General features: G+C 42.5%; 2 protein-coding genes across 2 annotated transcripts; both read right to left on the minus strand.

The window, feature by feature from the left end:
• Positions 1 to 3894: 3894 nt before the first annotated feature.
• On the minus strand, positions 3895 to 10852 carry BLOC1S4 (biogenesis of lysosomal organelles complex 1 subunit 4). Its single transcript, XM_059472593.1, has 5 exons — positions 10608 to 10852; positions 10236 to 10307; positions 8929 to 9030; positions 8118 to 8252; positions 3895 to 4870 (listed from the first exon to the last, which is right to left on the minus strand). The coding sequence occupies exons 1-5, from the start codon at positions 10818 to 10820 to the stop codon at positions 4772 to 4774; spliced, it is 621 nt and encodes a 206-aa protein (XP_059328576.1). The 5' UTR covers positions 10821 to 10852; the 3' UTR covers positions 3895 to 4771.
• Positions 10853 to 11871: 1019 nt separating this feature from the next.
• Positions 11872 to 76583, minus strand: PARD6G (par-6 family cell polarity regulator gamma). Its single transcript, XM_059486337.1, has 3 exons — positions 76360 to 76583; positions 63374 to 63596; positions 11872 to 14632 (listed from the first exon to the last, which is right to left on the minus strand). Exons 1-3 carry the CDS (start codon positions 76429 to 76431, stop codon positions 13773 to 13775), a joined length of 1155 nt encoding a protein of 384 aa, XP_059342320.1. The 5' UTR covers positions 76432 to 76583; the 3' UTR covers positions 11872 to 13772.
• Positions 76584 to 124487: the final 47904 nt, after the last annotated feature.

Genomic DNA, 124487 nt, shown 5'->3' on the forward strand with positions numbered 1-124487 from the left:
ATATATATGTAATGTCTGCTGTGGATCTCCATTCTTACCTTCCAGTTCAGGGATCTTGCCCTTGTCTGCTAATGCTGCTCACAGCTCTGTCACCACAATTTCACACCTTGGCACATGCCCTGGCTCTTCTCATGGCTATGCTATTTTCTGCCTCTTCCATTCCTGCATAAGGCTCTTATCGTTCATTTTTTTTTCCTTTTTTAGACTTTATTTTTATGAATCAATCAGAACCAGCTTTATTGCCAGTCTGCAGTTCTCAGGTGCTTCTGTCATATTTAGTGCCAGCCCTCAGTTTTAATGTCCTAGGATTAAGGAAATTTCTACTTTTGTTTTTTTCTTAAAGGTTGCTTTGCTTGTCAAGAAACTCCTGACAGTGTCACCTGTAAGGAAGAGATGGCAATTAATTTATTTTTAAATAATGTAGGCATTGAGCTATTCTCATGAAACCTTCAGCTTCTGAAACAGTGGGAGATGAGAAATTGAATTGGATACTTATCCTTCTTTTCTCAGTGAGTGCACTTTCCCCCCATGAATTCTGTCCCTGTGTCTTTTCATTCTAAACCCTCTGATGAAATTCTTGCTAACATTCAGTTCATTTTCTTAGGTCTGTCAGCACATTCATATATCTGTATTTTCAATACACTTTTAAAATATACTATTTAAGATCCCATATAGATGGCACATTGGAATGATTATTAATGCAATTTTAATGTATTTGTATCCCTTTAATAGTCCACTAAAGAATGTACAGACAATGAAATATAATTTTGAATCTTCCATGTGGATTTTAGACAGGATATTTTGGTTTCCCTACCATATCCTTTAGTCTGACATAATTCCAAAGGCATTATTTTAATTTTTCCTTTTCACAGTCTGTATCTATAGGTGATTGCATTGTCTCCCTGGCATTGCACTGTACTGCCCACGAGCAACACCTTCTGTCCTCCTTTTTTCTATTTTGCTTGTTCCTTATTAAGACATCATGCACCATTCCCATATCCCTTACAGTTTTTCAAAATCATAAAAAATTACTAGCATTGAAAGAGTTTGGGAATAGATAACATCAAGCAAGAAAGTCAAGAACACTCTCCAAATCCCTGAGAACAGCTGGAGTCTGTACTACCATCTTTAGGTTGTACTACCACCCATCGGCTTGAAGCAGAATCAGCAAAAGCAGCTGAGGGACCAAGCCTCTGCTCTGCTGCTGCAGCACAGCCTGCCACAGCAGCTCAGCTCCTGCAGGGATGGGAACCCCAGCAGCTGGAAACTCCTCACCCCTCATGGATTTAGCTGCAGTGGCTGGAAAAATACCAACTCCTGTTATGGTCCTCTGACCACAGCTGTATCTGACAGGGATTCTGGCTTTTCAAGGATTTTCTTGGTTGCTGGTCCAAGACCAATTTCTTTTCTATGAAAAGTGAGGGAGTTTTAAAAAGTAATAGCTTAAAAAACATTTTCCTTTTTTTTCTTCTTTTTTTTTTAATGGGAGCATTATTTACCAATTCCAAATATGAAGTTCTTTCCACAGATAAAGGTGCAAGCTGTCTTCCTTCTCATTCTGCTAGGTCTTTCACTCAGGATCACTCTTCCCAGCTTTACCTTGCTACTTAATTCTTGTGCTGTAAGTAAAACTACTTAACCCTGAAGGTTATTGTCAGCAGAAGTAATGAAATGCCACAGGTTTTTATGTCAATGTAATCCAGTGCATCTTTAAGTAATTTATCTTATTTGATCAGATAAATAATCAAACCTGTTTCTTTTCATTTCAGCCATCTGCATCCTTCTCTAATTTCTTTGGGCTTTACTGCAGTTGCAGCACTGCTTGATTGGAACAAAATCTGCTGGTCCAAAAATAATTAAATATAAATATCAGTCTTTATGTGCTGACTTCAAGCAGAGTTTATCATATAATTAAATATCTATGCAAGACAGATCATGCTCAATTTTGTCCAGGAGCTATGAAAAGTATAGGCCTCTAACCTTCAGTCCAACCTGTGATATAACCTCACTGTGAATATCTTGTGAATGTAGCTTCTGTGACATATTGACATACATTGTACAGCAAACAGATAACTTTTAGAAAGCTGCATTAGTTTCAATTAGCGTTAGGCTAATGCTAATTTTAACATGGGCCTAGAATGGTCTATGTTCCTAACTATAGGAACATAAAAACTTTTAGCATTACTTTTGCTAGGATTGCTTTAAAACGTTTGCTTAATGACATAGAAAAAAAAGTGAGATGTGTATGTAGATTACTTTGTTGATATTAAACATTAGCTCGTCTACCCAACCTTTAGCAGCACAGCACAACCACATCTTGCTTTACACCAGTTCTATAAGAAGAGCTCTCATGGTAAAAACAGGTGATGTAGCCCCATAGGTACTGGTTTGTATCTTGGAACTCAGGCAAGAGGATAAACATGGTGCAGGAAAAGATGCAGGTAGAGCCTTCTGGGGCTGTGAATATTGGCATCAGTGGATTTTGAGATTCAGATTTTGTTTACAGCTGGCAAACCCAGTAAATATTGAACCTAAATCACAATATAGTTATTACTGTTTTTACACTAATCCAAGGTAACAGCAGACAGAATAAAGGAATATTCTGAGTATTTCTTTAGTGAGTGTGAACACCTGAGATGTTTTTTGTGCTATTCCTGCGAGGTGAGGCCATGAATAAGGAGGCAGCCAAGGTGCAAACAAACCAACAGCAGGGTGCATTTTGCCAGTATTATGAGAATGCCTTAATTTCATAACCATGAGCCTAATTTTGTAACAGATGAACAGTGACCTTGCTTTTTTGTACCATGTATTTTAAAAGCCACAATTAATTTACTGTCTTTTGCAGCATTTCCTTAACAAATTTCCATGTATTGTCCATTATTTTCAGTAATAAAAATATTTTGGAGAATTTCCAACATAGAGCTATACTACTTATAGGAACTATCTGATTTTTATTGGTGGTGTGCCTTGAAGATACAGCTCTTTTTTTTCCATACAACAGTTCAACAAAAATGCCCACTTCAGGATATATGTATGTTCATTCTTACTAATATGAACAATATTGTGTGAAAAAATATTCAGCTGTATAAACTTGCTGAAATCTTTATTAATATTTCAAACATCATCTTGCTAAAAGAAACTGCATTTTGGCTCCACACAGCAGAGGACAAAGTTATTTGAGAAGGTGATTCATTTAATTAGAAAGTTGCTCTAAAGAATACTTTTTTTTCATACCAGTGTTAGCATGTTTAAGAGTACTTGACTGCAGCTTTCTGTTGCTACACTAAGTGTGTAATTTTATTAGATCTCACTGAGGAGGGATAAACCTTCAAGCAATATTTATGCATACAATGAAAGGCACCACGCCTTTTAGAAATGCAACTGTTGCTCCAGTGGAACATCTGAATAATGAATTATTTATGAAAGCAAGGAGGATGGGAGGGGAGCCCTGCTTCAAAGTCATGTCTGTTTCTTTCTGCATGTTTATGTGATTATTTTCCTATGTTAAAATTCAGGTAAGTTTTACATCAGAACCACTTTTAGAGCCTACTAACTTTTACTTGAAAATCTTTGTTTTAAATTTGAATAAATGTTTCTTCAGATACATTTAAGATGTTTAGAACCCAATCCCTGCTGGTGTTTGGAGACAAGATCTATTAACATATAATCTCTGCTCTGCAACTACATACCTGTTTTCTGCATGCAACATGCAATCTAGAGAAATATTGTTTCTCTAAAGCAATCCTCCCAGACTTGTATTTTGAGTATTCTAGTGAGTTACACTGGCAATAGTGCAGCAGAGATAAAACTTGTTCAGAGGAATACATCAATTTATGATTAACACCTGCTAGGTGGGTAAATACTGTCCAGTGAAATGCAAGACCACAACAGGGGTTAGCCAGCTATTAGTTTATTGACAATACAAATTGCAATCAGCATGGGAAGCCTCAGTATCCACACAGAGTTGTGAAGGAAAAGCAATCTGGTCAGGTACCTGACTGAAGTTCAGTCCAGGGTCATACCTCCCCAACTTAGATACTTGTTCCTTTTGACAGCAGGTTTTATACATCTATCTCTCTATATAAATTTATTTCACGTCCACCTGGTTACACATCAAACAATACAATGATGCAATAATTAAAAGTTTGGGTCACTGGGACCTGAGGATCATCAGTGGGGTAGGATGTTTGCTTTATGAACTAGGACTACATCACATGGCTTGAGCCATGTCCTTGATTCCGGGACGACCTTCCAAGTCCTGCCCCTGCAACAAGTAAATCCCAATGTGGTGCATTTCTCTGTACAAACTGCAGGGACCAGGCTTATACCTTGGAATAGATGTGAAACCTAATGCATAGTTTTTCTTTCAACTCAATCAGCACATTATGAAAAAAGACAAATGAACTCTCTGCTTGCAATATAGCTATTTACATGTGCAGCAGCACAGATATTTATGTGTTAAAAAACTTATATACAATAGTATGTTTCCTATTATTTCCATATTAAAAAAAAAAGTAATGCAAAAATATTCTTAAATTCCTTCCCCAAAATAATCTGGAAACTTACATGGTGTTTTAGGAAGGCTTTTGAAATAATGTGCACAAACAAAGATTACCTGAAAATATTGCCTGAAGGAAGACAATGAGAATCAGAATGGCAATATGCCATCAATAGTGCTTAGAAAATGCAGTTGTTCTGAGGTTGGCATTCCTTTTGTTCACTTGGCTCTCTCTATTCTGGCTGATTCATATCAATCCCAAAGCAAAAATCATCAATAAGGTGCTTCATTAAGACATGGAAAATAGTCTTCAGTCTTGAAGAGGACTGGAGGTTCATAGAGGGTCTGCTGCTGTCGTGAGGAAGACGATTTCTGCAAATTAGAGAAATTTATTTTTCACCTTTTTCATAAAGCAGTTTAAAACAAAGCCTGCAGAGCTAAAATGCAAAACAAGAAAAGTTTTAAGGCATATTACTTAGTTGGATGAATTCTTAATCATAGCTCAGATGAGCCTGGCATGTTCCTAAAGTTAGTGAAGAAACGCAGCCTTTGACCATTCCAGCACCTAAAAGGACCCAGTCCTGGAACATGTATGATATGCCAGCACTGCAGGAGCCAAACTGCACCATCCAGCTGATGGGAGAGTCATTGTAACCTTCACCCTTTCCAAGCCATACACCTTTACCTTTTCTGCTCCAGCCTTCAAATTCTCCTCAGTCACTTCTTTTGAGTCAGCTCTGGGCCTGGGTTCTCATTTAGTTACTCAAAAAGTCTTCCTATGGAAACACATCTAGCAAATGATTCTTTCAAGAAGGTTGCTGCTCCTGCTGAGCTTCTTCATATGATACAGTGTTAAAAATAATTTGGTAGTGGACTGGAAAAGAGCTGTTACACTGTTTTTCAGGGAAGGTGTACATGTTTCTTTTGCATATTAACTGTACAATGTTTTGCTGTATCCAATGGCTCACTGAAAGACAAGGACCACTAGTGACTACTGTGTCAGCCTTGCTGCAACACAATGCAGACACAGGGTATGTTTTCAATTCCTGGCATTAAATAGAATGCTTGAAATCAAGATCTCACTCATTAAATGTACTTTTCAACTAATAAAAATATTTTGATCAACTGTTTCATAGAGCCCTGTCAGTTTGGAATGAGGAACTTTGTCTTCACCAATAATAAAGTTAGAAGTACACCAAATATCATTGTTTGATAGCCTTGGAGTTTAGAATGGTCTTACAGCACCAAAATGAAGATATAAGTAACCAAGCCTACAAAACAACGTGGAAATTTCTCAATATTCAGTTGAGCTGTATACTTGTACTCCATATGAAGTAAGTACACATTCTCCTGCTATACACAAAATTGCTGATAAATTATGTCTTTAACTTTACCATTAATTTCTCTAAGCTTGTTTTGTCATTCAAGTTGCAATGAAATTAAAAATATAAACAAAGATCTGATCTATAAACAGTGTATATTATCAGTGTTCTCTGTACCACAAATTTTGCCAAATATAAAAGCAACCTTCAAAATCAAAGTTCTGATTTTTAAAATACTTTCCTACTCTGTACTGTCCTATCACATAACAATCTGCAAGCATGGGAAACTAAGGTTACAGGTACTCTGTAACTCCTGACATAGATTTAAGAGGTGCTGTATTTGCCTCTGTGCAAGAAAGGAGTAATTTCAATCCAGTGAGGAAACTTATAGGCAGGCACAGTACCCACAATTGCCTAAGTACACATTTAGGATCAGTTATTTTTGCAGCTGCTTAGCAGACATTTTTACCTTTTGAGAGGCTACATTCTTAGTGATATTAGAAGCCTTATAGTACTGTTCTTTACACTGCCTGGTATTCACAAGGGAGGAACTTTGGGCAAAATCTGAAAGGGAGATTATAAATACACATCTTGAGAAATAAAAAATTCAGCCTTTGTGTAAAGAAACAGATACATTTAAATGGGAAGAGAATGAGGGTAAATTAAAACTAGCAGTAAAATGTGAACTACACCTACAGTGAAAATCATGACATCAGAATAACCTTCTTTTCCAAACATGTATTTTACCATTGATGTATTGAGCTAGTTAAATACCAGGCAAGTGGAGTAATCTCTACAGGCATCTTCATTCACCTATGCTTGTGTTTACAAGTGGAAGTAGGTATCTTACTATGCAATACCCAGAATCACTTTGGAACAGTAACCTGCCTTTCAGTGAATCAAATAATGCCAGTAAGTTCTGAGTGTTATTTTGCTGCTATCCATAATCAAACTAAGAAACCACTGGAGATGCCAGGTTCACCCTCCTGACACTTTCAAAGGTTTTCTACCTTTTAAATTGTGGAAAAAGTGCTAATTTGACAAAGTGCTCCCATACAACACTAAAAAAGTACTTTCTTTGAACTAGCAAACTTTTCAAGTGAAGACTGTAATTCCTTGGTTAGTAACTGCTTATAGAAAAAAATGGAATGTACTGTTGAGTATTCTTCAAGGCAACTTGTGCAGGTTTTTTGTTTCTAACTGGCCCATAAAGTGCAACTTTGTGTTGTTGATTTTAGTTTTTTTTTTTTTTAAAGAAATAAACTACAGAACTCCTAAACTTAAACACTAAGGAAAATGAAGAAATGAGATGAGAAACCAACTTACTTAAAGACTGCACAGTAAACAGCAGTGAAGAACAAGTTCCTTGAATTGAGCCTCAACAAGACAACACAAGTTTTTTTTATATGTACTTTTCTCTGCTGTCATATATGCTTGGAAGATGTAGGAACAAAAATACCTCAAAAAGCCACAACCTTCTTCCTCTCCCCTTCTACAAAGCTATTTTTTCATCATTCTTACCAGAACACAGAAAACTGAGTTAGTACAGTATGGATACACTAAAAGATAAAACAATCTGTGAGCTGACAAGATGCAAAAGAGTAGAACTTACAAATGGTGTACTGCCAGGTGATGTCAAGAAACACCAGGAATTCAGGTGACTTTTTTTTAACCAAAAGATTATTTTAAACCCGAGGCACAATGCCAGTTCAGTGTTAGGTAAGGCATCTCTGAAATACACCACAGAGAGTGTTTCAAGCCTTTTGTAAAGGAACAGTCGGCAAGGAAAGATGGAGAAAACTGCATCCTTAGAAAGCTACCAAGGTGGTAACATGATTATCCAACTGTGTGGACTGAATACAAATATAACCTTCATTTTAAAAATACTGTGCAGATTAGCATTAATTTTCTTTTAGGTAACATTTGTGCAGTGGTGTTATCCATGCAGAAGGATCCTTTAGCAGTGTTGCCTGTACTTGCTTTGCATACCACAGAGATCAGGGGTGCTTTAGTATAAAGGCTTGTGCATTATGTGCCTGTTTGTGTCCTTCACATTCATTTCTTTGTGTGCTCAGCCTTGTTTTGCAATGCTACACAAATTAAGAAATTAAATTTTTAAGTTTGGTTGCTTCCATTTTTTTAAAAGAAGCCTGAGAACTCTGTATAAACCTTAATAAAGTATATTAAAAATGTACAGCTACATTCATATACATGTGCAACAAACATTATTATTTTAATCATCTGCTCTAGTAAGCAGAGCAACTAAGCTGGTCACATGGCAGCAAAACTTTACTTACATTAAGGAAGGATGGCATGCTGATTGTGTGCAAGAGCTTCTTGAAGGTGCTGGGAAAAGCTCCAAGGTCTGTTTCTGCCTTTGTGACCCGTTCTTCCAGTCCAGCTACACTATTCCCAATCATTTTCACAAAAGCCTGGTGTAAAAAAAAAAAAACCAAAATAAATATGACACTTTCCCTAACAACATAAAACAGAATTATGCATTGCAAGAGTGGTGAAAGATCCATTGCTTAAATGAGTCGTCAAAAACTTCATGCTCAATTTCCCTTCTGCCTGTAAGTCCATTTTAATGCTAGAAATTACTTGAGATACTTAAAAGGCTGAAAACCAGCTTAAATCTAATAAAATAATCTTCCTTTTCCAATTTATCTTTCAAATAACTAATTAGGATTTTTCAGAATCTAGGCTTCTACCTGCCTTTCTACTATCAAAAGAAAAACCAAGCATCTAAAACACAGTCTTGAAATTTTATTAGGGATCAAGAGTTCTCTCATTCTATTTGTTTCTGAAACTTTGAAAGCTAACACAAAAAAATTGCCTTGCTTCAAACAGTCAACGAACAGTTTTATTTTTTTTTAAACACGTTACAAAAAGATCTAAAACACATCTGGAATTCCCACAGTCCCCAGAAATTCTTCATAAATGTAGTCCTCTTTATTAACCCTGAAGTACTGAACCCAGCATAGACATGGAGAGCACAACTCACCTGAGCTCACTCCCCATGTGTGCACATACACACACAAATATGCAGACATTGATTTTTCCTTCGGTTAGGAAACAAAATGCATCTAGAAGACAGCAAATACATACCTCTAGTTTGTCAATCTTCCTATATATCTGCCTCATTTCTGTAGCTTTTGTGTAAATTTCAGGTATACTTTCATTGACAACTTGAGAGGAATCACTTCTAATCTAAAGAATGCAAAGAAATAATACAAAAATCAATGAATGAAACAAAATATTTAGTAGATTTTATTCTGGAAACTAGAACTGTACTCCAATCAACAGCCTACAATTTAGAGTTTAAAAATACTGGAATAAATTAGTATAAAAACACTAGATTAAATTCAGTACACTATAGAGCATTAAAATCAGTACCCTACACAACTTTTTGTATAGTTTCTTCTTCAAATGCTGAACAAAATGTATTTTGCAGAGACTAATATTTAGCTTTATACTTATATTAAAAGTAGGCTAATACAATCTCTTCTGAAGTGAGATGGAACATTTTCTAAGACACACTAAAGAAAGAAACATACTAAGCTAAAATTTTGTCTTAAGTTTTACCACCTGTACTTTTCCTCGGGTTTGTTACAAAAGTGAGGCTACAAAAATTTTAGCTTACTGGTATTAAAAAAAACTCAAATCTACCACAGAATTGTGCAGGAAAACCATATGTGCTACACTTTAAAAGGCAGCCTACCTACCAGTGCCAGCTTACAGGAACTTTCCATTCAGTTCACCCATCTAACCCCATGAGAAAAGTGAAAACAAAGCTGCCCTTCTGAAAGGAGGGTCCCCTAAAGACAAATCTAGCTTTGGAGGCTTGGCAACTTGGATTAGATACTTTCATTATAAACCCAACAAAGGATGTCTTTGTGTATTTCCAAGAATAAGCAGAATATCATACTGTTCTTTTAAACAAGAATACCAATACAACTACACAAATATCCAGTTAGAAAAAAATTTCTTCACTGAAAGGGTAGTCAAGCATTTAAGCCTGACAAGGGAAGTGGTGAAGGTATTTAGGCTGCCCAGGGAAGTGGTAAAGGTATTTAAAAGATGTGGCAGTTTGGGACATGGTTTAGGGGTGAATATGGCAGTGCTGGGTTAATGGTTGGATTTGATGATTTTAGAGGTCTTTTCCCTACTAAGTTCTATATGATTCTATGATTATATAGCTATATGGACACATTTTGCTCTGACATGAAAGCTTGGCAATTTTCACCCATGAGTTACCTGATTACCAAAATAAGTCATCTGATTATCAAATGTGTTTTCATTCTGGAACATGCATAGGCTAAAGGCTTTTTTCTCTCTGTGTCTTACTTACAAACACCAATTCAACTGTGCTTAATCTGACTTTGAAAACACAACTACATCCAACTTATACGTACCATATCCAGCATTCCTACGAATTCATCCACCCTTGTCAGTAAGTCTTCTAGACTCTTGTCTAAGCTTTCTATCTGCAAAACAGAGGTCACTTAAAGCGCCTGAAAACATACACAGACACACATTCACAAAACCCTGGCCAGCCTCACAAACAAGACTACATCGGTCAGGCTACAGCGAGTCCCACAGGAATCCCACAGGCTTTTCCCTCTCCCGGCTTCGTTCAGCGCCAGGGACGCGACCCCCGCTACGTCCTGTGCTGCACAGCCCCAGCCCAGGAGCGTGTCCAGCTCCAGAGGGCTCCGCTCCCATTGAGGGCAGCCCTTCCCTGAGCCGGGAGCTGTGCGGGAGCCCCCGGCCCGGCCCTCGCCCACCTGCTCGCTGAAGAGGCTGCGGTCGGCGAGCAGGTACGCGGAGTAGGCGGCGGCGGTGGCGCTGAGCGACGCCTCCGAGGCATCTTCGTCCTCCGCCTCCCCGAGGCCGGAGGCCCTGCTTTGGCTCTGGGACACGTTCCCGCTGTCCGCGCCGGGACAGGTGTCCGGCAGCTCAGCTCCAGCCCGCACACCCGCGCCGGCAGCCGCCGCCATCCCACGTCCCGCTCCCACCGCGATGCACCGCCCCTCACATGACCGGGCGGGCCGGCGCAGCCGCGCTGCCGGCAGGCGGGGCGGGAGCGGCCCGGCCCCCGCGCTCCGGCGCTGCATACGGAGCGTACGTACATACGGAGCGCACTTATGGCCGGTGCCCGGGCTGGCAATCGCGTTTGGATGGAGGAAACTCAGGCTCCGCCGCCTCTGAGCCGCCCCTGCCTGGCGCTGGGACAAGAGCGGGGCTCCGTCTGCAGGAGCGTTTGTGGAGGATGTGGCCTTTAGCGTGCCGCTGCTGTCTCAGCCCTCCCTCAGAGCCCCCTTCGGCAGTTCAGTCCCACAGCCGAGGGGGCCCCGGCCCGCGAAACCCGAGCGGCTCAGCCGCGCTTCCAGGCAGATTCCTCCCGTTAGGGCCTGAGTTGGGAAGGGAGCTCACTGAGAGTGTACAACATAGCGCCGCTTGCGGCTACGGGGCACTCAAAATAGAAGCTGGCTTGTGAGTGTGTGCTTGTTTATTTTCCCCACGACGATGCTGCACAAAATATTTGCAAGCCTTAAAAGTTGTTTTTTAGATCCAAGTTACTTTTTTGGATCCAGGGTTGACACATCAACAGCTGGCTGTTCTGTTTGTAATTTGTACATGTGTGTGAAACAATTTATGCTTCCTCCCTCCTGCGATGAATGGGGCGGAAAGCTCGGATAGATGGTACTGGAACGCTTTCTGTGGACAGTGAGAGCCAGCAGGCTCCGGGCAAAGGGGTGCGGAGTGGCCATCAGAGGGATCCTGGCCTCTTTCCATGGAGCCAGAATTACCCCTCAAAGCCCAGAGATCTGCAGCTGGCCATGCTGTGAGGAGGGTAGGAAGCTATTTAGTTCCCATGGAATTCGGAATAACAGGAACCTTTAGGAAAATCAGCACCGAGAAAAGATACTGCACTAAAATAGTTGCATAGTTGAAGAGCCACCCAAACTGGATACCTTGTTTTCATAGAGAGGGGAGATACTTCCACATAAAATGCTTGAGGCACAGGGAGAAAATACAGAGTACAAGTAAGACAGTGAACATTTTATTGCAGACAAGGTCACATTTTCATCAGTTAACTAAGGTAAAATGAGTAACTTCAGCCAGACAAATCCACTTATTCATAAAAGTAGTCTTATTTAAAGTGTAACAAATTTTTCCAGATAAGATGGTCTGATTGACTGAAGCATATCCAGCTATTCATTTGTTTTACTGCACCAATAATCAGATTTATTTTTTTAAATGAAAACCTTTGGTAAAGTACAAACACAGTTTTGAGACGAACAGGATCAATGTTCTATTCTTACTGTGCTGGGAAAAATAAGTACAGCTCTATAGCTGCTTTGATACCTAGAACGTTTTAATTAGAGTAAGTGAAAGACTTTTAAAATAAACTCTTAAAGCAAATCTAAAAGAAATAAACTAAGTTCAATGTCCCAAAGATATTAACCATGAGCAGAAGACTGGTTGTTCCACAGGTATTCTAAATTAGCGACAATTAATTAGTCCACACATCCTTTTTTCCAGCCATTACAGATTCCAAAACGGAATGTAATTTTTCCAAACCAAGACTCCTGAATTTTCATATTCATAAAATATTTAAGAAATGTCTATTCCACCATATAAAAAAGCTTTCATGTACTACAAAGTTAAAAACAAAGAGCAAATGACACAAGCTAAAAGTAGAAAAATACATTTTAAAACATTTATATTTTGTTCCTTACACTGATCAAGATATAACAAAATATTTTAGATTAGACCACTTTCATAAAACTCATGGTGTTTCCAGAAGCAGACAGGTACTGACTTAACAGTCACTGGTCACTCACTAGCCACCTGGCCACCCAGCAAAGGTGTCTGACTTTCACATATATCCAGTATATTTTAACCTTCTAGAAGTCCTGTGTAGACATTAAGCTTTATTACTGGAGGAGTCCAAAAATAACAGAACTATTCTAAGTTAGGCTTGAGAGTCAGTCAGCACCTCTCCCCTTCGCAGGGCAATCTCTTGTCAAGGATTGCCCCAAAGGTACAGTAAGGACCTGTGTCAGCTCTGAGGCTTGCACGCCTAAAAACTCACATAAACCATATTTTGAAAAAACAGAGATGATGCGGGAAGGGGGGAAAAAAACCAAACAAATCAAAAAAAGGAGGTATCATCTAATAAATATGGTAAGAGAATACAAGGCGGCAGCGGCGCTGCCCCCGCTGCGGTGCCCCCGCCGGCCGGCAGGTGGCGCCCATGGCCCGGCAGCCGCGGCCACAGCCGGCGCCGCCCCTCGGGCCGCGGGCAACACGCGGCTTTACATGGATATGGATTTCCATCGTTTCCTTTGGAAAATGGGTCTGCAGCGTCTCCCGAACGCTGCTGCCACCGGAATAGGAAACGGCTGCTTTTACACAGCTCGTCTGGATTAGACATAACGCTGAAAAGATGGTGTAAACAAGTCGGCAGGAGGGCTGGCTGTATGTAACAGAAGAAGACTGTATAGCTATTAAGAAGCACTCTCTCCTTAGCTGGTATTAGAAGAAAACCAGGTTCCACTTCAAATAGACATGCCTGTTACTATTAAAATCTAATTCATATATATGCATGTATAAATACATCTACCCATGCTTTCAAACCCGAGTACATAACACTGCCATGGGTAGCCTGTAAGACTGCTTAGGTTTATACCAACTAAAACAAATTTGTGTTCTCACTTCAGGGCTGGGACATAAACCAGGTTTTGCACTCTGGCTTTCTCCTGACGAGTTTTGCAGTGCATGATAGTTCTATGTCTAACTCCAGATGCCACGTTTCCTAGAAAGCAACAATTTTCTGCACCCGTGAGGTCTGTGAATGTCAGCTCCCTGTTTCGTGCACGTGCTGCACGAGTCGATTGTCCCAATTGGCACTTAAGACTTAAGGAGAATTGCAGAAATTGCTACTAAAGTGTAATGACTGTTCCGTCCTCCTCAATACCTCCTCTGGGGATAACCAGACTGTGTCGGGGATCAGTTTTTAAGGAACTGAGTAATTTGTGGAGGTTGCCATTGCTTTCTCGGCCAGAGCTGTTGTTGAGCACCAGGTCCCTTTGAAGTCTGTGGCTAAGGCTGCTGCCATTGATTCGAGAGAGGCTACTGGAAGTAAGGCTGTGCAGTTTAGGAATGTGTTGTGGCTCCAGACCACCCTCGATGACAATGTCAGCCTCTTCGTCACTCTCCATTTCATCAGGGTGGAAGTTCTGCAGCACGTGGGGTGTAGGCAAGCTATGGTGACTTGCAGTGCTGTCTGTAGACTGGCCAGAGCTACCAGACATCCTACTGCTCCGAATAATATTGTTCCTCTGGTTTGCTGGCTTGACCGTGATAATGAGATTATGGCTGTTGGCAATCATCATGTCTGTGACCTGGTCAAGAGTCTTTCCTGCTACTTCAATGCCATTGACTTCCAGGACTTCATCATTCACGGCCAGCAAGCCCGTGCTCTCTGCCAAGCCACCAGGAACCATACGGGAGATGAAGATACCGGGGACTTTTTCCAGTCCGTGAGGAGTCACCCTTACACTGGTGCCGTCGCGAATGTAAAACCCCAGGGGTTTCTCACACCCGTGTCGATACAGCCTCACTCTCCTGTGTGTTTCAGGGAGAATGTCCACATCAATTATGGAAGACACCGGTCTAAAATCGTGAGGCATGCTAATGTTGATGTGGGGATGCCGGCGGAGGTTGTCATTGCGCAGTGTCACCAGAGCCTTCTTCTTCCTCGACAGCGTATTGGTCCCGAAATTGCTGTAGTCCACTTCATCTGAAAGAGAAACAGTACCAATGTATCAAACAGAATAATTCAATCTGCTGGCCATTTTCTTCCTCCAATTGGTTCAGTGAAGGCACTAATAGCAATATGGAAATAATAATAATAATAGGAAAAAATAATACTAATATGGGAAAAAGCAAATTAATTCTTCCATTTACTCTAATCTTTGTTTCACTTTATGTCCATCAGCACAACACTCAGAATGAATTAATTATTTACAATAACTCCCCATACTTCTTCCATGTTTTGGAGAAAAGAGACTTCTGATTCTCAACTCTTGTCAGCTGCACAGAAAGCAGTTTCTTGCTGCAAGCCTGATACACCATCTTGGACGTGAGACTGCATTTTCGGAGCTGGACTGTAATCTTACACATACCTCCCAAGTGGGCAAGGAGCGTATATGCATTCCTAACCTAAAAGTCTGAATTGGGGAATGTTTTGATACCCAATACTCTGCCTTAACCTTAGGTACAAACATGAAAGCAAGAGTACAAGAGAGTAGTTAGAGATGTTTTCAGTCTAGGCTTTTCTAGTTAAGGGAGTTTTGTTAATATGCATCTCTTGCTACATCACTTTACTCTCTGGAGTATTTCACTTCAGTTCAGCTGAAGTATATAAGCAATAAAAAGCGCTAAAAGTGCCATATAACAAAAAAGTAGTGTGTAAGCAAGCAGCCTGGCAGAAAGAGAAGCAGGTAGAAGGAAACTCCCCTGCTTAGTCTGTATGCTAAGGATCACAGAATGGACATGGATTCAAACCCACTCTCCCTCCTTGAGAGCAAGATTCACAGGAAAATGCCTTTCTGGGGTCTGCAGTTTAAAATAGTTTAAATATTTCAGTCTCTGTAGCAGTTATCTCAAGGGCACATGAAAAGTGATCACCTTTAATTCATCCAAGTAAACTAAGTTATTCCACATAAGAAGTTCATGTTGTGCTTTGCATAAAAAATACTTAAATCATGAAGTTGTTGGTGTACAAATTGCATCACCGCATCTCACAATAAAAATACTGTGCATATATTAGACATGAACCATGCACTAGCTGGAAAGTTATTTCACCAGGAGTTTAAGCATGCTTTTCAGATAAACTAACAGACTTGCAGTTTATTCTCCTGTTGAAGACAATCAGTACCATACAAAGTACAATTTCAGAGCTGCCACTAAGAAAATTGCTTCTCTGACAAATTAATGTTTGAAAGAGTAAGACAATACCTGATAAAGGTTGGAGGGAAAAGGGTGTTAGTAAAAACAAGGTTATAATTGCATTTTTATGTCTTGCAAGGTTTTATTTTCAAGTCCACTTTCAAGATGCATTATTGACAGACTTCAATTAAGTGATATTAAGTTACACTAATTAAAGGACACTCAAAAAAAGTGGTCAGTAGCAACCTGACCTAACTCAGCCTCCTCAGAGTAGGGTGTTAGATTAGGTGGGCTCCAGAGGTGGTCCCTTCCAGTCTAAGTTATACAGTGAACCTACATAGTCCTTTGGGCTGGAAAAAAAAAAAATTGAAGACTTCAGAAATATTATTTCTTAATTTTCCTATAACTTATTTACACTGGCTATAGTAACATCACAGGACATCTGGAAGGTCATCCTGAAGAAAAAGTTTCTGTGAAATGAAGATATTCCTTGGACAAATCTATTGTGTTTAACTCCACATTCACCTCTTCTCTCTCTTCCCAGGATGTTCAGAGCTGTACCAGCTGCACAGGCCCTGTTGTGTTATTTAGACTGGTAAGGCACAGGATTGGAAGTCCTTACAATCACCCAAACACAAGAAGCTCCCAACTGGTTTCTGGAAGGGTATTCACAGCCAAAACAGTGACTGCGGAGAGGTGGCACCTTCTCAAGTCCACCTGGTGAACAGTCAGTGCAGTGACTACTCTTGAGTACAGTAGCCAATTACTGCAGCCAAAGCCAGGTGTTATTCCTCTTCTTCCATCAACAAGATCACCATCACATTCAGCTACTTCTGATGGATGATTCCAAAGGTTCACAACAAATATTTTTCCTTGAAAAGTATGGGTGTACAAGAGATGTCTTTCATCACCACAGTCTCCAACACTGTGCCCAGCTCACCCCCAAAACTCACTGATAAATTTCTGTGACAGTTCTATGAAAACAACTTGGGGCTTCAGATCTAGAATCCAGGTTCCTTCCTTACTTGAAATACAATGCTGTAGAACAGTACTGCTCTGCCTTAAGATCCAAGAGAATCTTTATCACAAAATTTTCAGTTTAAGATGCCAATTAAAATTACACATGGGTTTATGCATTTTAGACTGTCTCTAGGAGTACTGGCAAAAAAGCTTAAAACAAAAACTCCATTCCTTAAAGACTCAGAAAATTAGGCAGGTCAGTACAGTTCATTGCACTGCAGGTAAAATGAAACACATGCCCTGGTTAGCCATCTATCCCCTGTAACAGCAGGTAGCTGTTACATCCCTCTCTCTCTCTGTAAGAATATTAATACTTAATTACTTTAAGGCAAACTTGCAAAAGTTTTACCAAATAATTCATCTGAGAATATTTGTTGACAAAACTGTTTTCTTTCCCTTAAATTAACAACAACCTAGAGAGTTAATTCTCACAAGATGCAACTTTGTGATGATAAAGTAGCAAAGTCACAGAAGTATGATGGCCCTCCTAACACACATAAGTAATTTCTGAGGCATCTCCCTTGAGCTGAACCACTGCAGGGCACTGGCACAAAAGAAGTGATTGTTTTGGGCTTGTGACCTCCTCACCTGTGCTCAGCCCACTAACCAGTCTCCCCAGATAATTGCCAGCATTCCTAACCTCTGAACAGCTTCAAAACAACCATCCCCTTTAATAACAAAAAGCCCATCTCACCACAAAAATGCCAACTTTTTCCTCCAAATACAAACCAGGCATGAGTAGGGATTACATTACAAGTGATGCAGGTTACCTTCACTGTGGGACCACTGACTGTTCTAGGATTTAGTATTACAGGGCTGGACCATGTTAAAAAAATGAAGTCCATGTCCTGCTGATGACCGGAGTTTTTGTTTTTAAAACAGTGGCCAAGCAGTAGTTTCCAACTCTGACAATAAATGGAGTTCTATATGAGGAAAATGAAATCAAATTGTAACAGGTAAAAAACTGTTAAAAGATATTACAGGTTGGAGAAATGAGAGTTAATTTGAAGAGTTTTAAAGAAAAAATACTAACTTTATTTTCTAGAAAAAAATCTGCAGTTCAGAATACATGCTCTTTGACAATACAGGGAATATTACATTACTTGAATTCAAGATAACCCACTCTCTAGTGGTTACGTTCACTTGAGACATCATCTTAAAATAAAAAAAAATAGTAAAACCAAACAAAACAATCCTGCAGAACTAAACAGCTACACCCTCAATGTTATTTAGAACCACTACTCTTGCTGCAGGAATAAAGCAAAGTATGTAAACTGAAGTTTAACATAATTAGCTGTTGCTGTGGCAGCAGAAAGTCATCAATCCCCACCAAAATGAAAATAAAATTTCCTTCTCCACAAGGGAACTGGGAGACCTCAGCCAACATAATTGACTTTTATCAGCTGTGGGGTGGTCACAAAAAGGTGACCAGTACTAAACTGCTCAGGTGCCATGTGTCAGGCTGAAATGGAAACTGTATCAGTGCATAATTTATGATGACACTCTTTTAATGAAGGTCAGCAACTTGTTGGGTTTTGAGTTTCTACCATACAGGATTGCAAGCAGGAATGCTGCTTCAGCTACAGAAATGGACTGTGCTTGATGCCAGGTCTCAGGAAAGACCAGAATGTACCATATGGAACCAGACAGAGCTCATTTTTCATTTGTTACCATATCAAATTCCCTTTTGCACAACAGAAGGGGTCTATAGAAGTTTGCATGTACACTAGCATGAGAAGTGGCATCAAATGGCACATCTGAACAACGCTTAAAGCACTGAATCTTACAGGGACTCGTATTTTCTTACGTCTCAAAGGAGGCTAGACTTAAATGTTACTTGCATACATACAGGTGACAGAGGGAGAATTAGTCTTTTGGGTCTTGAACATGTTCCTCATTTCTTAGAACACACCAGATTATATGAATAATTTTAATCTACAAAATGCAGTGCTTTCAGATAAGATGTACTACGAACTGGATGGATAATCCTGGATAATCACTAAACTTTAACAGACTTGGACTGAATTTTACTTGTGCCCATAATTTGCTTTTGACTGAAAATACTGTTCCTGTAAAAAGAGATGAGGAACATAATTTACCACAGTTGGAGAAGAACTGTGGTAAATTATGTTTTCTCTCTTACTTGAATGTGCAACCAAAGCTACACAAAACATAGCTCAGATGCCTCTGTAGGCGCTCTTTGCCCCAAAAGTTTCAGTTTTCAGTATGTTTGAAGAAACATTTTCTCTATTAATGAGTTACACTAAATCTGAAGTATTTTGGCTGAGTCTTTTCTGTTACTATGTGTTTGGTCAGTGAGGTGGTTTTGGGTTTTTAAAAACTACCTACTTACCCATAGGGCCCTTTCTGTTAGAGAAGATACATGTACAGATCTCTTCATGCAGAGATGGAGACTGTGCTCATTTTCTTGACAACAGTGATGGTGATGGTTAAAAAAATACCTGTAAAATCTATAACTTTGCTCTTCTAACAATTCTGTAGTCATCCTGCGGCTTTACAGAACACCTTACATCTTCCTAGTGGGCATCACAAATCCTATCGTTAAGTCACACAGGACATAACAGCAGAGCATACTGAAGGGCTATTTATAAGGCTAAGAAAACTGCTTAGAGCATTTGGTTGTAGCCAAGAGAGTATTGTATTTCTGTAATTTACATGAAACAAGAAATTATAGACCTGAAAAAACCACCAGGAGCACCACTCCCACTGCTTGGACAGCTGCTTTTCATAGGAACTGCCTGCCAGATAAAATACCAAAGCTTAGCCAGATAAGATTGTATAAACAAGCTGAATTCCACAGAGAAGCAGACTGCCAGGCTCCTATAGGCACAGTTTAGTTTCAGACTCTACATTTTCAGTGTACATGCACTCATGGCTTATTATTTCCTCTGGGAACTGTGGAACGTTAGTTGACAGCCCTGGAAAGTACTTCAAAGACAAAATTACTTCCACTAGGGAGAGCGGCACTTCAGGCAGCTTGGGAAAAAGGCCAATGAGTCATTAATAGTGAAGGGTAACCCCTCCATCCAACAGATCTCTATTACTGAGCATTCAAATTAGCAGCAGTCATAAAGCCACTTCAAGGGAACATGTCATTTTTAACCCTTCTACTTTTCTGTGTGCTGGCTACAAAATCCTGTCCATGTTTGACAGAAACTTCAATCACTTTCTATTTTCTTAGAAAGATCAACACCAGAAGCATTTGTGAAAGCAATCAGACAGCAAATAAGCTGGCAGTCTCTCATTTATGACCTGTAAGGCTGACTGCATGCAAAGGGATTTAAGAGGAAACAGATACAAAATGAACTATGACTTGGGGGCAGGACCAGTGCCAATACTGCTCATCAAGGAGTATTTAATGGCGGGAAAAAGAAGGTTATCTGAATGCTAACATTGCATTGTATGTGTTGCAGGAATATTAAAAAAAAAAAAGCCATACTGCTGCCAGCAACTTCTGGGTGAACCAAAGAAAAAAAAACCACTCTGTAGGTAAAGAAGTTGTAGCTGCTATTCTGTCAAAAATCAAGTAATGTATCCCACACATGTACAGACCCACACACAGATACTCACTCCCTCTCTCCCCTCGTATAACTGTATCAGAAGAAACTGGACATGATCTTATCAACATTTAGAAGACCACCTAAATGTTATAGTTTATCATTAACATTCAACAGGACTTTTGAAGCAGGAACTATGCCTAATAAACTGCAGAGTCAGCACTAGAGAGATAAATTTGCCTTCCTACTTAGGAAGCGTTCATTAGTAGGTTAGGATTACAACCTAACACAGGTGTAAAATCCAAATGTATCTCTACTTCCAACATATTTATGAACTTGAAATATCTTACCTTCTCTCAAGAAGGTAAATGTTATTTTGTTCTTTGGTTTAGCATGTTACAGCAGTCAAAACTAGCATTTCATTAATCTGTCTCTTTACAGTGTCAGACATGGATAAGAAACATTTTTAAGCTGGTTGCCTTGAGGATGGAGACAATGAATTCCTTGGGACTTTAGCCTGTGCTGCTGGCGTGGCCTCCTGCACTTCTCAATTCTTGTCATCAGAGGCCACTGTTCCCTTGCTGAATCTCTTCCTTTCCCAGCAGGAGGCCCTTGCTTTTGACTCCCAGCCCTGCTTCAGTGGAGCAGAAGCATGACTTGCAAGTTCGTCCCATGAAAGAAGTGAGGCCTTTGGAAGAGATGGGTGCTACCAAATACAAGTAACCATCCAGACATGTGCCTCCCAAAGTTATCCTTGTCCTCAGAAACATCAAAACCCAGCTTTCCAAACTGTCCCATAAGCCAACTACAGGACTCCAAATTTTACAGTGGATGTGCAGATAGTGATTACTAGGATTTTAAGGGTTTTCTTCCTCTAAGTTTGATATGTGACTTCTCTTCTATCCTAAAACATGCCAGAAACAACAGCTTTTCTCCCATTGCTGCTTTCCACAAACCACATTATGCCAAGATTACGTTATTGCAGCACTAGAAAATTGTGGGGTTAAAGCTTTGGCTTCATTGCCAGGTTTTTTTAAAGTATTGGTTAATCTTTCCCACTTCCTGCAGGAGGTCAGTCGGAAGTTGGGAGGAGTCATGTTTCTGCTGCACTTCTCAGATATCAATCATTATGATGTTCGTGCCAGGTCACAGGTGCTGCCCCAGGGAGGCTTTGACGCTGAGCTGGCTTCTCAGGACAGTCAGCAGTGAGGACACCCAGCAGCAGTACTGGATGGGTGATGCATGCAGAGCATCACCTGTAAGCAGCTCTCCTGCTGGCCTGCACCATGTATCCAACAACTCCCAGCAACCATCAACAACTGTATTCATTCAGCTGATGCCACCAAAATGGGAGGGCTATCAATCCTATTCAAAGATGTTTGGGGAGCAAAAAAAATCACACTCAAAACCACCCTCCACAACCGATAATTTCAAACAATCTATTCAGCAAGTTATCATTTAAGATTTAAAGTTATTAAAAAGCAACCTTTAACTATTCTACTTCAGCCACTCCATTTTCCCCTGCAAACACCATCCTATTCAATCAGATCAGACAATTGAGGGGAGCACCATTTGTTCCCTCAAACAGGCACTAAAGGAATCACTTTTTCCAGCAGAAAATGTGTATGTGCTATGCAAAACAAAATGAGAGATGAAACTGCAATAACTTATTAGCCAGTGCAGATACAATAAAAATATCATTAATGACACAAAAAGTGGTAAATTTTATCAAGTGAATATTGAATACAACAGTTTCCCAATTGGTAGTAGAAAATATTACTTCTTGAACAAGTGTAAAGCATGCAAGGCATTAAATGCTTACAGATTGTGCCAAAGAGCAAATTCAGGAGAATATAATTCTATTTTTCATAGCTGCAATATTTGGAAAAACCAAAAGCAATAAAAATAAATTCACCTCAGGATCACATGAATTTAGAATACGAATTTTATACCTCTGAAAAGAAACAAAATTTTTGTCTCATACTAGTCTCAGGAGAAGCTTCAAATTGTGGCTTGAAAAAGCAGCACAACATCAAGCAGCATAAAATAAAGGTGGTATATGTACACGATGAGACTATTTACACAGGCAGAGGTGAAATGAAATTATTTTTAAGGGCTGCAATACTGAACCTGATCAAAACCATCATCCTACAGACGAAAACATTAAAACACAGCCTTTTCCTCTGTTCAGAGGTAACTTGATCAGCATCAAAGATCATTTCAACAGCCAACAGAGGTGAGGAAGGCAGGATCTCTATTACTCAGCTAACACAGCTTGCGGTTCACCCGAGGGAACTGAAGCCAGTGTGGTACTTCACACTCCCTTCTGCTACTGTCTGCCACTTATGCCACTTCTCTGCCAGGTTGTTGTCCTCCTCTCCACTCTAGGGTGATCCTCCCTCCATAGCTAAAAGCAAAACTGATAGCGATCAAGATTCTTTTATTGCCCCATGCTCAGCTACCTGCTAATTCATGTTTCTGTAGCATGCAAGCAGTTTTCCTTCTTGGAAGGAACAGATATCCCAGAACTGGAAGCACTTATTCAAAGGTGGTAAGAGAGACACTCAAAGGCTACAAACATTAAATCTGGGACAAACAAGGATACTACCAAAAAGACTGTTTTCTGTTCTGAAGTAATTCTTTCTCATGCATTCTTTTGCTGAGTAACACCTTATTCATCCCAAGCTAGTTCAGGCAGGCAAGCTAGGAAGTGCCTTTTCACTTATTCTTCAAAATTCCCAGTAAAAATAATTTTTAAAAAAAGTCACTGAACTGTGGAGAAGTTCATATTTAATGAAAAATAAGTCTCAAAGAAATATAAGTCTCAAAGTCAATCTCTTCCACACACTTTATCCTGGAGTGTTCTGAAGTTGCTACCAGACTTTCTCAGAGAAAGATGTGGTTTTATGCAGTGAGCATTTTTTCTAAGGTTGTGTTTTCTCTCTTCAAAAAAAAAGGACATAACAATGTTTTTATAGCTTCACTGTTGTGGTGTGATAATGTCACATACATCCTGCAAAGGAGGGGAGGGAGAGAAAAACATTTGCAGTGCTTCTCAAAGCACTTTTCTAGTTCCTGCCTCCAACCCAGCGGATTGTAAATGAAGTCCAGATTCTGCTTCTTATCATGGAATTACAAAGGCTTCAAAACAAGCGTGGCATAAGAAATTAATTACAACACTTGTCTTTCAAGTCACGACCTCTGGGTGTCTCCCAAACTTTGCTGGCTGCAGTCAGGTTAGTCACAAGACAAACAGCGGCCGCGGCCAGCCCCGACAGCTGCACCGTCTCATCAGCCCCACGCAGCCGCTGCCCCGGATGGCCCGGGCCCTACGGCACCGGCAGGCTCCTGCCTCCACCTGCGGCCTCCCGGATGCACCGGGATGCCCTCCCGGCTGCTGGGACTGTGGGAATCCCAGACAGCTTATCTCCTGTGCTCCGGCGGGGCAGGAACAGGCGGCGCTGCCCCTGCAGAGACACGTTTTCCAGCCCCCCGGGGCCCAGGCTGCAGCAGGCAGGGGCAGGCAGGAGCAGGCCCGAGGGCAGGAGGAGGAGGAGGAGGAGCGGCACGGAGCCCTGGCAGGAGCAGGTCTGAGCCAGCCATCATCCATCCACACCAAGGAGTCTGGCCAGCACAACCCCGTGTGTCCTGCACGGAGATGATGGCACTGGAAAGGAGCATCAGCAAGTGAAGCAAAATCGTGGGCTCCTCAGGTGGTGGGGGACAAGGGAGGATCACTTCAAAGTGCTGCTGGTGCAAAGCAGAAAAGTTGCAGACACCCAGTATATAAAAATATTTGGTTTTCTAATGCAGACAGAGGAGAAGCAAGGTCAAGAGCCCAGTCTATTACAATTCAAACTGCATCTGTAACACTTCCCCAGGCTGGTGGCACTATTACCCCTCCAGAAGACATGGCTGCTCACCTTGCAAATGGAAATCATCTTCTTCCCAGTTATAAACAAAGCAAAAGCCAGGAAGCCCTCTTTCCTGACGACAGGTTGCAAAGCAGTAAAAGCTGCCTGCAGAGTACAAAGTCAGAATTTTCCTGAATGATCGTGAGGGCCGAAGCAAAGGAGACTTTTCTCTAGAGCTCAGTCGCGTGCCAGGCAGCACAGAGCCGATCTGCTCTACAGAGAGAGGCTGGGAAGAACTTCCCACCTGGGAAACAAAATGCCAACCCCATCCCCAGTGCACAGCCACCCCCAGCTGAACACTCCTACTGGGGTACCCTGAGGTCCTGCCACAGGCTAAGGAAAAAAATGTCAGTCCAAGGAGGGCTGCCTGTCTTTGCCCCACGTACATCCTCCCTACAGAGCCAAGGACAAGCTGGCCATCTTGGTGGGGGGAGAGGCTCCACAATACTTTTTTTCCCCCCCAGTTAAACAGTAGATATTTAAAGAAAAAAAAACTTGATCTCTCAGACTCTCAGTGTGGTATTTATCATAATCCCTGTGGTCTTCACACTTGTTCACATACATGGCACATTTCTATGTGGTTCCCATAAGCCCTGCTGCAATGGTGGCCCTTACCTGGGCTTCAGCAGCACGTCACCTCCTTGTTTCCTTTGCTGCCTTAACACCATGAAGCAAGAGGGTTACAGCTATGTCCCCATCCCTCATCCTCAAAACAGAAATTAAGCCTTGACTAACATACAAGAATCATTGCTTCCACTGCTTAAAACAAAATCAACTTGTTACTTTTAATGTTAGATTAGCAAAAACCTTTCCCAGTCATCATCAGAAAGCAAGAGGCCCTTAACTGTCATACCCAGTTCTGTCAGTAAAGTGCATGTTTTTCTTAGAAGCAGCTTAAAGGATCATGGTGATTCAGGCAGAAGGATCAGCTGTGTAGAGTTACTGGCTAAGTGATTTCTGTAACATTTTTTTAATGCCGTATTCCTTTCTCCATCACTGGCTATAGCTCCATACCCAATTAGGTACACAAAGTAATTAAAGGCTGCTGCTTGGGCAAACTTTCCCCCTGAGGAGACTCCCCAAGATCTCCTGACACTCACAGCACCTGCATACTTGAGGGACTTATCCCACAGATGACCACTAACTGGACTGTGAAGTTTCTCTTTTCCAAGAACATTAAGCACTGATCTGCAACACTGAAAAAACAAACAGGAGGAAAAAAAATCCCAAGTACACCACCTACGTTTACACTGTTTAAAACCTGGCTTCTTTCTTCCCACTTTTGAGATGCTCCATCATTATGTGAGTGTGGCAAGCTCGTGGCTGGTGCACTTTTTCCTTTAAAAAAGTGCTTCTTCCTGTGAGCACATGATACAAACAAGGGAGTGGTAGACAGGAAGCGATTATTCAGAAATTAAAGAATTAGATCAGGTTCCACGATATCAGAACAAAACATGACACATGGCAAGTGAAGCTGACATTTACCGGCTCAAATGTAAGAAAACTTTATTTACTAAATATAATTCAGGCCTCATGCAAACATTTTGCCTCCTTAATGAGTATCAGTGTTGGCAGATGTGAGCACTGACACGTCTCCTGGGAGCACCAGTTACTCCGTGTATTTCACCAGCAAAGTTACACCAAACACAGAAATACAGACGTACAGCTTCTACCCAAACAAGTTTTTTTTTAATGAAAGTGTAACTCTGCCAGTAGCAGCAGCAAGTGATGGCACTTCTGCTCGTGGTTTGACTGGCAGGGCTGCTCCAGAGATGCTAAACACAGGCACTGGTCAAGTTCAGCCCTCATGTCTGTTGCTAACAATCTCCTGCCACAATGAACGGAGGTTCCCAATGCCACGGGTACACCCAGTATTCATGCCACTGGGAATTCCCTTAATGATCTCAGTTTTCCTGTTACACAAGAGATAATAACACTGAGTCATCACCACATTTGCCTGTTGATTGTTGGGGGGTAGGGGCACACACCTACCAGAACCTACAGTTTTCACAGCCTGATCTGTGCTCTAAGTGCACAAACTATGTTAGGACATGAATTTTACTGCAGCTGGAAAATTAAGCTGTGGCCAGACTACTGCTGTACAACTCCTTAGTGTGGAATTGCTCCTCCTGATTTACTACCATTTCAAGTTCCAGAAAAGACACCTTAAAGAAAATCATCCCACACAAGAGAACTGATTACATAAAGTCCTTTTCATCTGTGAATCCTGAAATGCTAAAAATAAAAGTTTACTGCTCATGGGAGACTAAGCTCCCATTAAAATGGTTAAACTAAAAACCTGGAGAATACTTCAGAGGTTACGCAAAGCCCAGCAGCTTTAAAGGAAAGAGGAGGGATTTACAGGGTTCAAAGGCAGGAAAGAACAGATGAGGTATGTTAGGACTTATTTTCATTACACTGCATAGTTTGTTTCCAAGAATGCTTTCAACAGAAGCATCCTCTCCATACAAAAGGCAAGTGCCTGTTGAGCTGACAAGCTTGGACACAAGCTGTGTCCCAGCCCACAGACAGTAAACTGCTACCAGTAACTTTGGTTCACCACTTGTGTCTGCGTCTGAGACTTTTCTCCACCTTCAGTCCCACAGGGGCTCTACCGTGAGCAGCCAGATCACATCTTCACCTCCCATATGAAACAAGAAGGAATTAAAACCCCCTTCTGCTTTCTTTAGACAAAAGCCTAGTGTCCCTTTTCTGTCTTTCCTCACCTCACTTAAATTGCTAGAATGCATTAGGAATTGGCAAGATCTTTAATAATAAGATCAGGCAGCATTACTAAATGCATACTGAATTCCCACAACAGGAGCCAAATGGTGACCAAGACAAGAATATTTATTCAATGATGTGTTCTATCTTCAGAAGAAAAGCATTCCAAGGACATGAAAAGTGAAGACAAATAGCTATATAAAACAAAACAATGGCTCAGACGTAGATGTGATTAAAATGCTTTTTTGCTAAGGTGCTCTTGGTGGAGGGGAATACATACACTCAGCACTGAGTTGTGCTGTATTTTAATAACAGATAAGCTAATGGAACATCTTATTTACAGTTTACCAGTTTGAGAAAGTTTTGCAGCTGCAGTGTAGAGATCAACATTAAGAACCGACAACTCAGTCTCAAGGTTAAGGAAGTTTTCTTTGTGCTTATGTTAAGTGTTATGGACATGTTTTAAGGTGGTCAAGAACCAAAGCATGGCATCTTTTTGTTCCGTACAAGCATCAGTGCAGGGCACCTCCTGCAGACACCAGGAAGATCCCAGAGCTTCCTCCCATGCTGAAGGACAGATAGAGAACATCAGAGACAGGTTGAACAAGTTCCAAAGTTAAGGACACCTGTCCTTAGCTTAGCAGCTAACACCACATTAATTCAGGGAGCTGCAGTGAAAAAAAAATAAAATAAAACAGAGAAGTAGAATTTTTTTTTCTGGGCTCCTTTTCCTCCAAACCCAGGCAGATTGTATTTATCTGCTCAGCTCCAGTTTTTCCTTCTGCGTGGATGCAATTTAACAACCACATCACCACGCTAAAACTCTACACAAGACAGCTCATCTTGCCATTGTCTGTATCAGCTCATTTCACACAAGTCAGGCCTTCGACCGTGGCAAATCAAATTACATGTTAGTTGAAAGGAATCCACTTGAACTCTTACCGTCCACTTTTTAGTACACAGATACAGTACTGAAAGTTTAAGAAATAAAAGGGCTGTGGCTATGAATTACCTGCTTGTCTGTGGAAAAAAAAATTTGGAAAATCCTGATACTAAGACTACCTGAAGTATAGTAAAAGAGTGGTGAAGCATTCAAGACCAGCTAGGCATCACAGAGATCAAAAAGCCAGTCAGTAGAAGGGAGAATCTCATTTGTAACACATATTTCTCCTGGGAAAGCACCACTGTCCTGTTTGGTTTTATGCCTCTCCTGTCAGATCAGTCAAAGGCCAATGTTAAGTTAACATGCCAGATTTCACATCATCTGCTTGCCCAAACAGCTGGGAAAACTGTTTTAGCTGAGCTCTGCTCTTTTGCTCACTTCAGATTGTTGTGTTAATTAAAAAGTCTTGCTCTTGTGCTACACAGCCCACAGGAAGTGAGGAGGAGATTCCTAACTTCATAACCACATTAGCCAACAGCTCCCAGCGCTCTCCGCGCCGCTCCGCAGAGCGCCAGCGCCGTGCTCTCGGGCTGGCAGCCCGGGGGAGGATGCTGCGTAGGAGACTCCTCACGTTATGCAGCGTCAGCCCGAGCTCCTTCACAATGGGAGCTTTCTGCCAAAGAGCAACATAAAATCCTCCCTAAAACTCCAAGCCTGACAGAGTGAATTTCCCAAACAGAAAGCCAGCCTCACAAAAATCCACTCGGTAAGCAAAGGTAGTTGCTAACTGGGGAGTTACTGGATATGAATGTGTCCCCTTTGGGCTCACCCCTAGCCTAACAAGTAAAAATATTAGTATTGTCACCTCCAAGCTTAGACTTTAGAATTTCCATCTTGGAAGCACTACAAGGAGTGAGTCACTCTATATACCTTGGCAGCGACTTGCAGGCCAACAGGGAATATGCAGAAGGAAATAATGTCACCAGTTGGTGAGGCAGCAGCTATGTTTACCAGCCTAAACAAGCTCGTGTCTCAGTACTTTCAGTTAAGTGTGGCCAACAGCAAATCTCCAATTCACAGGTCATAAAACTTCCAGCTCAGAAGTAATTTACTATTTAATATGTCTGAAAATTAGAGATCTTCAAAAGTTATCCCAATCACTGAAGAAGAATACTAGATATTAGAATCACACCAAGTGGTGAATTCTTTTGAATACCATATTGGCCTTGCCTGATCTCTGCAAGGCCTTTAGCAGAGCAGGAGGTTTGGACACTGGAAATGCAGAAGTTCAGAATGGCTGCCACCTTGTCCTATCTCTGGGAAGCAGGAGGAAGCCTTCACAAACAGGAGCCAGGCATGGTGGCACAGGGCACCCACAGGACAGCAACCACAGCAGCTCAGCACAGACATAAATGAGGCGGGGAGATGTCAACCTGATTGATTTTGACAGCCTGAGGAAGGTTTAGGCATTTCAGCAGCTACAGTTGACTATCATCAAGAATTTGCAAGGTGTGATCAAGCTAATTAGGAAAACACAAACAAAGCCCCCACTCCAACCCATTTTGTACTGGTCAAACTGAGTTTTGAGGGAGATATCAATAAACAAGACACTGAATAATTAAGAGAACTGCTTATGTGTCAAGTGAGATGGTTAATACTGTACAAGGTGGAACTTAGTTACTAGCTAAAGCTAAGAATAAACTGAGGAATTAAGGGCTCTCAACACATCAGTTTACTCATTAAGCTCTAGCAATTTACACCTGTGCTACCTGAGGAGCAGTGCTAAAGACACTCCACAGTGCACTTAAGGAAGTCTTTCTTACTTCATGGCATATACACTCTGCACAAGACTTATTCACATCTTGAGCTAAAAGTTAACTTTTATAAGGGGCTAACGGAGATGCATCGACTGCACCTTTGAAGCAGACAGTGAGGGAGCAGCACAGAGCCAAGTTTATGGCATGGTAGAGTTAGGATGAATGTCACACCAAAGGCTGGCTAGGAAGCTGTGAGAATCCCACTAAGCAGCCACTTGAGAGAAAGTGTATTAATGAAGCAAGACCCTTAAGCTGTTTTTTGTCTACTTCCAACAGATCTATTACCCTCAGAGGATTTATTCTTTCAAAAGCATGCCAGCTGCCCTCACTACCAGAAATGCTTTATAAAAAGCTGGGCACTTGTATGAGCAAGTATCACATGCAACAATTGCATGTTTTCAAAATGGTCTGCAAAAAATGAGGCTGCAAACTTCTTCCACTGCATTGATTCAGAAATCAGGAGACATATCTTGACACCTTTACCCCTCCCTAAGAAGTTTTAAAACTGATAATAGACTACATGCACATCCTTTCAAGCCTTTTTATTTGTGTGTATTATTCCAAGTCTCTAGGATGCTCTCCTTAAGGCCACAAATGGAAGAAAATAACTGTGAGTACAAACTCTCCCCATTCCTCTCTGGAACTTGTAGATGCCTTAAGTAAGACTTAAAGTAAGGCACAACAGTTTGACTAAGCTGCTTAAATACCCAGGTGTTTTCTCCCTCACTATGTACACTCAATGCCCTATCAGCTGCCAATGGGTTAACAGGCAGAAACAAAGGTGCCATAGACTTTTAACACTGTAATCCCAAACTCACAAAATAAAGCCTTTTAAGAGCCTCATTTTCTTTTAATAAAATACTAAGTTTCTGCTGCCCACTTGCGAGGGCACTTCGAGCATCCTTATTTTCTAAACCAACAAAAACCGTGTCTTAGCAAACTCAAGGAAGGCAGCCTTACAAGAACCACGTTCATTTCTTCTTATGAGGAAACAGTTTTCTGAAACTCACCTTCAGATTTCCATTTTTGAGGTATCAGCCCATGGGGCAGCAGCACACTCAAAGTGTCCCTAACTGGCATTTGCAGTTATTGCAAATTGAATTAATTGCTCATGCAGATATTAATTGTCAGCACACACTTATCACCAACCATGATTATTTGCAGACTCTTCAAGAGAAAGTCTGCCTTTCTATAATAGTGTTCTCACTACACCCATTTCAAGGAATCATTTACATTACAGCAGAAGTAAACAAATGAAAACAGATTAATAGAGCATTTACAATTGGAGTAACTTGTAAAGTTTGAGAATTTTGTTCAGGCAGAATGTTTGCACAGCAAGTTCTCTTTAGATGACTAAGCTGTCACTGAAACTGGCTGAAACTCTGAACCACAATTCCTCTCATGGGGGCTTTGCCAGCTCTGCTGCCTACTGCCAGTTTTCATCAGTTCAGCAGCAGCCGGCACCACCACCTGACAAAACTGCTTCCAAATTCAACTTCTGTATCAAGCCTTGCAGTTGAGGGGCAAGGTAAGGCAGCCAAGCACAGCAAAAACATTCAGACTTCTTACACTGTGGAGCTAGACTCAGAATGAGGGAGAAGGTATTTTGTTTCTACAAATTTACACAAGATCAATACTGAGAAATTTCTCTCTATTGCTCTAGCAGGGAAAGCCACATGGAAAAAAAAGACAGACTACTGTATCAGTATTCTTCCCTCCTCCAACATTTTTATTTTCCCCCTTCACATGTCTAATGAAGCATGAAAGCTGTTGCTCCATCCCTTCTGCTGTCTCTCTCTGCCAGCACTACAGCCAAGAGATTCTAGCTCTAAAATTTACAGAGTGTATTATAACCTGTTGGCACCTATCATATAAAAAAAAAAGCCAGATCACATCCTTCAAACAATTTTCATCAGAAGAAGTCATGCTGTCAGTGGGATGGAAAGTGGAGGAATTCCTGTTTACCATTAGACTTGAAAATTTACTGGGAAAAGGACTTCCAATTACAAGCCAATACCTGAAACACCACACCAATTTGTGTGTCATTAGCACAGATGTTTATCTAGAAGACAGACCTAAAGTTTGTGGATGAAGAATCATTGCAGAAGGGTGACCAGCAACTAACATGAGAGGAATGAGACACACAGAAAAACATTGTTCAGTGCCTTTTAGGGTACCAGAGGAGAGACATGGCCCTGTCTTCTCAGACGACAACTGTGCAAAAGGAGGTGTACTGTGTCATGCTATTGCACTCCCAAATGTCACTGTCAGGGCTCAGACTGCTATATGGATTCTGACACTGAGCTGCCAGGCATGCACAGACTTCAGCTTCCAAAAGCTATGATCTGTCATTTCATTTTAGAACAGGCTTGACTTTGTGATGTTTCATTTTAGATGCTGTATTACTTTCACAGGTCCCTTAAAAGTTAAGCCATGAGCTATTAGCTGGAGCTGGCTCGCTAAAAGGTACTCAGACTTGAAACTCAAACATGAGCACAAAATGCAGGCAAAGAGTCACTGGTATCCAAGTGTGAGAGTTAAATAAAGATGGCAAAGCTGGGACTGCCACTGCAAGGAGAACATGCCTAACATCCTGCAGCAGGCACAAGTGGATGCCACCTGCTCCAGTCAGGGCTGAGCACAGCTCTGTCCTACTCATACTCAATCACTGCAAAATGGGGACAGGGGAAGTAGACACACTGGGTCTTCTCACGAAAGCCCCCAACCCAAATAAAAGCCAGATTCCTGCCCAGTGTTGGGAAAGAACACACCAGCTCAGTATATCACCACACCTCCCCTGAGTAAGGGCAGCAAGGCCCTCAGAATACAAGCTGGCTCATTTCTGAGCTGTAACACACAGACAGGTCTCATTACTGAGCTGTAACACACAGACAGATCTCACTTCTGCCTATTCATGGGTGGCTGACTCGTACCAACAGTGCAGCTCTGCCAAACCCACCCAACAGGCCCAGTCTGAAACCTCCTGTGCTGCCAGCTTCCCATGGACAAACCTGATCTTTGCTAACTAAACTCCACCCTCAGCTCTTTTATCCTGACAAGAGACTAGGTTGGCCAGGATGCTCCTGGCTGATAAGCAAACTCCTTTTGATTACTGCTGGTTGTACTAATACAGGCGACACTCTAGCAGCTGGTTCTACACAACAGAAAGCTTGAGGAGACAAAAACCCAACCACCACACCAATAAAAAGCAGGGCCATTGACTGATGAGCTGCTTAGAGAAGCAAATAATTTGTCAGCCATTGGCCTGCTGCACTCTGCTCGTGCACCAACTCCGTCCAGTCCCTCCTGACAGACTTCTTTCAGGGCAGGGACTGGATCCACATTTTTGGTACATAGAGTCTTCAAATTCTAAACACAATACAGAGATCATTGAAGCTTGTGGAAGAGAAAATGCAAGCAGAGAAAGCACTGGTTTGTAAACAATCTTCAACATTTTCCTGTAAAAAGAATGCAATGTCTTTCATATATATATATATATATATATATATATATATGAAAATTATGTTCATACATACATATGAACAAGCATTTCACAATTTTCAATCACACATTTTCATTTGCTTTGGCCCACTCCTGTCTGGAAGAGAGCCACACTGTATTGAACATTCCACAGTTTCCAAGTTTAGACAGAACAGGCCTGAAGACAATCTGGATTCAACCCAAAAAGCAACTTTGCCTCAATTGAACTTTATTGGCAATTCTGCTTGTGAAGAGGCAACCTAAGAGAAGGAGGCTCATATCAGTGTTACATTCCATTTCAGTCACAGACAGACTTTCTGTGTGAAATTTTTTCTCTGTTTACACCATGAAAATTAAAAAGGCAATATGGAAAACAATTTGAGAGGAAGTAGGAAAGAAGAATCAATACTGTTAAGTTGTGAAAAGGGGCTATGAACAGACATGTGAGCAATGAGGACCACATCCAGCCTTTTGGTGGTTTTGCAGAAAGGACAGATTCAATTCATGAGCAATTCCAGCATGTCTCCATGGTTCAAGGCTACAAGTTTAGGTCTCAGACTGAGAATTTTAAATACCCATTGTACTCAAAATTGAATTTGGGTCGGCTTCTTGCCTACACTTCCATCTAGCTTCTGTGGCTAATCCAATTGGTCCCTGCCTCTGTCTTCTCAGGTTGCTGTAAGCCATGCCATGGTATGACAGAATTATTTAATGTAGTTTATGTGCAAGTCTGTAGTAGAAGATGACCAATTCAGGATGAGTAAGTTATATCACACATTGAAAACATCTGTCCTTAGAGATAAATGTTTCCTATGTTGTCTTAGCTCAAACGCCTAAGCCTTCCCTGCTCCAAGTTTGATTTGCAGACTTTGCTTTGGAAAGGATTCTTTTCAAGTCAAGAGAGGCCTGTTAAATAAAGTCAAATACATATGATAGCTCTGTATCAGCTATTTCTGGATGCCTTTATAGCAGTAATCAGCAATCTTATGCATGTTATCACCTGACTGTACAGACACCACCTCTGAAGCAGCTACCGAGGAAAACAGGCAGGAAGTAAAGTCATGACTTCTGCTTTGGAGATAAGGAAAACACTTGAAGGACTATTAACAAAAACCACAAAGATAGCAAGCTAGTAACTGGCTGTTCATCTGTCCTGGCTTCAGAATAAATCCTTGAAATTTGTCTACCAATCCCTGAGCAGCCCCAGGATCAAAAGGACAGCAAAGAACCTCTGCTCTCATCAAGCTCCTTCTGGAACAAAGACGTACACGCACATATGTGCTGGAGCACAGATGATAAGCTCTGCAGAGCACTCCCTGAAGCTAGGCCATGTGGCCAACATCAGAGGGGTGATAAACTCTGTGTGAATATATCTGTATGGAAAAGGCCTTTAAAGTCAGATTGCTGACTGCAGGATGTGCTGCTCCTACAGTTACTAGCCAACAACTTGCTCCAAAAGGATGCCTGCTGTCTGTATGGCTGCTCATTGCCTAGCAGTGTGAAAGAGGCTGACCCGTGGATTTACCACTTATGAATGTAACCCAAAGTTCCTAAACACAGGGCTGTAACCCAGATTCTGTTCTAAATGTCACACATTCTTCCAGTCCAGTCTGGAGAGAACTGAGAGCAAGTTGCTTCAGTATGAGCAGAGGAATCTGGAGAAGGGACAGTGCCACTGCTCACTTTGACAATCTGGTTACATTCTAAAGGAAAATCTAAAGAAAGGAAATGTTTGCATCTGATGTTGCGTGAAATTTGGAGTAAGAGCAGATAAAAACCAGGGTTGTTTGTTCTAGGAGGTTCTGACAGGATCTTAAAGCAATACTTAGGGTCTGGTCAGCATCACTAACAAAGGCCAGCAGAGCTATGGTGATATGCCAGCAGATGGAAAGCAGTGTTAAGTGCTACTGTGGCAGGAGCAAAAAGCATCTGACCATCTGCTGAGTTCACTGAAACAGTGGCTACTTAAGCAAAAAAGTTAACTTCCAGAAAAACAAAAGCAAGCACAGCCTGTTCTTCAGACAGTCAACTGTATAGATATCCACTCTAAGAATCTGGATTTTACAGCAGAAGCATACAAGGCAGTAGCCCAGTATACACACAGAGAACCAAAGGCTGTCATTCAGTTACAGAAATATTTAGAGGAGCATAATGGAGAAAGAGAAATAATAAAAATGATCAGGAACAAAGAAGAGAGGAAGAAAAGGAGCGTGTGGGAGTGGGTTAGTGCTGAGCTAAAGGAGCATGTATAATGAAAAGAAGCACTGAGAGCATTTACAAGAGTCAAAGTCTGTATAGTCTTAGAATGCTGGCCACAGGGAAAGAAGATAAGTAAACTAGAGGGTAAGGCATCAGCTCATGAAGTAGAAAGAACACTGTGGCCAGCACTGACAAAAAATGAGATTCATTATTTGGGAGAGGATGGAACCAAAACCAATGCTAAATACTGAAAGGACTTCTGTTAATAGACCTATATACTTTTTGTCAAACACCTCGCTTCAGTCTGAGATATGGTCTTCTTAATGCAGATTCCAGGAGGCATATAAAGGAAAAGTTTACAATTCACCCCACCTAGATACCAAGTGCTGATTTATTTGTATCCTCCTTTCTTTCCACTGAGGACAGAAATAGGAAATAGGATAGAAAGCCCTATTCCAAACTCACATCAAAATCTTTCATTTTCACCTCTAGAAAAAGAAAGCTGTAGTTTTTATTGTCAAATGATAGATTAAGGACTCTACACTGTAAGGCCTCCTTACAATCTAAGTGTCACATATCACTATGACTCCACTGAAGTCAGTGGAGCTGCAGCTGGATCTGCTTCATGAACTTCACTGTTTAAACATCAGCTTGATGTGCTGTCCAGTTGCAGAAAAAAAATATTATCTATTTTTTAGCAATTTATATATATTCTACCAAGACAGTGAATCCTGACTTCTGTTTTTGGTCAAGTCTTCAAGGTCTGGGCCTAGTCTTCTGGAGGCCATCAAAGCCAGCACCTGCCTCAACTGTTCAGAACTTGGCACCAATGTTTGCAGCCTAAGTGTTGAGATGTCCTCTGAAGACTTACTCCTGGCAACATGCAGAGAGGTGGATTGCATTGCCCAAAGTCTACACAGGTGTTCAATGAATAGTGCTTTATAAGCTCTTTAGCCTACAGGGATAGATCTATCACACCATGTCTTACAGACTTCTCTATGAAGGCTAAGGTTAACTTACAAGTGGACAGAAGCCACACCATTCCACTTTGGTGCTGCTGAAAGATAGAAGCACTGCTTACAACTAGGGAAAGACATGGCATTTCCAACCCAGCAACACATTGTGCAAAACAAATTCTGATCCTACCCTAAAGTAATTTCATGCCTATTCCCCATGCTTCTCCTCTCAGCTGCTGAAGCAATTGAGTTGTACAGCTCTACTCCTAGAGCACAAAAACAGAACTAAGGGCAGAGGAGACAGGAGGTTGAACCAGCTGCTGCACTGCACTCAGCAGAGAATTCCTGTTCCCTGAACTGATGAGGCCACAGAGAAAAATCTCACTCCTGTGACTGCTCTCTCAAGTAACGAATGCTAGGTGTTGGGAGGAGGGATAAGTGTGCTGGGGGCGGTGGTAAAAGATGATCTCACACAGCTATCAAGAAAAACAGGAGAGAGGGATAGGAAAGAAAGCACGCCTGACAGACATGTTAAGAGATGTCTGAACAAGAGCAGGGCTGGCCCAAAACCACACCAGTCTCTTGGGAGTTGTGGAAGTAAAAGCAGTTCTGCAACTAAAAGCTTATCAATCACTTGTGTGCGTATGCTCTACAGAACTCCTGAGGAATAAAATGTGGGAATTAAAGGAAGACTTTACAGGCTCTCAACAGGAAGAGAAGAGCAGATATGGGAAAAGGGGAAAGCATAAGAAGCAGCACAAACATAATGTTTGGGAAAAGCCAAGACCTACAAAATGCCCACGTGCCATATGCCTGGAACAATTCTTATCTCACCTCCTTTGAATAACCAGTATCACATTGCTGACTTCCTTCATATTCCCACTTACATCAGACTCTCCCAAAACATCATTTCTTTTTCAGGAGTGGTGACTGGTATGCTGCAACCAAACAGCTGCTGAAGGAAGGAAGCAGTGAGTTTTCAGTCAACATACTAGTTATGCAACTCTGTCAAAAGAGAATAATAATTCACAGGACCATTGTGTGGAACAGGATGATGAGAACTATATACTGAACTATCACCATTAGTTTACTAAGCATGCTTGCCCACAACTTTAGCAATCCAGAAGAGGTGGTCAGCTTGTTTCCTAGGGGGAAAAAAAAAAAGCAAGCCTGATAACACCAGGTTACAGACTTAATCCCACAAAACATTACACCGCCTTACGAAAACATATTCCAGCCTAAGCTTGTTTAGGTAATTAAAACAAAAGATCTTCCACCCTGCCTTTGCTATAAAGTATTCCAGTACAACTGTACCCTACACTTAGCCTGAAAACATGCCCATTCAAGTTTGGATACTGGATTCAACCCACTTAAAAATTCTTCTGCATAACTTGAAAAACTGAACATATACTTCCTCAACAGCTGGATGATTAATGTTAATCAGCCATTTCACTCCTCTCTCACTATTGCTGTAGCCAAGGGCTGAAAGGATTCACTATAAAAGTCACTCAATTTATAAAGCTTTGTCATATGATAAATATGGTCATGACTTAAAATTATCACCAAGCCTTTCCTGAGTCAGCACCACCAGACTTACCCACCTCCTGCAGTGAGTGTCTGTATAGTTCAGACACATTACTCCAGGAGTACACACTCCAACTCTTATTTCTGGCAAAATTGCTCTATCCTCACCAGAGCAGGTTTTAACAGGGATTTTAAGTCCAACATGATGCAGCTATAGCTGTATGTCAGTATTCAGTGCTGCTGAATCACTACATTGATTTGATGTTTGTCATAGTTCATTCCTGTTTGAATATATAGGTCTCCAACAACTCCCCAGAGTAGCACAGCACACCCAGTAGCAGCACAAGCCTCCCTCATAATACAGCTCCTCCTCAACCCAGAAACAAGAGCCCTAGAAGGGCAGAGTAAGGTACCTGTAGGCTTTCAGGCTGGGAGAATTTCACAGAGCACATGCGTCCAATCCCTCACTACCATACTCAATTTCAAAGAGTGGTCTCCTGAAGCCAGTTAGATGCTTTTTCTCATTTTGTGTCATGGGGAAGGCTCTCTGAAATCACATGCTCCATTGATTAAAAACCATATGAGCTGCAGCACAGGTGTATTTCTGTCAGTTCACAAGCATTTGCTCTCATGCCAAAACAAGCCTTCAGTTTCTTCACCTCCTTTCCTTTCCCCAGTCTCATCAGTGCTTCATATATGGACATCCAGATAACTCCTCTTTACATGATTTTCTGGCCAGGGACAGCGATATTTGGATTGGTATAGCCAGGTCTTTGCCATCTAATGAGCTCCCAGTTTCTATCTTTCTAGCTCTGAATGATCTGAAGGCATCTGCCTGCAAGGGCCTGGACTGCAAGCAGAAGCATTTCAGAGCTTCTGCTCCATTATTTTACCTATGACAAGGCAGGAGTTTACAAGAACAGAATAGGAATAGGCATGTTAGTTTTGACAAGCTGGGACTTGAAAATAGAAGCATGAGGGCATGTCAAGTTAAAAAAAAAATAGCATAATTCTCAGAGTTTTATGAGAAACTTACTGAGAAAACATTCATGGGTTTTGCCTATATTTAAACTTCACCCTTCAGTTTCACCAGCATTAACAGAAAATAATTAAATCCTTTGTTTATTGTATTTGCTTAGGTTGCCCTTTTTTGGGGGGGGAAGTGGGGGGGGAATGTGTAATCCAGACTTTGGCATCTGTTTCTCTCCCCTTGACTCCCCTGGCATTCTTTATCACACTAGACCTGATCATGAAAGACTCCAACAAATTGCTTGAGCATTTTCAAGTAGGTCAAATCAGCACTACCACTCCTCACTCAGTCTGCCCTCCCACACTCATTGTATAAGCACCACCTGCTGAAAGAGCAGACATCACACAACTGACATGTTCTCATAAGGTACTGAGACACCCCCAGCCACCCATTTCCTGTGGATTCCCAGCAAGGATGGTCTGCTGGGACTCCAGGCATGAAAGAAAAAACTGAACAGAAACAAAATAACCAAGTTACAGTTTCACATCAGCAAAACTGTGCTTCTTCTTCAATGCTTCTTCTGCAGCAAGTAGTGTGGAGAAGACATTTCTCAGTCTCTGCCACTCGCCTCCTCCAGATTCCAACAATTCAAGTCTTTCTAGTCAGCAAAAGTCCCTCTCTTCACAGGAGCAAGGGGAGAAGAAGTCAGCTGTGCCATACAGCCGTGGTGCTGTGAGACTGCTGTGACAGGCAGCTTGCATCTTGCCAGCACAGACATATTTGTGAAGAAATTAAAGCAGCTTTAGCAACACACTGCACAGCCACCTACGCATCCTTGTGAAGTCACAGCTTGGCCCCATGTGCTGAGGAGACCTATGGAATGCTGGCAAGCAGAAACAGCTGCCAAAACCAGCAAACCAAAGTGGCATCAGCGTTGGAGGGAAACCAGTGGTTAACACCTGCTGCTCTAAGCCAGACCTGCAAGCAAGCAAGGCTCCAGAGAACAGATTTTCAAAGCCATATACAAGATTTAACCAACTTCTGCAGCAAGGATAGAAAACCATTCATCTTGGATGTTTCAAGCGCAAAAACATGTTAATTTCTTCTCCCCAGCCAGACAGCAAAGGCATTTTCAGTGAAGACAGAAATAAGATAAAACCAAAAAATGAATTCTCCCTTCATACATAGCAGGTCAGGGCACAGCATTTCTCATTCAGCAGAGGCAGCTGCTGAAGGAAGGCAGAGGACAGAAGGAGCAGTATTGCCAAAATCAGCAAGACAAACATCAGAACAGCTTCAGCATCTTGTCCCCTGCCTGCTGGCAAAGCAAATGCCCTTCTGCCACGGCACAGGGGAAGGTCACCCATTGCAGAAGTAATTGAGACAGAGATGAACACTGGGGATAGATTTCCTCGAAGAGTCTCATTAGCAGATCAACTAGAGCCTGATCTCCTCCCTCTTTACTGTAAAAACATCAAAACATATTCTTTATTAAACTCCACTTGCAAGTGATTTCAGACAGATTAAGAGAAGGGCACACTTAATAACAAAACATGACTGGAAGGGCTAGACCTGATTTAAAAAGTCAATAAAGCGTGTGTTTTCATTTAAGAAACAAAACTTAACTGTGGTTTTAATAAAAATCCAACCCTTATTTGTTTTGGAGGAGGAGAAGGGAGATCAGTGTGCTGCTCCTCTTGCCTCCTCAATTTTGAATCCATCTCACTGCTCATGGCAACAACAAACAAAATTCAGCTCATCTCTATGAGAGAGAGGTCTGCTCCTAAATCAAGTGGAAAACCCAGGCATGTGCTGGGTGGATAGAGGAAAACCACTTGGACATTCTTGCATTGCTTCAAAGATTAATCTAACACTTTAATTTTAAACCAGAAGCAGCACAGCAAGATAGGGATTTTGTTTTTAAAGGGCAATTAGAGCCTTCCTCCTCCATTTGTTCTCTCTTTAGAAGAAATATCTCTATTGTCTTGACATTTTGGAAAGGAAAAGCCCCACTGTGATTGTTTCACAGCAGTTATGAAATGCAGCAGCCACACAATATGCATCCCTAGGTTTGTGTTTTTGGTTCTCATTTAGGTGCCCAGTCGGGGTGGTGCAGGCATGAAATCATTTGCCTGACAGCTCAGCTGTTGGTCACTTATCTAAGGAGAAAATCACTGATGACTGCAAACCAAGATAAACACCCAATGTGCACAATGGAAGAACTCTGAAAAACAATATACTCTTTCAAAGAGAGCCCACACGTTAATGACCCATTGCTTTTCCACCTTAGCCACTAACTCTACCAGGTCATATCTCAGTGATCAGCCTACTCAAACTCAAAGATATAAAAATATTTGGTTTACAGAGCACACACAGTCTTAAGGACAAGTTACCCTGGCAGGTACTCTGCTAAACTTATAGTCTGAAAACATCAGGACAAACAACCATCTACTGAAATGGCATCTGAAGAGCCATCTTAAAAGTCCTTTAATCTCCTGTCTTGAGGAGACTGGCCAGTACCAAATGAATTGCAGTCATGTTGCCTGCTAGCTAAGGTCAAGAGTTCTGCAACATCGTGCTATATGATTTTACCCGGCATGAGAAATGCAGAACTCCTCACATGTGCCAGAAGCCACCCCACAACAGTTGCAGTGAGTGAATTTTCTCACTGTAAGCAGTTCCCTGGGGACATCTCAGATTCTTCAAAATTTTGCCATTTATGAGGTGCTTGCTTTTCACCCAGCAAGACTGCAACTTTGTTTCAGAGTCTGAAGGAGGAAATTTTGGGAAGCTTTAGTCAAGACACAGCAGGACAGAAGCCCACTGCATAAAGACCAGGTCCTTATTTATCCGTACAGCAGTCATCAAAAACAAACCCAAGAATTCCCAGGATTTTCACCTCACTTTAGGGCTGGAGGAGGTGGGGGAAGTGTCTGGTATTTGATTCCAGATTTCCCACAGTGATTAACGCATTTTAAAAAAGTTCCCCAGTGAGACACAAGAGCTGTAGTGATCCAATCGATTTCACGCCATGACACTGACAGTAAGACGCCCTCCTGCCAACAGCTGGCTCTTACTAATCCTCCCATTCAACCTGCTGGAACATGATTTTGCACCCAAGGCCACATGCAAAAGCTTCTGGCTCAGGAGCAGAAAAAGAGATGCTGTTAAGCAGGAGTTCCACACCTTTCCTTTTTCTATCCCCACCAATGAACACAAACAATGTTTGATGCCAGATCCCACAGGCCCTGAGATGGAGGCTGCAGCCAGGAAATGCTTCTTTAGAAATGGGGGCAGAAGCATCTGCTATAAATTAGGTACAGCCTGGTGCAAATGGCCACAAGGTTGTAATGTAATGCAAACTTAATTATAGATTGAATTGATTCTGAGTCCAGAGGTTCACAGTACATCATTGGAGTCTATTCTACTTGCTAAATAGCAGAAACCAAGCAGTCAAGAGTCTGCAGTGAACTCCTTTCATCTTACAATTGCCAACTTATATCAAGATCAAGGAGATGAACAGCAGCTTCCAACACATGTGAATTCCAGCAGAGACCATTTTAAGAAGTTAACAGAAACAGGGCTGGACAGTAAAACCCTAAACCTAAGCAGGCTCAAGGCACTCCAGCCCTTTCCTGCTATAACATGCCATGTTTAAATGGAATCAAGTTTTTATGCCTCAATTCAGGGAGGATTTCCTTTTCTAGGACAGAGTAGACATTTCCTTCCCTCATATATATAAAAGCAGCAAAACTAGGTCTTCTGAACTTAGCTTGATTCAGCAATGCTGGCATTGAACACCGATCAAACAACAAGGGAGAAATTATTTTAAAAAATAATTAACATAACAGTTCACTCAGAGACTGCCTTTGCACTAAGACTCAGGAAATGGATGGCAGAAGTTTTATTATAACTAGAGGGGGAACATTTTTCTTTAATAATCTCCACAACTGAAGTTACTCAGGTGTGTCTCCAGCAGACCTAGTCTGAGACACATTGCATAGTCAAAAGATGAAGTCATCATCAGGGCAAAAACCAGTCGAGCCACCAAAGACAGGCTTTTCTCACAGTCAGCTACTTACAGCAAACATCTGGTGCACCTGAACAGGGCAGAGCATGGCCAAAAGTCACAGCAAGCAGCAAGAGGAGGCAAGACACAGAGCACAAGCTACAAATTCAGTAATGGAGGGCCCTGTGAAAGACCAAGTAGCTAAGTTGTGGAACTGCTCCATTTTACTCATGAGGGTTTAAGAACACATATATCTGACATATATCTGCCTTGGAGCTTCAAAATACGACAACTGTAGAGCCTGTAATGCATCTCTCTCTCCTGTGTCAGGAGCATGTCCCAGCCATCCAGTCACAGGGAAATTAATGATGTTTAATGGTTAGAATTGCTTCCTGAGCTGGCCAAATTTAAGCATACAGCATAATGAGCTTATGCAAGGTGTGTGCCATTTAGGACACAGCATCCTTCATTAAGATTAGGTTTTATTTATTTACTATTTATGTCAGTCCATAATGTTCCCTCCTCTTCCATCTTAGGCAATTTCAAATGTCAGCGGGGAGAAGGAGAGGGAAAGAAGGAAGAAGAAGCAAAATCATAAAGTCATAGGATGGCCTGGGTTGGAAGGGACCTTTAAAGAGCATCCAGTTCCAACCCCCATGCCATGGGCAGGGACACTTTTCATTACACCGGGTTGTTCAGAGCTCCATTCAACTTGGCCTGAAATACTTCCAGGGATGGGGCATCCACAGCTTCTCTGGGCAATCTGTTCCAGTGTTTCCCATGAGGGAAACTTCACTTTTCACTTCTGGTGGGTCCAATCTTTCTTATATTACCTTCTGTAAACCTGCTTTGGGGAAAAGCATGGCTTTGCTCCCCCCACTTTCTTTTTGATTTTTGTCTTATTCACTCTCCTAACCATCATTTCAATCTGGGAAAAATATGCTAAGACTGCAACAACAGCATATGCTTATGGTGAAAGGCACACAGGCATCTCTAAACATCTCTGCAGGAACACACAGCCGCCAAGGAAGGCTCCTACAACATACAACCTGTTTGGTATGCAGGGACTGAGAAAGCTTCTCAAGAGACCATTTAGTGCAATTCTCTACAGCAAGACAAAAATCAATTTTTCCCAGGAAGGGAAAATAGCAGGATGATGAAAAAAGGGCTTCTGACAACTTTCAGTGACAGTATGAAGGACAGCTATAAAGACAAACAAACAAACCCCAACAAACACAAAAAACCCCACCCACCCAAAAATGTGAATCCATTGAAAGGGAGCACAAAAGCTTGACACACGTTTCCATTGGAACAAGGGGATCTGCAGCCACAGCAATTCATCATTCACCATTTCCAGCCTCCCCTCTGGGCAGTCTGTTCTTGCCACCTCACTAGAGCTGGCTCTGCAGTTCCAAATAGCTTGGCTCACTTGAAGCAACCCACAGAATAATGATAGAGAAGGTTTCAACAGCCTGATTATTAAAGGTTTGTTAAAGGCTTTTATTTCAGACTAGGTCTCCTGCCACTGATCAAACACCAAGCACATCAGGTGACCCAGGCGGACTTTGAGAATGCAGCCTCAGGTTTTGTTTTAGGTAGAAGGAATCCAGCTTGCACCTCCTGATGCCACTCAGCAATGCCAGTCAGCACACAGGGAAATACAGGGGGGAAGTCAAGGTTCACTTCACAAGTGCTTTCCTCACCCAAATCAGAATATAAAAGGCAGGCATACTAAACTTCTTATGCCTTTATCCCATACCAGTATCAGACACTTGTTCTCCCCCCTCAGTTCATATGCTCACTTTGAGAAACAAGAGAAGGAAAAAAGTTTCGTAAGTCTCTTTGCCTTCTTGCTGCATACCTCTGGACCCTTCTTTCATAAGATGAAGGATTAATAGTAAAAAAGAGCACACAACATTAAATAGAGGCTCCCTCTGTGCCAAATTGCTTCTCAGCTTCCAGTGTTCTGATTTTATTGATTATTGCAATTTTTGCAGCATGTTTTTATGTCACATTCCCTAGTCTGCCATTGACAAAACTGAACAAAACCACTGACTTTAAAGACAGCTGACAGCTTTTACAACTGTTTTTGAAGCACTCCCCTGCCACTTTCACCATTGCTTAGGAAATGGCTCAAGGCAAGGAGTGGTGAGGGAGGAAGAAGACACTGCACTGACAAACTCATTGCATGGGCCAGGTGCTGGGCTGCTGCAGGAGCAGGGAGGGATGGGAAACAGCAACCAGGACAAGGACTCTGGTCCAGCTGAAAGCATTTACTGGTGGAGTGGGAGGGGTATCAGCAGCCACTCTGTGAACTTGAAAGCTCCTCGGCTGAGGAACCTTCCCCAGAAAATGGGCATTACCATCAGGCATATGGGCAGCGCTGTGCAGGGCCATGGGCCAAGAAAAGATGGATGCTCTGCTTAGGCTGCAAAGTCTGAAAGCATAATCTGGTCCTATGTAACAATCTTGCTTTTAAAAGAGACTGTCACTTGTGGGAAGCTTTTGCAGAGAATATAAATGACACACAAACACACACATACACACACCCTTACATGCCTTGAAGAGCTTCAAGTAATACTCAAAACACTCCCAAGACTTCCAGTTACTGTCTCAGCTTAATTGCTTAATACAGGACCATACACTTTTCCCTCTTTCCACATGCATGTCTTCCCCAGGCTCCCAGAGATGCACTGTTGCCCACATGAACATAGACAGGGGTTACACTTGTGGCAGCTGAGGGAACAAAGCTGCACGATCTACACAGCAGATCTGCAGCAACTTCTCACAGCACAAAAGAGTGCTTGAGATAGAGAGGAGGAAAGCACAAGGGGAACAGTGTGCTTTTCTCCAGCTAGGAGATACCAAGTGGGAGTGGTTTTGTTTATTTCAAGAGAAAAAAAAAAATAAACTCTTATTAGTATGCATACTATAATTCAAAGTCTTCCAAGCTTCGGTGCAATAGCAATCTGAAAGACACTGCCAGGCAGTGGATGGCAGAAAACTGAGTATAAGTAGAAAAACTCCATGAAGTAAGTTTTCCTCCTCTTCCAAAGGACTTTTACATCAATACACTGGCATTTCATTTCCTCCCTCCATCACCACAGCCACTGATGCTCCTGAGGCTGACAGCATTTGTCTGCATCACTCTCCCCAGCTGGTTCAGAAAGCAACAACCAGGGTAGCTCGGTGCATGCAATGGGAGATTGAAATCAAACTAGGGAACAGTGTGAGTAGCAAAGCCAGATCCCTGTGCTTTCAGCAGGGTCTGCTTCTCTGCCCTCAAACAGCAGTCTCCTTCAGTCCCCCCTCCTCATTGAGGCCACCTTTCCTTCTAGTCCCCATTGCTGTGAGTCACCATCCAAGGACTGAGGTTAGCCACCAATTTTTTTCCTTCCTGTAATGCATGGTGATAGAGACCATACAAACTTCTCAGGAAAAATCTGCCCCCTGAGGGCATGCATTTGTTTGCTGTCACCCAGTGACCCTTTTGGCTGCACAGGTGCTTATTTTAAAGAGCACCTGTGCAGCCAAAAAAATAATAATAATTTCTTATTTTTCTTTGCTGGTAAAGAACTGTCCATACCACATATGCTCCAAAAATTGAGGTGCAGTAGAGAAAATGTCTGTTTATAGTATAGCAAATAACTGGTGTGAGCCTCATATTGTAAATTCCCCTCCTCCACTTCCTCACCCAGAAACAGGGCACAGAGCAGCAAAAATAAAACAAATATACATAGTTCTGTTAATTCACACACAAAGGACCAAGGCCAAGGGCATTGCTCTCCTGTCCACAGAGGATGGCTGCTCTCCCAGCCCACTCCAGACACCAGGCACAGGAATATGAGCTTGGCACCACACTAACCCAGCTATGTGGCTTCTGGAGCAAAACCAGGTCATGTTCAGCCAAGAAAGCAGAGCAGCCAAAATGCAGCTGCCTGTACCACTATGCCCTTAGATACTTGCACGGCTTGTGTTTTCAGGTCAAATTCTTTTTTCCTTGGTAACTATGAAAAATAGACAACTTTCAGAAGTGTCTCAGAAGTTGACCACAGACTCTAGAATGCAAGGGCTTTGCAAATAGAAACATCCTGTCAGAACTAAATAAAGCAGCTGAAGTTTACCTAGCTATAAAGTTTACCTAACTATAACATACGTTCTTGGAAGTTACTGTTTCATTCTTTGAAACTACGAGCAACAGACTGCTCTGCAGTGCTGCCTCCCCAGCCTGCACAGGATATACTCTGCTACTTTAATTTTCTACTCCTTGAATTTTTCCTTGGAAGTCTCCACCCCCTACACCACATTCCCATCTAGCCACCCCCAAGCACTTGGAGTAAATTAAGCCAAAAAATCAAAGCCAGCTGATTATTTATTAAACAAACAGGACACATTTTGTCTTTGGTAGAATGGAGCACTCCTGGTTAGCTGAAGACTTTAAACTTCATGTTGTGGGGGGCAGACGGAAAGGAAGGAAGCAGCGTTTCACTTTAGGAGAGCATACTCAGAACTCATTATCTGACTTAAAAGCCATCTGCCTACAAAATGAAACTGTACACATACATAAGACTTAACAAGCTGCAAGCAAGCATCAATAGCAACAATCATATTTCAGTGATAACAGCCAGCTTTGATCATATTCCTTTAGGATAACCCTCCCCTTCGAATCATTTTCAATTCTCTCAACTCTTGTCAAGCCCATCTCCCACATCTGCCAATTAAAGGAAGAAGCAGAAATTGAAATTTATGGGGGTGCAGGGAGCAAGTTAGTGTGGTTTGTTTGTGTGTCAAAAATTTTACCAGGATGCAGAGAGGTCCCTGACAAACAGGGGCCAGCAACATGTGCAAATGAAAGAAAGCCGGTTATGTACATGGAAAGGCATTCCTAAATTTTTCCAGACAAATTCTGAATACTTTGTTTCCTGTGAGAAAATAAGCATTTGACTAGAGATCTCCTAATCAGGAAACAGACACGTCAGGTATTTCTAGAATGCTAATGAATGTACAGAACAGAGCAGGGATTATCTGCTGCCTGCCTCAGCAGACACCAGGGACTCCCAGTATCTGAACTCCCTCCTGTTTTTATTCAAGCCACAGTTTGCAGAAAGATCTTCTGCATGAAAAGAAAAACAATATGTGAAGTCAGTTCCCAAACGGATACAGAGAGCTACATGTGGAGCTACAGGAAGACAGAGCTTAGAAGCCACTTGCATCAGGGTTTGTTTTCTTCTTCTGGTTAGGGAAAAAAGAGAAAACATATCCAAGACAAGAATGTGCAATAAAATCAGATTAAGGAATGTTAGTCACTCCTGGCTTCCCCTCAAAACAGAAGTCAAAAAGTTTCCTTCATTTATTCACAAGATGTCTAAACAGTGAGTCTTGCTGGAAGAACAAGAAAAGAAAGAAATACAAAAAGAGGAAAAAGTGAAAGGAAAGAAAGAAGGTTGCTTTTCTCAACCTATTAATAAGCTCTTCAAGTATTCTTCCTTCACCCATGTACTAAAAGCCAGAGCAATCTCTGTAGCATCAGCAGGCACCGTGGTCAGTGCTGGGTCCCAGCCAGCCAGGAATGCAAATACAGTATCAAATGCATTCATACTTTCCCACTGAGACAAAGCCTGAATAGCCTAACAACTGCTCCATCCTCTGTGCTCCCTCTTCCCAGCTAAGCTCCTGATATTGCTCCTAAATACAGATGTCCCTGGCTGTTTCCATCTATGTTTACACAAGGAAGAGGCTGAGGGTCACAGGGTGGAACAGCTGAGAAGAGCAGGCACATTGCTGCAAATGTGTCCACTCTTCTTCAGATCTGGCTCTGGTACTCAATGGCTTTGCTGTTTGCTGTTCAGCATCCATTTACACAAACACCAGTGTGGTTTTTGGAGAAAGGAGGATTGTAATTGAAACCACCAAAAATAACCATTGGCATACAACACTTGTTATTTAGCACAGACCCCCTTCAGCAGTTTTCATGGTCATGATTCAGCGGACACAGTGGCAGCACTCCAAAATAAGGTCTCTTCCTCCTTTTTCTGCAAAAGAACCATGGAGCTGCACAAGCAGCCTAGGAGAGGACCTCATGCCCCAAGCTTAACCAATTTACCACCACACTGCATTCCTGCCACAAGAGAAAACACGGACTAAATGCAGTTGCAAGCAGAGAATTGTGCTAAGCCTTCACAAAGCCTCTCCCACGGAGCCCTGTTTCCCCACGAGCAAAATGGACCTGGGCTATTCCCAGTAGCTGATGAGTCAAATAACTTCATTATGAAATGCTTATTTAAGACCAGAGTTGTTATTTAAGGAGCCAGTATCTCACCTCCCTCTCAAAGATAATACAGGTACATGAGACAACACACCCACAGCACAGCTCCTCTCTCTACCTACAGAAGGGATGTGCTCAGAAGCAGCTTTTGACTGCTTCAAATGTGTCACACCAGCACAGGAGTTGTTTACCCAACTTCTGCTGAGATAATAAAACTGGACATGTAACACCTCCCAGCAGCTGCAGAAAGGAGTCAACGTACCAAATAATAAACCAACCACTGTTAAGTTTGGTTGGTTGGTCTTTTTAAAAAATAATGAAAATCTCTCATTTCAAAGAGGACCTGGCAAAAAAAGTAACTGAATGGATGTTATGATGTATGAAGTGATGTTCTTCTCCAATTTTTGCCACACGAAGAGCACAGGGAGTAAATATGCCCAAGACTTCTTGTAAATGTATTCCAATACAAAAAAGATTGTACCACACAGTTTCAAAACAGTTGAAATAAAATTTCCTTCCTTCCTGTAAATCCTGTATTTAAACTACAGGCATAACATACCATATTTAGGATTTCCAGAGGAATCCACAGAGATGACCATAAAGAAGGTGGCTGTGGTTGTAGGCTTCCCTTTAAACTCCATCTTTTGCTTTGAAAACAGACAAACACACGTCTGAAGAGTGGAAGCTGTTTAACAGCTCCCAATTTACACATCTGCTGGGCAAGAGAGTTCCCACACACAGGAGCCTCTTTGTCTTGCACTGGTCACACCAGATCCTCTGAGCTGTCAGACACAACCATCTTCATATATGAGGAGATATATAGAATATATATTTTTATACCTTCTAACCCAATTTGGAGGAACAATTCTTCTCCTTGGAGTTTTTATAGGACTTTAATTGAACCTGGCCCATCAGCTTTGAACCTCACCATCCTCCAACAGTCCTGGGCTGCTGCCTATTCAGATTGTCACTGGTCACTGCCCCCTTGGGAGGGCTGGGAATGAGAGTACAAATAAAGAGCAGCAGTGTAGCAGTGGTACCATGCTGATGTTTGGAGAGACACAGAGAAAATGACAGATTGGAAACAACTTTTTTAAAAAATTGTGGAATTGTGCATTTGAGAGTGTTTTTAATCAAAGTAAACCACTCAGAAATGTATACATGTGTTCTGAGCAGATTACTCATCATAACCATTTTAAAACTATTAGCTGGCAATTATTTCCCAGTTGAAGGTGCACTAGACAACAGACCTAAACTCCTTAGTATTTTCCCCCATCTTTAAAAACAATTAAATGTCTTAAAAACATCTGATGATTGTTGTCCTCAATAAAATCTGATCAGACCAGTGCAAAAGCTGTTTGCCCAGCTCCTGCTGGGATGATAAGGAGGTACACAGCTTGCACATCACAAGAGCACAAAAAGAAGCATACCCACCTCTGGCTGTTGGGAAAGCAGGATTCTGCAAGTTGCAAAAGCTCATCTGCTTTATCATGGAAATGATTACATTACTCAGGAGTGGCTGGTGGCAGTGACTGTGCCACCACCCTGGCAGACACACCACTTGAGTGAACTGCCAGCTTGGCAACAATCAGTCTCCCAACCTCTATTTCCAAAAGAAGCACCACTCTGAAGAATGAAAAACAAAGCCCTCCATGGAAGCTCTACACTGCAAACAACTTCAGGGGCTGTGTTTCAATAGCTCTACTCTTCCACACCTTAGAAAAATTTTACTGACATTCAAGCTACCGAAGATTGAGTTGAGATTTAGATAAAAACAAGCATAGACAAATATTACAACGACTCTGTTTCTTCCCAATACCAGTATTTTCAGTGTCTGATAAAACACTTGAACTGTATACTGTACTTTACTATCCAAATTCTACATCCAGCCTCCTTGTGATGTCCTCCCTGATAGGGTTTCTCCAAAGGCATTCTAGCCAGATTGTGGGATTTCAGCTACCTAAGTCTCTCAAATTGCTGTCCAGAACAGCTACTGTTTCTGCACTTGTATTTTCCAGCCAGTTGGTTGAGAATGCTAAGTGCTATAGAGTTAAGCTGATTATTTGTTTTAAAATTACTCATGTTTTAACTACATTAAGAAAAAGTCTTTAGGCAAAAGATCTAGGAAGCAAGGTTTTGCAGATAAAATATGTGAATTTGGAACTGAAGTGTTTATTTTTAAAACCAGTGAGGTTTTGTCTTTTTTTCCCCCCCATCCTTCCCACAGATATTTCCTGGGCATTCTCTCTTCCCCTGCACTTTGAATTTTAGTAGAACTTTCTGTTTGTGGGACGTAGATTCTGAAGGAAATCTCAGAGATATGAAGACAGCAATCTCAGAACCATCAGACCTCCTGCAAGCTAATGAAGCAGCCCAGTGCACAGCTGGAAGTTAGTGAACCCAAAGAGACCCAGACTGCACCTCAACAGGGACAAGACTTCCACTTTGATCCTGACCTCTGCCCTGATGCTTTGCACCAAAGTGCACCAACCTCTGGATCAGCTCCCAGGGCCCATCCACGTGTGCTGTAGCCAAACACCATGTTCAACAGGACAGGGTTCACTGCATGCAATAACAAGCACTCCTGATTTATTTTAGGCTGCATGAAAGCTAATAACGTAAGCAAATCTTATGTTTGTCTTGAAACAGTACAAACACTAAGAGTCAGGGAACAATGTCTCAGCAAGACAGCAGGAACCAAATGTGAGTAATCACAGAGGAGTTTGGGGAGGAAGGTGGCTTTAAAGGTCATCTAGTCCAACCCCCTGCAATGAACAGGGACAGAGACCCATAACTGCATGGCACAGAGCTGACACAGCCCTATCATGCAGGAGGGATGCAAGGCCATGCCAGAGCCTTTATGCACCTTACAGACACAGGACTGTAGCAAGCCACCTTTTCAGAGCTTTGGATCTCAGCACAGCTCCTGAAGTATCTCCAGCAGCATTCCCTTCGGGGTGATCCCCCCTGAGCAGGGATGCAACCTTTTGTTATCTTGTTGCAGAGATGCTTGTTACTTCCATGTGCAAGCAGCAATTGATGTTACTGACACCGCCTGGTAGTGCTGGGAGGTCTCTAAGGCAGGGAGACCTGGTTTGCTGGAATTGTTCCATTCACACCAGTTGTGAGAGTCACCTTGGAAAGGCACCATTCAGCAAGATGCTGGCAGGCAGCCCAGCTAACCTAGGTTACACTGGCAGGTTCTCTCACAGCTGATGCTGATGCACAAAGGTAAGAATCTTCATCACACTGATCTTTTTCTGCTCTCTTGGGACACCTACATGGAACTGAAGCAGTCTGAAACAGAGGCAATAACATTTCTGAAGGCAGATGGTGCTAGGAACTCTGATTTTCCAAGATAAGCACATACCCATAAACCAGACCAACAAGACTCAGGAGTGTGCTACCCACACACTGTATGACATCCATCATGGTAGAAAGGCACCTGGATCACACTCTGCACCTCCAGTACTTCCTCATGATGCAACACAGCTCTGGGATCTCAGGTTGCAACTGCTGAGAGGAAGGGTGTGGGACACTGTCACCACTTACCAGCTGAACTGGGACCGAATGAGGTACAGTGCTAAAAAAATCCACCCAGGGAAATTATTATTCCAGGCATCCAGAGGCAGGACAAACTAGCTGCAGGGATGCTCTGCACATGGTCTGGTGATCAACACTGCTAAGTCCACTGTAAGAGAGGGCTTGGCACACACCTCCCACAATATCCTTTCTGCTCACCACCACTGTGCACGTGCCAGAGCTGGTGCAGATGACACGTATCCTTGCTCAGGGGTCACCTGAGCAAAGGAAGATGAGTTTGCTGCAGCAAGCTGTTTCCTGTGATCTGCACCCCATGAGCTGGCTTCTGTAGCCAGCTGCTTCTGGGAATGTTTCAGAGACAGGAGATGGGTTCTGAGGTACTGCCAAGCCACCCTGCCCACAGCAGAACATGTTCCATCACAACAGATCTCCAGTCTGCAGCTTCTCCCAGAGCTCTCTCTCTCCTCTTCTCTCCATCCCTTATAGCATGGTGTGCCTGTGAGATGAGCTAAAAACCTCCCTGAACCCCAGAGTGCCCAGCAGCACCTGTACAACAGAGAGCAGTGTACAGCAAAGAGCAGCCTCTAACACAGACCCTCTGTGACACCCACAGGGACCACACTCCTTTGTTACTCAGCATGTCCTCTGCCAGGTGACTGGAAGCTGTGGCAGGGAAAGTGTGCTATGGTATGGTAGCCAAGCACATCAAGGAAGGAGAAGTAAAATCCCACTTTAGGCAAAATACAGTACAAGGAACTACTGTTCTTCTGGGGGACAGCCTAGGACCCTTGGGCCAGCCTGCAGACAGCCATTCAATTCCTCTTTTTCAGGGCAAGAAATGTTAACTCTAGACACGGGTGACAAAAGCTGCCAGGTAATGCTGTTATGTTGCCTTTGAAGTCAGCCAAAAAAACAGGGAAGAGAAAATTCCACAATACTATCAGCAGCACCTTTGCATCCACAAGCAAAAGGCAAGAGACTTCAACAGAAGTTAAATAAAGTTTATTTAAATTAAGTTAAATAAAAAAGTTTCCTGTTTTTCAGAGTCACAGCCCATTACAAGCACAGATTACCTTGATGAGATCAGAAAGGCACCAGCCACGCAACTACTGAGATCAACTTAGAAACATAATATGATGTGCCTCTGGGCTTGGTCTATGTACACAAGAAATGTTAGCCAGATCTAGCAAAAATCATGACCAGTATTAGCATTTTCAGTCACCCATGAACAAGTTAAGCTCACTAGCAGATCACTGTCAGCACTGTTTGCCCTCAATTATTGTCCGCCGAGGGCAAACATTTGGGATACTTTTGGGTACAAGCTGATAAATGGAGACATCATGTGGTTACCCATAGAGAAAAGTAACTCCCTCATTAAAGAACCTCATGGATGAAGAAGCAACTTTTGAACCATAGCATTGTATGACCCTAGTTCAGTTTAACACGGAAAGCAAGGATCACACATTTTGTAAGCAGTACAGATAAATCCTGTACCAGGATTTGATGCACAAATGTCCTAGCTGTCTTCTCCTCTCTAACACACAGGGATTTTAAAATGCAATGAGTACACTGCATTAGTGTTCAGTGCACTTTTAAGTGACTGAAGAATAATGCAGCTACAAACACTCCTCCTGCAATTGATATTCTTTGTCTCAGCTAGGAATTGTTTTGAAACAAGATTTTTAACATTTCTTGTTGCAAACTGTACTCCAAATGCCTTATACTCCCCCGCCACCCTCCACTGCCCCAAAGGATAAGGCATGTTAAAATCATGCTGCTTCAAGGAATACAAGCTTAGGAAACTCAGTTTTTAATTTTTATTAGCCACAAAGGTACTACCCTAGGAGTTATTTATGGGCTCTATTATAAAGCATTCATTTATTCATTCAGAGTCAGAAAGAATTTCTCCCAAAGTGCAAGAAACTCCATGGTTTTCTGATTAACACAATGTGTTTAGTTAACACAACGGGTTTTCCTCTCCTTTACTCATGTCAGCTGCTTTTCAAACTAGACCTCAGTAAGCTCACAAAAGCAAAACTGTAGAGATTACATTACTTTGTATACAAAATCACTGCATCATACTACGAAAACTACCAAATTGCTTGGCAGAATGAACACAAAGCCATACTGTACTAAACCAGGCTAATAAAGTGAACAAACGGTACCACCAGTGTCCATCCCGAGGCCATAACTAACAGACCTTCTCTTAGGACACCTTCATGGCATCCAGGGATGAGGGAAACAGCTTTAGCCCTTTTCAAATCCCAGCTGGTAACTCAGCTTTAAAGGCAGCAGTTGTGTTCACCTACAGCAGCTGAAGAGGCAGAAAGGCTGGCCCAGAGCTCACCACTACCAGCAGCTGGGCAGCCTTGCAGTGCCCTTGCAGACAGAGCTTTTCCCCAACTCCACTGAATTCCAGCTGGTTTCTAAAGATACCAGACTGCACAGAATTTCTTATTTATATATCAATTCCAATTAAATTGTCATTTTTCTTTAAAAGTTTACAACCTCTTTTTTTTTTAATGCTCAAGTAATCTATTATTTCTAATGCAAAACTGCTCTCCAAGGCTTTTTCTAGTGCTGAGAGTAAAGCAACACTAGCCCTTGAGTGCTTTCACCTAACACATTCTCCTGCCCACGGAAGCAACAGCATTGCAGAGCAATTGAAAACCTGAGGGAAGGAGTAGAAAGCCACCAGCTGAGAGGAAGAAAAAAGCAAACCATGGGAGAAAAAGCAGAAGAGCAAAATGACAAGAATATTGGGGGTGGGAGGGGAGATCAGCGGTGCAGAAATTATTCATGTGGAGCTTTCAGAGGTTACTTAATATCAGCATATGGCAGGGGCCTGAAGAGCAAGAACAACAGAGAAGTTTTCTAGGTTAATAGTTTCCTTAATATTCCCACAGGATTTGTAACTACTCTAAACATAGCGCAGAGGAAAAAATAAGATCCAAGGAGATCATCATCAGGGGCAGGTTCAAGAAAGGGTTCATTCAGCCTCCCCCAGACTGCTTTGCCTCTTGGAGCTGAAAAATACCCAGAGTTCTTATGCAGAGTTAATACTGACCCATTTAAATTTGAAACACACAATCCCAACAACACAGGCAGACTGAAGAAAAATGAGGAGGTTTCATTCATTTTAAAAATTAGTTTCAGTGGAGTTGTATTTGCTGAACTATATTTGGAGTTAATTTTTCAATGCCTACTACAAACACATAGCAGAAATATCCTTCATTGCATGCTTCTTTTCAGTGCAAGAGTCTACCAATTAAGTTGTCCTAAGACCTTTAATGTTCTTAAGGGTTTAGAATGCTTCAAAATTTCAGCAGAAAATCTATTCCTGAAGGCCTGAATCTTGAGTTAATGTTTGTATTTGCACTGTGCCATCTACCTTCATGTGCTATGGAAAATCCAGTGTCAAAGAAGAAACTGTCCTGCACATTATTATCTGCACATTATACTTGTTTCCATCACTCACAGAAGGGAAATGACAACTAGGTCCAACAGGAAAAAACCTGAGCCATGAGCAGGAAACAGAATCTCTTGTTTTGGCTACTAAGGTAAGAAAAGGTAAATAGTGGAAAATTCCCCTCATACAGGAGCCATAACAGAGGTGGATCATTTGACAAGTTTCCTTACCACTGTTTCTACACGGCCAAGCCACCTGTCAGCTTCACTATCTTAAAGAAAAAGCATCAAACCTCTTGGTTTGATGGAACCAAGAAATAGCATTACTTGAGACTATCTGTGAGTACATGTAACTGGAAAATTCTTGTATTTTGGTTTTTTAAAGTACTTGTAGGGCAGCAATCCACAAGTATGAGACAACAAACAGAAGTTTGGAGGGACAGAAGAGTGTTTATTTGCTCGCTCTTACGTGGGTTAGGAACTGAAGCTAGGCATGGAGTTGAGGAGAGCCTCCTATTAAAGGCTGCACGAGTTCCCATTGTAAACAAGTTTCTTTAGCCTAAATTCAGCACAGTGTGTGGTGGTGGCATAAGCTTGATGCAATTTTTAAGACTGTGAAAGTCTATTTTTATGCTTAATATAGTTGGTTATGTGTATTTATTATTAAGTTATTAAACTTTGAAACTGAAAACAAATTCCATGTTGCTTTAACACAGAAGTGCAACAAACGCTTGCTGTTTTTGCCAGGCTTCTATTCTGTGCTTACTGTACACTGCAACTACAAATATTTATGCAGCACATATTTCTGCAACAGTTCCCACTATCAGCTATCCACTGAGCCCACAAAACCTAGCTGTAGACTATGCTATTTCCATCCCTCTTTCACTGAAATTCTTCCTTAGTAGCTGTTCTAGTTGCAATTAAAAGTAACTGGTGATGAAAATCAAATATCCTAATATTCTAGAAATGGAGTTTTCAAGGAGAAGGAAAGAAGCAGCCTCACAGTGGCTATGCTCAGGCACCAGGTATCACTAGCCATGCAAGCAACAAAATCCAAGCCTGTTTTTTGTTTATGTCTGACAAGCCAGATTAAAAACTTTATGTTTTTAAAGTTGCTTAATAAACCAGTAGAACGATAATGATTACCCAGTCTCATCATTTGCACATGAAAGGTGGAACAGAGAAGCTACAGTAATTTGTTGCCAGACTTCACTGGAACAAACAGCTGCATTTTACTTATCTTCAAATATCAAAGGACTTGAGTGGGACAAAGATTACTTGGCTTGACAAGCTTTCACAGACCCCTCCAGCTCAAAACCAGAAATGTTTCTGAAGAAAGTCATGAAAGGATTTAATATAAGCCCAGCAGCAATTCCTATATACTAGCATGAAATTTACCACCATCCTCTAATCTTGTCAAAGCTAAGACAAGATGCTTTTTCTCCTTTCCAAACACAGTGGAATTGCACACTTCCAAAGCCTAGAAGCAGACAAGTTCTTCCTCCCAGAAAGCAGAGGCTTCATGGCAATGTTAAGTTGCTTTAAATCTGCCCATCCCACGCTAGCTCCTCACTCAAGCAACTTGTTTTCTGCCCAAGAGCTGGCTCAGGGAGCTCAGCCACTGGGTCACGTTAGTGCCAGGGCAGAGGAGATAGGGAAGCAGCCTTGGGACAGTGACCAACAGCAGAGCCACGTCCTCCAGTGCACCCTGGAGCTACTCTGAGTGTCAGCAGAGTTTCTTCTTCACTCTTCCACCCTCCTTTGGAGCAGATAAACTGAAGACCTCAAATCACCTTCTCTGCACAGCTTAATAAAATTTATTCTATTCTCTCAGACTCCTAGATGACCATTGTGAAAATCTGCTCAGCTTAACCAAAAGGAAGAGCAGAAGGAGTTCAGTATTTTCCCTTAATATGTGCTGCAAACTGCTGTATTATTTAATATATCAAATACCTTCGACAGCAGCAGTAAAATCACATTGTTCTTGTTTAGAAATATGACATTTTGAGAAAACAAAGTCAATGCCTGTGCTGCAAAACAAACAGGAGAGCTACTGAAGAACCAAAAACAAGATGTGAAGGAATTGAACTCAAACTTTTGTAACTGTACCCACTCCAGAAGGCTGAGCATAGAGTTAAAAGTTTTAGGTAGCTGGAAATAGCTGCTGCCTTAAAGCCAGTTTTTGTGTTTAACACATGTGGTTAGACAGCCAACAACCATTCCTGGGGATTATCTGCTCAGAGTATGGAAGACAATAAAACAACCCACCATTGCTTTTTCAGGCAGACCTGGGCATGATTCCCATTAGAACATTTTTATTTTAAAACTGATTGTGATTGCTCTGATTTTATAATACAAGAAAGCTAAGCACAGATGTTGGTACTTAGAGCTGCACGAAACTTTGCCAGGTAAATAACAAATTGCAGAGTTATGAACTGCTTCTGAACATGCACAAACATATTGCATGGCACAGCAGTTTAAATACATTAGTCACTGTATGCAGTTGAAGAAAAACAGCATCTTCCAATCTTCACATTGAAACAAGCCAAATCCAAAACCCAACCAGGTAAATGCACATTTTTCCCCTGTTGATTTTGGATCAAGCTTTAAGTGAGAACTGATGGTAGACAGCAGTTTTAACCACTGGAGGAGGAACGCAATGACTGGTGTTCAGTGCTGGTTCACTGTAACAGTAATGGACTATTAAAAAATATAACTACAAAAGAAAAGACACTTATACCAAGTTTCTGAAGGTGTTACTTGATGGCTTTTTACATACTATCAGTTTTCTAGACTGCAAAATGCAAGACAACACAGATATCAGAAGTCATCAGCCTTCTCTAACTTCCATCCATGTCAATTAACAGCTGCAGTTAATTTGTGGTTTTACTAGTTTATGATGTAAGGCCCTGCTCCATCTTGCTGTGGAGTGTGTTTAGTGTAATGGCTATTAGAATGTTCTTCAGCTTTTTCAGATTTTTTTTTGCCTTTCCTGTTCCTGCAGGAAGTGTAATACTTGACAAAGTTAACCTGAAATACAAATTTGTCACCTGCCACTTCAGTGCTTCATCTGTCTCCTACTTGCAGGACACACAATGAAACCATTTAAACCTTTACAAAGCTTTAAAAGTAACTTTACTGATGGAAAGATTGTGAATTTGATCTAGAATTTGCTTTACGATTGACAAAGTGCCCTCTCCCCCTTTATTAATTTCTTGTTTTTTTTATAGAATCAGAACATACCTCCTGTTGTGGACAAAACAGAAAGGCTTCTCGGGAGAGTTCATTTGACCTCAGTCTGGCACCAGAATGAGACCAGATAGACTGTGCACCACCTCTCCCACCTCCTTTGCAACTGTTACTGCCCATGCAAACCCTATAAAAACCTGGCTGTTCCTGGTAGGAAGTGAAGGTTTGGACATCAGCAGCCTTCATCAGTTCTCCCAGTATTAGAATCATTAGCCTGGATTCACAGCAGTGTGCTCAGTTAACCACTCTGTTCACTCTGCTAGCTACACTTGGTCCTTTTTCCAAGACATACCATTTGGAAAAAAGAAACCTTGGGAAAAAAACACTGCGCAGAGTACTGACAGGGTGATCAGCTTGTTCACTTTGCCACACTTCCTTGAGTTTCTGAACTTTCTAGATTGAACACACCCCAGTGGGTAACACAAGCAAAAGAGGAGAAATTCTCAAATCTCTTTTACTTGGTAGACCTCCACTTACAACCTTATACGCCCACTGCAAAACTCAAGGAGTCATTTGAGGCAGGTTTACAATGAAGAACTCATTATAATTCTGCCTCTTATTCCATTCTATTTAGAATGATCCAATACAGATCAGTTTCAACACATACTGTGCGCCTCTGTGAGACAGGCATTAAAGCAAGATTTGATAATAATTTCATTCCATTTAATCATACAAGAAATAATGTAGTGCTTTCACAATATGTAACATTAACTCCTTTCAGTTTTTTCTGGTTTATGTTTCTGCTTGAATTCATAGGTCACAATTAAATATTTTTGCAGTACACAAGAGATTGTTTCAAGTGCTGTTGTTTAAATCAGACACAGACCAAACAGTCTTGAAAAACATGATCAGCATCATCAGATAAGCTCTTCCTTGATGCAGGTCTTGGGTAAAATGCAAAAGTTATTATGGAGCAAGTCAAACACATCCTCAAGTTCCTGCATTGTTCTAAGGTCTTTGAGACATCTACCCCTTCCACAGCAGCAGGCACCTTCCATAGGGAATTCTGTGTGTGTCTGGTATCACTTACAGCTGAGTGAACAAATCCTCATGCTCAAAACATCAGTTGTAAATCACTACTCTACTAACAAAGCCAAAAGAGCCACGTCAGTTTACAACACAGGACATGACCCATACTTGCAGCCTGGGAAAGCAAGTCAAAGGAAAACTGCTTTTTCTTTTTATAGCCTGGTTCTCTAATTAGGATTTTTGTCCACACTGTAATTTGGTATTGGAGGGAAAAAAAAAAAAAAAAGCACCATATAGTTTAAGCAGACAAATCACTGAGCTATAAAAACCTGCTACAGACAAATTTACTCAAACATAACCTACAAATGTCCCAGATTCTTCAAGATCCAAAAGCTATGAACAGCAATTGTTGCAAGCACACTGGGAACTTCAGTTCTAGTTCTTATTAAAATGGCTGGCTAATAAGCACTAACATCCCCTGTGTGGGACTACCTGTGGGACTACTGTGATCCTGAAAAATTTGGGGCTCAGGAGATTTGAACAAAAAAAAAAAAAAAAAGAAAAAGAGAGAGAGAAAGAGGAGTAAGACAGCCATCCCATACCTGGACACCAACCTGGCATTAAGAGTCCAAGCAATTATCACAGCGTTTGCCTCCAGGGACAAGTGAGAGAAAGGCTTTTGAACTGAAAAAGTACAAGACTAAGCTTAGATGAAAAACATCAAACTAGGAAACCGTTGCTTGATTATTGTGCAAAGACTAAGTTACCTATTTTGCCACTCTGAGAATGTTTTAAGTGTTTTAACATGACTGTGAAATTGACCTGACAAGAGAAAGGGTAACCCAGCTACAAACTGGGAAAACAGACAGGATGACTAATCATGCAGTTGATAAACAGTTTGCTTTGCTAGAAAAAGAGACCTGACCTTCAACTATTCAGCCCTCCTGTGCCTGCATACTTCTGCTCTGTTCCCTGAAACTCTCCCTATTCCACAACACAGAACAACCTCTGGCAGCCAGCTCCCAGGACTACTCCCACTGAAAAGCAGTGATCCCTGATCCAGCAGCCTAGAGAGCCCATGCTCTGCAATCTCTTTGAAGGAGAGAGAGAACACTGTTCTCACCAAGAGAACACTGCTCACATATTTTACTAGCACCCCTGTCATGCTAATTTCCTGCCTCTGAAGTCAGAATTCAGGGTGCAGGCACACCACATTCCCCTGAATGGCACAATGATTTCTTGGTGCTAGTCACCTTGTTCTCCTGTGCAGGTCTCCAACAGAAGGACCAGCACTGATCTATCACCCCAGCAGAGCAAAGGAAAAAAAGATGAAGAGTTCACCTTCATTCTTGAAGATAAAAATTTCTAAAGGCTTTGTCTAAGCAAAGGAGATGAGCATGACTGTTAGCGACCGTCATCCACAAGTACTAATCTCAAATGTTCACCTCAGGAGTCCCTTATGAAAGTTAGCACCAAGCAAAGGGATGGGCCAGAATTTACTGTTCCCTTCAGCTTTATAGAGGGAGAAGGTGTGTTGGGAAAGATTTCAGGCTTTGCCACATGCGAGGAAGAACAGGCCTGTCTTCCTTCATTTGTCAGCATGATTCTTTTCACAACAGGTGAAGTAAAATCTTTTTAAAAAGGAAATATTGCCCTTTTCCATTAAGGTTAAAAGTTAGAAACCTTAATAACCAGCACACTTCTCCTAGAAGAAGAGGGAGACATTTTTCTATAAGAAGACAACAGTTCTCTGATTTGCCTGTTTCTGTGATCAGCATTTCAGTGGCAAACCCCTCCTAATGCAGGGTTAGGTCAGTGGTTTCAGCAGTCTGTCCAGAGCACAGAGAACTGAGTTCTGAACTGGACTGATCCAGAGACACAAATAAACTTAAACTGAAGTAGGCCTGACAAAGTCATGCAAAGGATTTCTAATGCCTTGACCCACCATGAACAAGCCCTAACAGGCATTGCAAGAAGACCTAATTGGATTTGTGATACACATTTGCACTTTCTGCACAAGAACAAGAAGCAAGTTTTCTCCCATAGACATTTCCATTCACCTAATAGATCAACTAAACAAACTGCTCTAAACCCTCTTCTCAATTGGCTCTTTGAGTATCTAAAAATCACATCTAAAAGGTGGCAGACAAACTATATGTTCTGAAGAGACAGGAGCCACACAGTCCTAGATGTATTTGATGACACCAAATCAAACACACTCCACCAGCTCACACCAATGAGCAGGTTGGAACCTCTTGCTAAATCCTTATCAGTACACAGCAAAAGGCCAGGCCAAATAAAAGCCACATGACTGCTCCAAGTCTCAAATCAAGTCTTGTTTCTGAATCTGTTGCTGACAAGATTTTAATTCCAAAAGCCCTGTGCTATAAATCACTTCATGGCTGAAAAAAAAAACAAAACTGTGGAGGAAGTGTTAACACAGTGTAAGGTTTCCCTGGGATTTAAGGAGCTCTGTGAGAAGACACCTTATTATAAAAGCCAATTCTCTTCTGAAGAGACTGCAAAACATGGTCCTTAAGGAGAATAACACACAGGCCTTAAACCTGATGTCATCTTGACATTCAGGCAGCCCTTCCCAAGGTTTGCTTGATGATTCAAAATGGGAAGAATCAGCATTCATTAGTATAAGGACAGAGGGGAAAAAAATCATAATTTGCCAGGTTAACAGAGTCAAACAAGATGTTGTTTGTGACAATATTTTTTTTGCTTTCAGAAATACACATCTGTGTGCATTCACACACAGGCATGAATAACTTGGCTATGACACTGACTATCAAGATGGATAAATAAGATCTCTAAATGTGAAGCAGTTGTACTAAGATCCCTTCCTTCCACCAAGGGGAATGGTGCACCTGGCATGCTTGGGTGATGACAGGACAGCAGCATAAGGTACATTCACCTCAGCATGGTATCCTTCAAACACCTTACAGGCAGCACTGCAGTCTGCTCCCTGCCATGCAGCCATGCCATTCCTGCCAGCTGCAATGAAGTGCCTGTAAGGAAGAACAAGTTGGCTCCTAGATGCCTCTTACAGGATTTCAGCCTTTAAATGGGTGCCCCAAATCCACTCTTCCCCTTGCCACAGCACACTTTGAGGCACTGAAATGAAACTGCATCTTACCTTGTCTTTGGATAAAAACCCTGAGCAGTGGATGAGCACTTGAAACAGCCTTGAAGAAGTTGTCATCATTGTTAATAGGGAGAAGGTCTCCATGCACATCAGCATATCCGATCATCACTTCCAGGTTGGCTATGTGATGGATGTGAAGAATTAGTTTGTAGAAGTCTTCAAACTTTCCTGGCTTGTAGCGATCCAGAGAGAACCTTCTGAACTCTGCCCCAAACTGCAAGAGAAAGCAAACAGAGCATCAGCAGATGTGTCACCACAGGCCAACGCTCCAGTTTGGCATTTGAACATGGTATGGATCACCTCTCTTCACAGAATTAGAGCCACAGGATCAATCAGGTTGGAAAAGACTTCTGAGATCGAGTCCAACTTCTACCATTCAAAACTATTCTGTGGTGAATACAGTCACATGTTGGTGCTTACAAGTCTACTAGTGGCCTTTTAGGTTGTCCCATCAGAACATAACCATGGCTACCAAGACATCACAGGTACACCCAAGTGTTCCATGTTAAAAGTAATCACATTTTTAAAATATTAAGTTTTCATTAAATCCTCTAGAGGATAACTGCATTTATAGGACTTAATTTTGAAGGTCCATCATTCATTATCATCACCCCAGGCATCCACAGAACCATTCCTCTCCAAAGCAGAAGTATTCACTCTACTGCTTTCAAAAGAAGTTACTCAGCTATTCAAACAACCTTATAAAAATTCTTTGCACGTTTCCCATCAATACCACTGGGATCCCAACCACAAGACCTTTAAAGAAGCATGGTATGTGAGCACACAGCTTGTTATTAGAAAACACACTCACTCTACATGACCCCTGAATTTCCTGGCAACCCATGCAGCAGAAGGAAAGTTAGTTTTCATGGTTTTATTTTTTCTGTCACTCCACTGGTTTTTATTTTTAAAGCTTTATAGACCATTAAGTGCTTGTCAAAAAAAAAAAAATAGCAGGGGTAGGAGGGTGTGATTTGGCACAAGACAATAGAAAATGTTATAAATCCATGAAGCGTTTTAAGTAATTCAAAGTGACTGAGGAGAAGATTTCAATGGTCCTTATTTCTGACATTAGAAACAAAATATGCTGTTAAGAACTGGTGGGAAGAATTTGATCCTCTATTTAAGGAAATTATGATAACAAAAACAGGCATCTAGTTAGACTAAACAGCTTAAATCACCTTTCTGGTACATTTAATTTAATATTTTAGATTGTATAGCATGATTAAACTACTGTTCATCAACCAAACCTCTAAAGCCATCCTAACTCACCCTTGAACACATGGAACCACAGCCACAAATCCAAGAACAAGTAAGGCTGTAACTAGGACCTCATGGAAGTTCTTATTTGCAAAGTCAGCCAATACCAGAGCTTGAAACCAAAGACATAAAACTAACAAGCATGCAAAAGAAATAAGAAGTGGGAGAATTTTCTCTAGACCAATTCTTCCTCAAAATGGAGAATGACTTGCTTAGAGGTTCTCAGCTGTTAAATCAACTATACATGCAAGTCACTCTTTTGCTGAGACTAACAAAATTATGAATCATCACCATAATCATCTTCAAGCAAAAAAAGGAAAAAAAGAAGGCAACATAACCCTACTGGCTTTGGGCACAAGCATGTTCTCAAATTACTTCCGCAGTTATGAAAATCCCACTCTTGAGCATCAAAGCCCAGTTGTGATCATCTGAAAGCTTGTTTAGTCAAATTATGCTGCTTGTTTGTAATATTAACTGCTAGTTCCAGTTTGGATTTCAGAGTGCCCATCCAAATGCACACAAAGCAAGCAAACCACAGCTGGTTCCAATGGAGGAAAAAAGTCCTCCTTTGTCCTCCACCCCCTGCTCCTCTCCAGAAAAATGCGAGCAGCAACTTATTTCTGCGGACACACTTCAAACTGAAAAGAAAAAGCTGAAGTCTTCTTATTTAAAAAATAACCTGAAGTTTTCTTTTTCTTAGATTCAAGCTAGAAAAAGCCATCTTCAAGTTCCAAGTTTAGCGCCTATCCACATGATAAACTAAAGGGGAAGGAACGGGACCTTCGTAGGTTTTGCTTAGAGCTGCATCTACTGCTCTGCACACCTGAACAGGAACCTGGGATTCCTTGGGATTCCCTTAGCCAAAAAGCCAGGGCACTCAGTCCCAGTAACCATTTGTTTACTGGACAGCTTGTTCAGGACCATTAGCACACATGGTACTGTGGAGGAAGCAGCTGCTGTGCAGTCTCACCCCAGGCAGCACAACACCCACCCCACAAACCCCCTGGACCCATGGGCTGCTGAGGGAACCCATCCTGCTCTGCCCAACACAGCTGAGGCAGAGCTCAGGACACTGCTCCCAGCAGGAAAGTGGCATGGAAAAGGACAGAGGAGAGAACCAAGGATGGTTCCTTACACTTGGCTGGTATGACCCAAAGCTCAGCTTAAGCTGCCCCATGAGAAGACAGCTGGCAAAAGGGCCAGGCCTCCCAGCCTAGCCCCTGCAGGCACACTGGAAACTACTGATCAGTGGAGCCTGACATGTGGGAATGCCATGGCAGGCTTGGGGCACTGAGGTCTGACAGGAATGCTGTCCAGTCAAATTGACTTGTTCACATGTTCAGCCTGAGGAAAGCCCAAGAGTCAATTTCATTTGCCTGGGAATAGCACAATAGTAAACAAATGCAAAAGATTTCACTAGTGCTTTCTGCATGACCCAGCTTTTTAAGGCAAGGGAGCTAGAAGGTGGTTCTGTAGAGCAGAAGGGAAGAATCAAGAGATTTAAGCAGATAATGAGAATTACTTTCTTTTTGTTTAAAAGTTAGTATTACTGTAGTAATAGTTTAGCTGATTTATTCACCCTGTGCATATACACAGGCAGCAACCACTGTCAGCAGGTCTTTTCAGAAGAGGGGAAAATCTGCTTCAGCTCATTCACCATTCCTAATGAGGCTGATTGAGAGTATCACAGTAATAATGGGGTTTGCAGTGCCACTCAGCTTGGAGACTGGGTGCTCTGCATTGTATTCAGCCAGGACTTCAAGATAACATCCACCGTGTATCATACAGAAACTACAAGTTCTGATAGCCAAAACTACTGATCTGCTTCTCTAAGCCACAAAGTTCATCTTATCATATCCCTTCACTGAAAGATACACAAGGACTGTGTCTGCCAGCAAAGTCTCTGCCAGAACAATACTGCATTTCACTATTTGATAAACTAACAGTTTTAACAAGCAGATTAGTTTTCTATAATGAAGTAAATTACTCAGGTCTATTTAACTAATGCAAATACTGCATCCAGTATTACAGAAGTCAGAGGACAGGAGGAATGGAGGGAACTTAAAAAGAATTTAGTCTGACAGAGCTTATTATCACTGAAAAAAACAACTCAGAAAAAACTGTACATTTTGTTTCACAAAAATAACCTCTGCCCCAAGTTCCTCAAAGTATCAGCCAATCAACCAATTTGTTGTCTGCAGTTTGATGACAAAAAGCACCCAACAAAATGCAACACATCAGGCACAAAAACAGATGCCCAGAAAAATGTTCTGATAAAAGTTGTGTTAAAGAAGAAGGAAGACCCAGCTAGCTAATCAAAACTTACACAGGCTGATCAAGAGCAATCAACTGCTTTCTTTGGCTTTTTTTTCTGGCTAAAGGGTACAAGAGGTCAGAGGAGATGAGGGAGCAGGATTTTGAGGTTTGTTTACTTAGAGAGCTGTTGTTTTGTGAAATGAATGAGTTATTTGCAAGCAAAAGAGGGCAAGTCTTTTTTTTTCCCTTTAAATTTTAAGTTTCAAGATGTTTACAGGGCCAAAAATGAAGCCCTATGTTTATGAGGTGCCATCCCTCTAGTTTATTGCTGACTTTGAAATCAGGCTATTGTAATAAGAAGACATCAAAGAGCAACATTTAGCAATAAACATGAGTTACATTACCCACCTACTTCTCTCATAAAGTAAAAAAATCAAGAACAGAAAGAAAACTAAACACTTTCATCCTTGCATAGACTGTAATTTCTGCTTACATCTGAGATTTGCAAAACTGGCAAGACCTAATCAGGCATGCTTTATCAGAGAGAATGAGCAGAGGGCAAGAAAGAGGAGGAGGGAAATGTAAATGGTTTTGTGCTTGCTGACTTCACCTGAGACTTCAGAGCTCTGCTGTCACATTCATGCCTCTGTGTCTTTGTTCCCTTTTTCTGCCCCAGTTCCACCTTTCCCAGCTCACACAGCATTCTCTGGCTCTGCTCCCAGCCTCAGAGTGGCTGTCACTAGTGGCAAGAAGCCACCAAGCAAGCAGATGCTCTCTGCAACAAGTTTTCTCTTCAAGGGCTTGCTTCAGAGCAGTTCTGTTTCACTAAAATGATCAACCTAGTGGAAAGTGTGAGATTTTCCGCTCAGATCTTGCTATTTCTTTCAAGAGAGTCACAAGAGCAAAAGAGCAAGACAGCTTCTATTCTGTTTGCCCTTCACAGAAAATCCCATCAGGGACACAGTTTCACTAGCTTCAGCCCCAAACTTATTTCCTGATTGACATCATGCCAGGCTTCTACCCTTCCTCCTTCTATTCACTCCTTTTACTCTCCCAGAGAAACACAGCCATGCTTTAGTATCTTAAATGCTTACAACAGTTTCTCTTACCAAAGAAAGTCAGCGGCTCCCCTTCTTTTTCCTGCTTCTCTGACACAATGTTTCACATCTCTGTTTAAAGAACAACCTTTGTAACTCCTTCAGCCCTCCCCAGGGGTCTGTAAGGCTCAGCTCAGGACAACACTTTTCTCTCTTCTGCATCTACTTGTAAGAGAAATCCTTCTCTCTCTGCTCCCATCACCCTCAGACCACCTTCTGCTCCTGAGATGCACCTTGCATTCAGTCTCACGTGCTTGGCTGTCAGCTCAAGGGCAACTTGAAGCCAAAGTTACCCTTTCCTCTGCCTCACCTTATTTCACAACTTTTGAGAACTAGACCACTACACTGCTTATTTAGCCTCACTACCGCATGGCAGTCTGTGAAAATAGTTATCCACAAAAACAATTTTTTCAGCCTGTTTGTTTGGAACCACCATCCCCTTCTTTGCCAGCCCTGCTCCAGCAGTTCCTCTCCTATCAGGCCACCCATGTAGCTGCTTTCTCCCTACCATCCCTGTCAGTGCTGCCTCCAAGCAGCACACTGCCAGCCCTCCTCACTGCCTCACCTCCTGAGATTTAAATCCCTAGTGCCACCCTCCTTCAAGAAACAATTGTTTGCAGGAAAGCAAAGCCTTTAAAATAAATCTGTGATTTAAGTGACAAGTCTACCTTTCCAAAAGCAAGTATCTTACTTTTTTTATTCCAGTTCCCTGCCTCTCTGGGAACAAACCAAAGTCTGTTTGCAAATGATGTAGACCGAGATGGTCCTGTGCAGCACACACTCTATCACACCACAGGGCTTAAGCACAAACACAGCACAGGATGCATACAGCCATGGTCACCATCAGCATGAGGGAGAAAAGGAAGATTTGGCACCTTGCCACCCAGAGGGACAAAGCAACCAGGTCTGGTCAACAGCACAGCTTCCTGCAGAAAGGCAGCCCTGCCCTACTCCAGGTCTCCTGCGAGAGCAAACCACTTTCAGAACACTTACTGAGAGGTATCCACATGGATACAGGAAACCTGCAACCAGTAAGGGCTCTGGCTGGTTGCAAACTTATTTAAGACCCTTTTAGCTGCCGCCAGAGGCTTCCCCATGAGCTCAGTGCCAGCAACAGCTGCAGAGAAGTAATTTGATGCAGATGCACGCACACCCCTGGCCAGACCTGGAGGGGGACTGGGAACAGCTGTGCAGGGTGGAAGCAGGAGGGATGGCACAAGGCTGGGTGGCCCTGGGGCTGGTGCACCCCACCAGCCATTTCTGCTTGAATTCAGGAATTTCCAATGGGAATACATCTGTACAGGGAGATTTTGCCTTCACTTAGAGGAAGGCAACATCTCCCAAGGTACATTTCATCTTGTAACTCACGGCCTGCCATTGTAAAGGTCATTAGAGACAAGCAGTGAATCCTTGGAAAACCCTTCTTGGTTCCTAAAAGCTCAGATTAAGTGCACACAAAGTCTCTCAGAAAGGGAATGATAAGGGACTACAGAGGAAGGCACTATTAATTGCACCTCTGAAGCACTCCTTGGAGGTGGCTCGTCCTGGAGCCTGTTAGACAGAGCCTCCACAGGTATTTTAACCTCACACAGGAGACATTCCTTTCTGACTTGGCTGTAAACAACATTTAATTTTCTGAGGTGCTCTTTAAAGTTGAAAGGTCCATTGTTCAGTGTCCTTTAGGATGTTTCAGTGTGGCGAGACTAAATTTGAGAAGACTACTCACATAAGACAGACTGGCTGGACGAAGTTTTAAGCAGATCAGAAATTCCCAAGTTAATAGACTAAAAAGTATTACAAACAGGAGAGATCCTGCTGGAGGCAACATCAAGAATGGGAAAGCATGGGAATACTGGAACACAAGATGGCAGCTTTCAGGGCAGCGCCATCCACCCAGTTAGCACAGCTGGTACCCAAGCCCATACCAATATACTTGCTTCAGGAACGTTGTTGGAGGAACTACCATCTTTCTGTGACAAGACAGACCTGAAACTACATCAGACCTGAGCACCAGAGCATGTCCTCTACCACACCATGCTCTGTGACACCAGGTAGCTCAAAGCAGTGTTCTAGCCTTCCCTGTATCTCCTGGAGGCACCACTGCTCCCACAGTGCCAGGGTACAGGTCAGAGAAGTGAGCTACACTGTGTGCAGGTGTTCATTGCAGCTGTCACCTGAACAGAACTATCCCAGGATGCTATATCCCAAGAACTATCCCAAGTTTGTGCCACACTTTTCAGCTGAGAGGTTTGGCCTCTCGTCTGTGAAGGGCAGCAAGCACGCACAGGACCTGCTGCTGTGGCTCAGCTGAAAGCTGTGCTCACTTTCTCTCATGGCACCTAGCAGACAGACTTAGGGTTACTAGCTATGACCACTTCAGAAAGCTATCCTACTATGAAGAACAAAGATTTGTTTGTAATGAGAGAGGAACCAGGAGTTTAGTAGGTGCTATTTAGCACATCAGAATAAGCACAATACCTGCTGTGAAAAGCCCAGCAAATTGGGAGGGAAAGGAACAGAGGCAACACTTCTTAAGAGATTAATGTTTACAGTCTCTTTCTCTTGACACGTTTTGCAACAATCCAGACTGTCTCAAGTTGCTATTACTGTGGCACACTATCTTTATTTGAGAGGGGGAAGCACTGCAGTTTTCTGAGTCCGTGCCACATTTGGTTTGCATATAATCGAATATGTTTTCAAGCTCAAAAACAGAAGTTAAATCAGATGGTTACAGGGCTTTTTACCGCACTTATTTTAGTTTTATGCCAGGTATGAAAAGTATGACTTTAACTTGGAAGAATCTAAAGTACTGCTTAAAATCTTTAAGCAGACTTAAAGTCTGTTTTAAGATTCTGTAGCATTTTAAGAGCGCTGGTTTTTGATCTATTTTGAAGCGTGCTACACATGGAAAACTTTTCTTAAAACTTCAGAAGGCCTGTACAGCTTCAGGGTTAGAGTGAAATCAAAGTACACAAGGCTGGAAAACACAATTTGCAGACCTCTGTCAGTTAACACCAGACAGTGCAGAACCAGACCTTTAAAATCTCTTTAGAGGGGGCTATTAAAAGTAAGCTTGCTCTTTCTGCTATTGCTGTAGTTTTAACACTGCTTGATGCTACACTTTATACATTTCAAATACACAGTGTGTGTACATACACTGCCATAGCTGAACAGTCATGTCCAGCAACAACCATGCAACACCAGCAACTTTGGCAGGGAGGGAGATGCAAAAGGTTTTAACCATCAATCTTTATGGAACAGCACAGGCACACTTCTTCTAAGAAGAGGGGAACAAAGCACCCACAAACTGTTTGAATGCTACATGTATCTACCAGCTGGGCAGGCTTGCTACAACACTGACTGCTACCCATGCCTCAGACCAAAACAGTCTTTCAGCTGTGAGTGACTTCGTAAGAGCATGGAGCGCAGCTCCAAACATGCTTTTTGAACACCATAGCAGTATCATGTCTACTCAGGACACATCAGAAAATGATTGAAAATGTATTGATAATCCATTTGCAGCACCCATCTAAACATCAACATTCAATGAAAGTCAAAACAGGATAGGAAAAGAGAGTATTAAAAATATGGTTACAATTAACTGGTTCTATTTATCTTAATGGGTTTGTTTATAGCAGTAGGATGTTAGTCACGTTATTGTTAATTTGTAAATCAGTTTGCAATGCAAGGAAACATGACACCATTAGTAAGGCAGAAATGTGACAGTCAGCACGTGAGTCAGGTAGCTGTGCTTTTACAAACCCCAGCCACTATCAAAAGTTCCATTGTCCGAGAGGGCTCATCAACAACAAAGGGTTCTTCTGCACAGCACTTTTATCAGGGAACGACGAGCACATTTAGCCAACTTTGAAATCATGAAAATTAGTTCTTACTAGTACATACAGTTCACAGGAGTTCATATAGTAGTAACAGAAAAACAGTACTCTGATGCTTTTAAGCCAGAAACATGGACCTGACAGTTTCAAAGTAAAAAAAAAAACCCAAACACACTTTCACAAACAATTCATAGTGCTATCATTTAAAGGCCCGGGGCAATCTTATACTTCTACTATTCCAAAATTTATAAGAGATTGGAAAAGAAATACACATTTGGGCTGGTAGTTACCCTCCCATTTGAAAAACTGCATACAGTATTCAAGGGAAGAAAAAAATAAAATCTCTTTTCACTCTGAGCAAGACAAAAGAAGATTGGCTACATGGAGTTAGAATTCAAGAGAACTTCCACCATTAATGTAGGAATTCCTACTTTAAAAGCATTTGTTCTCCTGTAGGCTTATATTCGTGGGCAAAGAAGCCTGTAACGTCTCTGTAAAGCTAAAGACAGAAAATGAAAAATAGGTTAAGAACTCTGCCTGTGGCCACATGATCCCAAACAAAACAAACACAAAAAGCCCCACACACTGCAGGCACTGGAGCTCTTGGTAAAAGGGAAAAAGGGGGAGAGAAAGGGTCATCTGGAAACCTTTTCAGAGATTAGAGGCAGTTTCTTGAGAGGGGACAGATACTTCACTTGTCACCCAACAGAGAAAAGGAGCCAGTGAGAACTGGACACATGAGAATACACAGTTGTTCTAAGCCAGCAAGCTAATGTGTTTTCAGATCCAGTCTAAAAGGGCTGAAACATTAATCCTGAGCTACAGAGACAACACCTAGATAAGAACGGAGCTTCTAATTTATTTTGTCATGAAAGATGGGATAGAAGGGCTAAGGTATAATTACAATTCAATTAATATTTTCTTATGACGTGTGCCAACTTCTAAGCAGGTTTTTCTTTACCCTTCCTCTTTTCTATCTAGCAATAAGCTTTTAAGTGTTTTGATTTTAGGGCCAGCTCTCTGAGGATGAGGGTGACAAGGGAAAAAAGCAGGGAGCTGGACAGAAGGGAACTTCTTAAAGAAGACAACTGCAGCAATTTCCACCACTGCCGTGTCTGAAGCAGAGGTGTGCACAGATGGCAGAGGGTTTTCCCCTTCAGCATTTGCTGCAGCACAGAGACCCCATTAAGCTTTTGTAGCACCTTACAGTCACCCAGAGAAAAGTGACCTGGCACACACAAAAAGGTACAGGGAAGTGCCACAAAGCTCATCCTTTCATCCTTCTGCAATGACAGAGTCAGGGAATAGATCACTGCCAGTGTCCCCCCACGAAGTCACAGACATGAAAAATCCATGGACACAAGAGTGGTGAGCTGAAGCATGCTCTGGGCCATGTTCCCAGCAGGGGTGATGGGTCAGGCTAGGTTCAGCAGAGCTACAGGCTGGTTCAGACCCGCAGAAATCCAATCACCCACAGGCCCACTGGACAGAAAAAGAGGAATACTGACTATAGGTTTTGGCCCAATGGCACAAGAAGGATGTTGAAAACTGGAATGAGTTCAGCCATCAAGATGCTCCCTCATTCTCCTCCTCCCTCCCCCCCCTACCCCTTCCAACACACAGATACACACACTCCTTGTTTTTAACAAACCTCTGGCACACATCAAGAACCTTATAACTTAAGGATACTTGGGGATTTCCAGAGAAATAGCTTACCCAGCATAGTACTTAGCACTGACAAACTCTCCTCTTTCAATAATCAAGGGCACAAACTGACTTTCAAGAACTTGTTTTTTGGAGAAAATGAAAGAAATTTGGAAAATCCAGAAAAATCAGATTTCACAGGAGCCATTTTTGAATTGTGACTAATGCAAGACACCAGCAGGATGCTGGTTTATCCTTAAGGAAGGAACCACCTGGTTATCATAACAGAGGCAGGGATATCAAAACCCCAGCATCTGCCAACTATCTCCCATCCACACCCCACAACCATTTTTTTTCTCAGAGCTCCTTCGGATCAAACTCACTCTTCAGAGGAGAAAAGCTATTTCACACCACTGTTTAAAAGCAGCACTCTCTCACACTCAGCTCTTCTGCTAAAAGGGATTCCACCTGCCCACAGACTGCCACTTCCCCAGCCTTTGAAAAGCCACCAAGAATCCCTTGATCCCGGGCCAGCAGCATGCCCTGGCGCAGAGGCTGAGCTGCACCCACCTCCGCTCACCTGGCAGCCCGTGCTCCCGGGCGATAGCTGCAAAATCATGAGTTCTCAGACTCAACTTTCAAGTTCTCCGGCAAGCCCAGGCAGGCCTCATACTTACAAAACACAAGCAACTAAGTGTTTAAAAGGTTGGCTATGTAGGGCTACCAAAAGTAGCATTACTGAACCATTTTGTTCACCCAGCCTCAGATAGTCCATGCAGACAAAAAAATCTCAACTCTGTATTTCTAGTTGATTACAGGACAACAACACAGTGATCCACAGGGACAAGGCTGCCAGCATCACAACCCACCCTGTAAGAGCACTGTGTTTTTGTAAGAGTTATCAGGTTTTCATACAGCACCTTGCCAGGTACCATTGGCCAGAGCTTTTCACTGGACCTCCTTCAGATCACTGAAGAGCAACTCTGTGAGAGGGAGGCTGTAAGCTTTACAGGCAAAATAAAACCATCTTGCAATGTCAGCACCGACAGCCAGCTACATCAACAGCCCGGCTGTTATTGTGCCCAAGTCATGCTAACAGTAAAACTCACCAGCACCAGGAAATTCAACAGCACAGCTTCCACTGACACACACTGCAGGGTCACAGATCATCGCCGGGTGTAGGCCCTCAACAGGGCATTTTCAATTTAGCTTCTATTTCAAGTTTTCTTACAATGCAGCAAAGTTCTCCATTTAATTTCTGGGCCACCAGCAGTGACAGCCCTGAGCTACAGAAGGCCTTCAGTCCCACCCATGTAAGTTTATTTTCCTTCCCTCTAAAAATCCTCAATCATACCTAAGCTTACAATCTCCCTGCACATCACTCTGTGTCTATAGAACCAGGTAGGATTCACTTACAGAATTCCTGCAGCTGTAAGGGAAGCTACAAGCTCTTTATTTTCAGGTTGCTTTCTAACAGTTAATAGAACAAACTCAAGCTATGGCAGCATTGAAGTAGAAGAGAGGATGAACTTAAAAATTCTTGCATGTGGTCAAGGCTTTAGTTTAACACTCATAGAATGTAAGGGGTATAATTCAGAAGACGGGATCTGGAGCATTTGGGAGCCACAAGGAATGTTGTGGGTGGGTTACATCTTAGAACCAGTACAAGCTGAACCAAAGCTTTCCAGCTATGGAAGCAAAATGGAACTTTCTAGGCCAGTTGAGCCCTTTCAAGGGACAACAATCGATTAGGAAATAAGGGCCTGAACCCACATTTCAGGGTCCATGTTTAGAAATGATTGGAGGTTCCCTTGGATACAAGGTACTTCTCCCACTGAAGCCATCTCTGCTCCATGTGCTGCTCAAGGCCATTTGATCTGAACACAAATTTTAACAGCAAAAATGGAGAAAAACGAGCAGCACCAAGCAGAGAGTCCCAAGGACATCACCTCCAACACCACCTCAGCAGGTGATCAGGGACTCCGGGAAAGGTTAGCGTTATCCATACTCTTTTCAACTTATACATTACTTACACCTTGCCTGTATTACATGTATAAAACACGGGCTTTGGGGGAGATTTCTCAGTTTTGCTTAAACGCTACTAATTTTCGCCCTCAGAGGCAAGATTGTGATGTGCTGGTTCAACCGAGAGACCAGAGTCTCTCGACCAGAGCTGAGCACGACCAAGGTCAGGCACAGCCCCCGACACCATCCTTAGGGCGGGCAGCTCCGGCAGCCAGGCCGATCCCGGCTCCTGCCCAGCCCCACCAGCGGGCACAGGCTGCCGTCGGTCCCGGCATCCCGGCACAGGAGCGGAAGGATTCCCTCTGGCAGGTCTCCCTCTGGCTCCTGCGGCTCAAACCTACGGCAGCACCGGCGGGGGGACCCGGCCCTTCTCCCTCCCGGTGCTCCTCTCCTCAGAACGCGTCGGGGCGCCCATCCCGCCTACCGGGAGCCGGTCGGAGCGCTGGGGCGGGAGCGGCACCGCGGCCGCGCCTCCCGGTGCCCCCGGGCCGAGCCCCATCCCGCCCGCCAGGCGAGGCCGGCGGCGCTTCCCGAGCCGCCCCGCGAAGTTACGGCCGGAGTCCCCGCGGCGAAACAAAAGACGGAGCAGGAGCGGCGGGCGGGGAAGGGTCGCGGTCGCGCCGCCGCCTCGGCGGGGCAGGGGCGGCTCGCCGGGAGCTGCGCCCGGAGCGCCGATCCCGCCTCTCCGCCGGCCGCCGCCAGCCCGTCCCCGCTCTGCGGGCTGAGCCCGGGACTCGGCTCCGGCCGTACCGGGCGGGGAGGGCACACACGGGGAAAGGGGGCGGGGGGTTCCATTCATTTTCGGGAGCACCGCCGGGCAGGGGCGCTCCCGGCCGAGGCCGCGCCGCGGTCCGCTCACCTTACTCTTCACTTCCACCGCGCTGCACTCCAGATACCGCAGAGTCTGAGATTTGTTGAAACTCCGGTTCATCTTCCCGGCCCCGCTGCCTCCCCTTCCCGCGCCGTCGCCGCCACCGCCTCACACGAGCCGCCGGCCCCGCTCGCGCCGCGCTCCGCTCCCGCCGCGGCCACTTTGTTCCCGGCGCGCGCGCGCCAACGGCAGCGGCGGCGGCCGCAGGGATCCGCGCGGGGCTCGCGCTCCGGCTGGGCCGGCGGCGGGCGGGCGCCTGGGCCCGGCGGGACACGCCCCCGGACACGCCCCTCACAGCCCCGGACACGCCCCCGCTCGGCCCGGACACGCCCCTCCGGTGTGGGAAGCGGCGTCCCGGGCCCCGCTGCCGCCGCCGCTGCCGCGCACGAAGCCCAAAGCGCCCCCGGTGACTCCCCCAGTGTCCCCCCCAGCGCTCGGAGGTGCCCGTTGTGCGCCACAAAAGAGACCTGCAGGAACTTTTCCAGACGGCGCTGATTGTTCTTGATAGAGGGTTGGAATCTGGAAAGTGCTGCGAGTCGTTAATTTGAGGCCGCAGATCACCAGGTTCGGGAGGAGAGTTTCCACCACGCCCTCCCTGAAATAAATCGGTGGACTGCCTCCCTCTGCTAGCAGCTCTCACTAATTAGGTTGGCTATTAATTTGAGAATCTCGTAGGAACTTAACTTCTTTACGTCTTCTGCCAAGGATCTTTTTAATTTTAACAGAACTTTTTCCTTCAGTCAGCATCTTTTAGTCACTGGGAGCCTTTGAAAGTGGTGTTTTTTTCCTACACAATCCTGCCCAAAACATCAAGTCGTGATGTACCGAAGCTCAGGACAGGGTGCAGACCTGTGCAACCAGTTTTCTGCTGCTCGACTTCTCCTAGGATTGTCTGCCCGTCTAAGCAAGGAGCACAAAGCCCTAACAGAAGTTAAAAGCCACCCATCTCTTCTCCAAGCTTGCTGGGCAGGTGTCAGTGGCAGTGATGGGAATAACCACGAATTTAGGGGCAAAAGACAAGAGCTGAGCTGACTTTTCATGAGATTCCAAGTAGGAAGATCAAAGCACATGCCCCAAATACAAACCAGCTCCATCTTATTGGAAAATGGACCTGAAATGAATGTTTGCCACATGTTCTGGGCTTGCATTGTGTTTGGAAGGCTTGCTGAAAGTTAAACTGCAAAAATAAAGTCTAGAGAACTGAGAAAGGAAATGTTTGTATGAACTTGCTCTTTCCTCTTTTCATCTTAGCATGAGCAATACAGCAGCTTTGCTTTCCTGCTGTGATGGCCAAGGCCAGGCTGTGGAGATACAGCATCCCCAGGGTGCTCAGAGGCTGAACAGCCCTTTTGGGATGTTCCAAGGTAAAGATGGATCTTGAAATCCAGCAGCTGGATGTGTGATTTAGTGCTTCAACATCTGTGGCAACAAGGCCAGTTCAGTGGTATGAAGTTAATCAGTAGCTGGAGGACTTGTCTTCAGTCCAGTTTTTTGAAATTTTTTGTTTCAATTTCTTTGGTCTGTTTTTGGGGTTATTTTTTGGGGTTTTTTTTTTTGTTTGTTTGTTTGTTTTGTTTGTTTGTTTTTTTTTTTAAAGAAACAAAGTTCTCAATAGACAGAAACCAGCAAGCAATTTTGTCTTAATTTTAAATTCACTACTTGTTGTATTTGTGATGCCCATTTGAGAATTACACTTTCAACTTGCTTGTCTTTTATTTTATGCCTACTTCAGGGAGCGCCAATGTTTCATTACCATCTATTTTATATTAATACTCTTCAAACTAATAATGCCTACCAAGTTGTGTGTAACCAGAATGAGAATTCAATGAAAATGAATTAAAAATAGATATATATATTTTGGGGTGAGATAAAAGCTGGTAAGCTGAATTATTAAAGAATGAAGATACATATTTCAAAGCACAAAACAGGGGTTTATTTACCAGCAGAGCTAAAGGGATTTCCATTCTCCTTTCCCCAGCCATTGCAGATCCTGTTCATATTTCCACCACCCCATGAATAGACAATCCTCTTCTTCTCATCTACCCTGTCTTTGAAGTTAACAGGTATATTGAGGACAAAAATTACTTTATTTGAAGAGTGGAGCTGATATTTTTCTGTTTCTTCTATCCTACAAGAATTTAGAAATGGTAGATTACAGCTTCTTTTTTTTATTATTATTCACCTGTAAGAAAAGCTGCTTTTTAGCTGTTCCATTCCTTCCCAAATTTTCAACCCTGCATTAAACACTTATTCTAGAAACAAGGTGAATACACTAATATGAGGAAATATGCTTTTATATCTCCAAAGAGGCTATTGGTAGCAAAGATTCCTTTCAAATTACTTAACGAAAATCTGATTTCTGTTGTTTTTTCTCAATATGAGTTCCATCATTTTGTAGGTCAGTGTAGACACCTGTTACCCACTCTGATCTGAGAAATGAATAGCTTCTGGATAGCTTATTAATTAGGCAAAAAATGGGGATCATGTATGAGAAACTGGCTGTATTCTTTTGTTAGAAGAAAAATAGAGTATTATGTAAGTATTTATAAATTAGGTGTGATTTATCAATATTATTTCTTAATAGCATTTAATAATTTATTAAAAGTGAATGCTTCTCAATCAAGCCTCCCTGAAACCCAGCTCAGTCCATCTTGTAAATTCTCTAGGATACACTTCCCCTTTTGCTATTTCCAAATTAGTTGCAGCTTTAGTCCATTTCCTCCAGAGCAGAGCTGAGGCACGACTGGGGCAGCTCGGAACATTCCTTTTTCTCCTGCCTCCCCTCTCCATGCCCGTGCTGTGCTGTTCGGAGCAGTGACTCGGGCTCTGTGCCCCGGCAGGAGCCAAAGCACCGGGGCTGCTCCAGGGCCACTCCAGCCAGGGATGCATGAGGCTCTGCAGCCCCTGCCAGCTGCTTTCCTCCTCAGACTGGGTCACAAAGATGGTTTTCATTTAACTGCTTTTGCTCAGCCACCTTTCAGGGGTTTTGTTGGTTTTTTTTCTTCTCATCGCTTGCCAAGGGCACAGCATTCCTTTGACAATTTCTATAAATCTTCATCTGTTTTAGTAATCTGTGGTTACTTTACCCCTGTTTCTGACCTGAAGAGCTTTTAAATCACTGTTTCTTCCCATGTGCCGGTCTCTCAGCCCTTTCTTGCAGCCTTGCTCCCAGATGCATGTGGAATGTGGGGGAGCACATTTGCTCTCACCCAGCCCCTTCCTGCACACAGCACTTCACCAAATACTCTTATTTCTTGCCCTAAACAGGGCAGAGAAACCACAGTGTAAGGATCCTAACATGCCGTTTTAAAAATATTCAGATTTTCCTGTTTTCACTGCCTTTTATTTACCAGACCAACAAAAAGTGTTGCAACACGTGCCAGACTCACATTTCTGCAATTTCACTCATTCCTGCAATGCTGGTTTTCAGCTTGCAAGGGGCTCCTCTCTGACTTGCTGTGTGCCTCATCAGTATTGACAAGTCTTCTACATGCTCTGAGAGGAAAAAAATACCCCAGACTCACATCCAAGGAGTTATTTTTCTAACTCTACACCCTGCACTGAGCTTGCAAGAATTACAAATAGCACATCCAAGGGCTTGGGGAAACTGCTGAAACGACAGACTGGTTTTGGTTTCTTTAAATGTAAACCAAAATGAAGCATAGCACGAAGCAGGGAAGAGGAAAGATGACAGCTATTGTTTTGCTTGTAGCAAGCAATGTTCCTGCCACAGTGAAGATGGTTTCTACTTCATCAAACTCGGAGTACAATGCCAGAGAACATCCAGTGCCCTAGTGCAGGAGCTACCTAGAGGGGAACAAGAAGAATAGTGCCACTGGCCATAACAGTAATGGATGCTCCAGGACCAGACAGTGGCTGCTTCAATGGTTTTCCATTGTTTCATCCCTTGTGGCAGTGAAATATCTTCTTTTTCTTTCTTTTAAGAGCTTCTGGCTTCAGGCCTACAAGAGATGTATGTGCATTTAAGAGGAGAAAGAGCAGAGAGAGTGGAGGGTTGTTCTCAAGGCATGGGGAACTTTATGCTCCTTTTCTACTGAGGATGATGAAGTCTTTGAGGAAACCTCTCGTGTGACTTTACTACAAAACTCTTGAAGAGGGGAGACCAGAGCAGTAGTTGAGGGGATGGCACCTGCTGAGCTGCACACAGAGCTCAAAATCAAGCATGAGGATGAGCACTTGCCATTGCAGCTCCCAGTGTTTATCCAGAGAGATGTTCCAGGAGGAGTGGCTGGAGGTCCCCAGGCTGTCTGTGCACAGGTACTCTGGCTTCAGCAGATCAAACCAACCTGCTCTTGTGTCAGCTGAAAATTTTCCCATTATTTCCCATATTATATAACCTGTTATGCTTTGACATGTATCAGTGTGAAAATAATGCAGGAACCAAAGCTGCCAGGATACCAGAATCCCAGCAGCCAAACTCTGGGCATCACAAGAGAGGGAGTAAAGTGGGTCCTAAGATCGTGTGTCCTTTTTCCAAATTACACCTCAATTGGGCTAAAAAGCAGCAGTGCTTTTCAAGGATGGGAAAGGTGAGTTCTGTTGCCAGAGATGAGTTTAGGACTGGAAGGAGAGAAGAGAGAGGATCATGCTCCTTATTCTGCATCCAAAATATGCTTTAACTACATGACTCGCCAGGATTCAACATTTCCCATGAAATACAAAAATATTCAAACTCTATTTGTTCTGTACATGAATCTGCTGAATTTAATGATCTTTAGCATCTTTTCAGTTGCTTTGATTCTTGGTTTTTTGTTTCCTTACCAAGGAGATAAACAGGAAAAGCAATAATGTTTCCCAGATGTCATTCATTGCAGCAGAGAAATAGATACCATTCCCTCAGAGTGTCCAGAAGTAGGTTCTTCTACTTCCATGTAGGTTAAAAACTTTGTTTACAATGTGCTACTCTGCAGATAGCAGCTACTCATGATGTTAGAATGATTACTGCAAATACTTTTAAAATATTATTGATTTAAAGGAAGTACTGCTGATCACAGGCCTAGGGTGTGCAAGCATCTGCCTGGTTCTCTTCTACCTTTGTTGCTGGTCCTACTTCTACAGGAAACTGAAGCACAGTTGGAAGTTGGCAAGTGCAGCATACATCTAATTAGTCCAGTGCTATCAAATAATTTATGCAGACAGCATAAATTATCTTCCCAAACACATTTTCTGTGTGAAACTATGAATACTGAAACACACTATGACACTGGAGTAATTTTTCTGCAGTAGTTACCAAATTTTCTAGTGGAGTTAAGCTGACTAGATCTGGAAAGAAAATTAGTGTCGTTAATTTTTCCAAGTTAATGTCTTTTGGATAAAACTGCTACCATGAAGATGTAATCACACCTTCCTTTGAAGTGCTTATCTAACTTGCTCAGTGAACAGAGATTCCTGCCTGTGGAACCTTTCTGCCATTCTTCTCAATCACAAACTGGCTTTAATCTCTCTTGGATAACAATTCAACTCATCTGAATGCCATCTACCATCTTTTTTTCCTGGCAGCTGAAGGGTCTGGTAGGGGTAAGAGAGTGGTAAGGGTCTGGTAACAGGGTAAGAGAGTATGAATTTTGCCCAGAGTTTCTCCCTCCCTCACCAAGAGAACAAAGAGGTTTTTAGCTTTGCATGGAATGCAATTAACTGCAAGGAGCAATCAAAATATTTGTGAGAATATAATTTATTGAGAACTTCCACTTGGGAAGTGACTGAATGTCACCTTTAATAAACAACCCAAATATTCCCAAATTGCAGCTTTAGGCAATTTGTAAGGCACTATGTCTAGCTAGTAAGTCAAGCTCTCTCAGAAGTGGTGGTTTGTGGTCTCACCTGCTAATAAAGGAAATAATAAGAAACCATCCTAGCCATGCGAGTCATACAAGAAATAAATCTTGTCTGTTTGCTTCCTCACTTGAATTCCTAAAAAATGTAACATGCTGCAACTGAAAGCTTCCTAGTTAAAAAAAAATAATATTAAAAATTGTCAGATGTCTTTTTAAGTCTGCTCTTTGCAAAATTTTTTTGTCAGATCTGCTAGACTGGTGGCAGTGTTAAGATAAAGATAGATCAAAGATGTCATTCCTGATTAAAAATAATAACAAAAAAAAGGTTAGAGGGAAAGGTCATATATTCATATAGCAAACCCCATCTGATGTTTACTGCACAGGCTGTACCAGGCTGAAATCACCTGATCCTGTCAGAACTACTGAAGCAAACTCCTGTATGGAAAGGCACTGTAAAGCTCTAATTGGCTGGGACTGGACATAATCTCTTCTTCACCCACCTGATTTGCAAAGAGATTTGCCAAGAAGCGGCTTACTACACTGGAGATGTCCTTCAGCATGCCTTTGTGCCCTGCAAATGCTGAAATCTAAATCATTTGTGCACAATCAATCCTTTCCAGAGCTTTCAGTGGAGCTAAACAGCCTCATGTGAGGCTTGAAGAAGTCCTTCAGAGCAGCTGTTTAGAAATGCACGAAGCATGAGGCACATTATATTCTCTTCCCACAGGCTGAGGGCCAGATGTTCAGTGGGTGTAAAGCAACAGAGCCTCAGTGTGGCTTTTTTGGGGGGCCACAGTGATTTATGCCAGTCTAGAATCCAGCCCTTTGTGTTTCAGCCAACTGACTTCCCCAACCTCTGCTGCTGAAGTGCAGCTTTTGTGAGGTGAGGAGGGATGGGAAGTGTTCAGGATTACTGGCCGAAGGTGCTGAAAAGCGAAATATCTCAGAAGACTCCTGACACCACTTCTCCAGGCCAGATTGCTGAAGTAAGCACAGGTTTTTGGTTGTGAAGCATTCACATATTTTCCTTCCCGTGTTTCTGTTGCTAGCAATGAACATAGTATATCTGTTTACTCCCAGAGCAAGTTCACTTTTCCGTCCTCTTAAGATCAGGAAATGAGAATATTTCTAAGTAGAGGTGATGTTCCTGTATTTCGGTTTCCTTCATAACTTGCATTTTCCTGAAACACAAGTGAGAATTACTCACAGGAGTATGGATTTCAGAATTAGGCCTTTTGGTCATTTTGACAGTGTCATGGGAGGAAAAAACTGTTTCCCAGAACCAAACAATTTTATTGCATTCCAGAATCATGTGCAAAACAGGGATCCCATCTGTTCAACAGTGTTCCCCCTAAGTACAGTTCTGCCTGTAGCTCACCAGAATAAGCAGCTCAACAAAGGAGCCTCAGTTTTCAATGATAATGTTTTCTTCAAAATAGAAGACACCAGTAGAAAGGGCTTCATAATAATTCGCACATTTGCCAAGATGTATTTTCTTAAATAGTATTTTGATTGCTAAGGGCACTGCAGAGTAGTAGAGCACTAGAGCACTCACTCATAAATTAGCTTTCCCTGTGATCAGTTTTGCCAATTCTTCAAAATCAACAATAAATGAATAAATAATAATAATAATAATAATAATAATAATAATAATAATAATAATAATAATAATAGCAATGATCTAAAAACTGATGGATTAAAACTGGGCTAAAATAGACTTCTTTGTTTTTTCCCTAGACAGCTTGAAGAGTTTTGAATAAAGGGTGCCTGATTGCAGCACTCTAGGTTTAGGCTAGTTTATTAGAACGATCCTGCAATAAAAAGATTATTAAATGAAAGAGAGAGGATTTAATTTATGAGATTCCTCTAACTGAAGACTGGTGCCTGGGATTTTTATCATCACTATGAACATCAGCAAGTTTTGCTTAGCAAGTGCAATGAAGAGCTTATGGAAACCCCAGGTCAGAGTTTTATAGTTGCTCAATTATGCATATCTCCATTTCTAAGTGTCTGCTTTGAGTTACTTCAAAGTCCTCTTAACAATTTCTCCACCTGACTGAGATTCCCTTGACAGCTCTGCTTGTGCTTTTCCTTAGAGAATCTGATCTGAAAAATAAAATGCAATTTCAATACTTGCAGAAATTGCATTTTGGAAAGGGATTTTTGCTGGTCTGGGGAGTCAGCTTTGCTGGTGCACATGCTTTTCCTGTGGGTAAAGAGTGATGCCCACCAAGCCCAGTTTGCCCCAACCTCTCTTGTTTCCAGGCTAGAGGAGCCTGCAAATGTTTGTATCCAGCTCATGGATAGTAGCAAGAGGGCTGGAAGGGAGATGTCTTTCAAGACAGGGGCTGAAGTTGTTTTCTCCTTTCCTGTAAAGGTTCAGAGGGAGGGCAGGATGCCTCTCAAGGCTTATTCCACCATTTTTGCACAAAGTTCACCTGAGTATGTCTGGTGCAACAGAATGGCTCTGCAGCAGAGCCACCTCTGTCCTGCAGTTCTCCTGTACATACAGCTCTGGGATCATCCCCAGAGGGTGTCAGTATCCTGGTCTCCCAGGATGTTTCCCACAAGACAAAGGTATTATAGCAGCCACCCACTGCACAGGTTTTCATGCTGGCTGGGTTTTACCACAGTGCAGGCAGCTCAGCGTGAGTGGATTGTAGGGTGCAATATCCAGCTTTCACTCCTTGGATTCAGCTGTAGAGGCAGGTGTCATGAGAGCCACATGCTGGGAATGACAGAGAGGTACAACCCATGGACAATTAAGAGTCATTCCTTGCCTGTCTAATGATTCATATGGGTATGGGTGTTCAGGAGTGCATCCATGGTGAGCTCCCAGGTTTTTGAAAGGGGAGAGGCACTTCCTGGGCAATGATGTAGAGACAATAACAAACATTGAAATTCTTAATGGTTTTCATCTTTGTAAGAAAACTTTGTTAGAATTTTGTACGGCCACTGGGTGTAGTCTGTTAATTTTATCAACAACAGGTCAAAACTTGATGATCTGTCAGCTGAGAGTGCACCTAGTGGCTAAAGTAGAGAGGCCAGCAGAGGGCTTGAGTAGCAAGTATAAGCTGGTCCCTCATCTTCTTCATTTGTAAATCAGAATGAGGAGAAATAGATGAAACTCTACATCACAGGCTTAGCATGAGGCTTAATTAACTTGTGTGTGTGACACCCTGCCAAAAAGGTGTTAAGATAATTAGAAACGTAACTCTTACATCTGTTCAGGGCTACTCCACTGGGGCCGCAGCCCATGATTAAGATTTCTAGCAGATGTCACAATGCAAATAGAAATGCCTTGTAGGTGGGAGTGCAGTAACGAGGAGCACGAGCAGCTCTCCTGCCCCTGAGGACAGGTACACTCACAGCCATTGCTGCTGCCCACACACCTCGTGCTGGGTGAGGTCCCTTCAAGGGATGCAGCCCCACACCACGGAGCTGCTCAGCTCCATGTCTGGGGCAAAAGGGAGACTACACTGAAAAATGGTGTTTTATGATAGTCATGCAGCCTCTGCAAAGCAGATTAATCTGTTCCATGCCTTCTACCCTCACTGCAGGCAACTGTAAGAGAGAGGCACTTGCTGTTGGAAAGCACGCTTTATGACACTGTTAGGGAACAGACTGACATCACTTACATTTTTTGGAACAATGGCCTTTTTCCCACAACTGCCTTGGCTTTTGTTCCCTTTGCAGTGGCACCATGCAGCTGGCTAGGATCTGACATTATTCCCCTGAGTTCGAAAAGAAAGCAGTCCCTGGAGACTGGGTGTTTGGGAGGAGTCAGCATAATGTTGATGGGCCCCAGTTGATATTCAGGGGGAAGTGATGGTATTTGGTTTTAGCCTGCTCCATGCTTCAAACTTGAAATTTGTTAGAAAAAATGCCTGTCTGCAGAGCAGAGATCCAATCTGTTGGTACCTGTGGTGCTTGATGTGGTGGCATACATGGACAGGAGGGAATGAAGGGACCTATGCTAGTTAAGGCCTGGGAGCTCAATGCTCTGGATCCAGGCAGGAGAACAGAGATAAAACAGGATCCTGTAAATAACAACTGCCCTCATTACTTTCCTTCCTCTCCAGAGCAAGTCAGTCCTTTGCATCAAGGTGAATCTTGGTTCTCCTGCTCTGCTCTTCCCCTATTGCTTCTTTAAAGTTTCCCTGCTTCCTTTGCTTCACTGCATTCCTTCTCCTTAGCTGGATGCTTTTTCTTCTGTTGCAGCCTGGAGCTGTTTCCCACCAAGTGTCCTTGCTGCTCACAGGACTGATGGGACTTTTACCCTACTAGGGTGCCCTGGCTTAACACACCTGCAGGAGCTGTGAGTGGCTAACCAGGAAAGGTTTTCTGCAAATTTAACCACTCAGATCCCTGAAAGTTGTTTGAACTAGGACTCCTCACATGTTTGGAAGAAATTAGGTGCATGTCAGTGGCGATGCCATCAGTCTCATACACAGTATACTCAGCAAAACACGGAGCAGAAATGTCATCTGCATGAATACAATCTTTTTCTTAGGTCTTGCTAGTGTTAGTAATTTCCAAATTAAAGATCACACAATTTATTTCTTTTAAATATGGGTAAGAGGTACCTTCCCTAGCTTCTTCCTTGGCAATGGTAGAGCTGTTTTGCCTGGGAGAAACAATACAAAATAATCACAAACAACCCCCTCCAAACCACAAAAATCCCAAACTGAAATCAGCTCCCAACAAGACTTAACTAGTCTGAGGTAGGCACCTGGGGAAGACTTCAGCTTGCTCACTTTTGGCAGTGCCATGAGGAAGCCAAGGCAGGATCTCATGCCAGGAAATGCCAGGCAACCTGACCCTGAGGCAGGCTGCTCCTCTGGCCCTCAGCTGGCCTGGACACTTGGCACTCCATTCCAGGGGTGCTGGCTGTGGATGGCAGGCAGCCTCTCCTATGGATTCCTGCTGGCAAGCCTGCACCTGAAAAGCAGCACAGCGACTTTTTTATTTAATGCAAAGGAGTTTGAAGCATGTGAAGTAGTAAGGATGATGTGAGACCTTTTGGTTAATCACTGTGCAGAGACCTGGTACCTGGATTCTGAGATAGCAATTTCCTGGGACATTGATTCAATGTTAATGGAAAACACAAGTGGACTCGGATTTATTACAAGGGTAAGGGCAAAGCTTCGGCAATGTCATCACATAAATCCACAGTGAATATCTCTCAATTATCTGGTGTCTGGTCCCAGCCCCATCTCTCTGGCATAGCAGAATTGGGAAAGGTGCATAAAGGGCCAACAAAGCTGGCCAATGGTGTGATACAGCTTCTCCAATTCCGAAGATGAACTGAAGTTCTGCAGTCTGGGAAAAAAGAGGACTGAGAGGAGAAATGGGAGAGGTTAAAAAATCATTAAGTGTATAAATCACAGAATGCTTTGGTTTGGAAAAAACCTTAAAGATCATCAAGTTCCAGGTTCTTGCCATGGGCAGGGATGTCCTTCACTGGACCGGGTTGCTCAGAGCTCCATCCAACCTGATCTTGAACACTTCCAGGAATGGGACATCCACAACTTGTCTGGACGACCTGTTCCAGTGCCTCACCACCCTCAGAGTAAAGAATTTTTTCCTAATACCTAATCTTAACCTACTATCCGTTTGTGCTGTTATTACATCCTCTTGTAAATAGTCCTTCTCCATGTTTCTTCTGGGCTCTCTTCAGGTTACTGGAAGGACACAATTAGGTCACCCCTAAACCTTCACTTTTCCAGGCTGAACAAAACAAATTGTCTCAACCTTTCCTCATAGGAAAGGTGCTCTGTCTCTCCAATCATCTTGGTGGCCCTGGACTCACTTCAAGAGGTTGTTGTCCTTCCCATGCTAGGGACAGGAAGGTGAATAACAAGTAGTTTTTGGCAGTTGCTCATAAGACAAAAATCAGGAGCCTTCAGATGGAGTTTTAAAGCAAAGAAGAGAAAATATCTTTCCCTATAGCACTTCATTTAACAGTGGGATGCCATAGGATGCTGTGAAGACTAAAAGATTAAATTAGTTCTAAAGCACTTAGACTAATGGAAGACACACTGTCAGGGCTAATAAACACAGAGCTGCAGGTATGTTCTTTAGGTCTAGAAACCCCTGTTTGCCAGCTGCTAAAAACCAGAACAACACATGAGGAGGAGCAGTACTGTATGCTGGTCTCAATCATTAATTTATTTTTTTTTAAATTTATTCCTTTTGTATTCAGTGCTAACATTTTTCTGAGGCTACAGGATTCAGGGAAAATAACAAATGTGGCATTGCACATAAGGTGGTTGCTTTACTTGGAGTGCAACCACTGTGAAAATGCACCATCTATCATTTGAGGCAACTGGGAATAAATACAGCATGTCCGAGACAGGGTTCTCTGGGCTGGAAGTTCATTAACATCCCATCAGCAGAACTACATCAGGCATCAGTTTGTACTGTTCATTTTCTACAAGTAACTGCTTGGAGCTTGAGTCCCTTCCAGCTAGGTTTAGTGGGTTGTGCTTCCTTAGGAAGGTCACAGCGTATAAAATAGCCATAAGCAAGACAAGTACCAAGAGAGCTTTGGCTGGCTGCTGATCTTCTCTCTTCATAAAAAGGATGAGATTGGAGTAATGCGCAACATGTTTTAAGTTACTTTGTGTAGTTGCCTCAAAACCATTTCTTAGGGAGCAATAATTCTTGGGAGGAAGTGCCAGAATGCTAAGAATTAATACTGATAAAACCTACATATTTCTTCCTGAGGATTCTCATGGGAAATATCTAGCTTTGCTATTTTAAATTATTTTTTGAAAAATGTGCTACCAGTTAGGTGTTCTGGAAATAGATTAAGTAAAGGAGTGTGTGACAGACATAAACATAAAAAAAGAATGGCGAACCCTCTGTCACAAAGCTTGTCATGTGCAATTTGAGTACTCCTGAGAAGATAAGCAGTACCTTGGAACCTCTGAGTTTTTAAGCCAGCCACTAGATTACAGAAGCAGGTCTCCCAGTTTAAATCAGCTTCAAAGTGAATGGCTGAACAGTGATCCTGGAAGAAAAATAAAATCTCAAAGGTATATTTTCTGTTTAATACGCTGCCAAGAGTTTTCTCTACAACAGGAAGAGTTACTTCACAGGGACAGGGAAGCCAGGATTGGCCCTCAAACATAGTAGCAGGAAAGTTAAAATGTGAAATTATGCTGCTAATGAGCCTAAGACAGTTGGCAAGTCATTATCTCCTGTCGGAGAAGCTGGAAAAGCATGTGAGGAAGAGCCTGTGCTGCCTGCAAGACAATTTTGTCTGCTAATGAACTTGTATGAGTGAACGAACATCAAAAACAGGCCAGGAGTCCTTCTTGTTTGTTTATTTCTTCCTGTAGGAATTTGTCTGAAGCTCTGTAGGATCCTGCTGTCTGCTGCCTTCAGGTTTCATCCAGATCATCCCATCTCTGAATAAAGGACCTCAAACCTGTTGCTGGTGGAAGTAGGTGGCTTTAGACAACTGTGCCTTTCAGATACTCCACATTTTGCCTCCTCTGCTGTCCACCATCACCTTGTTGTGAGGTTGCTGATGGCACTGAAGTGACTGCCGTGGCTGGGCACAGTCTGACACAGCATGGAGCAGCTCCTCACTTTTACCATGGCATTCCCACCATTGTTCTTCTCCGTATGGAAGCCTGGGAAATTTTGATTCACCTCCTCGTTTCCCCAGCTGGGGATAACCTAGTGGCTTTGTGATACCAGTAAGACTTCCTCTTCCCAGAAAAGAAAGCTGTGGGAAATGTTTTCTTCTGCCTGTTCAGTTCCAGGACATCAGACTGGACTGAATGTACCTCCTCAAGTTTCAGAGTGAGCCTTTGATACCAGACCCCACATCATGACAAGATTTTCCTCCAGCCTTTGAGAACATACTACAATGAACTTACCATCCCTCCTTAATCTGCATTTACACATCATCTTGTCACGTCCTGATACAAGACTTTCTTTCCTTCAGGCCACACACCACTTACTGTCCAAATGCCTTGTGTTCATTTCACCAAGTCCTAATCATTCCTGACTATTTTTCCATTTCCCTGCCTATTTGGGTAACCTGATATAAACCATCCTCCATGCTGTTCCTAAGAGGAAGGCAAAGCTCTCCTGCAGGTAAAACATTGACTCACTCTGGCACTTTCATGCTAACCTACAGTAGGTCTGTTGCAGAGTTGACTGTCACTCCAGCTTCCTTAACCTTCAGAAGATGGAGAAGTGGAGAACAGCAAAGACATCCATGGCTCCCAGTGAGGATGAGGGAAGTCTTGGTAGACAGTAAAGCCTGACCCAGAATTATTCTGGGTTGTATATACATATAACAGGATTCAAATTTTCACTAACATTTGTCAGAGGTTTTACCATTGATATCACCCTTGACAGGGCAGAGAAGGCACCTTTACACCCAAAAAACCAAACAAATAATCAGTATGTAGAGGAATAGTAGATTCAGCTTTGCTTCCTGATGGAAAACTCACACAGATAGTTGTTTTTTTGCAGTGACAAAGAGGGAAGAACTCCTCATTTCTCAGAGCCTATGGAAAAAATGAAGCTGACAAGAAAGGGAAGAAATTACAGAGATGAAATAGTCAGATGAACTTATTTCCCATATACACAGGTGATAAAGCCCAATCACACAGGCATAGTATATTTTTTTCTTAAAAGAACCTGGTATAAAAAATGTTATCATTGTTGGACTATGGGAAAGGAAATATTTTGCCTTCTCATCTTGTCTTGGTTTCAGGAGATAGAGCTAAAGCTGCCTTGTGCATTCCACAGAGGATGAATTTATCTTTAAAATTTTTAGTTGTAGCCCAACTCCTCATCATATGAAGGCACCAGTGTATCCAGGAAACAGAGCATCCACAGAGCTGGGATACTGACTCTACTGCTGAAGTCAATTGAATTTAGCTCCTGAATTTCAGAAAAAGTTGTAGGTATTGCGTGGGAATTGCATAAGCTCAGTGCATAATAAAAAAGGCTCACATTTATTAAGGGCATTCAAATTAGAGTCCCAAGTGAAAGGCTGATTGTTTGAAAGACACAACAAGGGGGCGAAGTTCAGGCAGTTTGTGGATGGCATCAAGTTTGTGCTGCCTGGCTATGGACATTTAGTTCTGGGATGAAGGAGTACAAGGCTGGAACTTGGGGTGGGACTGAGTCAAGCTTTGCTGAGCAGCAGGAAGAGGAGTCACATGCAAACGTTAATTTACTAGTCCAAGCACACAGCCACTAACAATGCCTGGGACCATTCCCAGGAGGCAGAACTTGCTTGTTCTGTTGTTAAACAATTTTGTTCAAATTGTTGAACAATTGCAAAGTATTGTCAAATTGTTAGCATAACTCCTGCCAAAGAGCATCTTCCAAAGATCTCCTGGCCCAGAAACTGTTCCCAGGAGGCAGCTTGAGACAGGCACACTCTTTGGGGAGTAGCAGAGGTTAAACGTATGGTACTGGGGCCCTTAGTGCCAGGGAGTGGAGCAGGGCACAATAAATTTACTTGTACAGTGTAGCTCCAAGTTGTACAGAGAAAATAACAGCTTGGTTTAAATGCTCCTGAACAACCTATTTGGGAAGCAGCAATGATTTTAAAAGGAATGTTTACCAAGCCAAAACAAAGGCCTGCAACAATGGTCTGGATGGTACCAGCCCATGAAGGGCTGCATCTATCAGCTGGGGGATGGCCAGCCATGGAAGCAGTACTTCCACACCAGGGACTTTGGATACCAAGGTCTGGCCTTGTAGAGGAGAAGGGAGTGCAGTCACACCTTACAAACACTGCTTCTAATAAAGATTTATTTTTTCCTATTTAATTTAAACACCCACACAGACAATCCTTTAGGGTTGAAAACACTTGCTGCTCGTAGATTAATTTGGTTGTTGCTGTATTTGTCATGCTGGTACTCAAGAAACTGAAAGCGGAAACAAGTAGAAACAAAGGGAAACAGCTGAAGTCAGTCAGTCATCCTCTGAAGTGAGTAAATCAAAAGCAAATAAATAACACATAGTGCAATTGGTGATTATACGGCTACATAGGATTCTTTCAAAACACAGAATGAAATGAGCTACTCTCTTGATCTGCCTGTTGCTTATGTAGTTCTTGTTTAAATGTCGTTGAAATAACAGCATGCCAACAAATACAAACTGCAAACACAGCATTTTAATAAGCTCAAAGTGAAATAAAACAAGCCAGAGCAGATCTGTTGGCTCTTGCAGTTTTTTGTTCGCAAGATGGGGAGGTTGGAGGTGGGAGGCGTGTAGAGAGAGCATTATTCCTTGCACATGTTTGTCTGGTGCTGATTAAGAGGGGCGATGTTAAAAACTTTCTGTGACATGTTACAGGCTATAATCTTCAAATTTAGAGCCTTGTATTGCTCTCAATCTAGTCACAAAATCCCCATTAAGTAGAGTAGAGAGCCCTGAGGAGTTTGTGTAATGGCCTTTAGTAACATCTAAGAAACAAAAATCTCCTCCTTAATTGTGCTCACACCATCTTTTCTCACATTTTGCAGAAGGACCTTGGATACTACTGTACTTGTCCTTCATCTAATCTGTTGTTCTTTAAGAGTGCTCATCTAAACGTGGGCTTAAAATAGATCTAATTAACAGATCTGACCAGCTGCTTAGTCAGATATAACAGCCACTGCAGTGCAGAAAGGTTAATCCCAAGTGTGAAGAAAGCCAAGTGACATCCTCTCTTCCCCCCACCCCCTGTTCAGAATTTGCCATACATACACCCATCATTTTCCCTGTCACATTCTCCACTGTTTGTTAGTGCCTTGGTTAACAGCATCATCTCCCAACTCACACTGCTCAGTTTTGCTTCTGCTTTGCACTGCTAAAATCAATGCAAACTTCCACACTGAAGCTTCTGCTTCAAATCCCAAAATATCAAGTTTTTCCAATGTGTAGGCAAAAGGCTTTGGCTGTTCCTCTTTTCTGAGCGTGACCGCCCTGTGCTGATGCTGTCAGAGGGGCCTGGTGGATGGAAAGAGGATGCTCATGGATGCTGCCAAAGAGTTTCTGCCTAAGTAAAAACATAGCCAGACAAGGCTGGGCATGGCAGTACTCAGGTCCAGAGCTCTGCTTCCAGCATGGCATGGCATGGCATGGCATGGCATGGCATGGCATGGCACGGCATGACATCCCCCAGGACAATGCCACCCCAACCCCTTCCTTCACTCCTACCTCCCTCCTCCCCCCTGAGCAAGCTTCTGCCTGGTGCTTAAGAAAATTAATGCTAAGTAGAAAACCATGAAAGCATATTACCTGCAAATTACCTGACTAATCATATTCTCTCTCCCGGGACCTATTACACTTCCAAGCTTGCAACTTAGTCATCCTTGCAGGCAAGCTCTCCTTGTTTCCCAGTTTTGTTCATCAGGTTCATCCAGAACATTTGCAAATTTCTTAGTTTTCCTCCAAGCTAGCTGTTCAGTCCTGCCAGGTGCTCAGCTCCCTGAGCACCCTCCAGGAAATTAATTAAGCATATGCTTGACTTTAAGCAAGTGAATCTGATGGCAATTAGGAAAATGGCAGGTTCTACAGCACTCTCTTTTTGCTGGCAAATCCTTAGGTAGGTGAGATGAACTGTCCTCTAGAGACTCTTGCCTCTCTCCATTGACTTAGGAGGAAATCCTGACAGCCTGTGCACCACAAAGAGCAGTTTGAATATACCAACCAAGATATAGCATGTGTATCCCTTGAGTAGGGTATTTTGACTCATGTGGAAGATAAGTCAAGCACTATTTTTAGCATTCTTTATTGATTCCTGTATAATTTCCTTTGCTGTTCCTGTGGAAGTTCCTTCCTTTCCAGTAACACCAGCATTTGAAGTAGCACATCAATCCCTATTATGTGTCAAACCTGACTTTTTTCCCCAAGCCCCAGCGTGATGCGGAAACTCTTAAACACAAAGTCTTCCTGTAATTTAAACACCCAACTGTATGTGTAACTCGAATAAGATGTGGTGACTACCAATGAAATTACCCCCAGGCTCAGCAGATAGTACAATTTTATGGATTATTTGTGAGAAGCTTGATATAGAGCCACAAAAGACTTTATCTTGCCAATGGCTCTATGAAACTTAAACTCTAAATAACTTTGGGTCTACTAACATCCCTTTTGTGGTTCTGATTTATTCTTCCCGTCTGAAAAATCACAGTAAAAAAGCAAAGTTATTCGCAATTTCTTTTTACTTGCTCTCAAGCAACCTGATTCTCAAAACCTCTTGGTGGAGTTGCTGCTTTTAAAACACTTTCATCACCAAAAAGAATCGATTTTTAATTCAAACCCCACCCCCCCAAAAAATGGAAGAAGTCAGGCCACTAGATCTGAAAGCCAGATTTAGAGGTGAAAGCTAAGCATCCAGTGCTGATACCTACTTGTATCTTGATAAAGAAAACCAGGCTGTGTGAGATGAAGAGTATACGTGTGTTCACCTCAGCAGCAATCTATGCTACATCGGATCTTTTTAGGTTAAGATCTGTCTATGACTATCCAAAAAGCACAGAGTAAAGCAAGTGCAGTTTGATCATTAACTATTTTTATCTCATGCATTTACTATTGGTATGCTAGCCTTTGTCTCAGGATGTATCAAATGGTATCAAATGCTATTGTGCAGGATGACAGCAGACAGAAAGAGCCTTGAACATTTTTTTCATCTTAAGGGCAAATTGCTTCCACCAAAGGTCTTAGAGCCACATTTTCAATAAACACCCAGCCCTGTAAAAATGCCAAGGCATACTCAATGGGACCAAAAAAACCCCTGAGATGGTTTCTCTGCTTTTGCTAAGTATAAAATATTTGTCCCTGATCTGTCAGAGCTACACACACAGTTCCACGGCAGAAACTGAGCAAAGGCATTGAACACAACCACATTGACTACAATGGCATTGGAGCACAAGGACCCATCACCTCCTCAAGGTTCACAATCCACCAGGCACGTGTGCGCCAGGGGAAGACAGAGGAGTAAAGGAAGATTTAGCTATTTATGCTACACATGTATGGCAGGAAAGTCAGCTGCAGGGTGTGATGCTTTGAACTCATGGCTCTTCCATACTGGGTGAAATCTTCCCATACATGCTGTGTTTGGGAAATGAAGGGGTTAACTAAGGCGGTGACACTTGTGACCCAGCCATGCTTCCCAACCAATATCACTTGCTGACTGCCATCTGGGTGAGGGCACTCCTTAGGTGGTCCTTGCTGATCTTCTCAGTAAAACAAGGAATTTCTCTTGGCTTCCCACTGCCCATGTTCGGGAACACAAGTGTGGAGCCAATGCACACCACAGACAGGGTCCATTTTCCCCTCCTGAGGATATCCTGGCGACAGCAAAGTGTGGGAAAGCTTTTCATCAAGACAGCTTTCTGTCCAGCTCAGGTGAGCCCTGTGGGGGTGCGCAAACCCCAAAAGGCTTTGAAGGAGGCTGGAAATACTTAGCCAATGGGGATAAACTGATAACACTCAGTGTCACAGAAGAGTTTTCTGTCCTTTTGCCTAGGACAGAAAGGTAGGTAATCCAAACTAGTTTGGATTTTGAATACCAAGACTACATACCTAACAAACAATTCACAGGCTGGAATATTTTTATCATTTTGTTCTAAACTCTGAATAGCTTTAAAAGCTTCACAAAACTCAAGTAAAAACTAGACTCAACAATGGCCAAGCAGCTTGCACAAAAATGTAGCTGTCTACCTTGCTCTGCAGTTCTGAAATGCTTTAGATGGATGTTCTTGTGCAACACTAGCCCTGGCTTCCACGGTGTGCATTAGGACTGTAATAAATAAGTTGTGAGTTACACGGGCCTGACATGGTATTTATGAAAAGATCATATTTACTCCTTTGAAACAGCCACCCTGCAGAAAGTCTGGCTCTGGTACAAAGGCATTTATTCGGTGCATCCCCTTTAAAGGTCAGGAGAGAAAACTGAGAAGATGGGTAATTGCAAAACTGATTCTGAAAATGTGCTCTTATCTACTGGACAAGAGGGGAATGTCAAGAAGGCAGGGAGGTGAGCTAAAGCAGGCTCAGGGAAGATGCAAATTCCAGGACCCTCACGTAGGCAGATGTTACGAAAGGAATTCCTCCTGCTTTTGCCATCTGAGGAGTGCTGCGCTGTCTTCAGCCAGCAGCAGAGATATCCAAGGGAGGAAAGAGTCATGTGTTGTTTACCTCACCTATCAATTTTTTGCAAGAGTGGGAACAGGGAGGAAAAACAATTCTATTTAACAAGCATTTAACAGGGCATTTCGACTTCCCTGTTTTGGTATGGAATGTCCTTTTAAATCCCAAATCTACCTTCCTATTCAGACATGAAATTTTGATCTGGCAGATATTTCAGTGACAAACGCTCTTTTCTGTTGACTGCATCAGATTTAAGTAGATTTTTTTACTAATGCTGCTGTTAATTTCAAAGAGACATACATCCTATCTGGTAAATAGCAACTTAAAAAACCCCATGTATTATCCTAGTCCCGCTTTCTTAGAACTTGTTCCCTGAGACTGACACTGCCCTGTTTTGCCTTCTCTGGTACTTTGTATCCATGTTTTCACTGCTCTCAGGTAAAGTCCATTAAACACTTGCTGCACTTTGTTACATGAGAGTGAAGATTGGTGTTTCACTATGAAATGTAAGTAAGGGCATGCCTTGACTTTGTTTGGATTTCAGTCTCTGATGAGTAGAGTTATTGCTCACCTGGAGCACAAGCCTTATCCCTTTTCCTTGGCTGGGCTTACAGTGATACGTTGAAGGTCTCAGTGGTCCATCCTCAAGCACAGCGCAAGCTTTTAAACCAGGATTTCTGGGGCAACTTCAAATCAGGTACCATAGTGCAGGAAGGAAGAGCAAGCAGGACTGATCATCTTGCAAAAGTGGCAAGTGTCTTACACAGGAGCAGGTCTTCTTGTTGGAGGCAATGCTTGTTCCAGTAAGCATAAATTACCATTCCTGAGTTTCTGGCACTGGTAAAACTCACTGAGCCGACAGAAGTCCAGCATGCAGGAACAGAGAGACACTACATGTCACCTACTTTAACCAAGACTCAAATGGAAGATGTCCAAGGACTCCTGAAGTAGCAAAACTTCTCCAAAAAGACTATATGAAGATGTTGTTCTTTTGAAATCGCAAGATATATAATTTCTCTATACACATCGGCTGTTTCTTCTGTTTTGTTAATCTAGAAATAGCAAAAGGAGATGTCAGAGCTTGTCTGTAGTTAAGTGACAAGTACCATGTGATGGAGGTCCACATTTCTGGACTGCAAAATGAGACAGGCAGCATGCCAGTGCGACCACAAAGCAAAGGAAAATAAATAACCATTTGTGGTAGCAGCCTAAAACCCCCTCAGTTTCACATCTCTCTCTTATTTACAGTACTGATGTGTTGGAACTGCTGCATGAATCTGACCCAGTCAAAGAAAGCAGAATTAAACCCCAAAGTTCTTGTTTGTGACCCAAGGTGGCCGCGTCACAAAGAGCAGCATGTACCCTGCACTCTGGTCAGTGGGAGCAGTGCTGAGCCAGGGCAGAGGGACTGAAGCCAAGTCCTGGAAGGGAGAGCCACAGGCTTTGCCACTGGCATTGCCCCGACCTTGCTGTGACCTTGGGGGGCCTCCTTGTCCCCGCCACCATTATTTATTTTATCACCCTCATGAAGGTGTTAATTGCTTCACGGTTCCAAGGGCTGCTCTTTCAGCAAGCTCTTTTAGAGGCCTCATTCACTCAGCCAGCTGGAAACACTGGGTTTTGCTGGTGTTCGTGCCAATGCAGCGGAAGAAGAGAGCCAGCCACAAATGGAGCAACAAAACATGGTGTGGGGTGTGCAGCCATCTCCTGCCAAGTGAAGGAAATATTAGCTTTATGTTCCCCATCCAAAGCCTGAAAACACAAAGGTAAAAACAAAACATGAATTTAAAGCTTTGCACAACAGCTACCAGGCCATAATAAACTTTATTCTGTGGTCTCAGATATTTTGGAGTGATAGGCCCAGCAGCTCACAGCATGTGGTTTATGCATATCAGACTTAGGGCATGCATCTGGAGGAATGCACTTATGGTGGATAAAGGTGAGACTCTATGTCTCCAAATTGAGATTCTAGTCTAATCTGACTAGGCTACTTTTCTGCCTTCCTGTGTCCTACCAAAAAGTGCACAGGCATGATCAGATCTCCTTTTTGTCCTTGGAAAGGTTACTGTAGTTACTAAATCATGAACTTCCTCTCATCTCCTCTCCTGTTTTTAAACAAACCCACAGGAAAAACAATGGAATTAAGCATAAGGAAACCTAAATGCTGGGACGGCTACTTCAAAAATGTTTTGGAAAAATGTTTATTTGTGGATGAGAAGCTAAGTACTCCTACTCATTCCTCTGCACCTGGCATAATAATGTAACCATCACTTCCAACAACCCTATGGATTTGAAAGGCAGAACTCTGAGTGAACTACCTGTTCCATCTAACAAACTGTGAATAATGAATGGGAAACTGGGGCTGATGTATATGCAATCTGTTTTCCTACTTAATTCTGGATTTCTGCAAAAGTACATGTTGGTGCTTCACATCACAAAAACCTCGTATTACCATGACACCAGCAGTGGTGTGTCCATGTTGTTTCAAGCCAAGTGCAGGGCTCTCAAGAAACACATCTGAGCTCCACCAGCACCTGCTGTGATAGATCCTCACATTCTCCAGGCACTCACTTTCTTCTATGAGTTACACTCAATGGAGAAGGAGGAGAAGGAGGGAAGACATGCAGCTTGTGCTGCAAGTCTCCCCCACAGTAATTTCTGGAGCTCCTTGTGGAGCTATGTGATGAGGAAGACCACTGGCATTCAAGTACCATTTTATTCTTTTAGCAAGTATCATTTTATTCTTTTAGGTTTTTAGCTTACAAGAAGTGGACACCCACAGTCCTCTCTGCCCATCACAGAATGTCTTCAAAGGTGTCTGTATCCAAAAAGGGAGACTGGATCCTTATTTTACTTATGAAGGGCTTTGGAAATGCCTGTATTTGGTGCTGTCAAGAAGTCGGATCAGTGGTAGGGATGCAAAGAAATCACAAGCCTGAAGGAGAGCTTTAGGAGATTAGAGGAAGATGAATATTTAGATATGTGTATGAGCTGAGCAAGAAGCTCTGCAGAAAATTGGCATGATTTAGATGCTGCCAATGTCTGAGGATATGAAGAAAGAGTATCAGGTCAAAGTAGCAGCTCATGAATAAGCTGTAGATGTATGAGAGGAGCATTATGGCCATGGTGTCTGCAGCAAGCAAGAAAATCAATATCACACTTGGCAGAAGAACACTTTTATTCAAAAACAATCAAATGAGAGTGCAGAGCAGCTGCTGCATCTAGATTAGCTTGCTGCTTATTGAAACTGCTCACACATCTTTAAAACTTTCTCCTTTCAGCCTTGTTGTTCTCTTTAATGCGTATAATTGAGTTGACCACCATTTCTCAAGGCCACTAACTTCATGATAACATCACTGGAGGCTAAGAATCATTACCAAGAATCACTTGGAGGCTGACTGAGAAAAATATCTGGGCTTTGCATCACTTCTACTCTGATGGAGCACCTAGTGAACCACACAAACACATCACTGAAAGTCAGCCTTACTCAAGAAGGTGGCAGCAGATTTAATTCAGATGTTGCTTATGCCTGTGGTGTGAGCAGCTTCAGTGTCTCTGGACAGAGGCCTCTTTCTTTGCTTATTCTTAGTGTCCACTGTAAAGTGCCTGCTAGTGGCTGTCTCTTGACTAGGTTGCCTTTTCTACTGCATGTCCTTTGTAATATTTTTCAGGAAATAGATTCTAAGCACTATCCCCATGAGAATTTGGGGACTTTTTCTCTGGGAACGACCTTTCTGGCCATTGATGAACAAACAGATTTACACAGGTTTAACATAAACTCAGCACAAAGCAACAGGATCATTCCAGGAAGACTTGGTTTGACAGGCAACCTCTGAAGAGACAGTAAGAGCTGCTCTTTTTGGCTTAAATGCCTAGAGTATTTAACAACCAAAGTTTCTTTCTCTTAAAAGGTGCTGGACAAACAATGTCCCTTCATTTGTCAAAAAATGCTAAGTATAGATCTATTAGTCTGCACCAAAGACTCCAAATTCAAAAGTGCTGGCTGATATTGTTATCTCACTGAGTTAGTTCCTGACTTAAATTCATGGTCATGACTTAAATTGAGACATGAACCTCTTTTCATTCCTCTGAGTCCCTGACATGTCTGGTTATATAGGCAGAATTTGCACCACTGTCTGGTGAGGGGAAGTTAAGCCCTTGCCACAGGTTGTGCTGTTCATAATGAGTGTCCCTGTGCATGCTCTAAGATCAAGATAAATTTCAGGGGATTTGAGTTGATCAGCTAACTGTCTCTCATTGAGGGGTAATTCAGTCAACCTTGGGCTTGAGCATGCACGTGAGTAATCACCACAAATTGCTCCACAATGGAGCAATGACTACTTTGTGTACCTTGGATCCTCTGTTCTCCTCCAATGTGTCACTGAAGTGTGTCACACCATGGACCAGGGCTGGATTCTGGCTCCACTGAAACACTGCAGCAGCTTCACTGTGAAAAAGAGTGAATCCAGACTCATGAATAAGAATATTAATCTTGTCCCTTCCTAAGTACCTCTCACTGCTGCTGAGATTTGATTACATTCTGAGATGTCTCACGATTTGTCATGCTGTGCACTTTCATGACAAGCTTTCCTTGCCCAGTCCCCTGTTAGATCTAACTGAAGTTTTCGCCTTCCAGCCTCTTATTGGCTGAAATGATGTCTCATTTTAAAAAGTGCTAAATAAGGCAAATGAGCCTTATTTATCCCCAAATATGACTTTGATAGAAGTAACAGAAAGTCCAGCTCTGGTCTTAGACAGCCCTAGGCTGGCTCAGCAGCTGGGACTTTGGTAGGAGTTGTGTGAAGTAAGACATTAATTTATATTTTACTGAAAAAACCCCAACCAAACACCAAAACAATAGGAGAGTTTTGTTTCATCTGTTTCTCCTTCCTACCACCGCTGCAAAGTGCTATTGAATCAGGCACGATCAGTATTCGGTTCCTAACAGGAAGCACTTTTGTGGCCAGGCAGGTTTATATTTAGAATGGGAGTGGTAAAAGATGAGGGATGGGAGTTGTCTCCAAACATTGCCATTATTTCTTTAATGGAATATACAGCTTGACTCCTCTTTAAATAGCAAAACAGGCCTGTGTAACAAATTATTAGAGCTTGCAAGCCTTCCTCGGCCCATAGATGGCATATTCCAACTATTTGTGTTCTGTGAAACCAGCAGTGGGCCTGAGAGGAGAGCAATGTAAAAGACAAGATTGAAACTGAAATGTTTCTTCACAGGCAAAAAAGAATAGCAGACTTTTTTATCCCTGGAATTCAAAGGCAGAGAAGTGAGGAGCTCAGAGAAAAATCTGTGAATGCTCACAATGGATTCTCACCATTTACCCTTTGTATAACTATAGACAAGAAATGCAATGTGATGACAGAAATTGTTTCTGTTTTCCTGAAAACAAAAGCGACTGTAAAATGAGCACTAAATGTAATGCAGATGGGAACTATGAAAAAAGCACACGACCAATGAATTTGGGAAGAGCCACAAACTCTCTTCCATGCCTGCTTTATAGTGATCTCAGCCCTTCAATTGTCCTTGTCACACTGGTGAAGCTGTTGAAAGCCGATCCAGTGTTACACCAGTGAGTGGCCTTCCTACACAAAAAAGGCAACACAGGGAAAGACAAAGGACTCAAGTTTGTTCTCTGAGAGAGATATCTGTTTAAAAGCCTGAAGAGGATAAAAGATGTGCAAATGAAGTAGGACCCAGCTGACCCTCCCGGGCCTTTGGTTTTGAGCTTCCTATGTCAAAGTCACATCCAAGAGTCTGAGTAAAACTAAAATTGTATCTTCCTCACTCATCACAAATCGATGAAAATTATGCAAGCAGATTCTGTATAGAGGGTTAGGTAGCTGGGGACAAATAGTGAAGTAATTTGGGAATTCGCTATGGATTAATAATATTATTTGTGTGAAGAGAAAGAAATTATGATCTCCAAGCATTTTACAAACAGATCTAATTATTAGCTGTGACCATCAGTGCTGTGTTCTGGTACTGAGAGGGTCACATGTAAACATGGGATAAACCAATCCAGCTTTCAGCAGGAATAGTATGGAGTAGAAGGAATAGGGAGGATGCACAGAACATTTCTTTTTACCCATATGCCCATCATAGAAGCCCAGTTCACTTCTAGCCCAGTAAAATTGATGCTCAGGGATGTTGTGTACTTCACTGTGCAGTAAGAAGGAATGATGCTTCTTGTCATGACTAGTGGAGAAGTTTTCAATGTCTTCAGATACATCTCTGCAGCCACAACAACATCTGTGGCAGGACATGTGGCACTTGTGTGGCCAAGCCAAGTGGCACAGAAAACGTCTTATCCATGCTGCTCATGGTAGCCACCCCCAGGGCAGCCTAGTTCCCCCTGCCCTGCAAATTACATGACCTAGTTCTATTGTGCCCAACGTGGCACCCCAAAAATACCTTTGTTTTTTATTCCAGTGCATCTGAAATGGATGTATTGCAGCCAGAGTGGGCGTTTTAATGGCAGGAAGCTGAAGTTTGCATACTGCATGCACTAACTTGTGGCACAGGGAGCAGCCTGAGAGTACAACCTTTTGTGGTGTGAGTGGGACTAAAACCTGTGTAGTTCCAATGCTGTTCTTTAGAACACTAATAATTTATTCCTTTAGAAGATGAGCTCCAGACACCATCCTAAAGGAAATCAAACACCTTACTAAAAAGGGAACTCAAGAACCTCAATATCTCCAGTGCAGTGCATATGGCTAAGAGTTGCAGAGCAGGCAACAAAATTATCTGGCATTTCAAATTTACTCTGACCATTATTGGTTCATAGGTTAGTCAGACCAGATTCAAATAATCTTTTGGCTCCATCTTTGTGAGGAAAATACTTCAGAGATCTGCCTGTACACTTGTTTGAACATATCTGCTAACAGAGAGCTCAGCAGCATCTCATTTTAGTAAATGTGTGCTTGTGGGCTATGCTGAGGAGTCAACCTTCATTGAGGTTTGTCACACTTTATGTTGTGTGTGTGTGTGTATTTTGGCACCCCTGCACCATAAACAAAAGAAAAACTCATGTTTTACAGAGCAAAGATTGCTGTTGCAGTGTTAAAAATACCTTTGTAATCCAAACTACGATCCATGTGCAGCAAAGCTCACCAAAACCTAGTAAAATAAACAGTGGATGGAAAAAGTTTATATTGGAAATTATATGAATAACAGCATTAGAAAAGCAGGCCACATTCAAGAGTGCTGAAAATTAATCAGAAATTGTTCTGATGATCCTCAAATAACAAAGGCTTATTCTTCTTTGTTTTTGTAACACATGCTATGGTGAATTTTCCAGTGTCCTTGAAGTCTGCCAAGAATGGGGAAAAGCAAAAGAAAATTAAGGAAAGAGAGGGGAATGTACTGCAAATATGGGATGGCAGAGGGCAGAAAAATGTGGAATGAACTTTGATGTGGAGCAGATGTACCCCTGCATTCCATAGGCAAAACCAGTGCCGAGGTCACTCTGAAGATAATGAGGAGAGAAACGTCTCCTGTCTCCATTTAACTTTAGCACAGAACCATTTCAAAGATGCGTAACAGAAATGTTTCTAATAATCCCCCCCATTGTCCTTCATTGTGGAAGGAAAGGAGCAAAAAGCAGGCAGAGAGAGAATTACACTCTGCAGCAGCACTTCTCCTACTTATTTCTGGATTCAGACACTTTGCAAAGTGCCCTTTATTACCCTCAATCTGGGAATATTTGCTCTGTCTCCTGGAGATAAAGCTAGAGAGACATATCAAATGTGTTGTATAAAAGTGTTCAATTGACATAATATGCAAATACAGAAATATATCCTTTTATTTTTATATTGCAAGAGCAGAAAATATAAGACAAACACATAAGCAACAGCAAATTACATTATTCAAATATTTTCTCTTTTTCTAATATCATTAGAGATGATCCTTTCAAGCTGTTAACAGCATTCAGGAAGGCAGGGGGGAGGGCGTCTCACAGATGATTTGATATGTGCAGATTCCAAACCCATGTGGAAAGCTTGTGATGTTAACATTTCTGTTAATTTGGTCTGGGCAGGGATTGGAGTGCAGGGCTGGCCCTACAAGGAATGAGTGGCAGATGCCACACTGACTTCAACAGAGCTCTTGTTTAACTCTAGGCATCATTCTGCTTTATTAGAAACATCTGTCAAAGACACAAAGAGCTGTCAAGGAGATGAGAAGATTTTCCTTGTGGTTTTGCTTTTAGAAGTGTATCGCAATATATATTTATGTGTGTATTATAATAGATGGACTTACTGTATATGCATATATACATATACATTTATATGTAAAGATAGGATGCTTCGAGGTGCCTTTTCCATGGATTAGAATGAGTATATTTTAAAACTTTCAAAAATTAGTAGTAAGATGCAAAAAGCCCCATTGAATTAGATTATTCAAAAAACTAAGTAAGAATCCCAAATGATGAAGCATCAGTAATTTTTTTCAAACAGAGGTGGCTTTTTCAGGGAAGGAGTTGTGTATCATGCATTACTCTTTTTTTTTTTTTTTTTGTTATTTATATGGTTAAAAGTTAGAAGTGTTTGCAATCTTGTATACAAAAATACTCTTCCCTTTCTCCGGCATAGTCTGTTCAATGGGAACAAATGAAATGCTCCAGTAATACTGCAAATTTGTGTATGTTTCTTGCAAGATTTAATAATTTCTATCAGGTGTGTTAAATAAGAGTCAAAATAAAAATCAAAATATAATTGAATAATAAGAATGAGAATAATTACCAAAATCATGTACAAGTGCCAAAAACACTCCCTACATCTGGGGCTCCAGTGCAATGTGCTGTTACCTTTCTGTGCCCTGGTGCACAAGGAGTCACACAGGAGTCACACAGGACAGAGATTTTGCAAACAGGACACGTTGGCTAGGCTGGACTCACACAAGATGAATCAAGCGGCGAAGGATGAAGAGAAGGGCCACAAGCACTCTTGTATTAGCATACAATGCAAAGCATGCAGCACCTTCAGAAACTTCCTCTCTTGGGAACAGGCAGCATGTTGCTCACTTCCATCTGAAACTCCTGAAAAGATCCCTGTATCAATGGGAGAAATCATGCTGCAACAGTGGGCTGTAATGGAGAAGTTCCCAGCAGACCTGTGGAGGGGGACTTTTTGGTTCTGGGCACAAGGATTTTGTTGGATGAGTGCACAGAGATCCACCAGTCTGCTCTGGACAGTATTCCCTTCACTGGAGCACAATGGGGAAGCAGGATCAGCCCTGAGAACATCAGTTAAGGATTAAGCTGAAATAAAACCTGCCCTATGGCAGTAAACAAAGTATGATGTTTTATTTCACACGTGCTGGGATATGCACAGAAAGGGGCTCTTTGGAGTCCTCAGTGGCCCAATGAAATTGATTGAAGTGCAAACAAAAAAGGTGAGTATCAAAAAATCCCTTATAGCAAAGTAATTGCTTCCACATGTTTTAAAATTGCCTTCAGAAATGAACAATCAAATCCTACATGAGCAAGACACAATAACAGAGGCAGGGAAAGTCAGGAATATTTATGAAAAACACTGTAGAGGGCACCTCTTCTTTCAGCAGGGACATAAAAAACTCAGCAGCCAACACCACCCAAAAGTCTGTATCTTGGATGGAGGCCTGCTATGGACTTTCAGACTGGCAGCCATTTAAGTGCAAGGGATTGACATGCTAATTACAAATGAACACAGCCACTACAACTGTTGCTGGCCACAAGTTTTTCAGGCCTTAATTAAACGTGATAGGATGCACAAAGCCTTAGTTTATTGAACTGTCAGCATGAGGCCACTGCCTGTCATTCATCTTTGTATGTGGTCTTATGACAAACAGGAAGGTGAACTCGGAGCCTTATTTCTCTTTTGTTTGAGACTGTTCTCTTCAGTACATGAACTATTGGGTCTCTTCTCACTTTAATGCAAAATTAAGATTTTTTTTTATGAAGTCTGTCCACATACACATTTTTTTTTACACTCTAAACCCTGCACATCTGCATTGTACTTTAAACTCTTACAGGTCATGGCAGAGACCTTGGTGTGATGTCTGCAAGCCATCCTCCATCTCCTGACCTTTGGAACAGATCCCAGGCTCAGGTACCAGAGCTCTCCTCTGTGCCTTTAGTCACAAGCTCAGTGTAAAGGATTGAATTGCCCACCAGTGCATATAAAAAAAGCCCTAGAAGCAGTTCAGTTTACTAAATAGGATATTTGAGGGACAGTGACCCCACTCAGCATACTTGAGCCTGAACTGAGTATTGGAGAGCACTGTCTTTACATCCACTGTCCAAATGCAATTAAACAGAGCTGTTTTTGAGGAAAGCTGCACCCACTATGAATGAACAGTTTAAAATATTAATCCATATCTGTACCAGCAGGTACCATACTGACTGGCATGCAGTATGTAAATAAATTAATGGAGTATTGAAGGAAGTCAAAAATATATGGCGGCAGGAAAAATATCAAATACAGATTTTTTAAAAATAACATTTACACAATCTGTTTTCTTGTGTCATGATTGTTTGGTTTGATTTGTTTGAGTTTTTTTAATGAGGCACTGTATCTAAGTATTCTTCAGCTTAAAAGACAAGCAGACAACAGAAGGTAGTACAGGTGAATGTGATTTCTGTACAGGGATCAATGTGATTGAGCACAGCTAGCTCTTCCCCTCTGAAATGGGGTTGGAGAGATAATCTGTCTCCCTCTGGGGTAGATGTTTGTAATTAAGACACCATGCCTCATCAGCAAGCAGTAAAAAGAAAAGGTCCTTTGTTCTCTGTGGTTCCAATAGGCAGCTGAGGAAAGGATTAAAGAGATTAAACCAAGCTGAACTGCCAGAGGAATTGTTTCTGAGGTTGGACCCTGCACTTGCCCACCCTGGAGCTCAGCAGGAGGTTCCTCTGCACAGCAGGGAACTCCCTGAGCAGCGAGGGGGAAGGGGGTGTGGACACACAACACCTCCAAGCTCATGCTCCGAGTCTTCACTGAATTGTTCCCTTTAGCATCACCCTGAAGCTGGTGTGAGGCTCTTTCCTGGTACTGATACTGATCTCTGCAGTATTTTCCTCACAAAGATGGAGCCAAAAGATTATTTGAATCTGGTCTGACTAACCTATGAACCAATAATGGTCAGAGTAAATTTGAAATGCCAGATAATTTTGTTGCCTGCTCTGCAACTCTTAGCCATATGCACTGCACTGGAGATATTGAGGTTCTTGAGTTCCCTTTTTAGTAAGGTGTTTGATTTCCTTTAGGATGGTGTCTGGAGCTCATCTTCTAAAGGAATAAATTATTAGTGTTCTAAAGAACACCATTGGCATGGTGCAGCTGCACCACTGGGAGGTGCAGCGCAACAGATCTGCAGAAAGGAGAACAGAGTGGAGGGGCTGTGCCAAAAACTCCTTTATTGCACTCACAGATCCAGGTCTCTACCATTCTGTCCACTTTATGGTCATTATGTCTGATACAGGTTACGTACAAGATATTCTAGGTCTGGTTTTTTAGCATGTTGCTTCTCTTATAAAAACATGAATGATCGCTGCAAATGATGAAGTTAAAATGTAGAGCCTGGTTGTGCCAGGCAGTTTTGTCCCAAAAGCTCAGAAAATTACTTGTTCCTCCACCTGCCAATTCAGTCTTTGCTATCAGGGGGGAAAAGAACTTACCTTTAAGTAACTCATATTTCTATAGAATATCTTAAGCAAAAGGAATTTTTTCTAAATGTCCTTATGACAAAGCTGTTACAATTTATTTTTAAGAAAAGATCATGGCCTAGCTTCTCTTTTAATGGCCATGAATTCATTAAGATAATGAATCTAAATTTGTTGACATCATCTGTATCACTTTGTAAAGGATCCTTACATCTGACAAGCCAAGGTGCATCCAGGACATGTCCACCACACTAAATTCACAGCTCCACTGCTGGTACTGTGCAGGGCTGAGTATGGTGCTTCCTGATGAGACCGAAAGGTGACCAAATTCTGCAGAAGTTGCCCCTGTGGTTGGCCAATGATGCTTCTGGTGCTCTACAAAAGCCAAATCCTTCAGGGTAAGCTACTCCTGATTCCTAGAAGGTGGTTTTTCTCTATGGGAAAAAGATATTGCCTGGGAGTAGCTTGGTCTGTGGCACTGTGTGTTCATGCTGAGGATAAGGTGCCTTGGTTTTGGGCAGCCCTAGCCTGATTGCCACCCTACAGAGCTACCCAGCCACTTGTTTTTGGCAGTCTGATGATGGTGGCATTACATCACCTACTAAGCAAGGGGAGCAAAATCAGACATCAGTTGTCCATCCTCATCTTTAAAGTTTCATGTCTTCCTGTCACCAGATTCCACTCTGTACCTTTCCATAACCAGAAGGACACAAGTTTCAGGCTCACAGCCCTCAGGTTACCTCTGGCTCTCAGCTCCTCACTCAGCCCTTTACACCAGCTCCCCATCCCATCACAAAGCCCTGAATGCACTTGCTTGCCCTGGGCATTTGTAGTCACTTGTTGGAGAGAAGGGCAGTGACTCAGGCCCTTTGTCCCAGGGAGGAAGACTTCTGCTCTGGGGACGCTCATGCTGAGTGGATAAGTAAAACCTCCAAGTGAGAGAAGCCCAGTGTGTGATCTGATTTAGCAGAATAGCTGACATAAGACAAAAACAAGAGGACCCCAAAATTTAACAGGCACCATCCTCTCTAGTGGAATAAAAGCTGATTCCAGGTTTTTCCCTGTACCTCACCCTCTGGCAGTCTGTTAATACTCCTGAGACCAACCACAGCAAAGCCAGCTCCATCATGATCTGCTTTCAGACATGCTCAGGAGTACCCCAGTGGTCGACAGCCTCTGCAGTTCTCTATTTTCCCCCACGTCTATTAACATAGCCTGTGACTGTCATGTGTTTTCCAACTAGTTTTGTGTTATATCAAATAAATCATGCCAAAAGCAACCATTTCACTGGCCTTTGCCTCCCTATTTCGCTGCAGGCGAAGTGCCTGGGATCCTTCCATCCAGAGCCAAAGGCTTTGACCTTCTCCCATCAGCAGCCAGCATTAAAGTGATTTTGGGTCTGCAGCAGTTGTGCAACAGGAGGAAAAGGAGGACTGAAAACATCCCGTAACTGAGCTGGCTCCTGTCTCTTTGGTGACTTATTCAATCTTTGTGATACAAATTCTCACTCTCAAGGAAAATGTTGCTGTTTTAAACAGCTCTTGCTACACTGTTAAAAGCAACATTTGAAAGCAGAGGCCATGGATGCACAGCTGGACTTCCCCTTTAATTGTTCAGAGCTTATTTCATGGCTCATCTGTGCTTGGACAGTCTGATGCCTTCAAAGGCACTTGGGAGAGCCAGGACTGATAGCAAGAGGAAGGGCAAACTTAATATTGCTACAAAGCACATAAACACTTCATTTTCCCTCTCTGAACAGCTCTCCTGACGTCAATTGGAATGAAATCTAGAGCACAGTCAAATACAATCTTACATGTTTGCAGGATTCAGACCTTAAGCAAGTGATGGTTGTTCCACCTAGAAGAAATTATTTGTGTTAGTCTTTCAGGGATGGCAGGCAGAATTGAGCAATACAAGAGAAAGGTTCTGTGCAGTGAGATACAAGCCATTATCAGCACAGAATTGACTGCGAAAATTATAAAGATCACAGTGATTTTTCTAGACTCAGGATTGACTAAATTTCTACAAATCCTGCACAACAACTCTTTTGTCAGATTAATTAGTGTGAAGACGTCTGCACAAAACAGAGAATATTGATAAAATGAAGACATACCCCCCACAAGCACTGAAATTCACTCTTTCTCCTTGGAATAATTTCTCTGCCTCTCAGATGCAGAGCTCCCTGTGCATTAGTCTGTTAGTTGTAATATAATATTTTATTTTGCTCTCCAGATTCTTCTCTTCCACTCTCTGCAAGGGGTACAGTGTATAAGAGCAGAAAGAGTTTCCACCAACCCCCTGGTTGATCAAAATGTTTTTTCACCATAAGCAGCATAAAAGAAGTATCACAAGGAAACATACATGAAAAAGAAAATTAAAACAAATCCCCAAACCTCACTTAGATTTACTTTTCATAGGGGTACTTTACTGTTTGAAGATTAGCACAGACTTAGGTGCCACAACTACAGGCAAAATGAATTTTTCAAGGAACTGAATTTTACAGTTCTAAAAAAAATTGAATTTTTTTAGAACTGTAGCCTAATGTTTCCATAAAATACCTTATTGCACAGTCTAGAGAAAGTATAAAAGATGACAGAAGCATAAAATACATTACACAAACCTCCATTCTTTCAAATAACTACTATTTACTCACATAGATGGTCCTTAGTTATCTGAAAGAGATGAGCAAGGGAAGAAGATACATAACCAAGGAAAGGGGAAAAGTAAAAAAAAACCAACAAACTAGGGAGATAAACAGCATGACTTCCAGCTGTTCAGTGCCTTCACTAATCTTTGAGACAGCTGTAAAGACAGAAAAGCCTTTTCACAAGACAGCAGAACAAGGTCACTTTGCTTTAACCTACGAGAATTGCTGATCTCCTGATGACACTAAATGAAGAGCAGAAAGGAATAATTAGACTGCTCATTCCTGCAAGCTTTGTTGTTTGCTATCACTGTAAAAATTTCTCATGTGATATAGTTGAGGACACCTGATGTCCTCCTGCTACTTTGAAGTCAACAGACTTTAAATCACCAGCAGCTACATCCGGACCTCTTCTGATGATTAATCTCCAAACTCCTTGACAGGTCCATGCTATCCAGTTAATCTGTTTTGAACTTCACCTCTTGCAGGTGAGTTGAAGGCTTACTTTTGTAGAAAAAGCTCTTATCTATAACTGTTCCTTCCTTTCATGGATATTTTTCCTGTTTCCCAGGTGCAGAATATCCCGGGCATGGTTCCTGCCAATCCTTTATTCTAGTCTAGGTTTGCTCTACTCTCCATATGCTCCTGTGGCACTGCATATTGATCAGCTGTTTCCTGGTAACAACTGTAATTTTTTATTTACATCAGCTGTGTTTTGCAGTTTGAAATGCCTTGTTTTCAGTGTACATAACATGAGAAACAATAGCACAAATACAGTGTTGTCAGCAGTAAGACTGTGGTATCCAAGGCATGATTAAAGGATACCCCTAGGCTAGAATATTGTTTGGCAAAGGCTGAGTTGTCAGCCTCAGCCTTAAATACTAAGGAAAACTGCATCATCTGTGTGCCACTGGAAGCCTAATTATGCATCTCCTACACACTTATCACAGCAAGAACCTTATCTCCAGGTTACAGTCAAGAAATAAAATTAAGAGGCTTAGTGACTTCTAGAGCAGCAATATTCAGCTGATAACCCCATGTGGCATCTGCAGCCTCACCAAGGGGCTCCTTGGGAAGTGGCACACTCCAGCCTGCCCTCCTTCCCTGGAGGGTCTCAAGACCAGGCAGGCTTTCCTAGCAGCTATCCTGCCCATGAGTGTGAGCAGTCAGTCAAGCAAGCCTAAATTGCTGCTGCTTTTTCTGCCTGTGTCTGGCTTTAAATATTTGTCTTGAAAAGGGATACTGGAAGCTTCTTGAGCCAGCTGACACCAGTTACTCACACTTAAACATCAACACTGGCATTAAGGCAACAACAACATTATAATCTGCTTATTTATCAGTATACCTCATTAAAAGTAAGCAAATAATTCTTTCCAAGGGTGTATTGCAGTCATTTACATACAAGGTGTGTTAATAACACCAGAGAAAAAACTCATATGGACCAGGGAAAGGAGCTGTCTGGAAGCCACAATGAGCCTGAGCAGAGTAACCAGGTTACACAGCAAACCTACACTAATCAGCAAGGGTGTGTTTGCTTCTGCTCAGGTGCTGGGGCAAGCAGCCTGGCAAAGGCCTCACAGGCATCCGCCTCAGTGAGGTCGCTTGGCAAGTTTTGACATGTGCATTCTGTTCTTGAAGGCTACCTGGCTGCAAGGAACCAAAATAGCTCTGAATGCAAATGATCTCCTTGAAATACCATTCTTGCTGTCCTTCCTTCAGGGGACTTCCAATAGCTGTAGCAGCACATTCAGTCCATGACACTGCCCAGAACAGGTGAAGTTAGGAAAGCAATACTGGCTTCACTAACTTTCTCTGTGAATTCATAGCTAGGTGAAGAGCTTAGAACAGAGCCCAGGGACCTGGTGCCCTGCCCTACAGAAGTCCATGTATTCCAGGAGCAAAGCTATGGCCAAGTACAGAAACATTCTCTTACAGGTTTTCTCCTCATAGGGATGCCAACTTTTTGCTATGAACACCAAATGTAGCCTGGATAGCTCATCATGGCCTTGACTTTAGTTGCCAGAACTAGGATGTCAGGGCAAGGGCCTTCCTGCAGGAGGCCTGGGTACAGCTCTTCCCATGAAAGGCCAGGGCCAGGGACTTTGATGGAACTTGAATTTCCCCATATGATTTCACCCCTTCCTTTGCACATCTAAACATGCTCCTGATGGCAGGGCAGTTTCAGAGTGTGGCTTAACTGAGAAATGTAACTGAAACCTAATACAATCCTGTCCTCTCAGCTGACACCACACAGCAGGAAAAGCACCTCAGTTCCTCTTAGAACAGAGATAATGTGCATACGTGAATCCCTAAGTTAATTAAAAATAACAGAATTGAAATGAGCAATAAATTACTTCAGAGCATTACCATGACCTGGGATTTAGGATGAAGTACAAATATTATCAAGGAAGACAAGCTCACACCATCTAAAAATCTGGCTTAGGACCGGTGACCACAGTTATCTGTAAAAACAGTAATTGCTGTTAACATCTATCACTTTTTCCTCCTCTGAGCTTTCTGCTCAGTGCTGTTTTATTCAGAGATGAGACAAATTTTGTCAACTAAACTTTGATGCTGTAGAGCCACTCACCTGCCATGGAGTACCTAGACCCAGGGCACCCTTTGGGGGCCATTTTCAAGTAGATAAAATTTGTCTGCACAGCTCTCTCCTTCCCCTCTATAATCTCTGCAGAAAGTGGGGTGTCAGGGCTGTTTTCCAGGCATCCTTCTACAGGGAATTAACTTCAAAGTTACACGGTTCATGAGGAGTTCTCCCCACTATTACCTCATAAAGATTAATAGCAGTCAAAGGGTAGATATTAAAACTCTGTGGTGAATTCCTGGCTTTTGGAAATCTCTTATCACAGACAGAGGCCAGATAAAGTGGAAGAGATTTAATATTTTGATTTTTGTATTCTGCATTGGGTATGTCTTTATATTACGGGAAGATCTTCACAGTGCAAACTGAAGGAAGCAGGTCAACTTGCCTCCCTGTCTCACCACAGAAAATAGACTAGTCCATGGATGATGTAGAAATTATGCCTACCTATGTCCTCAAGAATTTCTCTTAGCAACTCAGGAGTAACAGTCTTCCATAATACTGTGGGAAAGGACCTCAGTGCATTGGCATGTTTGGTAGCATGAAGAAGATCAGGAGTACAAAAAGGCATTTGTTCAGAGGACAAGAACATAGAGGGACAGAGGACACTTCCGCTGGCCTAATGAATTTCCGCTTGATATTTTATGAAGAGCAGTTTCATCATAACAGATGGAATTTCTGGTGCTGTGGCCGATGCTGTCGCACAGAGCTTACACATCTTAGGCACATCACTTTGGGCTCACCTTCTCTCCCCAGCAGACAGGGCTGTCTGCACTGCTTTAGTTGTGCCCTTAAAACAGGTTTATTCAACCTTCCTGGTAGTAGCTCTGGTCAGGCTAAGGGTGAATTTTTAAAGTGATGAACCCTACGTGGCCAAAGGGAGTTTCTACCTCCTTACAGCGCCATGCAATTTTCCCCACACTGTGGTCAGCCAGACACTGACAGTACCTACCACAGTCATCATCAGGCTTCAACAAAGTGTCTGAAGGTCTGGTAGGAAGAGGTTGGGAGAAAAAGGGTCCTCCCAACCACACATCTATTTCCGTGTATGCATAGTGCCTGGCACAGCAGTGACCCTAATCTAATTTGGCCTCCCTGTGGCAATACCTTTTAAATGTCATTACTTTGAAAATAAGGATGTTGATGTTTAATGAACAAATGATCCCAGGCAAAATAGGACACTAGATTTCATAAGGTAATGGAAAGCTTTAAGGGAAGAAGCCTGACATAAGTGTTTCTTCAGGGCAGAGGGTACTGGGACCTGCTGGGACCCCATTTGTCTGGTTTGTTTCTGCTCAGGTGGGTTTTCACAACTGCCCAACAAACACACACCTCAAGAGGATTTGTCTTTTTATGATCTTTACTTGAGATGAAGGACGCAGAAGAGAAAGAGATCCTGATGCTAAAAGGAAAGGGTTACTCACTCTGCAAATGGCCAGCAGCACAGCAACCTGAGTGAGGATCACTCCAGCCCCAAAATGAGCTGCTGTCTATCCCAGTGGTGGTAGGATATGTTCTTTGCTTAAAAATTTTAGTGGTGCTTTCTGTGCTGAGAAAACATATCTAGACAGAAACAGATTAAAATCTTTTTCCTATTTTACACTGTACACTGCAATGATTATATGAAGATAAATTTGAATAACTAGTCCTCTGGGACCATTATGCTGTGTTATCCAAATCCTGTCTTTAATCCACCCTGCAACTGCACAGAAACAATTCCAATCAGGCTAAAGGCAGTGAAATGATGCTTTTCATCTATATGTCATCACTTAGTCTTGCTATATTTTGCAGCTATTTAATGCTTTGCACACTTTCCTTCAAAATGTTGGATGTGCTTATCCCTCTCCAGGCAGCTTTCCAGCCACTCTTTCCCAAGTCTATAGCACTCCATGGGGTTGCTGTAAAACTAGTGCATGACTTGTGTGTATCTCAGTGGTGTAGAGCATTTCTGCTTGGATTGTAGATGCTTCGTTCTGCTCCCCATCTTTGTCTTCCAGCTCAGGGGGCTGTGTACCCCTAGGAAAACTGGTCTTACTGTTAAGCACTGAGGCAGAGGAGGAATTAGGTACCTCTGGAGTTAAATCCAGTTTGTGGTTAGTCCCAAGGGGTGTCCCCCAGGGCTTTGCATTGGGGCCAGTCCTGTATAATATCTTTATTGATGACCTGACAAGATTGAGCACACCCTCAGTCATTTTGCAGATGACACCAAGTTGGGTAGTGGGAGGGCAGAAAGGCTCTGCAGAGGGATCTGGACAGGCTGGATAAATTGGCTGAGGCCAAATGTACAACATAGTGTGCCAGGTCCTGCTCTAGGGTCACAACAACCCCGGGCAGCACTACAGGCTGGGGGCAGAGTGGCTGGAAAGCTTCTGGTGGAAAAGAATCTGGGGATGCTGACCCACAGCAGCTGAACATGAGCCAGCATGTGCCCAAGTGGCCAAGAAGGCCAGTGGCATCCTGGGCTGTATCAGCAAGAGTGAGCTCAGCAGGACCAGAGGAGGGATCACCCCTCTGTACTCAGCGCTGGTGTGGCCTCAACTCAAATCTGGTGCTCAGTTTTTGGCCCCTAACAACAAAAAGGACATTGAGGTGCTGGAGTGTGTCCAGAGAATTGCAACAGAGCTGCTGAAGGGTCTGGATCACCGGTCTTCTGAGGAACAGCTAAGGGAGCTGGGGGTGTTTATCCTGGAGCAAAGGAGGCTCAGGAGCAGTACGTTTTTGCTTGCTGCATTATCCTGAAGGGAGGTTGCAGAAGGTGGGGTTTGACCTCTTATCCCAGGTAACAAGTGCCAGGATGAGAGGAAATGGCCTCAAGTTGAACCAGGGAATTTTAGATCAGATATCAGGAAAAATTTCTTCACTGGAATGATGGTCAGCCATTTGAACAGGCTGTCCAGGGAAGTGGTGGAGTTACCATCCCTGGAGGTATTTAGAAAATGTGTAGGTGTGGCACTTGAGGACATGATTTAGTGGTGGATTTGGCAGTGCTGGGTTAATGGTTAGCCTCAATGATCTTACAGCTCTTTTCAAACCTAAAATGTGCTGTGACTCTATGTCACAATGTGGAATGCTGTCACAAAATTTTTTTGCAAGGCTTTTTGCAAACTTCTCCTCTGCCAGCTCACCTTTGTGAGTCATGATACCCAGTGCCTGAGTGGCACATAGTATTTGCAAGTTCTTAGTACAGAACTTCCCCATAACCATAAAGCTCAAAACATATTTTGTGGTTTGTTTTTTTCTTCTGGCCACACCCAGGGAATAGTCACCAAACAAGGCTTTAAGAACTCAGGGCAGGGACGTTCTTCCTCAGATGTATTCAGAAGCTGGCACAACAAGGTTTTCAAGTGTAAGTTAATAATTGCATGTTACTAATAATTACCACCTGTGCACTAATCATTATGCAGGATAACTTTAACAATTGGTTTGTCCAAAAGGTGCTGTTAATGCCAGGCACTCTGTTTACTCAGGGACTGTACCTAGCAGCCCTCTGGAGCTCCCTGGCCACGTGGCTGGCAGATGCATGCTGGCTAGTCCTGCAGCTGGGCAGAAGCCTTCTTTCCCTGCCAACAGCAGAAATTGGCTGCTGGAGCAGGCTGGACCAGACTCAGTGGCAGCCAGCTATTCCCAGCTTTGCAGTGGCTCCACAGTTCCAAACCATCAAAATTAAATGTCAGTCTGACTGAGCTGCTTACACCAGAAATGTTAAATTACAGTGTAATGCAAACCTTCAGAAGACTTGAATTGCTTAGAGGGTAATTTTACTGTCTCTGGCATCCAATGCATGCTTCCATCATGGTTTTCCTAATAAGACATCCCTGTTGTTTTTTGTTCGATTGAAAAGCACATGCAACCTCCAAATAAAATAAACACGCACATGCTCAGTTCCTAAACAGGAATTCTGGCATTTAATCAGTCCATGTTTGTTAATATGTTTGCATATTCATGGCCACTATGTGTAGCTATGTGTGGCTGATACATGTTGCCCTCTGAAATTTGGGATTGTCTAACTCAAGTTACAACTGCATTTTGGATTCCTGTCTGTGAAGCCCTGTTGCTCACCAAAGCTGTTACCAGCACTAATGTCTCCTTGGTACACAGGGCTTCAAGCCAGAGGCAAGGTGCTCTCAGCCCAAATTGTACCTGCTGGAAAGTCTTCCTGAGCCAGGCAAGGCTGGCAAACCTTCAGGTTGTGGCTCTGTCCTCATACTAATGTGAGCAGAAATATTAATCTGTTTAAGCAAAACAGGCTAAATAAGAGAGATAAGAAACCATGAAAAATTCTGGAGTGCATGATTGACTTTGACACCACAGTTGGAGTAAAGCACATCTCAACTTTTCTACATTTGCTCCAAGACTACAAATTAGGAGTTCATCTACAGTGATGCTTAAGTGTCTTCTGTAAAATATTTACTCTGAGTTCAATCAGTTATGAGTGCCTGGGAGGTATTCATGTGTCATTTGCAGCACTGAGTGAATATTCCAGCCCCAGCTCAGAAAAGAGCTTAAGGCATTGCCACTGAGCTGTGATCTCTGGCCAGCCTGATAAAAGATTTTTAACTGTGTTGTGCCAAAAAGTTGCTGAGCAGCCCCTGAGCTGAGGATGCAGCACTGAGGCTTCTGCTGTGCTCCCCATCACCCACAATCCATTTTTGAGTGCCCATGCACCTCCCTTCACTGTCAGGCAAGCAGTGTTTGGGAGCACTCAGGGCAAGAGCTTGATGGTGGGGGAGCAGGATAAGCAGGTTATAACAGTAAGCCTTGATAATTCTTCTCAAGCTCTCTGTTGGTTTAACACTGGCTCCCAGTGTTCATGCGAGGTGGGACAGGAGCAATGAAAGCCTCCTGACCAAGAGCCAATTCTTCACCTGCTGTAATTACCTGAACTCATCTCCTGGCTTTCACTGCTCCTTTTCCTCTGGTCATGAATAAAACACACCCTTGTTATGGCTGCTAAGCAAAGCTGCCATAAATACACACAATTTTGTTATCCTTCAGCATAATTTACAAATAGGAAACAAAGTGCCTATTCTTACAGGAGAGAAGTACAGGAAAAAAAGGATGGGATGAGAAGGAACAACCTGTGTCCTCAGAAATAAGGCAGAAGATGGAATACAGGGATTCCCTCTCTGGTGGGAAACTGGCATATTGGACTCACATGAGGGAAGAGCCTGATGGGGCCCTGTGAGATTGCAGCTTTGTGCTGAGTCTCACTGGGAGATATTCAGCCAAGTGCCATGGGCTGGAGGTACAAGTGTCAACTGATACTGTAGTCAAAATCACACCAACATCACCTCTGGACAGAAACCTTCCTAGGTTGGTATTAGCAAAAAAGCGCACAGTGCCTGTAAAATAAAGGTTAAGAGAAGCTTAAGCTGATACTTAGAAGATTTTATGGGCCACACTCTTCTTGGAAAGTGCTGCACTCTGACTGACACCTCAAAAAGTCTGCTTTTCATTATTCAAAGAAAAACCCAGATAAAAAAATCCTTGGGAAGTTATGGAAAGATCCATGAGCCCCACAGGCTGGAAATCTGACTGCAGTTAATACACTGCATTTAACTCTAATTGGAGATCATAAAGGGATGCCTGTGTAGCCCACTGCAGATACAACAATAAATAGGAAATGTCCAAGAGTTTGCACAAGCCAGCCTGGGTGCTGTGTGCATGGGTTCTGCAAGTGGCATTTTCAGCCCGTATTCCTCTGTGTTGCTCTGTGTGTTCATTTTGGCAAAACCTCTAATTTGTGCTTGAAATGGCCATTTCCTTGAATGCCATGAGACAATTGAATCTAATGTTCTAATTTGTAGTTTCAGATGCTTGTTTGCACGAGGAGTCATGTCTGTGGGCAAGGGGGCTCAACCACGCAAGAACAGACTGCTGCACATCTGGACTGTGGGATTTGAGAAGCACCAGCAAAACAACAAACCTCACGAAAAGGCTTCAGAAAATAGTATGACCTTTAAATGGCAATATTAGTAATAGAAAAAACAAAGGGAAGGAAAGAGGAGTAATTTAATTCAAGTGGATTTTCAAATATAATGCAGTTCATTTAAAGTTAATTTCATTTAATGTAAATTTTAATTAGCTCACATCTGTTGCAGATATCCACAGGACTGATTTAACCTGAGAACTGGGGCTGCCTTTCCTGCAGTCCTTTGCTTCAATAACAAAATCCTACCACACTGTAATGTTATACTCATAGTTGCTTCCTTTGGAAAGGAGCAGGGAGAGGATGAACTGTGCGAAATGGACACTGGTCATGTTGCTTAATGTACAGCAAAAAAGACCTATAGATTCTGCACTGCCAAGAAAACAGCTCTGACATTAAAAAACAAACAAACAAACAAACAAACAAAAAGCCAGCCCAAAGCTGTAATTTGTCTTAATATTAGCCTCTGCAAAACTTTCTGTAGAAATGTGAAAGCCAGAAGTACTGGCTGAATGATCATGGACCACAGATCTCTGTTCTTTCCTTCTTTGTATGCTTGAGACTAACTGAAGTTTGCCTTTCACATTGGTTTGTGGTAAGTGAATTTTAAGACTGTGAAATAGTCCCACCTGAAAAATTACACTGAGAACTCAAAAAAGGGAGACTAAGATGATTTTTTGAAACCAGTTGTATTTTTCAAAGCTGATGTTCTGCATTGTGATGAGTTTATATGGATTTAGTATTGCAATTTACAGGAATGTTAGAAGAATTGAGACCTGGAAGCACTGAGTATCATTAACAAAACTCTCAAGTGGAATGTGCAGCAATTTAAATTAATGAAACACTAATTTCCTGCTCTTTCAAAGAACTCCCTTTACTACCATAAGACTCACAGAAACAGGTGTATGCATGCCTGCTTATTTAGTGGTGTGGCCTAAAATCTCTAATAGAACTGTTACATAAATAAAAGCAAATATCTGATGCATTTGTCCCAGTGATGGCCTTTGTTATCTCTGCACCCAAGTGCTGCATTTCTTATGCACTCATTTTTCAAAGCAGAGCACCTAGGGCAGTCTTACATGGCCGTTAAGGGGAAGGCTTTGACATGTAAGAGATTTCCATTTCTTCCTACACTGAAATCTAAGCCTGACAGACTCATAGGCTAAATGAATTCCTTAAGCCCTTGGCCCAGTGATAAAACTTATCTGAAGCAGAAAATGGAAATGTACAGTGTGCTTTATAGAGCTGATCAAAGATTTCCCAGAAAGTGCTGAAGCAATAAGAAATGAATGAACTGCTCCCATGGATAGGAAAAGTGGATGTTTTAATTGCATCAATTATTCACCACCAATCATTTGTGAAAAGTCTTTTATGTCTGGGTGGTTCAGGAGCCTATCTATGCATGTTAAAATCAGCTGAGTTTCCTATTATTTTTCTGTGAACACCAAGTTAGCTGTGCTGGTGGTTCAAATCAGAGATGGAGGAGCCTGCCGAAATTTGGAGCTGGCAGATACCGTGTGATTCCTTCCCTACTGAAACTCAAGAGAAACTAACATTGTGGTAGGAAATTGATCCTTACTGAAATGATCTCTAAAACAAGGAAAACTAGACAATCTCCTCAAGGAGATGATGTACAGATATATACTATATTTTGACTTACTATTACATTATTATGCAGCAGAAGATTACACACAGAGGATGATAACACAGGCCATTTCCTTATGTTATTCTCCTACTAAGGTAAGAAACATCTTTGCCACTGACTAAACCATCAGCCTTTTCAGATCCATTTCCACCCACACATGACATGGTTTTGGGGACCTGTGTTTTTGTTTAACTGTTCATTGCTGCTGAGGAAAAGCAGTGCCCACCAAGTTAACAGGAAGGGAGCTCATCTCTCCTCAGTGCTCCTCCAGCCTGTGGGGATCCCTGTGTAACTCCCATGCTGCTGGGTGGCTTTAAATGGCTCAGGAGGGGAGTTCATAGTCCAGGCTATTGCATTTGTGATGTCCCTTACAGACTTGGGGCTGAATTTCTTCTTAGTTAACATTGATGGGCTTGGATGTGTTGACATGAGGACAGGATTTGACCTGGGAAATGCCCAAGTATGCTACCTAAAGGGTGAATGGTGGTTTTGATCAATCAGCCAGCTTGATGACACTGTTGGTCATTAGTGAACCTGATATGTTTATGTGACATCTAGGAAGAGTCCCTGCTTGCCTGGCAGGGACCATCTGCATCATTTCATATGGAGCTGATTCCTTCAGCACATCCTACCTTGAGAAGCAGCTTGGACAGTCCCAGTATCTCCAGAAAAAGCAAGATGTCCTTTTCCTAAGCTGTTTCCTGAAATAACCTACATTTCCTGCAATGCTGCTGTCAGCCTGCTGTGGCTGGCAGGAAGAGCTGTTATCACATATAACCTATGTCTGAACCCCAAATCCCCCCAAGACACAGTCTCCACGCAGTCATTTAAGACTCTTTAAGCAGAGCAGGAAGAGATCAGAAAAACAAGGAAAGCCTATTTGGAAAGCTAAAGAAAGACATCATGTATCTGGGGCAGGAAAAGCAACGGCTGAGCAGCACCTGGAGGCACTGCCAGGCACAGGCACAGGACAAGTAAAATGATAAAAAGTCCCAAGAGCAGAGGAGCTCTGAACTTCTGCAAACACTTTAAGGCTTGTCAGCCCTGCCAGGTGCCCCTGACCAAGGGATGTCCTTCCAACAGTGGAATCCAGGGAGAGGGGCTACATACAACAGTGTGGCCTCAGTGCTGCCTGTTGGCACTAAAACGTCTCCACAAAGTTATGAGTCTTTGTCTCAGTTTCTGCTTCCTTCCCAAATTTATCACTTTGGGAAAACTACTGATATTGTCCTATGCCAAAGAGATACATGTATGTGTGTGTTTGCTATGGCATTAAAGCTGAATTGTAATGGGGTTTTTTTGATTAAAAGCTGCAGTTGGACTTCATGATCTGAAAGGTCTTTTCCAACCTAGATTATTCTATGATGAAATGGCAAAAATTGGCATCAGCAAATAGACTTGTTGTGAATGAATTTTTGCTGCTATTTTAATGAAAAAAAATGAAATGCAGGGAAAAGGTTGAAGTTCAAGAAAGGATAAATATCCCACTGATGTGAGCTGTCTTCTCCCTTTGAAGGGTTTTGGTGTTGGGCCACCAGTTGTGTACTACTGGTGCTCCTCTGTAAGGAAATGTATTAAGGAATAGCTGTGTGACAGATGCCAGGGACTTTTGGCTCCTCAGCTACCTGCTCCAGCTGGGGCCACAGCTCCTTTCCAGGCAGCCCTTGGGGACTCTGTACTTTGGGATGAGCATTTTGCATTTTCTTTTCCCAATACTCTCCAGCTGAGAGGCAATGCTTTCCCCACTCTTGGAGCATTTTCCCTGGATTGCTTTGAAATGCCAGAGGTACACAGAATTTCCTCAGCTTGTATGCTGCAGCTCCTCACACGTAGCTTTTGGGGATCTCATGTGGTCAGGAGCAGCCTCAGCAATGTGGTTTCCCATGACTGAGTGCAAGCAATGTTCACTCCTGCTTCCAATAGCCCAGCAGCATCAGGAGGACTTTTAAAAACCAGGAATGTGGCCAACAGAATATATATGTCTCAGACATCTTTTCATGAAAAATCCTTTCCTTAGGATTTTTCCTCCTGAGAATCTGAGAGGCCTCAGGAGCAAAATGTAAACAATGGTTATCTGCTGCTGTGGAATGCAACAGGTACATCTGTGATTGGTCTCATGTGGTTGTTTCTAATTAATGGCCAGTCACAGTCAGCTGGCTTGGAGTCTCTGTCCGAGACACAAGCTTTTGTTATCATTCCTTTCTATTCTTAGCTTACCTAGCCTTCTGAGAACATTTCTTCTATTCTTTTAGTATGGTTTTAATTTAACATATATCATAAAATAATAAATCAAGCCTTCTGAAACATGGAGTCAGATCCTCGTCTCTTCCCTCATCCTCGGACCTGTGAATACTGTCACATATATACTTAAGGTTTTTTCAAAAGATGACACCCCCAGCACCAGCAATCTCAAAGGCAGTGGAAAGAAATTGAGGGGAAAGCCTCAGGCATCTGTCAGGAGTGTACTTGATGCCATCCCTCACTCCCTTCTCTGTAGGACTGAAAAGCTGTACAGCGCCCTGCTTCATTGAGCTTGAGCTCTGATGGCAGCCTGGTGAGATTTAACCAATACCCCAGCAGCTCTGAGACATCTCCTCAGTACAGGGGAAGAACTCCACTTTTTGACTCAGGTGCCTAAAGGTGTGAGTTCAAACATGCAAAGATGCATGTTTGGTGATGGCATGGCATATCCCTCTGCCTTGAACTGGCATACTCTCACCTTTCTTTTCTTCTTTCCACCTACCTCACTGGACTTCTCTGTCTCCCAGAACTGTGAATCAAGGAAGAGCAAAGCTTATGGATGTGGCAGCCAAGAGGTTTCAGAAACAGAAGACAGGATAGAAACAGTACCACAGGTTCCTTTAAAAAGGAAAAACAAGGCAAAGATGCAGCGGGGCAATGACAGGAGGAAATACTAGAGATTTTACAGTTTTAAAGCCAGCTACTCAATCTGATTCATGCCTGGTGTTGGTAACAGCATTTTGGAATCCTGTCAGCCAGAGTGGAAGTGGTGGCCAGGGCAAACATATGCTAAATTTCTTAGTCAGAAAGTCAGAAGGCAGAATATGCATGATAATTTATTGGAACCTAAAAATAACACTGACAAGACCCTTTTAACACCAGGCAATTTCTAGTTCTTAAAAACTGCAACATAGCTTTCTGAACATTGTTAATGCCAAGCCCATAGAATCTTCCATTGTTTAGACATGAAAAGAAATCCTTACCATAAAGACAGAGATGTATTAGACAGAGATGGATAAAGAAATTTTAGAATGAGTTTCAAAATGCCATCTTGTCATTGTATCAATCATTTAAGGTCCTTGTAATATGCCACCTATATTAGCATTTCGTGCCCTATGATAAAAGTATCAATAGGAAGTATATATTGATTTATTTAGAATCTCCTATACAGCCTAAACTCTAGCAGATTACTCTCAGTTTAGTGACAAGAAAGTGTCCCAGACACATGTCCATGCTCCTATGCACATTTAGGTATCAGGAAGACAGAAACAGTTGCCTTCAATGATCTCATTAATTAGGTCTTAGGCAAAAAATCAAGTTATTGTGGCACCTTGGCAAACTCCGCATATCATCTGAGCCATCGCATGTGTTTTCTCTGCTTGCAGGAGGAACTGAAAAAAGAATGGGTTGGCCTGAATTTCATGTGCTTTGTGGGTTTCCTAGTCATCTGCTTAGTGTGTCTGAAAAGGCACTGATCTTCCCCTAATC

This window comes from Ammospiza nelsoni, chromosome 1 (genome assembly GCF_027579445.1).
Source record: "Ammospiza nelsoni isolate bAmmNel1 chromosome 1, bAmmNel1.pri, whole genome shotgun sequence".
Classification (NCBI taxonomy): Eukaryota; Metazoa; Chordata; class Aves; order Passeriformes; family Passerellidae; genus Ammospiza; species Ammospiza nelsoni.

What these genes read in the sequence shown, in the direction of transcription:
- BLOC1S4 (XM_059472593.1), bottom strand. Translation starts at nt 10,820, where the DNA reads ATGGCGGCGGCTGCCGGCGCGGGTGTGCGGGCTGGAGCTGAGCTGCCG. An exon ending in TCGTAGGAATGCTGGATATG is followed by an intron (nt 9,031 to 10,235) that starts GTACGTATAAGT and finishes TGCATTCTTTAG; the next exon opens with ATTAGAAGTGATTCCTCTCA. An exon ending in GCATGCCATCCTTCCTTAAT is followed by an intron (nt 4,871 to 8,117) that starts GTAAGTAAAGTT and finishes TCTAATTTGCAG; the next exon opens with AAATCGTCTTCCTCACGACA.
- PARD6G (XM_059486337.1), bottom strand. Translation starts at nt 76,431, where the DNA reads ATGAACCGGAGTTTCAACAAATCTCAGACTCTGCGGTATCTGGAGTGC. An exon ending in CGGTGGAAGTGAAGAGTAAG is followed by an intron (nt 63,597 to 76,359) that starts GTGAGCGGACCG and finishes TTTCTCTTGCAG; the next exon opens with TTTGGGGCAGAGTTCAGAAG. An exon ending in GGTTTTTATCCAAAGACAAG is followed by an intron (nt 14,633 to 63,373) that starts GTAAGATGCAGT and finishes TTTCTCTTTCAG; the next exon opens with ATGAAGTGGACTACAGCAAT.